The sequence below is a fragment of the Rhinolophus sinicus genome, linkage group LG05, assembly GCF_036562045.2.
Source record: "Rhinolophus sinicus isolate RSC01 linkage group LG05, ASM3656204v1, whole genome shotgun sequence".
Lineage (NCBI taxonomy): Eukaryota > Metazoa > Chordata > Mammalia > Chiroptera > Rhinolophidae > Rhinolophus > Rhinolophus sinicus.
In genome coordinates, this window is record NC_133755.1 from 176,007,677 (window position 1) to 176,151,855 (window position 144,179).

General features: G+C 44.2%; 2 protein-coding genes and 1 pseudogene across 7 annotated transcripts in view; all 3 read left to right on the forward strand.

The window, feature by feature from the left end:
- Positions 1-2,864: 2,864 nt before the first annotated feature.
- Positions 2,865-93,246, forward strand: SNX9 (sorting nexin 9). 2 transcript variants are annotated; one of them, XM_074333752.1, is made up of 19 exons: positions 2,865-3,650; positions 32,030-32,116; positions 34,600-34,674; positions 35,935-36,060; positions 44,596-44,685; positions 51,770-51,935; positions 55,881-56,031; positions 59,594-59,678; positions 61,641-61,766; positions 61,884-62,001; positions 71,833-71,963; positions 76,657-76,760; positions 78,020-78,123; positions 81,616-81,693; positions 84,478-84,554; positions 85,666-85,755; positions 87,618-87,732; positions 89,562-89,653; positions 91,601-93,246. In XM_074333752.1, exons 1-19 carry the CDS (start codon positions 3,639-3,641, stop codon positions 91,646-91,648), a joined length of 1,875 nt encoding a protein of 624 aa, XP_074189853.1. In that variant the 5' UTR covers positions 2,865-3,638; the 3' UTR covers positions 91,649-93,246. The 2 variants fall into 2 exon arrangements, with proteins under 2 accessions (XP_074189853.1, XP_019604887.2); XM_019749328.2 differs by lacking the exon at positions 44,596-44,685 and having other exon boundaries at positions 2,867-3,650.
- Positions 82,639-82,732, forward strand: LOC141571956 (U6 spliceosomal RNA; annotated as a pseudogene).
- Positions 93,247-107,476: 14,230 nt separating the features above from the next.
- SYNJ2 (synaptojanin 2) overlaps positions 107,477-144,179 on the forward strand; it is a 94,121-nt gene continuing 57,418 nt past the window's right edge. Inside the window, exons 1-3 of one of the 5 annotated variants that reach the window (XM_019749359.2) lie at positions 107,477-108,141; positions 132,399-132,485; positions 142,075-142,345. In XM_019749359.2, the coding sequence (XP_019604918.2) occupies positions 107,511-108,141; positions 132,399-132,485; positions 142,075-142,345 (989 nt within the window). In that variant the 5' untranslated portion in view covers positions 107,477-107,510. The remainder of the gene's footprint in view (positions 108,142-132,398; positions 132,486-142,074; positions 142,346-144,179) is intronic. The other 4 variants (XM_019749347.2, XM_019749342.2, XM_019749353.2 and 1 more) reach the window with 4 other exon arrangements.

Here is a 144,179-nt window from a genome sequence, read left to right on the forward strand (position 1 = left end):
CGGGTCTGGGATTTCAAGGCAATAAGCAACTTACAGGTAGCTGAGTAAGAGGGGAACACAGGTGACAGGCAAATCCCTGCTAGCCAACTCTGAAACAATGGGACATGAGGGGGCAGGTCTAGTTAACAGGCCCCGGCTTAGAGCCTTTCTATGTGCCACAATACGTTGATTCCCTTCCAGGAGGAGAAGGCCTTTCCATCTGAATCTCTTAGGCAGGAAAGGGCATGGGTCAAAGGTTCTCTCTGGGTCTTTTGTTTCTTAATAACCAACTTAAAATCAATATCCCAAGAGGCGCACTTTGAGGGTGGCAAAACTTTGGTCCCCTTCATGGTGCTAGGGGCAGGTTGGAGACATGGGCACAAAGCCTCTGCTCCTTAACTTACTGTCTGATGGAGAGGCAGGCAACTGGTCACTCTATAGTGAATTACAAACAAATTTCCAAAGGCAAGGAAACCAAGTACAGTGAGACCTTCAATCAACAGAATTTGACTGAAACTGGGGGCAGGGAAGATTTCCCTGAGGACTACTAACTGCTGTGACACTCCAGGAGAGCTCCGAAGGATGAGTGGGAGGTCAGCTGGTATGTGGGGTGGTAGGGGGAAGTGAACGGATGGTGGGGGGATAGGGGTAATTCAGACAAGGAAACAACATGAGCAATGTAATTTGCAGTGAAATGAAATGAAAATGTGAGGTCTCTTGTTCAAGACTATTAAGAATTTAAAGTTTGTGAGAGAGAAGCAGTAAAGCAAGTGTGGGGTCCCTCTAAGCACTGGACCCTGTGCAGGTCACATGCCCAAGAACCTCTCCATGGAACAGAGTATGATGCTCAGGGGTGGGGAGGAAGTAAAAGGCCAGTATGGCTCCGGGAGGGTGGTATTAGATGGAGCTGGAGCCCAGACTCTCTGAGGATTACATTAGCGATGCACTTCTGGACTAGAAAACAATGTCATGGTGTTTTTACTATCTCAATAATACAGGTAGTGATTTCACTTTTATTTAATGTTTTTATTGATTTTGCTTAGTCATCATGAATTTGGTGTCTTCCATGGTTACTTCTAAAGATGAAATCAAGACTACAGAAATTGTTCAAATCGGAAAAGTTTGGACTCTGGTCTTTTTGCTTTCTTGGTGTCAGGTGTCCAGGTTGATTGGTGGTAACCCCAGGCTTGAGGTAGAACCTCTTGGAAGGTCCAGGGAGCCATTGCTCTGCTTGGTCCCGGATGTTTATTCAGCACTCATTTTACTCAGCCCAGAGTAGAGCACAACTAGCCCACCAGCACCCCATCCAGGCGGTGTCAATTGAGCATGCCAAAAAGCACAGTTCACAGGATCAACCCCGAGTTAGTAGCTCCCTAACAAAACATGCATTGTTGAACTGCTGCAGGGAGCTGAAGGCAGCTTTCAAATGTAAAAGAATATGGAAAATTCATTACTTCTGCTATTACCCAAGTTCAAATCCTGGCTTTTCCACATACTAGTTAGTATGTGTTCTTAGTCCAGATATTTATTTAGTTGTTTATTAAAATGTAAACATTTTTAAAATAAAATAATAAACACATTTTCAAAAATTCTGACCATGGCATCTAATGAATCTTCAGGCATTTTCTAGGTATATACAAGGTATTTTCATATTTTTTTACACAAATGGATTGTGCTGTGTTATGTTTATCTTTATTTATGCCTCTTAAAATATTATCCTTTTCTTATGAGCTTCCCAGCATTTCATTTGCCTGATATGCTGTATTGAAACAGTCGTATTAACAAACATATAGGTTGCTTTCTGTTTGGGGTTAGAACAATGCTTTACTTAACATCTTGACTCACTTGCGCAAATCTGACAGCCCAATACATTCCTAGAAATAGACCTGCTAGGCCCAAGGTTATGGGAATTTTCAATTTTGGTAAGTATTACACAAGTTATTTAAGTGAGACTTGATTTCTTCATGTCTGTAAACAGTGGACAACAATGACTTTCTCAAAGGTTCCTTATAAGGATTAAATGAGATTAAGGCATGTGAAAAAGTCTAGTACCATGTTTCCCCGAAAATAAGACCTAGCTGGACCATCAGCTCTAATGCATCTTTTGGAGCAAAAATTAATATGACCTGGTATTATATGAATTATATTATAAAGACCGGGTCCTATACTAATTTTTGCTGCAAAAGATGTATTAGAGCTGATGGTCCAGCTAGGTCTTATTTTCAGGGAAACACTATATAGTAATTAAACTGTCAATGAATGGTAATCTCTCGCTTTCCTTTTACTTCGACTATTTATGAATATTTTAATTTATGACTATAGCTTTAGCCATGAACTCAGCAAACAAAAAATTTACAGAAAATTCTGTAACACCATATCCATTTTCAACTCCATTGCTGAATGTATAATAACTCTTCCAATCTCTGGAGGTCAAAGAGTATTTTCGACAGAACACAAAATTTGACATTAGTTCTAAATATTGCTTTTCTAGGTTAATAAAGTTGACTTGATTTGATAGTTGCCTCTTTAACATATATATCCTGATAATAAAAAACAAACTGTACTAGACTGACATACCAATTAAGATATATCTCCCAGTCATATTTTTCGTACTCCAGTGATAATCTTACTGCTCAATTTGTCATTCATGTATGAATAAAACCCGTCGTCCAACTCTGAAGAAAAACATTTTGACACAAAATATGGAAAATTTTAGACCTCTCATTTCCACTTTCAGAAAATACGTTGTCTTCCCCAAACCTCTAGGGACCTGCGTCATTTTTAAATTTATCAAGCGTGCAGAAGGTTAACGTGACATCTCAGAATGAACTCTCCAAGCGTCGCGGCCCAGAAGCTCCAGGCGCGATCCCAGCCTGTGGTCACCCCAGGCTTGAGGCAGAACCTCCGGGAAGGGCCGGTCGGACCAGGGAGCCATTGCTCCGCTCGCTCCCGGCTGTTTACGTAGCACTCGTTTTACTCAGCCCAGAGCACAATCGGCCCAACAGCACTCCCGACTCAGGACCGAGATCCCCGTCGGTCACCCGTGCCCGGCCAGGGGGACGTAGACTTGTCACCGTAGCCTCGTGCCTCACGCAGCCGAACTTGAGCCGCTGTGCGCGGCGCGGTCGCGAGGCGCCAGTCGGGACTCGGCTCCCGGGGAGGGCGCTCCCCCCGAGGCGTCCTCACGCTCCCCCACATTTCCGCGGGGAGCCAGGCGGGGCGCGGCCGGGGGCTGGGACCCGGGCTCCGACCCGACTCCGGCGGCGACTCGGGACGCGTCCCCGGGCGGTGGAACAAAGGGCGGCCGGCGGCGGCGCGGCCCGGGGCGGAGGCTCCGGGCGGGGGCGGAAAGTGGGCGAGGAGGCCGGGCTGGCCGAGGGCACCGGGCGCGCTTCCGCCGGCCGCGCCGCGCACGCCGCGGTAAATGGGAGGCTCGCCGGCAGGGGCGGGGGCCGCGCAGTCGGGGAGTTTCAGGAACTGGAGCGGCGGGTGGCGGCTGGAGTCACCCAGCGCCCAGACTCGGGGCCGAGGCGGAGCTGTCGCCGCCGCCGCCGCGCCGCGGCCCAGTCGTAGCCGCCCTCACCTTCGCCTGCCCGCCTCGGGCCGACAGCGCGGCGCGGGAGAGGAGCCGGCCGTCCTGGGCCGGAGATCCGCCCGCCATGGCCACCAAGGTGAGGGGCGCGCAGCGCAGGCCCTGGCGGCCCCTCGGCTCCGCGCCGGGGCCAGGAGGGTCCGGGCCGGGGACGCGGGCGGCAGGGGGACGCGGGCGAAGCTGAGGGGCCGGCTCGCAGCCCCCCAGGGTCGGGTCGCGCGGGGCGAGGGCGTGCGGGGACCCGGCTGCAGGCGCTAGAGGGTCGTGGGGCGGGACCCCGGACGTGAGCGGGGCCTCCTGCAAAGTTTGCCCCTGGACGTGGGCTGCGGCCGGCCGCGTGGAGGTAAAGTTCCCGCAGCCCTCAGCTCGCTCGGAGGCGCCGTCCCGGCCACCGGGAGACGCTGGTAATGTCCCGAGTGGTGTCCGGTCCCCAGTGCCCCGCACATCCGGCCGCGGCGGCGAGGAGCGTCCCCTCCCTCCGCCTCCTGCTGGACTCCCAGCTCGCCGGCCGGTTTTGGGGGACTCGACCCCGGCGGGAGAGGACTCGGCGTTTTAAATTCTGGCCGGCGAGCGAGAGCTCCGGGGGAGGGAAAACGCAAATTGAACGCCCCGCGCTTCCACTTCCTTTCTTACTTGTTTTTTTTTTTTCTTTTGTTTTGTTAGCTTTTCAGTTTGAATGTTATTTCCAGCGTGAATAAAATACAAAGAGGGAAATGACTGGGCTTTCAATAACGCGTTTGCTTGAAAAAGGCCCAGGCCCGACTTACGTGGTGGAACTTTGACTCGTGTTTGGTAACTGGCCAGGAGTGGTTGGTGCTTTGCTTATTTTAGAGTATTTTTCGTAGAATTAAAGGTCACCCTTCGCTGCGTGCGTCTGCTGGCGTCACCCTTCCCCGCTCCCTTTCCTGGGGTGTTTTCCTTAATTCTTGATGTGAACTAGGAAAGCCAAGACCATTGAATGAACATTCCAGGAGGTAGTCATGTGTTTTGAGGAATGGATTGGCTTTTGCAAATAGTTTTTTGTTCTGTCACTTTTGTAAAGATTAGCACCCTCTTCCACATTTATGTTTGAAATCTGTGAGCTTTTTTTGGTTTGTTGAAAGCCTAACATTTTCGTTGTTGGGTTTTTGTTTTTGGTAGAGAGACTTAGGAAAGTAGTAAGAAATGTGAAATCCCTTTAAAAGATCAGATTGTCTGATACCATTTCAGTCTGTTAAATGTTTTGCTCTAAATTTATGTAGTTGCAGTGTTTAGTTATTTTTAAAAAAGGCTACTCTTCTCCAGGGAACCTGTTGCCTGAAATAATACTGAAATAATTACTTTCTTGTTAATAGATTATTAGCTATACTCTTCCTTGGTTTTATAAGATGTGATAGAACTTGCTACCTTTTTAACGTATATAATTTTTTGTTGATCCTTTTAAAAACAAAACAGAACTCAAGCCAAGGATGTCTTAAGGAAATTTGATTTTGAGGTTTGTTGCCACACATTCTAGAAATTACCAGTTACAGGGCCTTATTTTACACTAACCTTGCAACCTTAAAAGCTGTTTGTGGTAGTTATCTGTTCCGTGGTGGTCAGGGCTGTGGTATTTCACACTCTGATCTAATGCACGTTACTGGTACTGTCTTTTAGGTGGGTCCAGGCTTAGCAACTAGTGTGGGTATACATGATGAAAAATTTGATAGTTACACCTGAACTTAGTTTTTCCATAAAATCGAAAAGGACAGTTATTGTACTAAACTTGAATTGCACATGTCCTCACTAAACACAAGCCTTAAAGCATGTGTCAGCACTTCCGACTTGATTATCTACACCACTCTGAAGGCAAATTCCAGTAACTCTGGCTGTTAGTTTCTTTTACCTTTCTAGTCACTATTCCACATGGGACTCATTTCCTTGTTTACATGGTGGCAAACTACTTCCATTTTTTTAAGAAAGGACAAGCAAAAGAGCACTTATTAAAAGAGGATCCATCCTCAGAGTTCTGGTTTTCCTACTTCATGGTGATTCTGTATCAAACCAAAGTCTCATTTTTTTCGTTCCCAGAGAAAGTTGTACTTGCTCTTTCCCTTCCAACATCTCGTGGTTTGGGTTTTTCCCTTCCCTTTCGTTAATTGGGTAGTTGGGGAGCATCTACTTTTAATAACTAATAACATCTAACTTTTTAATAAAATTTTAAGACTCATTTGGTACACAGGCTCTTGCTAGGAGCATTACGTGATGAAAAATAAATGCAGTATCTGGACATTTTAGGTAGTGTCACGTTTCCCTTTGAATTTTCCTTTGAAGCCACAGTATGTCTTCTGTGGTTTTAGGTATGATTTTCTTATGTATTTTTCTTACATGTTTTCTTGAAGATACAGTTATCTTTGAACTATCATGATTTTTAAAAAACTCCTCTGGTATACTCACCTTTTAGAAGAAAACTCAATTCTTCACTGCCAAGAAAAGTTAATCAGTAACTGCATATTTTAAAGGGATTATCTGTTCTTTGATCCTAATCCCTAACCCAGTAGAAAGTTGAATTCAGTTTTGAGTGCATGTTGCTAAATTGAGTGGAGTCTCATTTAACAAATACAGGGAAAGGCTAATGTGAATGTGTAAAGTCTTGACTTCTGTTAGAAGCCTCAACAGGTTGTATTTTGACACAGTCATATGGTGAATTTAGAGTAAATTTTTATTTATTAAATCTTGGGAAAATTTTTTTTTACCCATAACATATCAAAAGGGACATAAAGAAAATCATTAATGGAAGTTAATCGAGTCATAGCTACTATATAATTTAGATGTAATAGCCATGTCAAAGTTAATCTTTGGTAACTAATTTGGGTCCTTTTGTGATTAAATAGTTTTAGGAATAATCATTATAACAAGATTTTAGGAGTCCCTGGTGCCTTTAATAAAACATATCTCTTTCCAGCTCCAGTGTCTAAAGTTATACATTTGTGTTATATTATAATTAAGCAGATGTGGAATGTTGAAATACTACTAGGAAATGAGTGAATTGCTCAGGACTGTTCTATGATAAACTTAGTAAGAATAGTTCGGAAAGCATACTTTGTACTCCTGAGCAAAAATCTCTTTATCTGAAAAAAAGAATAAAATACCAGAAATATCTTTCTAAAGAGCCTTAGGATTAAAGTTGGTTTTAATTTAGTTGGTTTTTTTAAAGGATGGAAAATGCTAACCATTCAATTTTGTATAATAGTTATATTTTCTAAAGTTTCTTAATAAGTAAAATATCTGGACAGTTTTTGTATAGTCTCAGAAAAATTCTATGACAGTAAGAAGGTAAACCAGTTTTTTAATAAAGAAGGAATAGATTAGAAAGCATAAAAATTTTGCAGAGTTTTCTACTGCACCCTTTGTATATTGACCATCTGAAAATTATAGTTTTACTTTGCTCTCCTAACACTTTGTAGTTGACTTTGCATATGCGGTTCCTTTTTTTTTTCTGGAATGCTGTTTGTTCTCTGTCCTCTAACCTCAGTACCTTCTTTTTACCTGTGACTCAGCTCAAAGCATCACTAACCCTGGAAAGCATTCCTGACCTCCCCGACCTTTGTTACAGGGTCCTGACTGCCATTGTAGGTTTGTTTCTGCAACTGGAGGCTGTCTCCTTTAGGGTGCTGTCAGCCCCGGGAATCTGGGACTATGTGTGTTTGCTTACCTTTGCATTCTCTGTGACCAGCCCAGAACCAAAGCTCTTGATAAACTATTATTACATGAATGAATGTTAAATTTTCTTGCCTCAGTTCCTCCCTCTCCACTTTAAGAGAGCAAAAAGATATTCCAGTGAGATAAGTAACTGTTAAAGAAAATTCTTTATTTCCAGCTGTAAACTTTTGTTTGTTTAATTGTGTGTTTTAGTAAATTTTGTTTTCAGGATACATGCACAAAGGAAAATACACATCTACAGCTTAATAGCAATTTTTTTTAAAATATAATAATTCAGGTTTACTAATGATCATGTCACCAGAAGGGGGGGCCATTCTCAGCGCGATGCCCAAGCTTGGTTTCCACACCAGGGGTCGAACTGGCAGTGTCCGGGCTAGGTTCCCACACCGGGAGTTGAACCTGGACCTCAGGGAGGAAAACCAGGAATCCTGGCTACTACGTTACTGGGGGTTGGGCCCTCCTCAGCGCAGTGTCCAGGTTCTTGGCATCTCGAGAGAAGAATTGAACAAGATACTGAGGTAAAGTGGTGAAAGCGCAGTTTATTAGAAGAAAAGGTACACTCCAAAGAGGTAGAAGTGGGCCCGAGCAGAAGGCATTGGCTCAAGGGCATCATTATTAGAAGAGAAAGTATACTCCAAAGGGATAGGAGCGGGCCTGAGCAAAAGCATGGCTCAACAGGCTCAAAAGGCTCCGAATGGCGAGGACTTGGAGTTTTTATCCCTTTTTACTCTAGAATGGGTTGTTCCTCTCTGGGTGTGGGACCACTTGACTGACACCTGTGATTGACAAGAGGCTATTACCTCATCGTTTTAGACTGCACATGTTCCTTCCCAGAATTCAGTCTGTTATAATGATATTAATGAACTTCTGGGCATATGTATAATATTATAATGATGGTATAATGAGGTCCAGGTGAAATGAAGGTCGTTGTGGCCTTTACTGCTTCGGTATGAGTGATCGGTTTAATCTAGTTGGGTATTTTGTACCCATTTGTTTCCTCATAGGGATGGATAATTATAATGAAAAGAACGTTTTGGGCAGACGGGAGACCTTTTGGGCAGTCACATTCTGTGGGTTGTGTTGGACGTGCAGGATTGCAGAGACCCGATGCCTGTCTAACCGCCTGCTTTGTCTTCCCCTTGAGAGATGTGATCCCCATAAAATCTCTATGGGAAGTTGAGGGACAGGAGGTCTTTTCTTCTGTATCAGCTTCCTACAGGGGCATAGAGCTGTCCCTACATATTGGGGATTCACAGAGCTCTCGTCCTATCTGATCTAGATGAGAGGAAGGGGTCTCGAGATCTGCCTGAAAGACCGTGTTGACTTCTTTGGTTGGGACTGGTAATCTTTGCAGGCGTGTCATCTGTATCCCTCTGAAGGAGGGAAAATAGATTTTAATTAATAAATTTTAAAATGTTGGCTTGATGAGCAGAGCTCAGAGCTATGGACATGGGGTGGCTACGTGATGGAAAATCCGTCAACTCTATGGAGCCTGTGGCCATTCAGCCAGTCATTCAGGTGGCGCTAATTGTCTAGGAGCTGGGCCCAGAATGGGTGGGAAGGAACATTAGGCTTCAATGATTATAATCAACAAGTATAAATAAACTGATTTACAAAATAATTAAGAAGCAGGGTGGTAGGGGCTAAGAAACTGGGGAAAAGGAAACAAGGAAAAGGAAACTCAAAATCCCTATAGGAAAGAAAACTTAGTTTTTCAGTGGGAGGGGGGCGGGGGGCTACTCTCTTGGCCTCTATCAATTACATGAGAAACTGGTTCTTATGTTTTAAGGTAACCGGAACAAGCTTCGTACTTATGAGACTTTGAAAAGATTTATCTTAACCCATGAGTTGTTAGAAGTGTGTTTAATTTTTTAAAGTATAGGGTTTTTCTATTTATCGTTTTGTTAATGATTTCTAACTTAATTGCATCGTGATCAGGGAATTTGATTGTTACTAATACTATACCTGAAAATTTGTTGAGGCTAACTTTGTACCAAGCGTGTAGTCAGAAATGTTCTACGTGTGCATAAATATATATATATGTGTGTATTCCCTAATTGATATGTGTGTGTTTTCATTAGACTGAACTTAATAATTACTTCGTTCACATCTATATCCTCACTAACTACTCGATGTGGTGTATCTAACATATCTTTCGTCTACTTGAAGGACATGTTAAAATGGTGGGTTTAAAAAAAATCTCTGAGTTTAGAATTAGCATCTTCCACGTGACTTGAACTTTATGTCATTATGAAGTGACGCTCTTTGTAGTACATTTTTTTCTTAAAGACCATTTTGTCTAAAGTTAATGTGGTTTCACTAGCTTTCTTTTGGTAAATATTTACCGGCTATATAAAAGTCTGTAGCTGAATTTTACCTTTTTAATCTGGCTTTGTGGCTAGAGAATTTTCTGTGCTTTTATTTGTGTTTACTGATATGTTTGGATTCCTGACTACCATCTTATAGACTGACTGAGGATCCCTCCTCCCTTCTTACTTCTTTCCCCACCTCCCTCAACTTTTTGGAAAGTTTATTCTGTATGTTACTGCTGAGTTTATTCAATGTTACTGCTGAGAAGTTAGCCATCTAATATTGTTCCTTTATAGATGATCTGACTCTTCCCTCTGTCTGTTTTTAAGACCTTCTCTGTGTCTTTAGTATTTTGCAGCGTCACTGTATTGTTTCCATGTGTGGATTTTATTTATTAATACATAGCTTGGGATTTAACGGGTGTCTTGGGTCTTTCAGTAGCTCTAGAGCAGTGCAATTCAGGAAAACTTGCTGGGATGGTGTACATGTTTTATGCCTCTGCAGCCCCGCATGGTGTCACCTGCCACAGGAGGCTGACGAGAATTTGAAATGTGGTTAGTGTGACTGAGGAACTGTTTTCAGCTTTAATTTAAATAGTCACATGTGGTTAATGGTTACTGTACTGGGGAGTACAGCTGCAGAAAATTCTCAGCGATTATTATTTCATGAATATTGTGTCTTCCCATTCTCTCTTTCTGGAACTCTAATTAGCATGAAAAGGTCCAACAGACATCTAACTTCCTGACTTGACCTGTCATGTTTTTTTCCTGTGCTGCATTCTGGATAATTTCTTTGGCTCCTATGTTCAGTTCACTATTCTTTCTTAGTTGGGCCTAATCTGCTCTTTTGTCCATACCTTTAATTTTTAATAATATTTTAGTTTTAGAAATTATATTTGGTTCTATTTAAAATCTACTTGGTCATTCTTTATAGTCTCTCATTCTTCATATTTTAAGCTTCTCTTAAGCATAATAAAACTTATAGTTTGTGTATGTTAATTCTACTGTCTGAAGTCTAATTCGGCCATCTATTTCTGCTCATTCTCACTCATGGTGCTTTGTTTTCTTGTGTTTTTATTTTTACTTTTTTTCTGTGAGTTGCTCATCTGTCTTGGAACTTCATCTGAGAGAATTTGGATACCTAAATTGAAGTTATGGTCCTCCAGAGAGAAGTTGTCGTTGCTTATACCAGTCTCCTGAGGACACATCCTTGGGGTTACTCTGACTTTAATTCCTGGCTTCATGTTTTTCCAGCTCTACTGGGCAGCATAAATATGGAGCTCAGGGGAAGTTTTCCCCTCTTGCCCTGCTCTGTCAGTGACGATAAGTTTCCTTGCTGTTGAGGTCTCTCACGTTGAGGTCCTTTTGGGGTCCCAGCTTCTGGCTCAGTACAGGAGTCCTGTCCTCCCCCGGTACAGTCCAGTTTTCAGAGCACAGACCCAAACTTACAGTCTCCAGGGTTTGGAGGAGACTCCTGCGCTGAAATCCTGCCTCAGCACATGTTTTTTCCCCAAGGTCTCTGCTCTCATTTCCTCTGTGATCTCTCCAAATCCTTTCCTTTTGTGCTGACTCAGCAATCTGTTTTAAAAGGTGTTTATTTTTTTGCTTTTACTATTTTATTCAGCACTTAAGAGTTTCAGTCTGGAGGCGGTTAGGATATCAGCCTGCCGTGTTTGCCAGAACAAAATCCAAGTCAGAGCAGCTTTGTAACAGACTGAAGTGAAGGAATGGCATATGTGCACACAAAGTGTTCAGCTATTCTTGGGAGGGAAAAAGATGGAGAAAAAGCAAAATCGTTAAGCATTTTAGTTGAAACAAAATGTTAAATCAAGAATCAAAATAATGGACTGTGGGCATTTTACTTTCCAATTGGTACTTCTTTTCTCACCCTTCCCTCCCCCCTTGAATTATAAAAACTCATGATAGATTTAACCCATTTATTCATTTTTACGTATTGTAAGTACAGTGCTTATAAGGATGTTATTCAATATGACTCAATTCTTCTGAGCTATTTTTAGCATCTGAAAATCGAGTCATGTGGTCCTATTACCTGTCAAGACAGGACCCAAAAGTTACCTGTTGTGGCTGTTCATTAAGTCAGCGACATAGAACTTTAGGGCTGAGTTAATGAGAGTGAAAAATGCGGCTTTCTCCTGGGAACTGTTACCTGTGGTCATTCACGGATTCCTTCATTTGAAGTCGGACGAGCTCAGGGCCAGGTCCTTGGCTCCATGATGCGATGTCATCTGAAAGGCTTCGTCTTTGTCCTCAAAGAGTATGTCCCCCAAGTTGTAGTGCCTGAGAGGGTGCAGGCTTTCTGCCTGGCTGGGGGGTGGGGGGGAGGTGCTCCGTGGGGCTCCTGTCTGGCCTTCTCGAGGCAGCAAGGCTTTCAGAGGAACTAAGTCTTGAAATCTTTTTTCTTTACTTTTTTGAGTGAATTTTAATTCTTATTTTATCACATCAGTCGTTTTTAAAATACATACTAGTAAGTACATCTTGAGAGTCTGCACGTCCAGTCTTTGTTTTGTAGGGTCCCAGATACTGAGTTCAGCAGACATTCCAATAGCTTCTATGTGCCTTTTTTGTGTTGGAAGTAGGGATAAAATTTGGGTCCTTGTTTAAGAGAGCTGACAGTCAGAAATTAATGTGCTATTTAAAATGTACCAGTTAAATGCCAGTTTAAATGTATTTTCTAATGCAAATTCACAAAAGAGGGCTTCAAAATGTAGATGATGTGTCTTAATAGTGGTTGTCCATCTCGAGGTGGCTGCGCTTATTTAGCAACTTCTTTTTCATGTTTTAGCCTGTTTTATAGTCTCAAGATTTTGAGTAATGACTATTTATTGTTCGTGTAATAAGGAAGAAAACAAGTTCCATTTTTTTAAAATTTAAAAACGTTCTGTCATTAACCAGGCCTCTAAAGCAGATTCCCAAACTTATCCACCTTTGGTTCATTTGTTTTGAATTATACTGAGATTAAAAAAACGTTTTTAATGCTTATAAGTAGTAAGTGGCGTATCAATAGAAAAATTCATTCAGGATTACACATAGAAATTTATTTTACTTTCTTAAGCACTGTATGTTCATACTTCTTCCAAAGGAGAAAAAGTATGTCTTTTTAACTTTTAAAAATAAATAAAAAATTACTGAACAAACATCACTAAACCTGAAAGTCTGAAAAATTACTGTTTTCTAAATACATTTGTAGTTTCACCTGCCTTTCCACACCCGTTCTCTCAGAAGCTGAGTGGAAGCTGAGCAAGCAGCCAGTCCTTTTGGGTCAGCAGCAGTGTTTATCACTTCTATATGAGCCGTCTTCATAAGCTTTTAGAGTCAAGAGTTAAGATTTTTACAGCCCTTTTGTTGATGTGTCAGACTTTGTGGTGTGATTGCCGTTACCAGTAAGTAAAACATATTCAATGTTCTTATAACCAAAAAAACCCAAAAGCTAGAAAATCAGTAGCCATTAGACCACTAAAATTTGTAGTTACATTAGATTGATCCATCTTAATCATTTAAAGCCAACATAACACCAAAAAATATGGAGATTGTTTCTTAAAATTCAGATATTTAAAGCTACTTCTGGTTCTAGTCTTTACTACTGTGTCTATACTATTTTAAAACCCATTCCCCTTTTTGATAAGTAAAAACATCTCATGCTCTTCCTGTAGTCTGTATTACAGAAGAGGTAGGTGGTGGGTTTCTGAAATGCGAGTACGGATTAAATATTTTCCCCCAAACTCCCCTCCTGTGACTCGGTAGGAATCTCTGCTAATACAGGTTATGACAATGGGAAGAAGCTTCCGTCTAAGAGAGAAGCTGGACTCTTACTAACGTAGTGATGATCACGTGTCCTGAGTTTGGGGCATTAATGGTGGAGCTGTGGTACCCTAGCTGCATCCCAGCCCCCCATCCTGGGAGCTTGTTAAACCAGTTTGCTGGGCTCCACACCCAGAGTTTCTGATTCAGGAGGTAGAACCTGGAACATACATTTCTGCAGTTCTTCGGCTGACGCTTCTGGTCTGGGGACCAGAATATGGAAAACAAAAAGTAGGAACCTGGATTCTGCCCTTCATTCATCCCTGGAATCTGTGGCTATGAAGTGGGTGGGTACTAGCAAGCTGCGTGCAGTGAGTATTGTTTTCTTGCTTAAAGGACTCTTCATTCTAACTGAGTTCAATTTCAAGTGATGCTGATAATCAGAAGATTGATAAAGTATTCTCAAGTAAAAGCTGTTAGTGTCTCATCCACTTGTGATTTTCAGTAACTTTTCAGTGTTGTATTGATTGGTCATTTGTATCATGTACAAAATGACTTAGCACTATTAGGGTCTGATTATTCTTGCGGTGAGGTGACTGATGGTTATTGCTTTTCCTGTTGCTTTTTAGTTAGCCAGAAAATATGCCATATAATTTTGTATATCGTCATAGTTTACAGTTATCAGTGCATATTGATTTGCATTGTGTAATATGTTTCTAAAGTGGTTGTGTAATGATAACAGTTTTTAATTCACTAGGGCGGTTATTATATAAAAGAACCTTGTTTTTAAATTATTTTGTAATTTAGATATTTTGTTCCTTCAGAATAAATTGTTGAGCACCTACTGTGGGCCAGAAACTGTTGAAGCATTAAGGACACAGCGTTAAGGAAAATTTTAAAATCCTTGCCCTCAGACAGAAATCCCTGCTCTTGTGGACCTTGCATATGAGTGGAGGAGGACGATAAATAAGGTCAATAAGGAAAAAAACACAGCTGGGGAGAGGAGAGGAGGTGGTAAGGCTGTGTGTGCCTGCACGCAGTGTGACATGGGTGGCCAAGGAAGCCTCCCAGGGAGGGGGACCCTCAGGTCATGAGGGGTGGGAGGTGGCCATTCGAATGCCAAGGAAAGAGTGTTGCCCTCAGGCAGGAGCATGCCTGCGTCAGTCCTTCCCTGTAAGCTGGTATCAGTGATTCCCTTGGGTCATAAGAAGTTAGGGGTGATGGTGAGTACTTTGGTGTTTATTGAGTGAGATGCAAAACCATGGAGGGTTTTCAACGGACCTAAACTGACCTGTTGCTTTCTTTTTTTTTTTTTTTTTTTTAAGAGTTGATCTTGCCTCTGTTGGTCAGAGCTAACTGTGGGGAGGCAGTGCTCTCTTCACTTTTATATCAGCTTAAATCTTAACTTCATCCCTTTGCAACATAATTGATTTATCTAAAGTCACACTAGGAAAATCCTGTGCTCCATTCAAGCCTGTCAGTTCGCGAGCTGCAAAAGGATTGATAGATAGACTGTCCTTTTATATATGAGGAATATCCCAGTCAAGTCAGTTGAAAATAATTTTTAAGTGAAATTTTCTTTTTTTCACTTCTTTAAATGCAATTTAAAAAATCTCTCACACGAGTTTTAGATTCTGATAGAAAATCTCAGATCGTATCTCCTGGATATACTGAAAGTGAATGCATACACCTATCAGACTATTTGCTCCTTTGAGCTATAAAATAGTTGGTTTGGCTGTCATTCTGTTGATGAATGGTGTTCACCCAGACAATAAGTAAAATATTTCCAGAATGGCAGATTTTAACCAGCCATAAAAATATTTATAACCAATGACAAACGACTACATTCCTCTTCTAATTGGGATTAGTGCTTGCTGAAGCAGCTTCTTGTATAAACTTTCTGAAGCCTCAGCAATTTGAGAACAGTGGTGTAAGAAAGCAACTGAAACACCGAGAATTGGGTCACAATGTTCTCATGGGCTTTAGAAGAAATGCTATCATCCTGGTGTAGGATTTTGAGATTCGATGAATCTTTATTCTTTTCCTGGTTTCATTGTAGTTTTTTATATGAAATATGTGTCTGAAATTTTATGTGATTTGTGGTTAAAACCTCCATGATGGTGAGTTTTGAAGATACTGTTTAAACAGTTTGGCATGATTCAGTATTTTTTATTTTAACAGTTTATTTATAAAAATTCCAAATACAGACAGAAGTAAAATGGTACAATGAGACTCCTGTGGATACATCACCAGTCTCAGCAATTATCAGCTCCTGGCCAATTTTATTTCCTCTAAACTTCCTCTCCCATTTTCCCTTCGTTATTTTGAAGGATTTAATGATAAATATTTCAGTATATACCCATAAAAATAAAACTTTTTAATATTATTTAATATCCAGACATTATTTAATGATAAATATTATTAAGTGATAAATCACTACATACCCATAAAAATAAGACTTTTAAGAACACATTATTTAATGATAAATATTTCATAAGTATGTACTCCTAAAAATAAGACTTCTAAAAACACATAACAGTAATTACTGTTACCCCACCTAAAAATTATGAATAAACCCTTAAATCTTGAAAGATCCAGTCTGCTGAAACCTATGTAACTTTACTAACAATTGTCACCCCAACAAATTTTAATTAAAAAGAAATTTATTGGGGTAATATTGGTTAATAAAATTATGCAGGAAAAAAAATGTCCAGTCTGATAGTATATAAACATATTCATAAATTAATAGCTTCCTGTATTTGTTGCTTGAAATGCATTAAGATAAGAAAAGTACCATCCAGTTTAGAGGCTTAGGTGATGATATTATTATTTATTGGCATTTGTTCATTTCAAACAAATTTTGCTGTAGGTATTGTGACTATAGCTAACATACCCAAAGGTTTTAGGGTTTGTTTGGGTGTTGCTTTCCTCTTGTCAAGTTACTGCACTTAACAAAATCCTCAGCAGACAAGGCCCTTGTAAGCCTTTCTGTACAGTTTATGTGGTGCTGGCAGTAGGAGGGTGCTTAGATCTAGAGTTGAGGAGAAGGGGGTTATATATGTCTTTTATTACATCGCAGGTGGCAATGACATGGCCTAACCTTTCACATCCAGGTGGTACCTGTTGGTTAGAAAGTTGATGAAAATGAAGATTAAAAAGGAAATACTAACCATCATGTTTCAACTTAAAATTCATAAATATGCATTTATTCACCAATCCTTGGATAGAAAGCCAAGGTTTTTTCTTTGAGTATGTACCTCTGAATGGAATTCTAAGTGATCCATCGTGGATAATCTCATAATGCATTGCCTGTGATTTCCATTTTCAGTTTCTTTTAAAGAATTTAAAAACAACTTCAAAGCATTGTAAATACAGAATCCTAGAGTTTTAAAATTTGCTATTTCCCATTTGTCTTAACTGTTGTCTCAACTGCAGTTACTTTGACAGTAAACTTTAAAAAAAAAATTTTTTTTAATTGGGGAATATTGGGGAACAGTGTCTTTCTCCAGGGCCAATCAGCTCCAAGTCCAGCCACCATTTTCAATCTTAGTCGCAGGGGGCGCAGCCCACCATCCCATGTGGGAATTGAACTGGCAACCTTGTTGTTGAGAGGTGCTCTAACCAACTGAGCCATCCAGCAGCCCGACAGTAAACTTTTTAGCAACCTATTTTTTAATCAAAGCACCTCAACACATTCAACTTAGTTTTCTTAGCAACAGTTCCTCTTTTCTCACACTCTTGTTTCATTAGCTTATGTAATAATTCAGTTGCTTCGCTACAACAAAAGTGCAACTGATCAGGGGTGATATTGGTTAATCAAATTAACCAATTAACCATGGCTTAGGAACCATGTTGGTGAGTGTATGATTCCCAAAGGATAAGCATTGCCCCTGCATGTTAGGGAGGAGCCTGCTAAAGGCAAGAATTCAACATGCCACGTATTTTACAGAGCGTCAGGCGATCTGGTAAATTGGTCATGTGGGATAACAGGCTGCATGATACTCTATTAATGAGGCGTACTGTTGAGATTTGTGGCTAGTTATCTGGGATCGCTTAGGTTACAGTGAGGTTCTTGTGGACCCACCAGGCTTGGAGGAGAATTGATGGTGGGTGATGAATTCAGTTTTTATTCCTTACTATTTTAACTTGATTGGCTGCCTTTAGTAAATCAGTATCCTAGTGCCATATCATGATTTATCAGAAGTGCTTCTGTAACATTTTCAGTGAAAAATGGATCTTAGACAATTGTCTAAAAAATACCGCCGTAGTTTACTAAAGTGGTGTGGTATGAGAGAAGATGATCATAGCTCTTTAAAGTTAGAGGCTCCTACCAGTGTGGGTCACTTAATAGCTGGAGTTTCTGGAGTAGTCTTCCACTTCAGAAGAAGGGGAAGACTTAATCCTATGAAAAGCATACTCTGCTGGTGGTGATGGGACATACTCTTTCTTGGCATTCCGATTCAGCCTATATTCAGTGCTTATTACCATTTGCAACTGCAGTACCTGGGTTAACTTACTGTAGAGACATAAAAGAAGTAGAGACAAACAGCCTCTGTGCTGAGGCCCTCTGGTCTTAGTGTTTTAAAAAACAACTATACCAGACCATGTTCAATAGGAAAATAAAACAGTGACCAAATCATGAAGGCTTAGAATCGTCTCTCTCTCCCCTGCTTCCTCTGATTTGTTCCCTCCCTGCTAACACCGCCTTCCCTGCCCACAGGAGCTCTCCCCACTGAGCTGCTGCTCCACTGGAGCGTTCTCTTTATGCCTCCACATTCTGTTGTAACTGTTGCTCCTCCCAGGAGCCTATGAGGGCAGTGGCTCCTCCTTGCCTGGTGGAGCCATCGGTGACAGCTATTCAGCAGATGATTTCCTAGGGGCGCTCAGTTAATCCCACTTCACCTTTCTTCTTTTACTTGGTTTTCCCTTTTTGTAGAGTTTACTAGTTCACAGCAAGGATCAGCTGCAGAGGCAGAAGAGGATGCTGGCAAACGTCTGGTCAGAGGTCCATTTCCTGCCTCGTGGAAGGGCCGGTTGGGAGCCCTCCAAGGCGCTCTTCTGGCTTTTCGATCTTCGCATGTAATGAATTCCTCATTCTGTAATCTGTTCCCGTCTCTTGGTTGCTGTTTAGTCTAAATCTCTTCATTTGATCAAGTTTGATTCATTCTTCTGTTTTTGGTATGAAAAACTTTTAAGTTAGCTCTTCAAATTATGTTTTATTTTGCTGACTTAATTCTCTTTGACAGTCCTTTTTCCTATGACTCGAACCTTACACTTGTGATACAGTAAAAACCAGCTGTAGTCCTGTGGTGAGTTTTATCTTAGTTGTATGATTCTAGAAGAGAAATTGGCCTAAAGAGGAACCACTGATAAAGATAAATCATAGATAAGAGCACTGGCCTTCGTCCAGTATTCAGTTTAAGGCAGACACCGCATTCCTCATGTGACCCAGTTGTGTGTCTTTGTGTAGATGGCCTGAAGGAGAAGAATCATTTTAAGTAGCTTAAAGATCACATTGCACTTAAGTATACTAGTATTCTTTAAATACTTTAACGTGAAATATTTAAATTCTTCAAATAGGCCCAATGGGACTGGCAGGTCATCTAGTTTAATCCCGCCATTTTTCATGTGTGAAAGCTGAGGCCTAGAAAATAAATATCCAGTGCCTTTTACCTTACATAATAATTCACGGTTATGATGGGGACCCTGAGTTGTTAGGAAAAGACTGTTCCATGTATTTTGTCCCGTTTTCTAGCTGTGTATGGTAAGAGGGCAAGTGTAGTACTAGTTACCCCATCGTGAGTTCTCCGCTATTTGATTTTGATTAGTTTAGTTAGTTTAACTACTGGATTTTAATGTGTCGCTTACTCATCTCATTACTAGTTTTTCTCTTCTCTTTTTATTTTATTGGGTCTGTACTAGGGTTTCCAGGTGGGAATTCCCGCCCATTCTCAGGAATGTTTTTGCTTTCCCGTTCCCGAATCCCGAGAAAAGTTGGTCAGGAAATCGGGAAGATCGGCTCCTTGATCGTGGTTGGTAGTATCGGCCGTCACTTTGTGGAAACGATTCATCGTGGAGAACAGAAAATAGTTTATATCTTGGGATTCGGGAACGGGAAAGCGGAAAAAATCCTGAGAACGGGCGGGAATTCCCACCCGGAAACCCTAGTCTGTACTATAGCCTCTTCATTTCCACCTTTTAATAGTTTCATCCTTATAAGGCCTCAGTTGATTGAGGTCATAGGAGGAAATTGATACTGAGTTCTAGGACACAGATTTGGGTTTGCTGTTTTGCATATGTTTAGTGTTTCACAGTTTAGCCACAAGGTCCCCAAACAGCAATGAAGCCTGCGCTATAGCTTGGGTCCCCTTTCCTGTACCTTTCCCTAGCACACAAGGGAGCCCTCTGAGAATCTTTGTATTGTTTGAGAGATACGGATTTATGGGAAACTGCAGTCTCTGTGAGGAACTTAAGGTACTGAGTATAATAGAATTTCTTTCTTTAACTTTTTTTATTTAATTGTGTTTTTCCAGGACCCATCAGCTCCAAGTTAAGTAGTTGTTTCAATCTAGTTGTGGATGGCACAGCTCACTGGCCCATGTGGGGATCGAACCGGCAACCCTGTTGTTAAGAGCATCGGGCTCTAACCAACTGAGCTAACCAGCTGCCCCTATAATAGAATATTTTGACAGGTTCTTTTTTGAAGACTAGTTCTCTTAAATTTTATGAGATAATGTGTTTTTTTCTAAATGGAATTGTTTGAGTGCTCAATCCAATCTGTAGTAAAGGGCTACGTATAGTACTTGCCAGTGGTCGTTAGTGTAAAACAAAAAGGACTAGTAGCTAAAACAGTTATTTTACAGGACAGTTTAATCTGGAGAAAGTTTTCAACGTAATGGGGCAAATAAATGTTTCAAGGAACTTTGTGCCATTTTGGAAATTATGCCGAGTTTGTATTAAAATGGTGGTTGAAAATGTTAACATGGTCCTTGACTATTGATTTTTGTTTGTGGCCTTAAAGTGCTAAACATCAAGTATTGTTTTTCTGTATTTCTGAAGTCATGGTATGTTTCAGGTGCCCTTTTTTAAGCGACCAGAGTACATTTGGGACAAGTTCATTTATAATTGCTCCCCAAAAATTCCCTTGGGATTGTGCATGAACTGCAGTGTTTACAGACAGCTGTGTGGACCGACACCTTGTTTTCAGCATGTGGTGTGATTTACTGATAGGCTTTCTTCGTTCTTCATAAGGTTCCTCATGCTTTTGTTTTCTCTTCTGCTTTGTGTTTTGTTTTTGTTGTTGTTATCGGTAATATCCTCCCAATTATTTATCAAGTTTACAGAGCAACTTAATTTTTGCCAGTTTATTTTAAAATTGGTCTAGTTAATCATTATTCTAATATGTTTTTCGAGTAACATAGGGTTGAGACAGGTTAGTTAGTATGTTAGTATGTTGCTAGGTAGATTAAGGGGTGGAGGGGGGGGTCCCTGGTGGAATAAACAAAAGGCAGCCATATCCTGAAACTCCAGGTTCTGGAATGTCTGCTTCACTGCAGGACAAAGATATGAGAACGTGCCTTGAGGTTAATACATTATCTCAAATCCCTTCTGGCCGGACAAAGGAGCAGATCTGATAGCTAGGAATGGGTTCCTTAATCCCTTCAGGATGGGCAAACAGGACAAACCTGATGGATGAATTCCGTTAAAAGGCTCCAGCCCCTTCTCCCAGCAGGCAAGGGAAGGTATAAAAGTAAGAACTTTTGCCTCAGTCACTGGGCACCCCGATTCGGGACCTCTTCCCACTCGGGAGCTCTGACCCTTTGCTTTTAATAAACGATCCTCTTTTGCAACTCCTCGCCTCTCCTGGGTCCGTGTTTCCATTCTTCGGTCTCACGACACACAATCCCGGCACTCACTCACTCACTCACTGAAAAGTCCCCTACATCATTTGGGGACTCAAGAGACATATTCCTGCATCAGGGTGAGGGTTCCCTGTGGACCATCATCATCAGCATTGCTGGATCATCCCTTCCGACATACACACTCTAAGGTGGTGTGTGTGTGTGTGGGGGGGGTTGGTGGTTGACACCCCCCCCCCCCCAGGTGGGTCTGGTTCTCCAGTGATCTGGTGAAGTAGCAGATTCCAGAACCACGTTTTTGTGGGAATAAGTAACCTGGGCACTGATCTCTTTCCCTTGAGTCCCTGGGAGGGCCGGGGAGAGGACGGTTGTGCAGCTTTTAGCACATGCAGAGTGTGTGTGTGTGTGTGTGTGTGTGAAATGTTCAAAAAACCCAACAGTCATGGTAGCTGACGTTCACTGGGCCCTTTGTGCCAGTTACTATTCTAAGGGCTTTATATTTATTCCTTCATTTATCATGTGTGTCACAAGGCACACTCTGTTATCTTACTCTTGAGGAATTTCGGTGAGACTTGAAGGAATTCGGCCTAGTTGAACCTGCGTGGTCTGGCTCCAAAGCCAGCTCAGTCGCTATGTTGTCAATAAGTACATTTCCTCCCCTTTTTGTGGGTGAATGAAAAACATTGTCAATATACAGTACTGGGGGGCAGGGGTAGGGTGGGGGTGCAAACAGATGCTATTACTTTGGAGCGTATAAGCTTCCAACGAGCTGTCTGGGCTTTAGGGTACTATTTGCTTGTATATGTAGGGTACTGTATATGCGCATGTCCTTTTACAATCGGGAAAACAAGAAAGCTGTTTTAATTTGGCACGGTGTGAGGTTATTTTGTTAACCACGGCTAAGTAGGTATAAGTAGGTTTTCGTGTGCTTTGCCCTAGAGGTTGAATAGTGGATTGATGACCTTGCAGCTGTGATAAAGAACAAGGTAAATGTGCTGATATGAAGACTCCTGAGATTAAGTGAAACATGAAATGTACAAGAGTGTGTGTACTGTGGTTCTGAGTGGCTTTGTGTGTGTGTGCAAACACGTGTCAGATGCATAACGTTTTGAAGGGTGCTTTCAAATCTATTAGCGCTTGTGTCCTTTGGCAGAAGAGGAACCTTTTTAAACTTTATTATATTGCTTTTGCTGTTGGAAAAGTGTATGTACATACTTGTGTGCAGTGAAAATCACAGTACAGAATGAGAACTCCAGGAATCTGTAGCCTTTAATACAGATTCTGTTTGCCTTCCAGTCATTTTTTGAGCTAAATTTTGGAGCATTTAGTGCTTTGTTAATAACCAGAGAAGAATTTTCTAGTAGGTTGTGGTATTTTTAACAGGATTCTGAGTTTCTAAGTAGAAGTACAAGACAGTGCTTACAATTTTTATGTATTTACTTTTGACTAGGAACAGGTTCGTGTTAAAAACAACAACAACACTAAAAAAGTACAAAGCAGGTAACACTGAAAATTCCTCTCCTACCCCTCCCCCCTCAGCCAGCTGTCTTCTCTCCTCAGAGGCCATCGTATCTTTATGTCGTATCCCACAGAAGCGTTCTATGCGTACACGAGCAAACGCGCTTCCCTTCTTGTACACACATGGTGTACCTTGCTTTATATTCTAACTTAATAACATTCATTAGAAATAATTCCACAGCCAGAAAATGAACCGATCTCGTTCTGTTTTGCTGTAATATGGGAGTCCCTTTTATGGAGGTTCCCACTTTCCTAACCAGTACCTCCCTACCTTTTAGGCCGTGGCTGGTCCTTTGCTATTGTAAACAGTGCTGCCGTGAACAACCGGTTACATGTGTCCTTTTGTACAAGTGTGAGTGTTTCTAGAGGATAAAGTCCCAGAAGTGGAATTTTTGAGTAAGAGTATGAGTGTGTGTAATTTTGATAGGCCTTTTACCAAATTGCCTCTCGCTTCCCTCAGCACTATGTGAGAATACCTATTTCCCGAGCCTACACCCTAACCAACGTGATGTTGTTATGAGAGTTTTGTTTTTGTTTTGTTGCCGTCTGGTAGGTTAAAAATGATGTTTGTTTAGCCTTATAAGTGAGGTTTTACATTTTTAAGAGCCATTTTTACTTTTTTTTTTTTCCCTTCCCAATTCCTAGGTAGCCTTCATAGAGTAGGGGAACCAAGCTTTGTGATATGAATTGCAAATATTTTTCCCAGTTTGTCATTTATTTTTTCATCTTGTTTATGTTGCCTTTGCCAGGCAAGGCAGCTATGTTTCATTTTGGGGGAAGAGAAATGTCTTCCTCTCCCCCTTTTAAGGACAAGGGTTTTGTTTCCTATTTGAGGTCCTCCTCCACTGCAAGATTATTTTTAAAATTCACTTGAGATTTCCAGTGGTACTTTTTACAGTTTCATTAAAAACCTTTTCATATGGAGAATGTCGAGCATATTCAAACGTAGAATAGTGTGATAAAGCCTGTGTACCCGTTACCCACCTTCAGCAGCGACTGACTGTCTTGTTTCATTCATCTAGACCGGATCAGCTTCCCCCACTCTTGCATTATTTTTGAAGAAATACAGATATTTTATCACTTCATCTGTAAATATTTTAGTGTATATCTCTAAAGATGGAGAGTTCTTTAAAAATACACCATTTTGATACCTAAAAATTGAATACTCTTTGATATCATGCGACCCTTAAGTATTCAAATTTCCAGTTGTCTCAAATATCAATCTTTTCTGTTGGACTCAGAATCCAAATAGTCTGTATATTGCAATTGTGATCATCTTCTAAGTCTGTTAATTTATAGGTTTCCCTGCTTCTCTTTCTCCCCACCCCCCCAATTTACCCACCCCCCGGGCTTGTTTTTGTCTTTGAGAATTATTTGTTAGAGAAAATGGGTTCTGTGATTTCCTATATCTGGATTTTCTTACTGCTTCCTCATTGCCTAGTTTAATATATTCCATTGTAGTTCCTATAAATTGGTTCTAGGGTCTAAAGGATAGATAAGAGTCACATTCTTGTTTCTTTTCAAGTAGATTTCATAAGTGGCGTTGTATTCCATCGGAAGGCAAATAATTTCTCAGGTTGTCTTTTGGATGCACTGTGCTTTAGATGCATTAAATTATTAGAAATTTAAAAGTGATGTTCTAATTCTATTCTTTTTTCATTTATTACCGTAGGCGTCCTCAAGGTTCATCCATGTTTTTGCATATTGTAGAATTTCCTTCTTTTTTTAAGGCTGAATAGTATGCCACTGTATGTCTACACCATACTTTCCTTATCCCTTCATGTGTCAAAGGACATTAGGTTGTTTTGTGCCTTGGCTATTGTGAATGCTGCTGCCATTTAACACAGGAGTGCTAGGATTGCAGAAACACCCAGAAGTGGAATTAGGTCACATGGTAGTTCTATTTTTAATTTGTTTGCGAAATCTCCATATTGTTTTCCGTAGTGGCTGCACCATTTGGCATTAGCTGGAATATTATTGTAAAGAGAGACTTCTTACCTACTACTTGATTAGTGGTACAGTCTGTAAAGGAGAGGCAGGATAAGTGCCTGATTTTTTTCACCTTTATTTACCAGTTTTCAAAATGAAATGGTTTCCCACCGTGTTTCCCCGAAAATAAGACCAGGTCTTATATTAATTTTTGATCCAAAAGACGGATTAGGGCTTATGTTCAGGGGATGTCATCCTGAAAAATCATGCTAGGGCTTATTTTCCAGTTAGGTCTTATTTTCTGGGAAATATGATATGTCCACATGAATTTTAGGATTAGTTTGTTCTGTTTCAGAAAAAGAATTCCTGTTTATATTTTTATTAGAATCATTGAAGGGAGAGTTGCTATCTTGACATTGGGGCTTCCCTTCTAAAAACATAGAGAGGTTCTTTCTTTGAATTAGTTTTTGTTGCCTAACAAACTATTCCCAAACTTAGTGACTTAAGACAACACATACATAATTACTTCTTACAGTTCTGTGGGTGGTTCTTGTGGTCTGGAAAGCCTGGCAGAGCTGGATGGCCTGGGGTGGCCTCACCCACATGTTGGGGTCTCACCTCTACAGGAGGATGGCTGGGGTGGCGTGGTGGTCTCTCCTTCACAGAGGCAAACCCAGGCTGGTTCACTTCAGGTCCCAGAGGTGGTCCTGGTATGACAGCGCAAGCCCCAGTGTGCCAGTGCTTTTCAAGCCTTGGCTTGTATCACATTTGCTGTTATTCTGTTAGCCAAAGCAAGCACATGAAAAAGTCCAGAGTCAAGAGTGGAAAAATAGCCTTCACTTCTTAATGGGAGGAGTGGCAAAGTCACATTACAAAGGAGTAATTCATACAGGGATGGGAAGATTTATTGTGACTATTGTTGCAAACAATCTACAATACTCCCTAGTTTTTCCAATTTTCTGTCTTTCAGCAACATGTTAAAGCTTTTTCCAGGTCAGTCTTATGCATCTCTTTAGTTTATTCCCAGATATTTTATCTCTTGCAGCTACTGTAAATCATGTCTTTCCCCTACCCCCAATTTTAATTTAGAATTCTTGGGCAGGTGATAACATGTACACAGTTAAAACTAAAATAATATGAAAAGAAATATACTGAGAAACATCATTCTCCTCTTCTTATCCACTCATTTTCCTCTTCCATATGCATAGGTAACCAATTTTAAAATACTTTTATCTAGTGCTTCTTCATGGAAATACAGGCCAATATAAATATAAATGTTCCACCTATGAAAAGGGTAGCATAGTATATGCCCTATTTTGCAACCTACTTTCCTCACTTAATGATGTGTTCATTCCATGTCAGTGCACAAAGATTGTTCTCATTCTTTTATTGCTACAAAATACTCCTTTGTAATGATATTTCAGGGTTTATTTAACCAACTCCCTGTTAGTAAACACTAGGGTTGTATACAGATAAATAGCATCATACACACGTGCATCTAGAGAATGGATTTCCAAAGTGAGATTTCTGGGTCATAGGGTGAAAATATCTTTAAAGCTATATTGAAGTAGCATTTCTCACTTATCAGATTGGCAAAAATCCAAAAGTTGGGTAATGTATTCTGTTTGTGAACCTATGGAGAATCATTACTTTCATATCTGTTGCTGGTAGAGGTTTAAATGGTACAATCCCTAATGGAGGGAAATCTGGCAACAGCTACCAAATTAACTTCTTTATGTGTGAAATTGAGCATTTTTTCCATGTTTCAGGGCCATTTATATTTTTCTGTGAACTGTTCATTCTTTGCATTTTTCTGTTGGGTTGCTGATCTTGAGTTTTAGAAGTTCTTTATATATTAGAAAGATTAACCTTTGTGACACGAATTGCAAAGATTCTTTCCTTTATAACTCGTGTTTAATATATTAGTGATTTTTGTATAATAACTTTGTTCCCAGCAATGTTATAGGAGTCAGCAAATTATGGCCCATGGGCAAAATCCGGCCTGCCATGTGGTTTTCATAAATAACGTTATCGGAACATAGCCACACCCATTTGTTAACATGTTGTCTCTGGTGGTTTTTGCACTGTAGCAGCAGAGACAAACTGTATGGTTCGCATACCTTAAAATATTTAGCATAGGGCTCTTTACACAAAAAGAAAAAATGACCCCAATTTAAAGCAACCACATCAAAATGTTTTGTATGATGCAGCCATTTTGACATAGCCTTAAAAATAAAAAGCCTGTTAAACTTTCTAGTGTGTGTGTGAAGCAGTGGGCAGTCCCAGGTGGGTGTCAGAAGTGTGTAGTACGTTACTGGTAATCATGATGTTATGTGTGACATGGCCAGTTTGATGACCAGAACATCAAGTAACTGATAAAATGCCGTTGTCTGAGTGTTTTTATGTGCACTGCATAAAGAAGTTTTGATCTGCGTGAATTTGGATAGAAAATCTCTTAAAATCATCCTAGTCTCAAGCAGTTTTGTTACAGCATGGCCTCAGTTCAAAGGATTTCCTTGGTCGAAGTACTTTCCAGAAGTTCTGGAGTAGAATAAAGGGAAGGAGTAATTAATTAGTCAATCAATTAACATAATTCATTGACACCTTGGAAAGAATTCCTTGTCTTGTGCAGCTATGTTGGACAGGGCTACTGTATTTTTATTTTTTTTTTAAGATTTTATTAGGGAAGGGGAACAGGACTTTATTGGGGAACAGTGTGAACTTCCAGGACTTTTTCCAAGTCAGTGCAAGTCAAGTCATCCTTTCAATCATAGTTGTGGAGGGCGCAGTTCAGCTCCAGGTCCAGTTGCCGTTGCTAATTGCAGGGGGTGCAGCCCACCATCCCTTGCGGGAGTCAAACGGCAACCTTGTGGTTGAGAGGATGCACCCCAACCAACTGAGCCATCCGGGAGCTCAGTGGCAGCTCAGCTCAAGGTGCCATGTTCAATCTTAGTTGCAGGGGGCGGAGCCCACCATCCCTTGCGGGACTCGAGGAATTGAACTGGCAACCTTGTGGTTGAGAGCCCACTGGCCCATGTGGGAATCGAACCGGCAGCCTTTGGAGTTAGGAGCACAGAGCTCTAACCGCCTGAGCCACCGGGCCGGCTTCGAGGGAGCTGCTGTATTTTAAGTTTTACTGATGAAGCAGGTGAAGCTATGGAAAGCATGTTTATCAGGTGTTCTGAGGACTTAGCAGGAAAGGATAAGGGAGAATTGCAGGATGGTGTCAGAATTCAGAAAACCCTTTAGTAGGTTGGAGCAATGGGCTGAATCTAACAAATGAAATTTTACAGGGATATTTAAGATGCTCTGTTTGATTCAAAATATCAACTGAACAAGCACAGGCCAGGATTTAGTTAAGGCTCTTGAAATCACAGACTGATATAAACTGAAAAGCATTTAAGCCTTAACCACTTAGAATGAGGACAGATACATCTGCATATGTTAATGGTGTAATACAGTAATGCTGTCAGGGTCCATTAGAGTAATTCTGTTTCTTCTGGAGATCTTGATGGTTAGGTAAAGGGAACGCATTACATATGTAAGATTTTATAAAAAGTCAAATGAGCGTGCTTAAGTAAAACAAGCTTGCCATTTAAAAAGGTAAACTAGTTCTATGGAAATATCGCCTGCACCCTGAGCTTCAGTTCTCAAGGGTGTCAAAGTAATAAGGAATCCTTCTGCCCGGGGACTTCTGAAGGTTTGCGTGTTTTACTTTTTATGTAACTGAGCGTCTGTTTTAAAGATGGGAGAACTACATTGCTGGAGATGTACTGCTTTTCCCCGAGATTTAATTGTCATTTATGTGAAACCAAAGAAGCAGATGCTTAAGAGTAGGAGCGTTCTAACTCAATGTGAACTTTTTTGCTGCCAGTTTTTGCTTGTTTGTTTTTGCTCTTAAACTGTTTAATTCTCTGTTATTGTTCATTTTAGGTTCTGGGTTTTTGGTTTGGTTTGGGTTTTTTTTTTACAGAACAGGAACTACAGCGCCGTACTTCTTATGTGCAGTGTTTTTCCTTAATTTAGAATATTTTCTTAATAAATTCTTTTGTTTGGGATTTTTGGTTTGTATCAACTTGGACTCTCTTGGTTGTAACAGAATCTGAACTCACATTGGCTTAATGCACCGAAGGAGATACTTTGGCTCCTGTTGACTGAAAAGTCCCCAGGGGAACAAATAGCCAAGGGCTTGTCCTCCAAGTGATCTCATCAGGACGCTGTTTTTCTTTGTCATTCTATTCTGCGTTCTCTCCACTTCCTTTTGCAGACGTTCTCCATACCTCAGCTCATTAGCCAGTGGCAGTATCTTCAGAGAGAAAAATCCACTTTCCCCAGCATCTCTGTCACTTTCTGGGATAGAGTTTGATTATCCCTGTTTGGGTTACATGCTCAGCAGTCACTTGGAGTAGGGCAGAAACAGTTTCCAGTGGCAAGGGATGGGGCAGACAAAATAACAGATGTTACAGCGTGAGTCAAAAAGAATAAATATTTTTATGCGCCTCTCTCTTCTCCCAAAAGGAAATGTGTGCTAAGGATGGTGCTTGTGCACATATCAGACGAGTGTGGGGTGGCACACTTACTATTCCAGTACCTGGAATTTGACTTTGAGAACTTTGAATCTGCTAGTGTTTACTTACTGTATGTAGCTAATGGAACTTATGTATAAGATTGCTGTCTACTAGCCATTGTTCCCCTTATCTGTAATACTTTCTGAAATTGCTATTGAAAAGATGAATGTGGTTGACAGTATGAATTCAGTATATAGTATCATACAGAGAAGTTATCTACTGATCAGGAACTGTGTGGACATTTAGCTCTTGAAAATACTTGAGTCATTTCTTTAAAGTATAGCTAACATTGGAAAAGCACTCGAGAAAAATGGACCTTTACTTTCAAAGACCACATCAAAAACAGATTGTCATTTGGGGTGGCCGTCAGCATCTTTATGTTTGGATACTGTTGGGTGGCGAGGAGGAAAACGGGGAGTGGTAACGGAAGCAAGTGAGACGCCAGAAGGAAGCCACATACAAGGCTCGGAAAGAGAAAAGACGACTGTAAAGGGAGACGTGCTCAGAGGTGCTCAGTGCGAAAGGTCCCGGTCTTACCTAAACTTTGTAACAATAATTGCTGCCTTGCGCTGAATGGTCAGTTATTTTTTTCTGTTAACATGTTACGCTCATTTGAGGATGTGATTTTTCAATCTTTTTGTTCTCCCAAGTTATTCTCATTTCTAATTTTTAAGAAGCATCTCTAGGTTTTTGTTTTTTTTAAAAAAGGCCTTAGGTCAACATTTTAAATAAACCTGTAATACTTAGATACATTTTTTTGTGATTAAATGTTCAGTAATATTTAAAACTAAGTTTTGGGATGACCTGTTAGTTAGCTCAGTTGGTTAGAGCACAAGGCTCTTAAGAACAGGCTGCCGGTTCGATCCCCACATGGGCCACTGTGAGCTGCGCCCTCCACAACTAGATGGAAACAACTATTTGACTTGGAGCTGATGGGTCCTGGAAAAATACACTTAAAATAAAAGTTTAAAAAAAGAAAAAGTGTAAGTTTCACCAAGTTGTAAGTTTGGTAAATAAGAGGCTTTGGTATTCTGTATTTGGGGATTTGTGGGCTTTAACAGATTTATTTTTTTTAAAAAATTGTTAACCAGGATTTTTAAGGAACCATAAGAAAACTTCCTGCTCTTGGCAGCACAGCAGACAACCTGCCCTGGTAGCCTGCTGTCCTGTGGGTGTGTCCTGGCTGGGGGGACGCCTCACAGTGGAGGTTCCACCTCACATCTGCCCTCAGTGCGGGAGGGGTGGGGTAGGCATGACAAACACTCTCCAACATGACAAGCAGAATTCTGTCTCCTTTTGCAGCTGTGTGAGAAAAATACCTCCTTATGGTTTTGCTGTCCTTTATAATAACCTAAAGAAAAGTGTAATGCTTCTAAAGTTCTCTGCCTGCCCCTTTCAATCCCCTTTCCGTACCTCTCAGCGTACAGACAGAAGTAAGGGGTCTGATGCAGTTTCTGGCCCGACAGACTGTATATTACCATTTGTTTCTTTCCAACTTTTTATTGTGGAAAATGTCAAACATGTAGAAAAGTTGAATTATTTCCCACTGAACACCATAAACCCACCATCTAAATTCTAGAAATAGCATCTTACTTTACCTGATTTATCACATGTTCATCCATCAGTCCATCTTATTATTTTCGATGTATTTCAAAATAAATTAGTATTTGGGGTTTTTTCCTAATCTTTTTTTTACTAGCAGTGCATCCTTAATCCTTGTTATCAGGATTTCAGGCATCATTAAGCAAGTGTGGAAAAAGCAATGGCGAGCAAAAGGGCCTCACGCACGCCTGACGCCTGGTTGGTGTTCAGTCAATATTTGTTAAGTGAATCCACGGATCCTATTTGACCAGCCCTTTAGGTAAAGTTCCGTTTGCCTCTTATGACAAGCAAGTACTTTTAAAATAAGCCATATGTTTTCTAGGTACATGTGAGCCCCAATTTGTAAGATACACTTGTTATATATCATAAAAGTGTATATAAATATGTATGTTTTACAACAGTGGTTCTCTTTCTTGGAATACATACACGGCAGCATTCCCAGCGACTCACATTTCTGGGTCGGCGCCTTGGGTCCTCTTGAGGAAGAGGCTGAAAGAGCAGCCCCACCTCATGCCAACCAGAAGCGTGTCCCTTCAGTCTGTTTCCTGTGAAATTCAGATTTCATTGTAGGAAACAGTTTGAAAACTACAGGTGTTTAGGTTACACAGCTCTGTAAAGTCGCTGTGAAGTGCGAAGTGCAATAGAGGAGCGCAAATACGTGCTGCTGCCCAGATCGCAAAGTTCTGCGTTTACTTACTTGGCTGGAGATGCTGCGTTATCAGAGTTCCTCCCGGCGGATCTCGGTGAAGAACAGGGGCTTTAGTTGCAAGGAAATAATCTAAGGATGTATGACTCTTATATGTGTGTGCGCACTTCTGTGTCTACATGTGGAGCTCTTCAGGGCCTGGAGTGAGTGCTCCCAGATTGAACGGTATCTGCGTTTTCACTTCTTACCTCCTGAAAGGAGGGGCATGCTTTTTTCCCAGCCCCATCAAGTGGGTGTGTTTTGAGGATGTTGGGGGGCTGATGTCTAAATGCATTGTGGGCAGCTACCAGAAACCTTCCCTGTTTCCAAAACAGAACAGGACTCTCTCGATAGGCATCATTCTTTCTCACAAGAGAGAGGGCTGATGAATCACTTTGGTAATATGTCTTCCTTTCTTCCAAAACAGCGGGCCGCTGTCCTGAAGTATTTGTTCATACCAGCATGTTTACAAAGTGAACTTAAAGGTTGTTTGTTTTGTTACGGTTCAGTTTACATTTGTAACTTGTTTGCCTCTCCACTTCCAACAGGCTCGGGTTATGTATGATTTTGCTGCTGAACCTGGAAATAATGAACTGACGGTAAATGAAGGAGAAATCATCACAATTACAAATCCCGTAAGAGACCTGTTACATTTGAATCTGATGGTCCCTTAAGGACTTATTTTTAAGATTTTATTTTTTAATAAACTGATCATTCAAATCCACACGAATTTTTGTCCTGTTGCTTGCAAAGTATTGATGGTGAAGTGAGAATATTTTATAAACATTGAGAAAAGTTAAGTCCTCTAAAGATAGGTGGGTAGGGTTCCATCAGACAGAAACAGAAAGAGAGAAATGCCAGCCAGATAGGTTCCAGCCAGAGCAAACGTGTAGAGATTAGGACGTAGTCAGTGTTCCTTAGAAGCCCCCGCTACCATTTATTGCCAGTGTGTAAGCCAGGTGTTTTGCTAGGTGCTATGCATGTTTTCTGTAAGTATTCTTAATTTCTTTTTACAAATGAGGGTAATGACACTTAGACAAGTTAAGTAACTTGCCCAAGCTCATTCTTCTTGGAAGTGGCGAATCAGGGATTCAAAGCCACATCTGTTTGGCCTCTAAGCTTTGCCTTTTCTTCTCTGCTGGGGACGACCACGTGTAAACAGGTGTCCCGGGGCACAGGGTATGTAGATGCCAGTAGGAGACAGGCCAAGAAAACTGGCACTTAGCGCCAAATCAGAACAGGACCTGTGTGCCAGGCCATACCCAGACTTTGGAATTCATTTCGTAAATAATGGATTCATTTAAGGGCTTTACAGTTGATATCATTGGAGGGCGGTGACACGAGGAGACCTGCGCTTTAGGGAAATGAATCCCGCAGACGGTGTGGTGGAGTCTAGCACACGACCTGGGGTAGCAGCAGTAGGCCTTGAAAGAAGACGGGTGCAGGTGGCCTTGCAGAGTCAGAGCCAGAGGACTTTGTGCCTGATGGAGGATGTTGGTGAGAGAAGAGTCAGGGATCGCCGAGGTTTTTGTCCTTGGCATCTGAGACAAAGCGGATTTATTACCAAATGTGAGGCAGGAAGAAGAGCTTCTTTGGAAAGATTAGAAGAGTTTGTTTTTAGATATGTTGAGTTTAAGGAATAGTAAATAATCAACCCTGGCTTATAGCTTTGGATCAGTTTAAAAATGGAAATGCAGAGCTGGCGATAGGCTGCCTCCCTGCACATCTTTGACAGCACGTGAGGAAAGGTGCCAGGAAGGGCGAGGGGACTCTGGGAAAGGTAGGAAGAGGTGCAGATGTGCTCCACTGGCGGGAGGGGGCACGACTGTGGCAACACAGGAGCGAGGAAGGAGAAAGAGGAACAGCCGAGAGGATGGATGGTGGTGTCTTCATATTGACAGTGTTTTTAAAACCTGTGTTGCATGTCTTAGATACCAAAAAGAATTACTGGGAGAAAAGCATATGCAGTTTTATAAAATATGCTAGGTGTATAGAAGTAAATGGTTCTATTTTTATTCATAGGAGAAATTAAGATTCTTTTATCTACCTATCTAGTTTTTTTAATGAAAATGTATTCTTCATATCTTGGTAAAATAGTATTGTCTCTTAAGTTGCTGTTGTCAAAAAATGGACATTGAAGTTGTAGCTTAAAGTGATTTTAAAAAAATGTTTTATCTAGATTCAAGTAATAATTCGAGCACAATTTATGAACTTAAGACAACTCTTACTATTTTAAGGAGAAAAGTGGGACTTGGGTAAAATAATAGATTGGAAAATAGGAATCCTGGTGTAGAGTACTTTATTTAGTTTATTAACGTTACTTATCCAGAAGATCTAAGGAACCGTGGACCAGGCTGCTTTCCTACATAATGTAATCCCAAAGCTCAGTGCCTTAAACAGCCATTGGTTGCCCTGGAATCTGCAAGTCAGCTGGGTGGTTCTACTCACCTGGACTCACTGGCGCAGCTGCAGTCACCTGGTGCCAGGCGGGGGCTCAGCGGGCTAACTGGCTTCACTGGTCTGGCGGTGCACCTCCTGGGCGGCGGCTGGCTGCGGAGGTGACAGAGAGATTGGGCCTGTCTCTGTCGTCATCTAGCAACCCAGATGTATTCACTCAGAAGCTCTTTTGGTTGGGAAAAAGCAATCTGAAGTGTACAAAACCTCTTGCGGCCAGGCTTTAGACTCACCCCATATTATTTCCATCTCATTCCGTTGGCTAAAGAGGTCAGAAAGGATAATGCAGATTCTAGGGGTGGGGGTGAGCATGTGCAGTCTACTTCTTGACAATCAGAGCTGCAAATCATTTTTGTAATCTACCGCAGACCATAGAAAGGAATTACAAAACGATGGTGTTCTACTAATACGCTATTTTAAAATCTTTGGTCACTGGCTATTGAACTTTGATTTTTCTTGTTTTTAGATTATATCATTTTCTGGAGTAAAGAGAAGGCTTAAGAATTTAAGAATTTGAACTGTGTTAGCTCTGTAGGAATAAAAAGCTTAATGTTAATTACTTTTCATGTATAACAATTCCCAATGCAAAATTTCTGCAGGAAATTCCAACTATAGTCTTTCTTTTTTCTTTCTTTTTCTTTCTTCTTTCTTGAAAAACTCTTAGGATGTTGGTGGAGGATGGCTGGAAGGAAGAAACAGCAAAGGAGAACGAGGTCTTGTTCCTACAGACTATGTTGAAGTAAGCGCTTACTGTCATTTATTAATTAAACCTGGTCTTTGTCAAACGTCTTTTTATGAATTAACTTAAATGACAAACGAAGATAGCAACTTCATTTTTAATTTAAAAAATTCCATTATAAGAGTAATACATGGTAATTATATAAAATGTGGAGAGTACATTGAAGTAGAACTAAGAAACAATATTACCTATAGGCCCAAGCTCCAAAAGTTACTCCAAATATTTAGATTAAGTTCTTTCCAAGGAGAGCAACTTTTAATTATCATGAGTAAAAGTCCCTGTTTTTCATTCACTTGTATTGTGGAACAGCTGCTACCTACAATATTGTTTATTGTAGAATTGAAGCACAAAGTTTGAGTAGATTTTTTAAAGTAGCTTACCCTCTCCCTGTGTTAATTTAGGGCGCATCTCTCAGTTCCTTCTCCCGGTCCCACAGACAGAGGGTCTTGAATGAAGTGCTGTGAGCCATTGCCTGGTTTAAGCTCCATTCTGATAGATGCCAAGGAGATAGTGTTACACGCCCTGAATGAATGAGGCTCCCCGCGGGGACACACCCACTCAGCTGACAAAGCCTCTTCTGCCTCAACCTCCTGGCGCCCCCTGCTGGTGGTCTGTAGGTCACCCTAAGCACTGAGCCCGTGGTGAGCTTTCCTCTCGATCTGAGAGGAAGAAACTAAGGTAGCCTGGTGCCCCGTGAGTAAAAATGGAGTGCGATCAAGAGTAAAGGTGCCTGTGGTTCCTCTCCAGGAGGGAGGAGTAATGCCCTGGGAAAATGTTTGCCTGAGCGCTGCCTGCACAGTGGGAAGGTCTCCTGTTGTTCCTGGTGGAGAGTTGGGGAGGGAAGTTTGGAACCCTTTGGAGAACCTGATGAAATCTTCAGCCCTTCCTCTCAGAACTATGTGCATGTGCGTGCACCCAGCCTTTTCCATACAGTTTCGGAGGCTTCACAGGCCCCTGAAACGAGTCCATGTCTTAGTTTGTGTTGTGTTTTAGTTCTATGCACTGTGTATTCAGGGTTCTGAAACTGAGAAAAATGAGAAAAATCTGAGGCTTAGTAGATACTGGCATTAATTGCATTTTCTAGAATTCTGCACATTTACAGAAAGGAATAATTAATACAGATGTTCCTGGGCTTGCTTGCCTGTTAAGAACATAAGCCCCTTTTCCATGAGAGCTGACAATTCTTACTTGCTTTCAGGGACTCGAACGCTGAAATAACTCTAATGTATGAAAATAATTGTGATTCTTCCTAATATTCAGGTTTTGCCCAGTGATGGGAAAGATCCGTTTTCTTGTGGAAATTCAGTGGCTGACCAAGCCTTCCTCGATTCCCTCTCAGCAAGTACAGCTCAAGCCGGTTCATCAGCTGTCAACAGTAACAACCAGGTAAGTCTTGTGTCATCCTCCTGGATGAGGCTGGCTCTCCTGAGAGCAAAGCTCATTTGTGGAAGCTTGTGATGCGTTAGCAGCTGTTGCCGTTCCCTGAAAGCATAAAATAGCTGTTAGATGTTTGTGTGGCATTTCTATTGGGTATTAACAAAGAACTTGCCTGTTGAACCTACTAAAAACTGTTTATAAAGTTGATGAGAAGAGAAAAGCAGGGTGTTCACTGAGAGTAGCTTTTAAAAGTCTGGCATGGTATGAACACAGACCCCGTACATTGCGAATACCCTGTCAGGTGAGGCCGTAGGAAGAAGTACCGTGGGTTGAGGCGGTCGGTGTCAGAGGACGCGGTGTGTCTGACCTTGGCACTGACTTACGCGCTTAGCAAGGGCCCCCTCATCCTGAGGTGCAACGCACGTAACAGTGACTGCAAATCCAGCACTCTGCACGTGCTGCTATTATTGTATTGCTTCTAAAAGACTTAGAGTAGTGGGGTAATTTGAGAAAAATACTCTGAAATTTTACATTATTTTAATGAAAATTTGATCAGTTTGGGTGATGCTGCCTATTTCAGTTATTACTGGATGATTATCCAGAGTGAGTAACAAGAAAATTGAGAGGATAGCTATCAAAATATTATTGCTGCCTCCACCTTTAGAAATGAGTGGGCTTTGGGCAATGTTATGTCTTGATATGGTTTTCAGCTACGTAAAAGGTTTTAAATTATGTGAAGCCTAATAATCGTATCACTTATAATTATTTGCTTACAGAGGTCTATATCTTAACCTCCCAAGAGAGTTTATCAAGGTGCTTTTACCATATATTAACTACAGGTTTTATACATTTTAAATAGCCTTTTGTGGACATCCTGAGTTACAAATTAGTCTGACCCAGATATTTAAAAATCAGAGGCAAAGTGATCACTCTAGTTCAGCATTTTCCCATATTTTGTTACTCTGTAATATTTGAGAAGTTGGTCAGTTAAAGATTACTGAAGATTGGGCCGGCCCGGTGGCTCAGGCGTTTAGAGCTCCATGCTCCTAACTCCGAAGGCTGCCGGTTCGATTCCCACATGGGCCAGTGGGCTCTCAACCACAAGGTTGCTGGTTCAACTCCTCGACTCCCTCAAGGGATGGTGGGCAGCACCCCTGCAACTAAAATTGAACACAGCACCTTGAGCTGCGCTGCCACTGAGCTCCCGGATGGTTCAGTTGGTTGGAATGCGTCCTCTCAACCACAAGGTTGCTGGTTTGACTCCCGCAAGGGATGGTGGGCTGTGCCCCCTGCAACTAGAAAATGGCAACTGGACCTGGAGCTGAGCTGCGCCCTCCACAAGTAAGACTGAAAGGACAACAACTTGAAGCTGAACAGCACCCTCCACAACTAAGATTGAAAGGACAACAACTTGACTTGGAAAAAAGGCCTGGAAGTACACACTGTTCCCCAATAAAGTCCTGTTCCCCTTCCCCAGTAAAATCTTAAAAAAAAAAAAAAAAGATTACTGAAGATGAAATGGAAGAAATAGTACTTAAACCTCACTTGAAGTTTCCCCAGGGATTCTCAGCCTGAATGCTGTTAACCTTTTGGGCCTGATACTTCCTTATTGTGACGTTTAGCAGCATCCCCAGCCTCTACGCACTAGATGCCAATAGCACCCTCCTCCGTTGTACCAACCAAAATTGTCTCCAGATGTTGCCAGTTGTCCCCTGGCAGCCAGGTCAACCCAGCGGAGATTCACAGTTAAACAAAAACATCAGTGAAATGTGTTTGCATTAAGTAAAAGACAACATTTTAATAAGAGGGAATTATAGTGAGATTATCATAGAATAAGTAAAGGAAAGAAAAGATAGAAATAGTTCATTTTATTTTAATTCAGGGACCTAATCAGCCATTACCTCAGGATAGGCTGGAGCATTTGAGCTGATGAACACAAATTCAAAATCAGACTCAAATCTTGTTCTGTTGGGAAGTAGATTTCTCAGTATTTAAGTGTAATAATATAAACTGAATAGTATAAATCTGAATTTTTTTTCTTCCAGGTTATTTAGAAGAAAATATAACCAATTTTTAAAGAGTTGGATTTTACTAATGCAACCTAACATTAAATCTAATTAGAGCCTTTGAATGAAAAGAAAAAGTAAACTGAAACTGGAAGTAACAAATACAGAAAGAATGACCATAATTAATTAATTTGAGCATTTGAATTTAAATCAAGTAAAAATACTTTTAACAGCCATCCATGCTCTCAGTTATCTGGGTTATGAGAGCAATTTAAATAGGCCAAAATTGTGCTACATTTTATAAATATCATGAAAGATGTCACAAATAAGAAACCAGACAGCCATTATTAATTGGCAGCTTTTAAACATTTTTCTACTATCAGGTTTGCCCATTCTTTCACTTCTGAGTGTCAGTAAGATGCTGCTTGTGTTCCAGCGATATGCCTCTTGGGCTTTTTCTCATGGGTCTGGCCTTGTGTTCTCTCATGGAGGAGTTTTATTTTGGGGACAGGTGTGTCAGAGGAGCCAGGCCTCCTCTCCCCCATCAGGCCATGCAGGGCGCACCCCATCCTTTCAGCTCAGTGCACTGCAGACTTCTGAACCACTGTCTGTTTACCCTTCTCAGCACCAGTTATTTTAAATTAGGCTTTCTTCCCACACAGGCGGGTTAGCCCCACAATTCAGCTGCTGGTCATCCAACATCCGGACTAGTCTATCTTTCTCTTAAACCATGTCTTTTAAAAATAAGGCCCTTTACAAGTATGTCCCATCTGCAAATCTCCCTGAATAACTCATTTCGAGCCTGCTGGACTTTTCATTTATCTGAGCCTTCCTTTGTATTTTTAATCTATACTGCATTTCAGAGTAACTAGTTCATAAATTTATGACTTAATATGTAAAATAGCACTTCCTTTTGTTTTTCTTAAAACTCCTAGTTTCAGATTGCTTGGGGTACCTTTGGTTCTAGCTTCTCACTGAGCAGTCGCAGGGGTAAGTGTAATAACTGGGGAAGAGGTACATAACACTGATACATTCATCACAGCGACCCATTAGCATCTTTCCTTCCTTTGCTGGTATATGAGGGAACCCCTTCTCTGTAAAACAATCCAGCCGCTTGGCTGTGGTACAGACTCGAATTATAAATGTCAAAGGAATATAATTCATTATTCTTTAAATGTGTTGGAGCAGTTTAATTCGGAAAATAATAATGCTCTTTTATTTTTTCAGTACGTGGAGAGAATATAGACAAAATTGTTTTCATAATTTTGGAATATGGAAGGCGTTTCTAAGCACGATACAATATCTAGCAGCCATTAAGGAAAGCCTTGATAATGTTTAAGTCAAAAAGTAATATTAAACTAGGAAAAATATTTCTAACATGCCACCAATATAACTAATTCTTTTAATATACAGAGAACTGTTGCAAATCTATAGAAAAAAGATGAATAACTCAGGAGAAGAAATGGGCAAAGGGTGTGAACAGATTTTTTCATTGGAAAAGAAGTACAAATAGCCGGTAAACAGGAAAATACTCATTTTGAGATTCTGCCGTCAAATTAGCAGAGAATTAAAATGCTTTATTCCTGGTGTGAGAAAAAGCGCATTCAATAGGCATTCTGATACGAAGCCAGTGGAAGGATAAGGTATTTTACAGTGGAAAGTGTTGTGAGATTTGCAGATGTCAGCCTTAGTCCCTGTGTAGAGCTTTGTGTCCTCAGCAGTGGCTGCAGGACCGGGAGCCGGCCCTAGCCCGTCATCCTACCATCTGCTGTGTGACCCATCAAAACCGTTCAGTTCTCTTCCAGAAAAATCCTCTGGGCTGGTTAATTATGTTTTAACAGTTTAGTTATTAAACGAATGGTCTAAGTTAAGTGGTTACTTAGGAATATAGCATCTTTTTATTATGCAGAAATTTTCATTGTAATAATATTTGTTATGAAGGAATTTTTAATGGCTAAGGGATGAAGAAGGCAATAGTACTTTTACGTTAGAACTATATTTTGCTTTCTCGTTTCTCAAAAAATCATTTTGGGCCATTTGAAGATATTTTATAGTCCATTTAAAAATAAATCAGCAAAAGAAACCTTCACAAAGGTATTAAGTGTGCTTATTATTTCATCATCTCAAATAAGGTCTGTAATGCCATAGTCCTCTCATAATTGCTTATTGAGGTTTCCTCTTTACAAAACCTTTATTGAAAAGGTGCTCTTGGTCTTACCCCACTGCCCTCCACCCCCAAATGAATCCCTTTAGTACTTGGTTACAGGCCTTTGTAAGGAAGGTTGTAGACATCTGTTTATAGGATTTGTTGACATTTTTCTTCAAAACTGCATTAGGCTGGCATGACTGACTTTCCCCGCTTTGTCGATTTCAGATCCTCGCCTTATATGACTTTGTGCATCTAGAGAACCTTTCAAAAATACTTGCTGGTGAAGTTTATTGTTTAGGATGGTTTTAGTGTTGTTTGTTTTTGCCTAAAAGGAAAGGCAAAAGGTTCGTTTTGTTTTTTTACCTTAAAACTGCTATGTTAAAGGGCTAGTCAGCACTGTTATATGCACAACCCGTCATCAGAAGAGTTTCCATAAAAGGCCCTTTAGCATGGATTTTTATTAGATCTAGCTGGAAGCAAATGGTCTTTTGCTATTTGTGGCATCATCCTGTTTGGTACGTAGAACTGCCTATTTTAAAACTTTGTGCTAACGAGGTAAACTCTCTAGACTAATACAAGTATTATCCATTTCCTAAGGCAAATTTTATTCTTTTGATTTTCTCAATTTGAAAAATAAATACCTGGAATTGACATCTGTGGGTCCACAATGTGAATTAACAAAGGATTTGTTAAGCCATTTAAATTTTGAGGGGTAATTTCCAGTTAGTAGTGTTGATATAACTGACTACCAATGGATTTAATATGGTGTGGTGATCTAACCTCATGTTTAAAAGAATGTACAAGTTTTATATGTCTGTTAGTGGTTTTCTGAAGTCAATAGAAGTTCAGCTGTAGAATTAAATGATGTCCTTTGAGCAAATATAAAGAACAAAATAGGAAATTTTACAGTTCTTCTGTATTTTGAGCTGAAATGGTTAAGCTTTTTACATAAGAGAATATTATACCTCCTGTAAGCCCTTTTGAGAAAAAGAGTTAAGTCTGTGTCAGAAACTGATTGAAGCGTTCTTGGGTATAGGAATTACATTATTTGCTTTCTATTCGCACTTCCTAACACAATTGGCACGTGGTTATTAAATGTTCGATGAATGAGAAATGTCAGATAAAGACTTTGGTCAGATGACTTGCCAAAAAAAAAAAAAAAAAAACCCCAGCTACTAATAACCACAGTCTTCACAAAACAAGAAGCTTTTTATTCATTTTTGTTGTATGCCCCTGGAAGTTTCTAGTGGCAAAATTCTTTCTTTCTTCCAAGCAAAAGCCCATTTATTAGGGCGCAGTAGTGTGATAGGCCATGGCATGATAAGCTAGATGACAACACAGCGCATAGGATGTAACAGTGTGAGACTGAGGCATAGGAGGAATTTCCTTATCTGATGAGGCGGATCCTCGAATGCTTCTCGAGCCTCTCCCCCAAGATGATAATGTCAAAGGTAGTGAGCCCATGACTAGGGACTCCTCCGACCTGGTGGACTTACAAGCGGACTGATCTGTCTTGACCCACGTTGAACTTTGGCCATCCTCTGTCAGGAGCCAGGTGGGCGATGGGAGCTGTGACCACTCATCACTGTCCTTGGAGCCTTCCTGGTCCTTTGTACTCCTGTTTGCTGGTTTGGTAGAAAGCAACCTTCATGAAATATAAGTTACCTTTTTCATAATTCTCAGATGTAGGTCACTTAGATGTAGGTCTGACTTAGTTCCAGTGTACACAGATAACATAAATGACGTCTATTGCCCATTTCATCGTCTTCTCCCAGCCTGTCCCCGTGGCGTTATTCTCGTGGTCTGTGCAGTGAAAGTTGTTCTTCTTAGACCTTGTCTTGTCTACTTACTAGAAAACCAGTGAATTGAGTCAGATCTCACCGTTGTTATCCAACAAGCTCTTATTTAATGCATTTTCATTGATGCCTGTTGTCAGAAGTAGGAGTTTGATGCTTCCTGGTCCAGGCCCCCCAAGTATGTCATCTAAGAAGCAAAATACAACAAAATAGCAAAATATAACAAAACCAGAACCTGTCATTTTTGTGGTCAACAGTTACAGACTAGTGTTTTTATTTTCTTTAAAAAGAATTTCTAAATAACATTTTATTGTTATAGAAGCAGTACATATGCACTGGAAAAACGTTAGAATTCAGACTAGCAAAGGACCAGCATCCCATTTCCTGCCGTCCACTACTGTTTACACCCTGATATGTGTCTTGTTTTCTCTGTGTGAACGTGGGTGTACATGTGTATACCCAGATGAGACGTGTGGTAATATACGCTGTGACCTTTTAAAAGCTGATGATACTTTTGTTTCCTTTTCAGTAAATATATTTTCATCTCACATAATATCCAGACCAATTTTAATTTTCCCAGCTGACGCCAGGGATGTCCTTTACAACTTGTTTGTAAGCTAGTGTCCAATCTAGGACCAAGCCCTGGATCTGGTTATGTCCCTGTAAGTTATTATTTTCAGCACAGTCCTTGCTTTTTTTAAATTCTGACTTAGCCAGTTATCCTATAAAATTCCTGTTTTCTGGATTTGCCTGGTTGTTCCTTTTTGTATTGTTTTATGTTGTTCCTCTATCCTCTGTACTTCATATAATTTGGAAGTTGTACCAGAAGGCTCAGAGGATTCAAATTGAGCATTTTGGCAAGAACACATCATAAGTGATATTGTATATTCATGGTGCATCACATCAGGAGGCATATTATCTGGTCACCCTGCCATCGATCACATGACCTTGGTTCAGGTCGAGGACAGTCCTGTGCCTCCATTGTCGACTTACATTTTCTCTATATCATCAGAAAGTCGTCTGTCAGACATTAATTTAACATTATTAACCATTCGCCTAATGGTTTACCACCAATTTATAATCCTTGCTTGCCTGCATCAATAATGTTATTCCAAGTCTGCTATATTATTACTGGGTCAGATTCAATTGATTTGTCTCTTGTTATGGGTCATATTTTCCTGCTACTTTTCATGCCTGGTGATTTTTTTATTGGATGCCAGACGTTGTGATTTTCACCTTGTTATATGCTGGATATTTTTGTATTCCCATATTTTTGATCCTTGTTCTGGCATGCAGTTAAGTTACTTAGAAATAGTTTAATCCTTGCAGGTCTTATTTTGAAGCTTTTTAAAGTGGGACAAGAGCAACGCTTAGTCTAAGGACGTTTTTGCTCCTCCATGGAGGGTAACTCTTTCAGTCCTGTACCCAGTGCCCTGTGAATGATGAGGTTTTCAGTCCTGGCTGGTGAGCAGAGCCCCGTGTGAGGGACCCATACGGAGTCCTGTCATATTGCAGTGTCCTCACATGCGTGTGCTGGGCAGTACTGGGCCTGAGCCCTGCGGTCCTTCAGTCAGTCAGACGTCCCCTCTCAGCCCCGTGCCCCAGAGCCCACTGGGCTTTGTGTGGGTTCCTCACCCTAGTCATGGCCAGGAAAGTCTCCAGGCAAGAATCAGGTCCTTCGTTGCCTAATGTCCAACAATGTGAAAGCAGTTTCGTAATATTTTGTAGTTTTTAGTTTTAAGTGGAAGTATAAACTGGATCCCAATTGCTCCTTTGTGTATTAACTGATTTCCAAAACTAAGTTTGTCTACATCTAAAAATGGAAATAATACCACCACTTACTTCATAAGAGAGTTGCACCCAAAAAGTGCATTCTCGTAGCACTCTCTAAACATTAAATAACGACAGTGGCTTCCCTAATAGAGTGGACCTGGGATTTGAAGCCTGGATATTGGACTCCAAAGTTGTCCTCTTAACGTGATGCCAGTTTGGCCACTGTTGGCTTCATGGAGTGTATCAGTTATCTGTTCCCACAAGGATGCTGCGTCCCGAGCCAGCCTGCACCTCGGGAGTGCACACCAGGAGACTGTGTGTCCGAGCCCCTGGCCTGGCCAGGCTGTTCTGTGCTCGCAGAGGGCTGGGGAGGGCTCACCGTGGCTCTCTGGTTGTTTGGCATTGACCGGGTGGCTCTGCTCAGTTTGTCTGGATTCTGTCACTGTCTGGTGGCTGTGAAAGCAAAAGGTTCAGCATCTTAACATTTGTGAAAGCTTGGCTATGTTTTTTTCTCTGGAGTTTCTTTCATTGGCTTTCTGACTTGTGTGGTATTTGTTCCATTCCTTATGTGCTGCTATAATTATTTTTAGTGTTTCAGTGGTACTGTATTATGACAACAACAGTCTTTAGAATATATACTAATGCATTGAACTTAACCCACTACTACACAGTTGGGGCTTTGCTTTTTGCATGGAATTTGTGAATGGGGGGCATGCTAGAATTTTCTGGTGAACTGCTATGAGTTTGCTGTTTTTAGTTGAAAGCTTTGGCATATTCTTTTTCCCCCTCTCCATTCACTGAGCACCTTTTTTATTTTAAGGTGGATATTTTGGCTCAGATTGGTTGTATTGAAAGTCTCAGCCAGTCACCGCCTTCTTCATCTTCTCCTTCTCCTTCTTCCATAAATAAGGTAAAATTCACACTTGAATGCAAGTGGAAATAAACGTTTAAAACCCTTAAAAGTAACTTTTCCCAGTGAGGTCACGTTTCAGGTAAAGTATCTTACCAGCGCTCCCTGGGACCTGGTAACATAGAATGAGGACAACTTGCAGTTGGAAGGGGGATTGGGATTTACGTCTTAGAGACTTTTGCGGAGACTTGATTGACAAATTTTTTCCATGGACAGTGAGGCGTAAAGAAGAGTTTGTAATTACACATGGTTGATAGTCAGGAGGGGTTGGTACCATAGAGGGAGGGAAAAGAAGAGGATGAAGACATTGCTGAGTAGAAAGGAGAGAGGACGGAAAACGGGAAGAAAGTAGAGAAGAGACATCTCAGCGTTTGAAAACTTAGAGCAGAATGGATTATTGTGTGACCAAATGCTTACAGTTGAGGGATAAAGGGGGGTTGGGGGATTGAAAGCAAAGAAATCAGGGACAAAGGATTGTTCAAGCAGGTCATTGTAGCCCAATTTGTTACCTTAGGCGTCACGCTTTGAAGAACCAAGATGTGAGCAGTTAGCACACAGCATGTTTGTGCCAAGAGCCCCAAGAATTAGGAGTTACTGTTGAACGTTAGATGAAGCATTTCTGCTTCTTCCTGTCTTATGTATCCGAAGGAAACAGGTCTTCAGCTAGACTAGAAAACATCTTTAAGTGCTTATTATCACCTTTTTTTAATTTTAATTTTTTTCAATTACAGTTGACATTCAATATTATTAGTTTCATGTGTACAGTATAGTGATTAGACATTTATATAACTTACGAAGTAACCCCCCCTTTATAAGTCTAGTGGCCCCATAGTTACTACAATTTTATTGACTATGTTGCCTATACTGTACACTCTCGTGACTATTTTGTACTTCTTAATCCCTTCCCCTTTCTCACCCATTCTCCCAATCCCCCTCCCCTCTGGCAACCATCAATTCTCTGTATCTACCTCTGTTTCTGTTTTGTTTGTTCGTTTATTTTGTTCTTTAGATTTCACATGTGAGATCATATGATATTTGTCTGTCTGACTTATTTCACTTAACATGAGACCCTCCAGGTCCATCCATGTTGTCACAAATGGTAAGATTTCATTCTTTTTAATAGCTGAGTAATATTCCATTGTATTTTTGTATCACATCTTTTTTGTCCAGTCGTCTATTGATGGGCACTTGGGTTGCTTCCACACCTTGGCTATTGTCCATGATGCTGTATTGAACATAGGGGTGCACATATCTTTTCAAATTAGTGTTTTGGATTTCTTCAGATAAATACCCAGGAGTAGAATCGCTGGGTCATAAGGTAGTTCTATTTTTAATTTTTTGAGGAGCCTACATACTGTTTTCCATAGTGTCTGTACCAATTTGCAATCACACCAACAGTGCACGAGGGTTCCCTTTTCTCCAAAGCCTCACCAACACTTGTTGTTTATTGACTTATTAATGATGCCATTCTGACAGGGGTGAGGTGATAAACTCATTGTGGTTTTAATTTGCATTTCTCTCATGATTAGTGACATTGAGCATCTTTTCATGTCTATTGGCCATCTGTATGTCCTCTTTGGAGAATGTCTATTTAGGTCCTCTGCCATTTTTTTAAATTGGATTGTTGTGGGAGTTTTTTTGTTTGTTTTTTGGTTTTCTTTGGTGGTGTTATCACTTCTTTAATCAAAAGTTTCTCTATTAATGTGATCTGGCATTGAAAACACTTGGAAATATAACTGCTTGATCTTTTCCTCTAAAGCATAAACTAATAGGTGTACTACTCATGGGGATTTACTCAAAGAACTGCCAGTCTTCATTCTTTTCTTTATATTCTGGATGAGCCCCGTATAGTAAGATAACCCCTCCTGAAAGATTATTATGTGCCAGGTATTGTGTTAAGTGCTCTATGTTCATTATGTCATTCACTCCTTACAAACACACTACGAAGAAGTCGTACCCATTTTATAAGTGTGGAGACTAAGAGCGATGGAGGAAAGTGCCCAAGTTCACAGCCAGTAAGTGCTAAAGCTGGAATTCAGACCGAGACAGGCAGCTCTCGCGCCTAAATTCTTAACTGCTGTACCCCTGTAAAATGTACTTGGATCAAATGGTCCCTGGATTTAAAACTCTGTGGGCCAGTGTTCTTGTCCTTGTCCCCTTTTACCCATATTGTGCGTTTGTAAGACACACAGCTTTCCCACGGGTACCATCTCAGCAACACCCACTGCTACCCACCCCCACACGGCCATTCTGACTCCATTCTGTGGTCGTCCTGGTTCTACAGTCAGGTTCAAGCTCATCCGCTTTCTGAAGAAACTTACCTTATAGTACAATCCTTCCAGTGGATATGTTTAAATAAGTCTCATGATAAAAAGCCAAATAAATGTATTTCTCCATTTGGATGTGAGGATAGGATAGAGCCAGACCTGCGAATGTGCTGAATTACATTGCTCCTGGCCTTAAATTAAGGAGCATTTAAGTTAGTTGGCACAAGGACTGAAAATTGAGTTTGAAACTAAACATTGGCAGAGGACCTAATAGAGAGTGGGCTGTGATCAGCCAGTTTCAGTACAAGGCCGCTTAAAATGCATTTATTAATAGAGGTCCTGACAAACGTACTTTGGGAGCCTTTTAATTGAACAAACACTGAATTTACTGAGCACTTACTATGTGCCAGGCCCCATCATCACAGGCAGCAGGGAATCACTGTTGACCCTGGTGGCCACGGCCCCTCTATGTCCCCTGCATGTATCCTAATGGAGTTCAGAAGATGGAATGATTGCGAATATAAATTTTGTTGGATTTACTAACATTTTGTTAAAACTTCAAGCATTGAAAAGTTAAATAAATTTCATAGTGAATAATCATATACCCACCTTCTAGATTTTACCATTAACATCTTACTATTCTTGCTTTATCACACGTCTGTCCATCCCTCTGTACATCTGTGCCTGTCTGTATCTTCCAACTTTTCTCCAGTATGCTGATTCTGCTTTTATCCCATGGAAGGCATTGTTATTTCAAGAGGATGGTAGTGTCATATGCTGAAAATCACTTATTCCATTGACCATGGCAGGTTGTTTTTCTAGAAAAGACTCAAGTTAGTATAAGGAAAACCTGAGTTCCCTCTGTGAAATAATGATAATGTCATAAAGGTTAGATGTCTGACAAAGAATATGAATTTCATACAAATGATCAAGAACATCATATTTAACCACAGAAATTTTCAGTCTTTGCACTTTATGTAAGACATGTTGAGAATTTTGAGCGAAATGTTTTTTTAAATTAAGTCAAGCCAATGCCCTTGACTTACTAGTGGGAGTGACCTCCTGATATGCAAATTATTCTAACAGAAGACTAACTTTGGGGGATGGAAGGATGTGATGCTGTCATCTGGTAGCCTGTGCGACCAGCGCCCTTAGTGGGAAGGACTTTGAGCACATTTCAGGAGATGAGGCAGAAGGCTCTGTGTGCAGCTGGAGAGAGCAGCATGTGCAAAGGCAAAGATGTAGGAAAGTCTGTGAAACAAGGTCGAAGCAGAGTGAGGGTTAGTGGCGAGTAAGGATGGGATGTCATAGAAGGAAATGTAAGGACCTTGACTGAGGGACGAAGGAGCTTGCACTTGATTGCATGGTCAGTGAGAGCTAGCGAAGGGTTTGTAGTTACATGTGGTTGATGAGTCCGGAGGGATTGGTACCATAAAGGGCGGGCAAAGGAGAGGATGAAGACATTGCTGAGTAGAAAGGAGGAGGTGAAAGCTGGAAGAAAGAGGAGAGGTACCTCAGAGTTCGAAAGCTTAGCAAAGGAACAGAATGGATGCTTCCTCGTGTGACCAGTAAGGGGCACAAGGGTTATTGGGACTTGAAAGCAAAGGAGTCAGGTTCAAAGTACGGGCAGGGTGGATTCACAGAGACAGAAGTGACAGACTGTGGGAGCTGATTATTGGGTGCTGGTGTTAGAGGAGGGGCTCTGGAAGCCAGTGAAAGGTCACGAGAAAAGAAGTCAGTGAGAGAAGCTGGAGACGAGACTTCCCGTGGTCAGGTTTGGAAAGATTCATCAGCCGAGTCAGGTTGAAACAAGACAGAAGGATTGTTCTAGGAAAAAGAACAAAGACAGAGAGAGAAGCAAACAATTACTGGGTTTGCCTGTGAGGATTTAATAACCTAGATAGGGAGCTGAGATCATATACATAACCAAATCATATAGCAATATTGTGAGCAGTTTGTAAACAGAGTTTTAAAGAGAGCTATCATGTTTCTGTCCTAAATTTTAATTTTTTAGGGCACTTGCTATGAATAGTTCACATTTGACCTTTTCCCCCTCAATATTGATGAAAATCTTTCTTTGCCAGTTTGCTAACAACACTGAACAATCTTACTGCCATGGCAGTGCTGAACTTTCACTCTTCTATTGTTCTAGTTCATAACCTTTCTCTTCCTTTGCAGGTTATTTCGTTTAGCTTCTATCAGTCTTTCTGACTCTGAGTCTGGCCTGAGGTTACCCAACTAGAAAGCAGAGCCAGAATTCCACCCGAGGCAGCCTGACCTGGAAGGAAACTCTTCTCCCAGCTGTGCCCTCAGCTTACCACCATTTGTGGAAATACGAGACAAGTGAATGTCTCTACTTACTGTCATCTTACTGCACAAAGTTTTTGTACTTTTTGAAATTTTTATTCTAAAACCAAAACCTCATAGTTTAGAGTTTGGAAGGCGCAGCATATGAATAAATATATATACATATGAATAAAACTCCCTCAAAGAAAACTGGAAGGAAGGGATTCTCTTAAATGAGATGTGATTGTCAGACTCTCAGTAGGACTGCCTTCATTTCCCGTATTCACTGGAGTGGCTTGAAAGTATCACCTTGTAAATCACATATTCGAGAAATTCAGTCATATGGATGAAATGTTTCTGCTGTTAATATTTTATTTAGAGCAAAATCACTAGTAACTTTATTTCTTTTTCCTTGAGGGTAATAAGAGATGTTAGAATGAAACCATACTTCCACAGGTAAAACACATATTCTGTTTTTGATGCTTCTTGAAAATATGGCAGGCAGTTATGCACCCCATCTGTCAGTTAGCGAACAGTAAAAACAAGCAAGCACTAGAGGATTGTAAAACGTCAGAGAGGTGTCTTAGGCATTTTGGGTAATTCCTCTCTCTCTCTCTCTCTCTCTCTCTCTCTCTACTAACACCAATCTTTTTTTCATGTGAGAAAGAAAACTCAAGGAAGGGGAAATTTGCTATTCCATGTTCTTGGATAAACAGATTCAACATTGAAATTGTTTAAAAACAAAAAAACAACACTGTTTGTTTTCCCTGAATTTGTCTGTAAATTTAAGATGATTCAAATAAAAAGCAGCACATTTTTTCAATTTGACATCCTAATGCCTAAGTTCAGATTGTTTTAGTTTTAAAACATTAACCCGATGCTAACGTTCATGTGTAAAAATAAACCGATAAAAGATGTCGTGCTAAAATACTAATGGTGTTCTGTCCACTGGGCTCCACAGTAACTTGCTGCTAATACAGATAGATTCCTAGGACACAGTGGAGTCTAGAAATAGGCCCACGTCCAGTATGTGATAAAGGTGACATTTCAAATCAGCAGCGGAAAGATGAATTATTCGTTAAATGGTGTAAGGACAACAGACTGGCTACAAGAAACAAGTTAAGCTGGACTCCTATATTGTTTCTTATACCAAAGTAAATTCCACACAGATTGAAGATTTAAAATTTTAAAATCAAGGAGACAGAAACCCGTGGTTGCCTCGGGTGGGAACAGCAAGGGTGGGAGGTGGGCTGTAGCAGGTGCTCCTGCTGCAGTGCTCCTTGAGATTGGGTGTCGTGAGTTACTCGTTCCAAACTTGATTTACGGTGTTAATAATTAAACTATAAAATTACTCAAAGGAATAATGGGAGAACAATATTTTAAAAATAGTTTTGGAGTATGATCGCCCCCTTTTGTGCAAGACAAAATTCCTTGGCATGTCAATTAGGGGTGTAGGAATGTACAGTCTCTTTGGACAGCAGTTTGACAAAATCCAGCAGTTCTAAATGCAGTCTCATTAGCCCAGCACTTTTTCTTCAGGAATTTCACATAGATCTATTGGACACGTGGGGAAAGGACGTACAAGAATGTGCATTGTTGCAGCATAATTTACAGCAGCAAAATGCTGAAAACAAGATAAATGAGCATCACCATATGCTGGTTAAATTATGGGAGTAAATACAGCAGAACTCTGGAGCCATGTAAAAGAAAGATGGCATCCATATGTGCTGAGGTACCTTGGAGAATGTTTCAGGCTCTGAAGTGAAAACAAACAAACAAACCAAAAGTACAGAGCAGAAAGTACAATTTGGGCTTACTTACATTAAAAACAAAGGATCTCAGTGCATGGGATGTGGAAGTGTGTACAAAGTATTTGGCACTTGTAGTTGTTTTTGAAAGAATGACTAGCATCTTAAGGTGGTAGGCATATCTTTAAATTACACGTCCTTTTTATTCTGTTTGAATTTTTAAAACGGAATTATTTCAAATAAAAACCTACTTAAAAATACAATCTATTGCTATAAACCAGTTAAAGTGAATAAAACAGATTCTCATTATTAGCATGTATCTCAAAAACAATGTGAAGTGGAGAAAAAGACAACTTGCAAAGAAGTACATACAGTATAATGTTTAGTTCAGTTTTAAAAATATAAAAATGATTTATGACTGTGCACATATGCAATGGAAGTACAAAAACATACGCAGGAATGAGTACATGTTCAAAAGAAAGTTTACTTGGGGGAAGGAAGAAGAAAGAGGAGTGGGGCAGCTGAGTCTTACACTTTCTGTGTTACTGGTTGTAAAGTTCCTAAGCAAATATGGGAAAATGTTAACGTCAGTAAAATCAGGCTGATGCTGCTTTTTGTGCTTTCCTACATGTTTAAAAATTTTATTCAAATTTAAAATTGTTTTAAATTTCTGTTTCTTTCAGCACCCCTATTGTATTCTATTGTTATGTGATTGCGACTGAATTGAGTAATGCTTTCTAGAAATCACAAATGTTCTTTCTCTTTTTTTACCCCTAACGACAGGTCAGCAGTGGCAGTGACCCCTGGTCAGCCTGGAGTGCCTCCAAATCTGGAAACTGGGACAGCACGGATGGCTGGGGAGCCAAGCCAGAGGGGGCTGCAGCCCAAAGAAACACTTCCAATAACTGGGACACTGCCTTTGGCCATCCCCAGGCCTACCAAGGACCAGGTGAGGAAGAGGGCCAGCTGGTGATGGGCCAGTTATGAGGTGGGTGCAAAAGTCATTGCGGTTTAAAAGGTTAAAAATAATTGCAAAAACCGCAGTGACTTTTGCACCAACCTAATAAAAATAGATTTTAATCAAAGGCACTGCTCCTATTCACTAATAGCAAATCTCTTTTTCTGGATTCAGATGTAGGTCGTTGTTAATTATAATCTTTGGTCCAGTCACAGTTACCTGTCCAGGAGTCACAAACGCAGATACTTGCAGGGGCCAGGTTCATAAAGCCAAAGAGCAGAGTGGCCGGTGGGGCGGTGCAGACGGAAGGGGCCGCCCTCTCCAGCCGATGGAAGCGCTGCAGGGACACTGCGCTGCTGTGCCTGCACCGCCACAGTCCCTGAGAGACGGGAAATCACGATTGTTTTATGTCATCGTCCCACTTTAAAATCTTAGCAACTAGCACACATTTGTTTTTAAGCCTTGGGCCAAAAAAGTGTGTATACAGATCGAAAACGCTTCATCACCTGCCAGTTTATGATCTCTGACTCAGCTGTTTCATCTTTTTCTCAACTGTCTGTTTGACTCCCAGGCTGTTAATGGAAATACTGAGGGAGAAAAGGAATTGATAGAAGGGGAAACAATTCAGGAATTAAGAACGGGTATTTATGTCCTGAAATTAAATAAAAAGATAAAAATCTACGCAGGGTTTTTTATGATCCCTGAGTGAGCATATCGTGCCAGGAACTGCGTGTGCTGAGTGCCAAGGAACTGGCATGCGGGAACCGTAGAAGGCACAGGTGCTGGTTCCAAGCCCCCCGTGCAGACAGCAGCTGGGCCGTTGGCAGGCCCAGGGGTCGGGGGCTAGGCAGCGACATGGAGACAGACTGTTGACATCTCATTCTAGAGTAACTTGGCGTGGCCCCAGAAAACTTGGCCCAGGTCCTTCTAATACTTTATTTTATTTTTTGTTTTGGCATTTGTCTCTCGTGGTGGCACTCTTAGGGCAGATATCGCAGGGCAATGTCCTGCCTCCTAGCAAAAGGACACCTCAGAGCAGAGGTGGAGACAGGTACAGACAGAGGGAAGAGGACGGAAGGAGGAAAGCTGGCAGCTCCTCTCCCGACACCGACTTTTGTTATGTTAGGCTCCTGGTGCTGGTTAATCACTTCCTGTCCCTCATGTTTCCTTTCTCTTTCTCCTTCACCCCACAGCCTGTGTTTTTCCATCTTTCCCCTCATTGCCCTTCTGTAACCTTTGTTATTATTAGTGTTAATTCCTTTTCAAAGCTCTGTCATCCCTTTTCTCCGCCCCTCTTGACTTAAAGGGTATTTGATCTGCTTATTTGCAAGTTTATAAAGCTAGATTGCTCACCATACGGGCCTCTAGAAGGCCTTCCCTTATAGCAATTTTACAGTCTGCATTTATCTGAAGTTACTTGGACCACAGTCCTTTTTAAGTAGTTTCTAACTTGTCCTTTGCACCAAAGGTCAGAATGTGCAATTCAAGCCTTCAGACTGACGACAGAGCCTGTAATTTTCATGTCTATACACCCTCTTCTCCATCACATTCCTGTACTGCACCCTCTTCTCCATCACACTCTGTACTGCTCCCACTTCTCCATCACACTCTGTACTGCACCCTCTTATCCATCACACTCTGTACTGCACCCTCTTCTCCATCACACTCTGTACTGCACCCTCTTCTCCATCACACTCTCTACTGCATCCTCTTCTCCCTCACACTCTGTACTGCACCCTCTTCTCCATCACACTCTGTACTGCACCCTCTTCTCCATCACACTCTGTACTGCTCCCTCTTCTCCATCACACTCTGTACTGCACCCTCTTCTCCATCACACTCTGTACTGCACCCTCTTCTCCATCACACTCTGTACTGCACCCTCTTCTCCATCACACTCTGTACTGCACCCTCTTCTCCATCACACTCTGTACTGCACCCTCTTCTCCATCACACTCTGTACTGCACCCTCTTCTCCATCACACTCTGTACTGCACCCTCTTCTCCATCACACTCTGTACTGCTCCCTCTTCTCCATCACACTCTGTACTGCTCCCTCTTCTCCATCACACTCTGTACTGCACCCTCTTCTCCATCACACTCTGTACTGCACCCTCTTCTCCATCACACTCTGTACTGCACCCTCTTCTCCATCACACTCTCTACTGCACCCTCTTCTCCATCACACTCTGTACTGCTCCCTCTTCTCCATCACACTCTGTACTGCACCCTCTTCTCCATCACACTCTCTACTGCATCCTCTTCTCCATCACACTCTCTACTGCTCCCTCTTCTCCATCACACTCTGTACTGCTCCCTCTTCTCCATCACACTCTGTACTGCACCCTCTTCTCCATCACACTCTGTACTGCACCCTCTTCTCCATCACACTCTGTACTGCTCCCTCTTCTCCATCACACTCTGTACTGCACCCTCTTCTCCCTCACACTCTGTACTGCACCCTCTTCTCCCTCACACTCTGTACTGCTCCCTCTTCTCCATCACACTCTGTACTGCTCCCTCTTCTCCATCACACTCTGTACTCTCCCTCTTCTCCCTCACACTCTGTACTGCACCCTCTTCTCCCTCACACTCTGTACTGCTCCCTCTTCTCCATCACACTCTGTACTGCTCCCTCTTCTCCATCACACTCTGTACTCTCCCTCTTCTCCATCACACTCTATACTGCACCCTCTTCTCCATCACACTCTGTACTGCACCCTCTTCTCCCTCACACTCTGTACTGCACCCTCTTCTCCCTCACACTCTGTACTGCACCCTCTTCTCCCTCACACTCTGTACTGCACCCTCTTCTCCCTCACACTCTGTACTGCACCCTCTTCCCCATCACACTCTGTACTGCACCCTCTTCTCCCTCACACTCTGTACTGCACCCTCTTCTCCCTCACACTCTGTACTGCACCCTCTTCCCCATCACACTCTGTACTGCACCCTCTTCTCCCTCACACTCTGTACTGCACCCTCTTCTCCCTCACACTCTGTACTGCACCCTCTTCTCCATCACACTCTGTACTGCACCCTCTTCCCCATCACACTCTGTACTGCACCCTCTTCTCCCTCACACTCTGTACTGCACCCTCTTCTCCCTCACACTCTGTACTGCTCCCTCTTCTCCATCACACTCTGTACTCTCCCTCTTCTCCATCACACTCTGTACTGCACCCTCTTCTCCATCACGCTCTATACTGCTCCCTCTTCTCCATCACACTCTATACTGCACCCTCTTCCCCATCACACTCTGTACTGCACCCTCTTCTCCCTCACACTCTGTACTGCACCCTCTTCTCCATCACACTCTGTACTGCACCCTCTTCTCCCTCACACTCTGTACTGCACCCTCTTCTCCCTCACACTCTGTACTGCACCCTCTTCTCCATCACACTCTGTACTGCACCCTCTTCTCCCTCACACTCTGTACTGCACCCTCTTCTCCCTCACACTCTGTACTGCTCCCTCTTCTCCATCACACTCTGTACTGCTCCCTCTTCTCCATCACACTCTGTACTGCACCCTCTTCTCCATCACACTCTGTACTGCACCCTCTTCTCCATCACACTCTGTACTGCACCCTCTTCTCCCTCACACTCTGTACTGCACCCACTTCTCCCTCACACTCTGTACTGCTCCCTCTTCTCCATCACACTCTGTACTGCACCCTCTTCTCCATCACACTCTGTACTGCACCCACTTCTCCCTCACACTCTGTACTGCTCCCTCTTCTCCCTCACATGCTGTACTGCACCCTCTTCTCCCTCACACTCTGTACTGCACCCACTTCTCCCTCACACTCCTATATTACACCCTCTTTCTCTATTTTTTAATTGGTTAACCCAGTCAGTAGTGTTTACCAGAAAATGAAGTCATTCCATTTGTATTTTGTTTTTCTTTACTGACCCCTCCTGTGCCCACCCACAGCGACTGGTGAGGATGACGATTGGGATGAAGATTGGGACGACCCCAAGTCTTCGTCTCCCTACTTCAAGGATTCGGAGTCGGCCGAAGCAGGAGGTGCTCAGCGCGGGAACAGCCGAGCGGGCAGTTCTTCCATGAAGCTGCCCCTTAATAAGTAGGTTTAAAGGGAGTCGGGAGCATGAACTCTAGAAATAGACGTAAGGCATAGAGGCTTTTTCTATTTTTGGTGTTTTATGAAGTTTAGGGTGTGATTTGGTCATTTTTATTTGGATCTTAGCTTGGAAACTTATTTAAATTTTTTTTTTCGTTTTAAAGGGCAATACTTGTTCTAGTTAACGATCTGCAAACACTGTTTTTACCTTTACTCACTCCATAATGTCTTAAGGCTTCATTGCTGATGTTACAGGAAAGCTAAAAATATAACTCTTTTAAGTGTTTTGCTGTTTGTTGATCACTTACCATATTGCCAGGCATTGTGCAAAGCAATTTGCATGCATTCTCATGTGACCCTCATATCCCTTTGTGGTACATACAATTTCTGTTTTACTGTGGGAGAAACTGAAGCCCAGAAAGGTTAATTAACTGCCCGAGCTCACACAGGTGGTAGGGGATCTGGTCGGGAGTCCAAACAGCCCCACAGTCTTTGGAGTATGTGCTCTAAACCACTGTGCCTAACGTGTTTAAGATTTTGTTTTACTTAGATTTCTCTTAGATTAAGGGGGGAAAAAAGTTTTGAACACTCCTTGTAGATGCACTGCGTCATAGGGAAGCATGTGGGAAAGGGTGAGTGTATGCAGAGCACTGTAGGAGTCACTGGTAGAGGGTTCTGGATGAGTCTGTAGTTTGTACCAGTGTAGCTGAAGGGGATGTAATTTAGGACTTCCGTAAGAATTTTCAAGTACTCTTTCTTGCAGCAGTTATGTTTAAAATAGTTTTATTTTCTAAAATTACGAATGCTTTTCAATGTTCCAAGTCCATGATTCAAAGCAGATATCAGGTCTGGAAAAAAATTGTACATATAATGTTTGACATACATTATCTGGATATCAAGCTCTAGTTTTAGATCTCTGTGTGTGTGCACACACGGAGGGTGCCAAAAAATTGTATACACATTTTAAGAAAGGAAAAAACTGTATTAATGGTAATACTAATTGTAATACTCAATATATACCAATAACAAAAGATAAATGCAAGTCACGTTTGACATCTGCAATGACAAGAGGTGCTCAGACTGGTTCCCATCAGCGTCCAGACACTTCTGATTACGGCGAACTACTGCTTGAGCATAGATAACATCTCTTAAAATGTGTATACATTGGTTTGGCACCCCCAGTGTATATATTCAATAAGTCCTACAAGTTCTCCTTAATATATTTAAATCACATCAGTGATTAAATAAGTTATCTTTTAGCTACGTACTTTACCTGCCTCTGTCTAGTTTCTTCCAGTAAGTATTTTCATGCTTGATCCCTTGTATGATAAAATTAGCCGTTTGTTATTGACCGTATCCTGTTTCTTAGAGTCAGATTGGAAGTTCTCAGTAGTGATGTATAGTGCTGTCAGTTGTTCTTTAAACCCAAATACAGAGTATATTTAAAACCCGTTTGAATAGAATATATCTCTTAGCCCCAGTTTGACAATAAGAAAGCGGAGACTGGGACAAATAACTAGCCAAGTTTTCATTGCTAGAAAGTGGGGTTCTGGCTGGTGCACAGGCCTCTGACTCCCCTCTCCTGTGCTTTTCACTGCCCCATGCTTGCTCCAATTTGCTGTATGCTCTTGAGGGAGTCAGACAACCTGTCTAAACCTCAGTTTCCTCATCGCTAAAGTAAAGAGGTCTTTAAGAATTCTTTCTGCTCTAAAATTTCTTCCAGCTTGAAACCAGATTAGAGCAGTCCCAATTGGCACTTGAACCTCTGAGGTATCCGCCCCCCTCCGGTGCTAGGAACCATTTAAACTCCTATGTATTTTCGTTTAATTAGGCTAATGCATAAGTGACTCACATTTACAATAGTTGTAAAAATGTTTTAAGGATTAATACTTTTCAGCAGTTAATTCATTGTATATGACAGATGTATTCCATTCATGGAACATAAACCTTATACTAGAAAAGATTAGAAATTTAAGTATACTTGAGCATTATAAGAATCCATCTTGATAATAAAGAAGTAATAAATTGCATTGTCATTCAGTGACTGCATATTTGGCCCTGGAGTTTTGCTGTGGCCCCTAAGAATATCAAAGGAAGTGTGAAAGACGATTTCTGCACTCAGAAGCTTACATTCTAGTCAAGGGGTTATCATTATGTGTAATCCCCCGATTTTCCCATCAGCATTTTCTACCGTAAGTGTAGATTCTGTAATAAAAATGTTCCAAGTTAGTCAATTAGTTCATTAAGCATTTAGTGTATTCCTCTAGCTCCTCTAGGTCCTGAAAATACAAATACTTTGTCTAAGATACTTCTAGGCTGCTGCAGTGTGGATGATGGCAATTGTATAGCAAAGGTATGCTCAGAATGCTGAAGAAGCACAGAGAAAGCTCTACCTGCAGCTGTAGGAAATGCTTTCGAAGAGAGGATGGCGTAATTAGAAATAATTTAAATTTATGAGTACGCACTAAGCTTTTTACACAAGTCTTTTAATTCCCTCATGACCTGTAAAGGTAGGTCTTATTGGTCCAGTTCTTTACCCAAGGAGACCGAAGCTCTGAACGTCACATAGGTATTAAGTGTTGGAGCTGGAATTCAAACCCAAGGCCGTCCAGTTCCTAGACTCCTCTTGGTTCTCTCTTGTATGATCTGTGTTTTAAAGAATGTCGAGAAAAGGGACTGGAGGGAAGTCAGTCAAGAATAAAGTAAAAGATACGGGCCCCTGAGAACGTCACATTGGCCTTAACTTGGTATATGAATGAAATTAGAAATAATGTAGCTGGTTTTTTGTTGAAATAAGGTTTATTTCCCTATTTTAGGTATTTTGCTTTCTGAGGTTTTTATTTCCCCCTGTTCCTATTTATTAAAAAAGTTCTAAAACCCCAATTAATCTTTTCTTCTTTAGAAGTCGCACTTTGGATGGCTACTCATTTATTCCAGCTTTTCTCCAATTTTAGAAATTTCCTTTGGATTTAGATTTGGCTTCGGGAAGTAGTTAGCTTTATTATGTTTTAGGTCTCTCCTAAGACGACTGGCTTTCTGTCGTGTCTTCTAAACTGGTTTGAAGCAAGAAAAGAAATTAGCACAAGTGCTTATGAACATTGGCCGCTTCTTGAGGGTAATTGAGGCTTCCCAGAGGGAGTATGTTGAAAAGCAGCTTCGATTTGGCTATAGACATGGCGGTGTGTGGCTGCTGCCCCGGGTGGTCAGCTCCAGCTGGTATGCTCAGTACCAGCTCCTCCTGTGACCTGGGGGACATTTTTCTGGGTCCTTCACTCTTTCTGGGGTGATAGAATATTTTAGATCCAGTTAACCAAATAGGTACCATAAACATCTCACCTTCTGGAGTCAGACTGTTCTCTTACTAGGTAAAGCTTAATTAAATGACTAATTGGCCATTGAACAATCTGATTACGTTAGGTTTCATTTACCACAGTTTCCTAGTTCTAGTACATCTAAAAAAGACAGAACAAGGTTAAAACTGTTGTATTAAGTAAATGTGGACGAGAGCTGTAGAATTCTTTTTTAGGAAAACATAAGACTCACAAACATTTGTCTTCATGATTAGATTTCCTGGATTTGCGAAACCTGGGATGGAACAGTATTTGTTGGCCAAGCAACTAGCAAAACCCAAAGAGAAAATTACTATCATTGTAAGTTTGTTCATTTTTGTTTGTTGGCTGCTCTGTTTCTGATTAAGTTCTTTTATAATTCTTTAAAACTAAGAGGGTTGTTAGTCATTTGGAAAGTATTTTTAAACACATTAAATGCTCCAAATAACTTACAGTATATATCAAGTATTCTAAGGGTACTAAAAATGATTAACATGAATTAATGCGTGTCATTATATTGTTTAGATATTCTTTATATTTACCTTTCAGACTTAGTAATTGAACCAACAGCACCCATAGTATATATTCTTTTAATAATTTTTCTTCTCTAAGGTGGTTTGAAATATCTTTTACATGCTGTTTTTCAACCAGCCCTGTATATTTAGCTAGTAAACGCAACTCAAATATTTAGGTTTCTATCCTGGCAAAGTACATGCATGTTATCAGAATAAGGTGCCATTTCCACTGTGTGCATAAGAATTAGTCTGTCTTCCAGTAAACCAGCTGCCAGGTTACGATAAGGTGCGAGCCAGTAAAAGCTGGGAGTTAATGACACCATTAAGAATGTCTGTCTTAGAATAACTTGGTTATTATGTAACATGCACGGGCTCTTTAGTTTCACGCAAATGTTCACTGCTGGTAGATTTTCTGTCTCTGCAGCATATAGCTGTAAATTCCCAGATGAAATCCTGCGAAAGAGCTGTGGCTATCTCCTGACCGCATGGCCTTAAGCCTGTGACAATCAGATAGAGGAAAACCTTTGGTGTAATCACCATGGACTCAAAGGATGAGGAAACATCTGGTCTTATTCTAGGATCTCTGGGTCCTAGAAAACTTGATCAAATTTTAAGAATGATACTGGATTTATTTTATTACTTGTTCCTACATCTTTGAAAAGGAGAGAAAGGCTGTGACCAAGAGCCCCTTTGACCCTTCTTCCCTCAAAGCAAATTTGGGGTAGTTGTCCTCTGGTTAAAGATTATTTTAATTTATTTTCTTTTTCTTCAGACTTTTTTGTAAATACTGAGCATGTATCATTGTTCTTTTCATTAAATTTAAAACTTCACATAGTTAAGAGCCGATTGCCCTGCCCCTCAGATTCTCGGAGGGAACTTTGTCACAAGCATGGCAGTGTGAGAACTGAGCTAAAGGGCCCCGGCGCTTGAGTTGTCTCCCAACTTTTAGGTCGATCTGGGTTGTGTGCCCTTCAGGCAGGCCTGCCTGTGTGGGCTTCTTGCATGGGAAAGAAAGCCGAGGAAAGCCATTGAGTCTTTAGGAAACCAAGAGAAAGCAGAGACCTGTTTCTTTGCTTTTAAGGTGCAGTAACCCTACCCACTAATAAAATATGATCCCGTGGGCAGTGAGCCCTAGTTGATCAGAGTTGTGGGAAGTTCCCCACAAACTCCTCTTAACGATGTCTGCTCTGCAGCTTTGAGAGCTACCTGGATCTGGCTGTCTCTCGGGGAGTCAGAGCACCTTGTTCCGAGATCTTCTCTTTAGTCCCTTATTAAAATTCTCTGGGCCCCAGTCACCGTCCTGACCTAAAAACCTCTGAACTTTCATGCTCCACCCCACTTTTTCCTCCTTCACCTTTAAAAATCATTAGGACTGGGTATACAGAAAATGAGAATAAGTGTTGAGAAAGTTTGATGGCAGTTTGACATTGTTGAGACATCTAAGGATGTAATTTTATATTTCACAAACTGTCAGAAATTTTTTCAAACGAGCCTTTCATACATATAACTAAGGCAGCTGGACGAGAGAGAAAAACTGTTCCATCCAGCACGCCCCCTGGGGAAATGCCCATATGGGGAGCAGAGGAGTTTGTCCTGGCAAGTGGGACCTCAACAGGAACAGAGCGCGTTTATGTCACTTCTCTGAGAAGAGGAAGAGGGCCCCTCCAAAGGACTTCTAGTCCTGAAGAGAAACATTTGATGACTTACATCAAATTTATGTACTATTTTTGTGTGTAACAAAGTTAACTCTCCCTGGACTGTTGTATAGGTTGGAGACTATGGCCCGATGTGGGTTTATCCTACCTCTACATTTGACTGTTTGGTAGCAGATCCCAGGAAAGGCTCCAAAATGTACGGGCTGAAGAGCTACATTGAGTACCAGTTGACACCTACTGTGAGTATCCGGGTTACCAAAGCTGTCACGCTTACATCACTAGTCACAATTGGCTTTTTCCTTCGTTTTCTGTAGTTGGCATTGGTAACTTTTTCTCCTCTTTCCCTTATTTTGTAGAACACTAATCGATCTGTAAACCACAGGTATAAACACTTTGACTGGTTATATGAGCGTCTCCTGGTTAAGTTTGGATCAGCCATTCCAATCCCTTCTCTTCCAGATAAGCAAGTCACAGGTGAGTGTGTGTGACACTGAACTCGGGATGACAAGTTAAAACAACTCCAGGTAGACGTAAAGCAGTAAATGGCATTTTCCATCCAAACTCAAGATGTATGAGTTTGGAACAGTGGCTCCGTACAGCTATATATATTGTACATATATATGGAAGTTAAACACCTACCAAGAATGTTTCATAAAATTTTCTGTCAGAGTTCTTTTGCACATATCTTGAATTCTAGGCAAGTCATTTTCTTTGTTGCTACACTCTTTCCTATAAAAGAAATACCTGAATTTTTTTAAATGTGAAACATGATACCTGAGAAAATAGAAATGATCCAGATAGCCTAAGGTGGAAATAAAAATATACGACCCAACTGATGTAAACACATCATGCTGCCCAGCTGTGTTGTTTTCATTAGAAGCGTGTAAACATTAGGTGTAGAAGCCACAGAGCTTCTGTTAATGCAGGAAGTTGCCAAGCTTTCTACTCAATTATTTAGGTGTGACTATTGATATTTAAATATTTGTATTTGTCATTGATTATTACCCTCTCCTTTTTCTTATTTATTTAAGGTATCATGTTCCCCCGCTTGACCTGCCCCAAATAATCTGGTCAGTAATGTACCAAGGGTGTTATCAGAGCCCCTTGTAAATACGCGGTCAGAGAGTATTTCTTTCTGTGTCTGTTTTGAGAACTGTCACTGATTTTTAAAAAATCTCCAACCTCGTATAGAACCTGAAATACTAGTACTCAATATGTTTGTCTTGGGAAAAAGTGTATAAAGAAGCTGAGCTTCACTAAAGATTAGAAAGAGTTTTAGTTTGTAGCTAGAAATTTTTCAGATAAATAAAACTAGTAAGTATAGAAAGGAAAGGATCAAAGTGACAGTAAGACTTAAAAGGTCTGAACTAGAAGGCCTCTAAGGGAAGTAAAAGAGACATCAACAGGTTAACCTGAACCCAGCGAGAAGAAACGTGGAGGCCGTGAAGGAAGGGTTCTTTCCCACAGGTCAGGGACGACCAGAGAGGGTTTAGTCCTCACTCAGTAGGAGTTGAGATAAATCGTGTAGAGAGGAATGAGAATCTTAAGCAGCCAAACGGCAGAGCCAGCTCAGGGTGCTTCCAGCGTGGTCGTGAACGCTATCCCTACGTGCCAGGTGTCATGTGTGCTTAGACACTTCTCTTGTGCTTTCTCGATTCAGAGACATGAAACACACTGCTTGGGATTGCTAAAAAAGGGATCTGATTGCAAAGCTTGCTCTGTTTGCATTATGAGATGAGGACCAACTAATATTTAGTTAGAATTAGTAACCTTAGGATACGAAAGTTATTCTCTGTAAAACTTTGTACTTTGTTTTACGTTTTACGTTACTCTGAAATTTTTAAAGAAGACGGAAACACTTGTTTTTAAAAAGTTGTTTTGTTTTGTTTTCATTTTCACAAATGTCACATTGTGCTAGTAGATTGGAGGGCAGGGCCGTATTGCCAGGCAGAGGCACACATCCTTGCCCGCATAGGGGTGACTTCTGAGCAGCCCCTGTTGGGACTGGGCAGTTGAGTGACAAGCATGTCAGCGTGGCCAGGCTGGTCAGCTTGCTGCCTCCTCCCACTCAGAGGTGTCACCGTGCCCCTAGGTCTGTGCCCTGTTCAGGTGCTCACTACCCCTCCTTTCTGTCGTCCTTATTGTTTTGAATCACAGCTTTCTTTTTACAAATTTAGATTTCTTTCCATGAAAACTTCAGTTCTGCCTTTCTCCATATTTTCAAATTTCGTTTCCTGAATTTTATACTCTCCTTTATCAGCTTGTTTGGGACAATATGTGCTCCGTAGTATTTGAATAAATGGATTAATGCACTGTTTTAGGACTGGAGACTTCTCATGTTTTTTAGGTTATAATACATTGTTTATTCTGAATCAGTGCTGATCATTCAGTGCTACTTGAAAGCATCATAGAGTCATGATTCTGGGCTCATATTAAGGTTGTTTAAAAAAAAAAAAAAAAGTTCCGGCCCAAAGCCAGGAGGATGTCATAGAAAAGCCAGAAAGCAACAGCCCCTCATCTGAAGAAAGTTGAGCTTTGATTCCCTGACTGGGATATGTGCCCAGGAAACTGGAAAGCACAGAAGCCACTTTATTTCTCCTTCTCTTGTTTGCCTCCTGCCGTAAGCCCACAACATCAGCACTATATAAACTCCCCTCTCACTTCAGTGCTGGAGAAAAGAAAGAGGGACGCCTAGTAGATGATGTCATTTCTGTCATTTCTGTGGACTTGGTCGTTCCGTGAAAAACTCAAAGCTAACATTTTTTCATTTGTACATAGATTTGTTCTTCGTGAACTAATACTGAGTGAATCTGCTTTTATTCCTGGGTGCAAAACTCGTAATTCACATTCTTAGTGAAAACCTAAGTTAGGTTTCTTGAAAATGGGGAACTGGAAATCCCTCCTTCCCCTTTTTTTCTAATTCTCTAGAAACCAGTATGAAAATCTTACCAAGCACAAAATAACATTTGAAGTCATCATTTGGAAATAAACCAGCTGTGTTTATTTCCAGGAGGAATAAGAATCATTAATGAATGAATGAATTAATTTCAATCACTGAGTAGCTTATGAACTCTTAGTATAATTCACTTGCTCATAATGGGCAATCTGGTATAGGGGCAGCCCGTGCTGACTTACTGGGTCTTTTCTGTCCAGGAGGTGGGGGGTCATCTTCTTCCCAACGGATGAGACTTTCTGCACAGTCTAAGCTTATGTAGCACTTAATCTCTGCTCCTGGTAAGTGCAGAATTTGAAGTGCTTTAATGTGCATGTTTTAGGTCATGAGTGTTTGATGTGTGGGTTAATACTCTTCTCGTTCAAAGACTTGTGCTTATTGGTATTCATAGTTTCTAAGGGAAAGTCCAGGCTGCATTTATTTTTTTGAAACTCAGACACAGTGAATTCACTCCTTTTGGTGTACCGTTTTGGCAGCTACCACGACAGTCTTGTAACCACCACTATACTCAGGATACACAGAAAGTTCTGTCACCTTCCAAACCTCCCTCATACTGGCCTTTTATTTTCAGCCCTTCCCTTCGCCCCCCAATCCTAACTCATGGCAACACTGATTTGTCTTTTGACTGTAATTTTGCCTTTTCTAGAATATCATGATAAATGGAAACACATAGTGTGTGGTCTTTTGAGTTTGGCTTCTTTCACTTAGCATAATGCGTTTGAGATTCATCCAACTTGTTGTGTATCAATACTTTGTTTCTTTTATTGCTGAGAGTGTTTCAATGTATGGCTCTGCCATAGTTTGTTTACCCATTCACTCAATGAAGTACAGTCGGGTTTCCAGTTTTGGTCAATTGTAAATAAAGCTGCCATAAACATTTATATACAAATTTTTACATGAACATAAGTTTTCATTGCTCTTGGGTAAATACCTAGGAGTGGAAAGAGTGAGTTGTATGGTGGGTATATGTTTAATGTTTAAGGAATTGCCCAACTGGTGTCTAAAGTGGCTGTACCATTTTGGAATCCCCGCCCACAATGGATGAGTGTCAGGGACTCTGCATCCTTAACTTCCACTTTTGGTAGTGTGTGTTTTTTCTTTATTTTAGTAAGTCTAATGGGAAGGTAGTGGTATCTCTTCATGGTTTTAATTTGCATTTCCCTATTGACTAATGGTGTTGAGCGTTTCTTCGTGTACTTATTTCTCATCCATATATTGTCTTTGGTCACGTGTCTGTTCATATCTTTTGCCCATTTTTTATTAGGTTTTGTTATTGTTAAATTTTCAGAATCTTTACCTATTCTGGAAACCAGTTTTCTGTCAAGTACTGTGATTTGCAAGTAATTTGTCCCAAGTGTGGCTTGTGTTTCTGTTAACAAGTGTCTTGCGTAACAAAAGCTTTTAATTGTAATGAAGTCCAGTCTTTCAGCTGTTTCTTTAAAGGATTATGCTTTAGGTACCATGACTAAGACCTCTTTGCCTAACCCAAGTTCACGTTGATATTTCTTCTGCAAGTTTTGTAGTTTTAGGTTTTACATTTAGGTCTATGCTGCATTTAGAATTAATGTTTGTATAAGATGTGAGGTCTGGTAAGGGTTTATGTTATGTATCTGGATATCCACTGATTCTAGTACTATCTGTTAAAAAGGGTATTCCTTCTTTGTTGAATTTCCCATCCTTCTTTGTTGAATTTCCTTTGCACCTTTGTCAAAAATCAATTGACCATATTTGTGGATTCATTTTTGGACTCAGATTCTGTTCCATTGTTTTTTGCATCCATCCTTTTGTCAGTTCCACACTGTCTGATTAATACAGCTTTATATATAGTAAGTCTTTAAATCAGGTGTTGTGAACTCTCCAACTTGGTTCTTTTTCAGATTTGTTTTTGTTTATTCTTTTTTGACTTTCCATGTAAATTTAAAAGTCAGTTTGTCGATATCTATAAATGATCATGATGGGATTTTGACTGGCAGTACATTGATTCTGTAAATCAATTTTGGGAGAATTAAAATCTTAATGTGTAGTCTTCTAATCCAACAACATAAATATATCATATTTGGTTTTCATTTGTGTTTTGTAGTTTTCATCATAGAGATTCAGCACATACTCTGCATATATTTCAGAATACAGATTTTGTTAGGTTTACATGTAAGAATTTCATTGGGTTCTATTGTAAATCGTACTGTTTTTAAATTTGTTTTCCAGTTTTTTGTTGCACTAGAACACAGTTGATTTTTATATGTTGACCTTGTATCTGTGACCTTGCTAAAACTCACTAGTTCCAGAAGTATTTTTCTGTGGATTTGGGGGATTTTTTTTTTTTCTTTTTTAACGTAGACAATCATGTCATCTTGGAGTAGAGACTTTTATTTCATCCTTTCCACTCTGTGCCATCTGTTTCTGTTTTGGCCTTATTGAACTGGCTAAGACTTCCAATATAAAATTGAAGAGAAATGGTGAGAGCAGATGTTTTTGCTTTGTTCCCAATATTTGGGAGAAAGAATTGTCTTTCACCATTAAATAGGATGTTGGCTTTAGGTATTTTTGTAGATCCCCTTTTATCAAGTTAGACTTCTATGCCTAGTTGGCTGAAGGTTTTCTATGTAGATGCTGAATTTTGTCAAATGTGTTTTGTGCATCTATTGAGGTAATAATACAGATTTTCTTAATATGCTGAACTAACCTTGCATTCCTGGGATAAGCTTCACTTGGTTGTGACGTATTATTCTTTTTTGTGTGTTGTTTTTTAATTACTGGATTTGATTTGCTAATATTTGCTTGAGAAATTTTGTGTCTGTGGTCATGAGGGTTACTGGTCTATATTTACCTTGTAATGTCTTTGTCTGGTTTTGGTATCAGGGCATTGCTAGCCTCACAAGTTTGGAAGTATTCCCTTCTTTTCTATAATCTGAAGGAGAGAGTGTAGAATTGGTACTATTTCTTTCATAAATGTTTGATGGAATTCACCACTGAAGTGGTCTGGACCTGGAGTGTTCTTTGGGGAGGACTGACTGCGAATTTCCTAAATAGATACAGGGCTCTTCAGGCTCTCGCTTCTTCAGTGAGCTGCAGTAGTTTTGAATTGATCTATTTCTAGGAATTGGTCGATTTCGTATCAGTTGTTGGGTATGGGCTTAGAATTGTTCGTAGTATTGGGCTTAGAATTGTTCGTAGTATTGGGCTTAGAATTGTTCGTAGTATTCCTGTGTACTTTCAAAGTCTATGGTGATAATCACTCCTTCAGTCCTCATTTTGATAATTGGTGTCTCTTTTATTTTCTTGATTTTTCTCCCTTGTTTTTCTCTTACCTATTGCATTCTTTTCTGCTCCGACTTCTCTCCATCTGCTTGCTTTGGATTTAATTTGCTCCTTTTCTAGTTTTTTTTAACATGGAAACGTATTGTTTTGAGATTTTTGTCTTCTATCACAATCATTAAATGTTACAGACTTTCCTCTAAGTACTGATTTATCTATCTCTCATAAATTTTGATATGTTGCATTTTCATGTTCAGTTAAAAATACTTTCTCATTTCCCTTGTAAGTTTTTTGACCTATGGATTATTTAGAAATTGGTTAATTTTTAAATATTTGGGCATTTTCCACATTTTTTATTTGATATCTAATTTTATTCTGAGAGTAAGCATACCTTCTGTGATTTTTAATCCCTTTAAATGTGTTGAGAATTTTTGTAGGGCCTAGCATATGGTCTGTCCTGGAGAGTGTTCCGTGAGTACTTCAAAAAAATATGAATTCAACAGCAATTTGGTGGAATACTCTATTTATATTGTCAGTTAAGCTGAGTTGGCTGAAACTGTTGTTCAGGATTCTGTAACCTTGCCAGTTTTCTTTCTATAATTTTCCATAGTTATTGTTAGACTGTTTCTCCTTTCAGTTCTGTCACTTTCTGCTTCATGTATTTTGAGGCTTTCTTGTTAAGTCCCCATTAAGTTTGTAATTGATGTATCTTCCTGAGGTGGTGACATGTTCCCCTTGGTTTCTAGTAAGGTTTCCTTTGTTAAAGTCTATTGCGTCTGATAGTCCCATCGCCACTTCAGCTCTCCTGGGCACTGTTAGCGTCGTGTGCCTTTCCCCACCCTTTTACTTTCAATCTGTTCGTGTCTTTGAATCTAAGTTACATGTCTTGTTGGTAACATAGTTGGATCTTTCTTTATAGAGTCTGGCAATCTACATTTTGATTGGAGTTTTTAGATGAGTTTTGTTTAATATGATTATTAACCCAGTTAGATTTACATGTGCCATTTTGCTGTTTGTTTTCTATTTGTTCCTCTGTTCTTCCTTTTGAGTTAAATATTTTCTAATGTGCCATTTTAATTCTTCTCATTTTTAATAACTAAATTTTTTAAGTTATTGTTTTACTAGTTGCCTATCTGTATAATCTTTTATATTAATACACATATTTTTGGTGTTCTTTATTTCTTCCTGTGGATTTGGGTAATTTCCTCTTAGCCTGAGGTAATAGCCTGAAGGATTCTTTAATCTTTCTTGTAATGCAGGTCTGCTATCAGGGAATTCTCTCTCCTACTTTGTTTACCTGGGCATGTCTTTATGTTGCCTTTATTTTCAAAAGATAGGTTTACTGGTTATGGAATTCATGTCTGATAGTTTTTCTTTCAACATGTTGACTATGTCCTTCCATTGCCTCTGTCCTCCACTGTGTCAGATGGCAAATCGTTCTGTTTTGTCGGTCACACTCATGCACACGTGCACGCACACCCCACCACGCATGATGAATCGTCTTCACTTGCTTTCAGGATTTTCTTTTTGTTTTTGACTTCCAGCAGTTTGATTCTGCTATATCTTGATGTGGTCTTGGTGTGGATATCTTTTTATTATTATTATTAATTTTTTTTATTGGGGAGCAGTGTGTTTCTCCAGAGCCCATCAGCTCCAAGTCGTTGTCCTTCAATCTAGTTGTGGAGGGCGCAGCTCATCTCCAAGTCCAGTCGCTGTTTTCAATCTTTAGTTGCAAGGGGCGCAGCCCACCATCCCATGTGGGAATTGAACTGGCAACCTTATGGTTGAGAGCTTGTGCTCTAACCAACTCAGCCATCCGGTCGCCCCCAATATCTTTATATTTATCCTACTTGGGGTTTGTTGAGTTTCTTGGAAGTGTAGATTAAAATTTTGCATCGAATTTGGGAAATGCCCAACTTCTTTCTTTAAACATTTTTTCTCTTCTCCTTTGGGATTTCCTATGTATGTTGGTGTGCTTGATGTTTTCTGAGGCCCAGTTCATTTTTCTTTAGTTTTGTTCCTCTCTGTTCTTCAGATTAGATAACTTCTGTTGATTTATCTTCAGATTCAGTCAGTCATTCTTCTGTCTTCTTGAATCTACTGTTAAACCCCTACAATGAATTTTTAATTTCAGGTACTGTATTTTCAAGGTTTTTATTTGATTTTTTTAAATAATTTCTCTCTTAAGAATCTCCATTTGTTGATTCCTTGTCATGTTTTTCTTTAATTTTTTAAATATGACTTCCCTTAGTCTTTTGAACATATTTATAGAAGCTGCTTTTTCTGCCGTTTTGTTTTTCTCATCTAAATTCAACATCTGGGGACACTTAGAGGAAACTTTTCTTGACACTTTTTCTCAGTATGGGTTATACCTTGTTGTTTCTGTACAGTCTCTTAATTTTTTGTTGAAAACTGGACGTTTTACAGGATATATTTCAGCAATTCTGGGTTCTGAATTTTGTCTCTGAAGGTTTTTATTGTTTCTGCTTTATGGTTTTTGTTTTTTTGTTTGGTAAGTAATTTGCCTGGGCTAAATCTCAGAAATTTGTCTCTCCTGCAGCTCAATTATTTTTATGTTTTTCTTTTTAAGTTTGGCTTCCTAGGGTTCAACTGCAACTGTGTAGAGTAGTGGCAAGCCTACCTCAAGCCGTTGAAGCTTCAGTCCTTGCCATTGGGTCTGTGTTTGTGTAGGGGAGCACATTCAAAGTTCATGTCATTTTCAAGTTAGCCCTGGCTTTTAATTTCTTGAGGGCCCTTTTGTGTCTCCTTTACACGATGCAGCCTCAGAGTTGGCCAGAGTGTGTCTGGCTTGGACCCCATCTAATCACCACTGTTTCTGCACTCAGCCTCGGCCTGGAATATCTTGCTCAACCATTAATCTCGGCTGGTAGAGCCGTTAGCCCTCCCTGTTCCCAGCCTCTGGATTGTCACTGCCACCACCCCTGAGCATGGGCGTCTCCCACTGCGCCAGGTCAAGTGAGCATCCTCCTTCACCAGGGAAGCTACGGCTGCCAGTCTTCACAGCCAGCTCCTCCCTGGCAGAACCTCCATGTCACCCAAGAAGGGGATGAGGTGGCCGGGGCAGCCCCGGCCAGAACGCCACAGATTTCCATTGTTCGTGCCTGAAGTTCAGCAGTTTCACAAACAGAAACACTTCTCAGATGGCCCTTTGCCTTTGGTTGGTTTCCAGAGCACTGATTTTTTTGATTGTCTGGGTTTATATTTATTTTGGGAGGAACTGGGTTAACTGATAACCTCACTCACCTGTGGCTGGAATCTCCATTTCCAGAAGGCTTTTAACTCAGAGATTTCCTTTGGTCGGCTTATACAAATTCTCCATGTTCACTTGATGATTGGTATGTCAGGCTTGTTAAGCTGATTTTCTACTTTTAAAATAGAAATATGACTTACTAAGCTCTGTTTTAGGACAGTCATGAGTTCTGAGATAGCAGCTTTCATTATTGCACTCCTGGAAATTTTGCCTTTTCTATTTTAGTTTAAGTAATTTAAAAAACAAAACAGGGGGAAAGCTACAATCCTGAGTTACTGTCCATAAATACTAAATTTTCATTTGCATATCTGAGATTATATTGCATTTGGACACATTTTTATAAATACAGAAATTTTATGTGCTTTGTAAGAATTACTTTTAAAATTCCACTTTGTCACCCTTTTCTTCTTGCCTATAGAACTTAATATGGACATACAGGATGTAGCATATGGTAGTTTCAAAGAAAGAGAAAGTTCTTCATACTGAAATAAAATTTACTTTTAAATTTGTTAAGTACTTTGGGGATCCTTGAAGTAAATAGCACTTCAAGGCTGTGATTATTCTTATTACAATTAAAAGGTTTATTAATTTGTGTAGTTGGAATTTCATTCTTACAAACTAAAAAAATCTGTTTTATCTTTCCTATGGGTCTTTCAGCATCCACTGTGTTGCTTGTTTTTAGGTTAGTAAAACATTACCATGACTGACCTTTTACTAAATAACTTTATACTAAGTAGCCAGTAGCTATGTAAACAACTTTCCAATTGCAGTGACAGTAACTCATTTTAGACCCAGATGTATAGCGCTCTCAGTGTGTGTCTTGCAGGTCGCTTTGAAGAAGAATTTATCAAAATGCGCATGGAGAGACTTCAGGCGTGGATGACCAGGATGTGTCGTCATCCAGTAATTTCAGAAAGTGAGGTTTTCCAGCAATTTCTAAATTTCCGGGATGAAAAGGTAGGATATTTTATTTTGAGAATCTTAAGAGTCTGTTGAGAATTGTCACATGCACACAGTTTTATGTCTGAAAGGAGTTAAAACTATGTTGGCTAGGTGGTTATTTCTCATTTCCTCCAAAGACAATGAGAGAATAGACATCTAAATCCCAGCCCTAGGAAATTAGTTGTAAAATGTGAAAGAACTGCTTGCCAGGATGGCTTCCCATAAACGGGGAATGTAGTGGACAGGGGATGAAAGATGTGATAGAGTGAGAACATTTTTCCTAGATGCTTTTAAACATGGGATAGATACCAAACTATTGTGTGTCCCCGAAAATAAGACCTAGCTGGACCATCAGCTCTAATGCGTCTTTTGGAGCAAAAATTAATATAATATAATGTAATATAATACCGGGTCTTATATTAATTTTTGCTCCAAAAGACGCATTAGAGTTGATGGGCTGGCTAGGTCTTATTTTTGGGAAAACACAGTATGCAGGATATTATCAGCGTGAAGTAAGGTAATTGAGTGATTTTTTTCTGATCACATTTTGACCTTACAAAGTGATAGCATTTTGAAAGGAGAAGTAGATTAGGAATTGAACCATCCTTCTTAAAACCGAGTTGTTTTTCCAGACTCTATAATAGTTGTTAGTCCAAAGTAAATGCTGCTCTGCCTGTCCCCGTGGCCAATCATTCTGCCAATGGTCATCTGTCCTTTTTTGATAACCAAGAAAAAATTGGCTGCTTGATATCTCGTTATTGTCGGCTTTGAAAACTTTTTTCTCTCATGAAGCTTTTACTGTACTTGTTGAGTCTTCTTATTCTCTAAAGATGTTTTCTCCATAGTTTTTCTTACAACAATTATTACATGTCTTAGAAAACAATCTAAAGGATAAAAGCATAAGTGAGCTCAGATGCCAGTAGCAGGTACGAAACAAATTATGATCCTAGGGAAAAAAATCATGAAATGATTTTCATGTTAAATGAAATAATAGAATACCGTATACTTTGTTAGAACTTCCAGACAGAGATTTACTTGCTAAACTTCTTTGTACTACTTTTTCTTATTTAAAGTGACCACATTTACAATAACAAGCCCAAATTTAGGGCTTTGTGTTTACAGACATATGCATACACTTAAACATTGTGTAAATATTTGGGCCTTATTTTCAGTTATTGCTTATTTCTAGAATTCACAGTCTCATTTGAATGTGTTGTATGTAGCCAGGTCAGGAATTAGAAAGCATTGAGGTGCTTTAGCATTTCTTTGTGAATTTGTGTATGTCATCGGTCTAGCCTTGCAGGCTGCTCTGGAAACCTCTGGTTTTTTCTGTTGAGATGTGATATTTAGTCACAGTATGTCAAGTAGTTATATTAGGTTCTTTGAGTGAGTTACTTTGTAGTTACAAAAACTGCATGGTGCCCCCATCCAGTTTGTAGCCCTTCTGGTGACTCGCAGGACTTTTAACAAGGGCTTATTTGATTGATTTGGCAAGGATTTGGTTTAGAAAATACTTCTAAAGGTTGTTTTATGCAGAATATTATTAATAATAATAATAAATGTAGACATTGGTTTTTGGGTGTGTGTGTGGGTTTTTTTTAATGGCACCTTTAAAGATTAATCAACTTACCATAAAAGTGATATACGAGGAATAAATGAGTCAAGCCGCTTGAGTTCTAGTCTTGGCTCTGCTTCTAACAACCTCTGTGATTTTGGCCAAGACATTTACACTCTTGAGACACAATTTCCTCACTGGCTAAATTGACAGTGTAAAACTAGATAATCACTAAAAACTATGATAGTGGCATATGAATAGTAGCTCATATAGATGGATGGACACAGAAAATCCCAAAGAATCTACAGAAAATTATTAGAAATAAGAGGTTAATAAGGTAGGTGGATATGAGACATTGCACATTTATATATTGGCAATAAGCAGAGAATGAAAGTCTAAAAACATCTTTTCAATAGCACAAAAAATATCAAATATCTAGGAATAAATATAAGAAAATGTACAAAAGATCTACATAAAAAACTATGAAACATTGAGGGAAATAAAATAAGACCTAAATAAATTTTCTAATACTATGTTTCATGGATTGAAGAACAGTAAAGATGTCATATGTAGAAAATCAAAGCACTCAGAATAGCCAAGATACTCTTGAAAAAGACTGAAGTGGGAAGAGGACTTGACTGGATTTCAAGACTCATGAAACTAAAGAATTTCAGTAGCAAGGTGGTGGCATATAGACAAACAGACCAGCAGAACAAAATGGACACTTGACAAAGATGGGGCTGAGTGCACTGGGGCAAGGACAGTCTTTTCAATAAATGGTGCTGGGTCAGTTGAATGGTACCATTGGGGGAAAATCAGATTTGGTCACTACTCACAGCAATCTACTATTGATTTCGTTAAGGTTGATACGGGCAAGGTGGTCAGGTTTCTAGTATATGGCCTTAACTGTTAAAGGTGCTATATAATGCAGTATGTACAGGTGAAATTATATTATGTCTGAGATTTCCATTTAAATAATTTTTAAAAAAGGTAGAATGGAGGAGAGTAGATGAAACAAGATTGGCAAAATTTTGATAATTATTGAGGCTGAGTCTGTAGGGGGTTATTGCACTTTTCTCTCTAGTTTTGTATGTTTGGAAGTTTCTGTTGTACAAAGTTTTAAAAAATTATTTCCAAAGAGTTCTCAGGTCTAAATGTGAAAGGCAATACAGAAAAGCTTCTAGAAGGTAACAGGAGAATATCTTCATTCCTCTCGAATTTCTGAAATAAGACACAAAAACAACTAACTATAGACACTGATAAATTAAACTACATTAAAATTAAGAATTTGTGTTTATCAGAAGAAGCCATTAAAAGTGAAAAATAAGCTAAAGGTATAAACATACATAACCAACCAAGTGCTGATTTTAGAATATGTGAAAATCCATACTAATAGATAAGATAACCCAGTAGAAAAATTGGAGATTTGGTAATATACTTCACAAAAGAAAGTATCTGAATCATCAACAAATGTATAGAAAAGTACTTAATCTCATTTGTAATCAAAGAAGTGCAAATTAAAACCACAGTGAATACACTGCTGACTCAGAACAGCTAAAATTAGAAAGGCTGACCATACCCAGTGTCTTCTACGTGAGACGCGGAGTTGCTGGGCTTCACACTGCTGGTGGGTGTGAAAATGGGTGAGACCAGTTTGGAAAACAGTTTGTCATTATCTACTAAAGTAAGCAATTTTCCACCCCGACAAATGCATGCACATATATGTACCAGAAGACATGTACATAGTAGTTTTGTGCAAACTTGGAAGGGGCCGGGGTAGCTGCCAGTTGTAGAATGGGTAAATAAGTAGGGGCATATTCTACAGCAACGAAATGAATGAACTACAGCTGTAATGACCACGTGACTGTAGCTCCAGGTAGAGGTGCAGCAAAAAGAACCAGGCACGAAAGATGCAAAATACTAGCAAAACGGTAGTGCCGAGATTCATGTTTTTGTGATAAAACTCTAAAAGTAAGGAAATGACAACGATGAAAGTGGGTGATAGGTAGGAAGAGGTGGTGATTGGGAAGGGCATCTCCCTCTTGGCCTTGGTGGTTGGTCTTCACACAGGAATGGACTTTGTGAGAGTTCCTTGCCTGGGTGTTTTTGCTTTGGGCACTTATCTATGTGTATGTGTATATATGATATATGAGGTCGCACAATTAAGTTCGTGAACTCATCCTAGAAAAAGTGCTACATACCTCATTGCTCAATATCACTATGGTCACCTTCCAAGTACTCCCCTTGGGAAGCTATGCACCCATGCCAGAGCCTAGTCCACCCTTCAAAGCAATTTTGGAACTCTTTTCCTGGAATGGCCATCAGGGCTGTCATCATATTACCCTTGATGTCCTGAATGTCATCAAAATGTCTTTGTTTCAATATTTCCTTGATCTTTGGGTAAATAAAAAAGTCATTGGGGTCAGATCAGGTGAGTAGGGAGGGTGTTCCAATATAATTATTTGTTTACTGGCTGAAAACTCCATCACAGACAGTGCCGCATGAGCTGGTTCATTGTCTTGATGCAAGAGCCATGAATTGTTGGCGAAATGTTCAGGTCGTTTTCATGAATTGGTGAAATGTTCAGGTCATTTTTGTCTAACATTTCACGCAGCCTTTTCAGCGCTTCCAAACTTGGTTAACTGTTTGTCCAGTTGGTACAAATTCCTAATGAATAATCCCTCTGATAAATCCAAAAAGGATAGCAATATCATTGCAACCAGTTTGCGAACTTAATTGTCAGACCTCGTATATATCATGTAATAGTATGTTTTTTAAAAATAGCTCATAATATTGGTTTCTGTCTTGAATTTTAGAAAAGCTTTAACCTTTTTTAGAAAACAACCTAAAAATTTGAGGCACCTTGTCGAAGTTCAGGGTGGGTGTGTGACTCGCTGTGTTTATATGGGTAACTCTTAGGAAAGTGGCTGAATCACTGCACTGGAAGAACGTGCTGTGCAGGGCACTGTTCACGTCTGAGGTGACACTTGAGATGGAAGGCGTTTGGGCCCTGGGTGCACAGGGAGATGGCATGGGACCTGCTTCCTGAAAAGTAGAAAGATAAAGATGACCAGTGAGCCGATTCTGGTAGGGGATTTTCAAAGGCCAGTGTGACTCCGCTCTCCACTTTAACTTATGATGTTCCTATTACAGGAATGGAAAACTGGGAAGCGGAAGGCTGAGAAAGACGAGCTGGTGGGAGTTATGATATTTTCCACCATGGAACCAGAGGCACCTGACTTGGACTTAATAGAAGTGTAAGAGATACCACCAGACTTTCCTTCTCACCTGTGTCTGCCTCCTTTGCTTAGAGGTCATGGCCAGTACGACCACAAGTGGAATTCAGACTGTCAGGCTAGAGTGTGTGAAATGAGTGCGGTTTGCAGTCAGGTGACAAGAAAAGCATCATTTGTGCCTGAAAGCACTTTCTAACCATAACATCAGATTAAAGTCTGCTTCTTTTTTACCTTATGTCAGTGATTTCATAGTTGACACAGTGGTTGGTAGTTATTTTCAGTAAAATATGATGAAAAAAGTGTCACAGAGCCAACTAACACCCACGTAATGTGCAACAAAGCAGAAACCTCTCTATACACTGCCTTGAAGGAAGCAGTCTCTGACCTGCTTTTTCTGGGTGGTTTTAATCTGTTTTTAATCATGTAGTCTTTTTATTCATGTAGGGTTGGTTGAAAATCTGGAGTAGTTCCTTTTCTATATAAAGACTAATAAAATATCTTGGGGTTTATTTTTATTTTAAGAAGGTTTTTTCTTATAAAGTCATTGCTTATGTGTTATCAAAAATATAGACAAGAAAAAAAACACCTTGCAATCTGCCAACTACCCAGAGAGAAAAATCAGTGGTAACATATTGGCCTAGGTCTGTAGTCTTCCAAACCCTCCTCTGCACATACATATCTAAAGAAAAAAATGTTTGCAATAAAAATGACCTCACACTATGCATTCTCTTTTATAAAAAATCTTTTTTTTTTTTTTTTTTTTTTAATTTAAGAGTATATTGTGATTTTTCCAGGTTGGTAAATACTGTTTGCATCCTTAAAGGACTGATACGTTCAGTATTCCCGTACATGGTTGTGCATCCAGCTTATTTTCTGTGATTCAGTGTTGGAATGAACAAACAACTACCATTAACAACCTGTATTATTGTTTGATATATTCGACAGTACCGCCAGTGATCGAATTTCACTAATAAGATATTCAAGAAATGAGGATTTTATTTACTTTAGGGTAATTTTATTGAAAATTCACAAGAAATTGAGCTGGAAAGGAGGCAGGGTAAAATATAAATGACACATTTTTAAGTAGTCCTTTAAAAACCTGAATCAAGCCTGTTTTTAGGACCAATGTAGTTAAAGGGCAGTTGTTCTAAGCAAGCCCACAAGTACCTGGGAGTGTTCGGTGGGACTGTCCAACCACATGGGATTTCCCCGCTTCCACTTGCCCCTGGGCCTTTGGTGGCTGAGCCCAGGCCGTGCCTTCTTGTGTTTCTGCCCCGCAGAGAACAGAAGTGCGATGCTGTTGGTAGATTCACCAAAGCCATGGATGACGGCGTGAAGGAGCTGCTGACCGTGGGCCAGGAGCACTGGAAGCGCTGCACAGGACGTGAGTGTGCCTCGTGCGTCCACTGCGGGGTTTGCAGGGGCGGTGCAGGCTCCCGTTTATGGCCTGTGTTCCACTAGGGAACCGTGCTGCCTGAGACAGAAATGCACTGAGTGACCTCATGATCTTCCCTTCTCAACCCGAATTAAACAAGACAGTTGGCCTGAACAAAGCCACTTCAAGAACTCTCATAAAAAACACCATGTTCGCTTAAATATTTCCAGTTATTTAGGGTTTTGTAATCTATGGGAAAGTAATCTTTTCTGCATGTTTAGAGTGCTTGTGGTTATTTTTAATCTCATGATTTTACTTTTTAATCTTTATCCATTGATAAGATGTTGTATATTTGACTAAGGCCCTAATTTTTAGGAAAAACCAGTGTAATTGATAGTAGAAAACTCAGGATGACTCAGACTAGGAGCGCTGCCAGCCACGGCTTCCTGCCTGCTGATTCCGTGTCCTCGACTGCTGGTCCCCGTCCCTTCCCTTTGTAGACTGCCATTCTGCTGAACCGCGTTTCCTGTGTTCGCCAGGGCCATGCAGCTCTGGTGTCACATAGCCCAGGACAGGGACATTGGGGCATCCAGCTGCGGCGTCCTGCGCAGCATCTGCCCTGTTTCTCCCTAAGGCTCAGAAGCTTCCAGAGGCCTGACCACCGCGGCACGGCTTTCACAGGGATCCCGCACCTGGAGGACCGGGAGGTTCTCTCCCTTGTCCATCCATGCTGCCCTCACTGCCGCACAGCCTTCTGGGGCCCAGAGAGAAACAGCTCTCAGTATGGCTGGTCCATGTTAACCTTGGGAGGAAGAGGAACTGCTAGTCTGTTTCTAGAACCTGCAAGAATACTAGCTGTCTGCAGTTATTTGTTAAAAATAAAAACGGCTTCTTTGAATTATAAAAGTAATACATACCACTTTTAAATTATATCAGTATTTTGATGCTCAGTATAGGAAGGTGGTTAAGTTATGTGTTTCTGTCAAGGTTTTTTTAAAGGTGGTATTTTTCCTCTAAATAATGGAAAAGAATCAGAATTTGAAGTCAAAAAACAATTTTAATGAACAAGAAACTGAATGTGGAGTGACTTGTGGATAAATTATTAAAATAGCAGAGCAAAGTTAATAGCAGTTCTGGGATCTGTTAGTCCTGACCTGAAATCTAAGCCCTACATCAGGAGTTGGAAAGCTCTGGCCTAGAGGCCAAATCTGTCTTGCCTGTTTTTGTAAATAAAGTGCTATCGGAACACAGCCATACGCGTTATCTGCATATTGTCTGTGGCTACTTTCATGATACAGTGGCAGAGTTGAATAGTTTCTACAGAAACTTGTGGCCCCACCAAGCCTAAAATATTTATTGTCTAGCCTTTTGCAGGAAAAAAAGGTCCTGCATGCCTCACATTGAATGGCCCTCTATTTTCATATTTTATATCAATGAAACACTTGATACTGGCTGTTCATACCTGAGGGGTAGGCACTGGAAGTATAAACAAGTAGAGCAGATACTGGAAGTAGTAACAGTTGCTCCTTTTCCACAGCAAAGGAATACGATGCCACATATCCTTAATACAGAACTAAGCTTGAGAAAATAATGTATGCAAATACAGCACTAGGAAACAAGATTTGTTTCAATTTGGTCACAAGGAATAATTCGTGAACAAAAAGGAGAGTGACATTTCTCTAAAATATAAATGAAGTCATTTCATTTTTAAAATAATTAATTTTAGCTGTAAACTCTTATGAGGCCATAGTAACAAATCAGTTAAATCTGTATGTTCTTTGAAAGCTGTTTCCTATTTTTTAGAAATATTTTAAATGAATGCAAATTTTGAACTTTTTTAAGGATATTACAAAAATCTGGGGTTATGATCTTTTTAAATAATTAAATCCCTTAATATCTAACATCCGATCAACTCCATGTTGTGTGTAACCCATAAAGCCAAATTTATTACAGAAATATTGGTTTAAGGCTGGCTCCTTTTTTGGGGGGAGGAGGGGTTGAACACTTTATTTAGGATTTGAGTCAGGCATATCTTCCTACATCTTTACTCTCACAAAAGAGTTTTTAAAAAATCCACATCTGTAAAGTGAGAAATCCAGCACACTCTGTGTGGTGCAGCAAATGGCACATATCTTTGACCCCGAGTATAGAGGCAAAAACTAAGTTACAAAACGGTAAATGGTTTACTAAAATCAAGCTAGTACAGTTTGAATTTGTGTTTCCTGATTACTGCAGTTTATGGACCATACTTCAAATTCTCTGGCCTAGACATTTGGATTCTTTTTATTCATTTATTTAAAATTTATTTATGTATTTATTTATAAATTTTACTGGGGAATATTAGGGAACAGTGTGTTTTTCCAGGGCCCATCAGCTCCAAGTCATTGTCCTTCAATTTAGTTGTGAAGGGCACAGCTCACCTCCAAGTCCAGTCACCATTTTCAATCTTAGTCGCAGGGAGTGCAGCCCACCATCCCATGCAGGAATAGAACCAGCAACCTTGTTAAGAGCACACGCTCTAACCGACTGAGCCATTCTGCTGCCCCTCCGGAAGCTTAGCAGCAGCTCATTGTCTTCAATCTAGTTGTGGAGGGTGCAGCTCACTGGCCCATGTGGGTCTCAAACCGGCAACCCTGTTATTCAGAGCTCGCACTCTAACCAACTGAGCCATCTGGCCGCCCCGAATTATTCTTATTTTTTAATACTACACTAATTCTTCACGTGCAAAGCAAATAATTTCTTTTGGAAGACAAAGATATATTTAAAGGGACTAGACAGATGCAAAGAAAACAGCCTAAGATACAGAGACTCTTCTCTAGGAAGTTCTCCAAAGTGATCCTGGGATCCTAGAATTTTAGCATGAGAAGGAACCTTAGAGATCTGTTAATCTTCTTACACAGATCCTAAAATCCCTCCTCCCTGGTCCTATGAAGTCCCACTACCTTTTTTTTCTTCCACACCTTGTTGCTTTCGGTTTTGTTGTTTTGTAAATAACCATTCATACATACATAACATAGTGGGAAAAGCAGTGGATTTGGAATCACAAGTGCCAAAGCCATTATTTATTGGCCATGTGAGCCTGGGCAAGCCAGTTTACTTCCATGACCCTTATTTTCCTAACCCGTGAGTTGGAAATCGTGTGTCTGCTTCTGGGTGGGGGGCCATTGTGGTACCAAGTGGGGTGGTCTGTGTGAAAGCACTGTAAACTAGAAATCGCCTTCTAAATGACCTTCCAGTCTACTTTGATTTCGCTCGGTAAGAATTGGGGCAGTGGTGACAGTTGTTAAAATAGCATCCACTATTAATTGAACCACCTGTTAATTACAAATTGAAACAAATCATTAATTTTAAAAAATCAATCATTTTATTAAAGAATACAAACTGTTTTGAATCACTTCAAATTTTTTTTATTATAAAAGTAATCACTCTTAGAAAATAGTTGAATCCCATTTCAGTTTACTCAGAGGACTAGTTGACAATTTTTTATTTCTCCTCTTTCAGCGTTACCCAAGGAATATCAGAAGATAGGAAAGGCCTTGCAGAGTTTAGCAGCAGTGTTCAGTTCTAGTGGTTATCAAGGTACGTCTTTATTTATTCCTTGAGCTGTTACTGTCTGATTCGGACTAGCTGCCCTCTTTCAGGCTCTTGCAGACAAACAAGAACTCTGCAGGTACTGGCATTGACACTCAAATTGGCGAGGCTGCTCCACTCAGGACTTCTGCAACCTCACCTTCTGACTTTTGAGAAAAGTGAAGACTTGTTATTTGTATTTTTGTGCTAGCTCCTTTGCTCTTTTTTGTATAGCTCTTGTGTCTTAATAAAACTGGTGGCTGTAATATGTAGCACTCTACCCTTGCTTTCATCTCTTGGCCAAACCGAAGTCAATCCTAGTACAAGGCCAGATCTCATCAAGGTCATTTGGAGGAAAAAAATTTGACTAACACACTCATGTTGCCTTAAGTCTTTCCATAACTTACAGTTGTTTTCAGTTTATCCCACATTGCATATCTTACCTGAGGTATTTCAAGTTCATTGTGTATTTATATCGACAACACTTGAGAGAACAAGTTAGCTGTTTTCCTTTATATTTTGGTTTATGTTTCCTTAATTTGGCATATGGAGCAGGTGGGAAGTAAAAGTGTTTGTCAGGTGAGTGGCACCTATTAAATTTGAGTACATCCTGTCACTTACAGAAGTGACAGAATTGGTACTTTCACCAGGGTGTTGATTGATCCTGCTACCGAGAGAATGCAGGCCTTTGGATGTCAATATTTTGAGGATTTTCAAGAATAAGAAATTAGTCTCACCGAAATTTAGGATTTAGGGCTCCCACATATGAATTCAAGTCCCCAGTGAATACTTTCTCCCATTTCAAGGAAAGTGAAGGTCAGCAGCATTAAGCACGATGTCTTATCACATCTCCATTGGCACAGACATGCTGGTATGTTGGGGCAGTGCTGCCATCTGGCAATAATGCACGTTTCAGTTCCTAAGGGTGCTCAGCTGTGTTAACTGTAATTCTCCATGCTCCCTTTACCAGTACGTATACTAACATCGGAACAACGCAGAGACTATTAGCATGGCCCCTGCACAAGTTCATGAAGCATTTTATATTCTTGTGGATTATCATGCAAATACAATCGATGAAAGTTTTTAACTAGTTATCTATGGGAGAAGAAAGGAACAGATACGGGAGCTAGACTCCTGATCATATTTTTTTGCAGATTTGACTTTGGAACCACGTAAATGTTCTACATGATTATTAGAATACAAATTTAAGTTAAAATATTTTTTTTAAAAGTCCTAAGAAGCAAAAGCAAAATAAAACAAATTACTTGTACATAAAGATGGAGTTATAACCTCCAAATTACTTCAAATCACCTTAAAACATATTTTGAATGTACATACATCCCTACTAACAGATGGCTTATGGTATAGAAGACTGCAAAAAGGTTTAGTTGTTTTCAGTAATCATATGGTTCGCCATATAATATTGGTATTGTTATTCTAAACTTCCGAAACCGTTTTACATGTTGTAGAGTAAAGCAAATATGTAATTATGTTACTGTTGTTAACACTAAAATTTTTAAATAAAAGAGATTAAAAAATCAAAAGTTTAAAAATATATATGAAAAACCATGTCGTCCTACATTTGAATTGGAAATAGTAATATGAGCTCATCGTGTGTTTTCCTCTTTTAAAAATACTACAATTTGCTGTGCTGTGTTCACTGAAAAGGCCTCTGTCCAGTAGGAAGAAACAGCCCAGCATCACACATGATAATCTCTGAACACCATGTCCCACCACAGTGAGCCGGGGCTCCTGTTTAGCACAGTGGCTCTGATGAGCCCGTTTGGAGAGCCTTCCACTGACTGGCCAGTGAGGAAAGGATTTGAGCATTAGTGCAGATAATTCCTGTGGAAGGAAGCATATCAAATACGTTTAAATCCATGTTTAATGCAACGATGCTTCAAAAACTGTTCATCTCATTTACCTTTGGGGCGTGGTAGGGGGTCAGCTCATTCTGAAAACTGGAAAGAGGAAAAAATCAAGCATTTGACATGCTTTTCCTATTCCTATACCTCAAGGTAACCAAGAAGTTAAAGGAAAGTTTCTCTTTATAGAAGTATTTCAGCTAATAAAGAAGGAGTGATAGAGGTGGGGTAACACCATTTTGCAAACCTACACTAAAGTAAAAATCTAAATGATTGTCACCTGTGGCTTCTAACGTCACACAAAATAGAAACAACCAGAAAGTTTGTCACCTGAATCTGATCAAGCGTCTAGATCTAACGACTAGTGTAAAGAACATACAGGGAACAGAGGACTATGTTATCACAACAGAGACAGTCAGCAAAACCCAGACTGGGTACCAGCGTAATGACCTGGTTTCTTCAACACACCCCGAAAAGAAATTTGCAAGGGAAAAAAAAAGAAACGAGGAAAAGGAATCTCTAGGTTTAAACACATCAGTTTTATTCCATGTAGACCTTTCTACATCCTGATTCAAGCAGCTGGCGTGAGGTGCCAGGAAGCCGTACACTGATCATTTAATTTATAACAGGGACAGTTGTCTTAATTGTGATATGGTATTGTCCTATTTTTAAAAGAGCCCTTCTAAGTAAAATTTGTGGATGAAATGTTACGTGGCCAGTGAGGGGAAGGTGGGAGTGGATGGTGTAGGTGAAAAATACTGTCCATGAGCTGTTAGTTGGGAAGTTATGTGACACATAGATGGGGATTCATTATACTATTTCTCTAGTTTTGAAAAGTTTGAAATTCTCTATAATAAATTTTTTTAATAAAATGAATGAAAAGGCAATATAACTTATAACCACTGATAATAACTGTAATGGCTTCCAGGTGAAACCGATCTCAATGATGCAATAACAGAAGCAGGAAAGACTTATGAAGAAATTGCCAGTCTCGTGGCAGAACAGGTATTAATATAACTCCACAATTCATATTAAGACTTTATGGCATCTAATCTACATTAATTTAAAACTTACTTTAAGTCAAACTTTCCAAGTGGATATATCCTCTTCTATTCCTATGTATCTTTGTCAATGGTCTTTGGTAATAGTGTTTCTTAGGTCAAGCTAAAGTGACGGATAAAGTTGTCCTCAAGAAACCTAAATGAATGCCTTTTAGTGTCCCGGGCTCAGATCCGTTCTTAGCCATCAGGAGTCAGAATGTACAGGAAGGAGCACTTGGGACTCTCAAGTCCCTGTTGGGACTCTCAGCCTCTCTTGAGCCTGGGTTTCCTCACCTGGAAAACGGTAATGGTGGAGCTGACCCCGAAATGAGCTCAGGATCCAACAGCTAGTGAAGAGAAAGCAGCTGCTGTGGTCGGTCCCAGCATGGGGCAGGCCTTTGTCACAGCAGATGACGTTCAGTGGTGTCTCGAGTAGCCCGATCTCAATTCTGTTTACAGATAACAGAAAGAAGTTCCTTTAAGGGGAATGATCATCTAAATTGTTTCAGATCCCTAAATTTGAAAAAACGGGGATTTTTTCAGATGACTTTTAAAAATATGTTTATGCACATGCCCATGTGCACATACACTCGTGTGGTCATTAACTACTCTCCTGGTACTTGTAAAACGATTACTTTTTAGAACTGTGCTTAATACAGCTATTAAAAATGATAATTCAGAAACATGAAAAATGTTCAAGTTGCCACTTAGAATGATTACCAGACTTTCAATAATATTTTTATATGCTCTGCTAAAATTTAGGCATTATACTATAACATCTTATTTTCTTGTATGTGAATATACAATCTTAACTAGTACTTTTTTCTTCATGGTGTTGTATTTTGGGTCACATCAAAATAGCTAATTTTACCAACCAACTTAAAAATTACCTGATGATGTATCATTTTCTTTACAAGCTGTGGTTGAGAGTATAGTAGTCTTGGAGATTATTTTCTTGTAGGAAAACTAAGTTGAATGCATACTTTGGCTAATGTAGTCCTCATGTGTCACAGTTTTCTTTTCCTTGATTGTCTGAATTCCTCAGTCAGTAACAACCCCCCTGTGTCTTGTTCTAGCCAAAGAAAGATCTCCATTTCCTGATGGAATGTAATCATGAATATAAAGGTTTCCTTGGCTGCTTCCCAGATATTATTGGCGCTCACAAGGTAACTTGATTGTAGAAGTTGACAGAAGACAACACGGGTGAATCAGGACCTACATGCACGCCCACCTGACGGGCCCCACATTGCAGCACACTCCTGAGTCAGAAGCTTTCTGGAACCTGCCGGAGGTGCTTGGAGTGTTTAAATAGCAAGGTCCCGTCACATGTTCGGGTATATGAGTAGATTTTAGTCTCTTTCATTATATAAAAAGACTATTTTGAAGGAACTGAAAATGTGAAAAGTATTCCTTTATGCATGTAGTTAGGGCAGGTATGCAACAAAATAATCATGGTGTTTGAAATTCAAGACAATAAATGAATAAGCTTTCCCTTATCGGTGAGACCCCTGGGCTGCTTGAGCAAGTCCTCAAGACCCTTCCCTGTCAAGAGAGAATAAGATATTCTGTCCCTGAGCCTAACTATGTGTTTCTTCATTAAAATTAAAATGGTCAGTGTTGATTTAATATTTACCTGTATTGATAAATGGAAACTATAATTCCCATCAAAAAGACATTTTTTTACTAAATAAAAATTGGTTTAGGGTGTACTCACATTTGGATTCTTGTTGATTTTTTCTCTCTGTTTCAAACTTGGTGTATTGCCTCAGAATTATGGGTATTTTATCAGCTATAGTACTCTAGGATATCGCAATGTTCTTGGACTTACACGCAAACTCTCTCCAACGGGCTGGGCAGTGATCCTAACAATCTCACATGTGTCCACTTTAGCATTTGGCGTTGTCATTGAAGTATCGTGAAGAGGTGGCATAGGTAAATAAAAGGTTTTGTACAACTTCATAGCTTAATATAAAACTCAGAACATTTTCTTTAGCCATTCATCCATTGATGGACACTTAGGTTGTTTCCATATCTTGGCTGTTGTAAATAATGCCGCAATGGATATAGGAGTGCACTCTCTCTTTAAGATAGTGATTTTGTTTCCTTCAAATATATACCCAGAAGTGGAATTGCTGAGAGAGTAGATCTTAAATATTCTCATCATAAGAAAAAATTTGTAACTATGTGAAGGTGATGGATGTTAACTAGACTTATTGTGGAGATCACTTCACAGTAGATACATATATCAAATCATGGTGCACACCTTAAGTTAATACAATGTTATATGTCATTAGAGTTCAATAAAACTGGAAAAAATGAAATTAAAATCTCAGTAAAAGAAAACCTCAGAATGGTTAGCTGGTTGTAGGAAGTTGTTCGGAGTTAAGAATTCTAGACATGGAGTCTCATTTATGCATGAGTGGAATGGGTTTCTTTCCAGACAGCGCTAAGTATGGCCACTGTGATGATACTGGAGTGGGAAACACTTGGCCGCTTTTACAGCTACTTCCGTCTAAGTATTAATTTAAAATTGATTCGGCATTTCTTACAGAAATCACAGTAAAGCTCAAGCTTTCTGATCTGCCCACCTACTAAGTGCCAGCCTGTAAAACCCTCCGCTTTAGTACAGAAGAGACGGGGAGTCCTGTGCGTACCCTGTGCAGGGGCCAGAGAGGCCCTCACCCAATGACTAAGCCCACTGATGCCTGTTTTCCTGTTGTGAGCTGCTGGTATCTGGCAGTGCCTTATAAATATTATAGAAATAGAGTGCCCTGTGGCTTTCTATTTTGTTGTAGCATAAAGAGTGTATTTTAGCTTAATTACATTTTTCAAGATAGTAACTTTTTTGCTTCCAAGTGCCTTAAAGGAAGTTACATTTAGATACTTTCCCTATGTTCTTATTTTGTGGGGACATTTTCCTGTCTAATAGCAAGTCAAGCATAAAAGATGTTGCGTTATTATATTGTAAACTGATAACTAATCCATTAGGTTTATTTTACTGATACCATTTCATTTTTATATTTCGCAGGGAGCAATAGAAAAAGTGAAAGAAAGTGATAAACTGGTTGCAACTAGTAAAATCACCCCACAGGACAAACAGAACATGGTGAAACGCGTCGGCACAATGTCTTATGCGTTACAAGGTAAGACAGAGGCTTATGTGTAGCTGGTAGGGATTGTTTTCCCCACAGAAGTTGCTGTTCTTCTTGCTGGAGAGAAATTCAAATGTGAACAACGGTTAGATAAATAAGAGCTGATTTAAAATGTCCTCATAAGCCTCTTGTATGCAGGAGCCCAGTGTTAGTGAAAATCTGTAATATTTATTTTCTCATTCTCAAACATTTACCTGACAGCTTGATTAAACTTGAACATTTTTATTATTTCTTAGAGACAGTGAAGATGCCTTTCAAACTTTTCATATCAGCACCTATCATGATGTTCCAGGTTCCCAAGTTTAGCATTTAGCAGTTTGTAACCTCCATGCCCCAGGACCACAGAAAACAAAGGGCGTTTGAAGGTAGCATTAGGTATAGTTTAACTGTTAGTAAAAAGAAGATATTAATTTTTACATATTTGATTGTTTTCTGGCACGTAGGAGCAGTGAATGGATTTTTCCTGTTTTGGTAGACGATTAGAATATTCATGGGCAGAGGAGAAAGGGGAAGGATGTTCTAGTACGAACAAAAGCACACAGAATCATCGTACAGGATTATGTCATTGGCCTTTGGAATAAAATGTACTTGCAGGTTATTGGGGAATAAATGTTGGTGATTGTGGGGGACCTTGAAAGCCAGGCAGAAGAGTGTAGACTTGATGGGGGAATTGAGAAGCCATTAAAAGGTTTTAATGAGAAAAAAGTTTAAGGCTTGCTAGTTGCATGGACTGATTGGAGGGGCAGACATGAGTCAGCGCAGCCAGAAGAGCACGGCTTCGGCCGCCTGAGACTCTAAGACCCGAAGAAGGTGTGGTGCTGGGGGGAAGAGAATGATGCATGTCTGCAGGCTTTTCCAGGAACGACCTTCAGGACTAGGGCATTCATGGGAAAAAGAGAATGTGTGGAAAGAAAAGATTTCCAGAACTAAGGCAACTAGGGCAGAAACAGGGAGCCCTGATTACAGATATGGGTTTTGAAGTTTTTGAAATAGGGAATTTCGTACTGAACTTGTGTTTGAGGTTATCCAAATAGGTAAATGAGAAGCTTTGCACAACTTCAGATAACTTAATATAAAACAGTTAGCTTTTGGTAGCAATTGATGCCAGCAGTTGGCTTTCTAGGCCTGGAGTATGAGGGGAAAGGCAGGTGAGAGGTGATAAGGAGAAGGAGGTGAGAAAGAGGCCTCTCCCGGGTGTGAGGAGGTGAGGGCGGTCCTGACGGACACATTTCCATGAGGGATTGGTTTGCTGAATGGATAACACTCAGCACAGATGAAGAACGGGCGTCAGCTCCTCTGGCCTGGACCGAGGAGGCCTCTGATGGCCTGGTACTCAGGCAGCAAACCCATTACTACGGCGGCCGTCCTGCCGTGGCTGCTCATCCGCCCCGCTTTTCAAAGGCGCCTCGAGAAGCCGCCCGAGACACTTGCTGTGCAAGAAAGTACAGGCCGGGCCCGCCAGGTGTCCCTCTAGGTCCACCATAAACAGACGAACTAGTCATCTGTAGGGAATACGACCGACTCGGTTTCCCGCTCAGTCTGTCAGAACAGGCGTCCACATCAGGGCGATTTCCTGTATTGGGTTTCATGGTATTTGAGATGCAGATCAACAGAAATCACCTACCGGAACGTGTTGTTTGCCATGAACTGTTCGAGTTGTTTTTCTAGCCTCTTTATCAAATCATTTGTCAAGAATTGGCCCTGCCCCGGAGCCAATCAGACCAAGTTCTGTTGGCGATAAGTCGTAGCCAAGCCCAGAAAGCAGGTGCTGTCGTTTGCAGTCAGGTGGGGAGTGACTGACGTCTTGCTTTCGGTTGTAGCTGAGATGAATCACTTTCACAGTAACCGGATCTATGACTACAACAGTGTCATCCGCCTGTACCTGGAGCAGCAGGTGCAGTTCTACGAAACGGTAAGGTGGCTTCCTCCCCGCGAGGTGCGCGCACGTGGGGCGGGAACAGGCTCACGTAGGCGGACCATGGAAATTTGGTCCGTTTGCATTTCTTAATCCTACATATTAAACCAAAAGAGGCTAAATACCGAGCAGAGTTTATTTTAATCTTTTAATGACACCCGTCTTTTCCTTTTTGAATGACACTCGATTAAAAAAGGCTTTCTTTTGAAGAAGGAGGGGTACGGATGCTAGTTGAGAGGCCGCGAGAAGTCCTCACTGTGTGGTTGCTTCCCCTCCCCCTCAGCCTCTCTGTGCTCAGGGAACACTGCTGAATGAGATGAGGTCACCCTGCCACCCCTGCAGGCTGAGCTGGGCAAGGAGCCTGGCACTGCACAGGACACTACAGGCGGCCTTTGTTTGTGAATAAGGTTTCACAGTGTACCAGAGCAACTGCAGAAAGAAAACGAAAGAGTGAAACCTTAAATATTGTCATTCAGAAAACAGGAATGAAAATGTAAACTTTTGTACCTCTGCACAGTAATTTCATTGTGCACCAGAGTGTACAGAAAACGGACCTGGCACAGCTCTGGAGACAGGTTCTGTCACTTTAGAATGGACCGTGTGTCAGCTGCCATGTTTCTTACTGAGTTCTCCGCTGTTCCCTCGGCATCGTCTCATGTATATTCAGGGTGATACAGGCAAGCCCCAGACTCATGTCCATGCATGTGTCATCTCTGGACGGGACACGCCGGGAGGGTCCGTCTCCGAGCAGCTTCTGGAAAGGGAGCTGTGACTTGTGTGCTTATGCGTGTTGTCAGTGGCGTGTTGGAAGCAGTTGGTTTTGGAGACCAATCCACAGAAGGAAGCCTGGGCAGCCATGCTGTCCCTCACAGGCGGTTCCTGTGCTCTCTGCTGCACACTTTTTATTCACTGGTGCCATTGCGTGGTTGCCTTTCACGTGTGTTAGAACAGCAGATACATGTGTTCTGTGGGAGAAAGTGACTGGAGGGCAAGTCTTGAAATTCTGATAATGTTGATTTGTTAAATAATTCTCAAGCCCAAGTGAGATTTAATTATTAATGACATTGTAATTCAAAATAGGAAGCTACCAGGGGTGCCAAAAGAATTATACCCATTTTAAGAGATGTGACCTATGCTCAAGCAGCAGTTCGCCGTAATCAGAAGCGTCTGGACACTGATGGGAACCACTTGGAGCCCCTCTTGTAATTGCAGAAGTCAAACGACTTGTATTCTTCTTTTGTTATCGATATACATTGAGTATTGACAATTTTAATACAGTTTTCCTTTCGTAAAATGTGTATACATTTTTTTGGCACCCTCTGTATGTATGTAGTCACTATCTTTGTTAGACCTAACGTAAGTTTTATGAGGAAGTAACCCTTAAATTGTTAAAATTTGCATATTTTTTCATGGAGCAAACAGGTATTGTATCCTAAGCACTTACTCCAAATGCCTAGGGTGCAAGGATGACTAAGGCATCTGTGTCCTCAGGGAGACGTAGGCACGTCATCATACCTGCAGTGGGGCTTTCTGAGGAAGGTGCGTACTGCCTGCCCGCTGTAGTGCAGCGGGCGTGACAGGAAGGGTCTCAGGAGCCCATGGGGGTCCGAGAAGGCAGGAATCCAGCAATCACGAAGACCGACCCTCCTGCTTCACTGCAGGAAAAAGCGGACAGTCTGGAAATGCTGCTCCACAGAGAAGCTGGGGCTGTGCCGTGGGAAGGTGCAGGGACTTGCTGCGCGCTGGGGCACTGCCGTGGGCACCGCCATGGGGGTTTCAGCAGGCCTTGGCCTGGAAGCTGGCCTGGTGCCGGAAGAGACTCACTGCATAGACCCACGTATTGAGCTTGTTACAATGTTTAACTCATAAGAAATGGAAATAATAGAACACTATGAAGTCCTAATGGGAGTGTAATCTCAGACTTTTTTTTGTTTTCTTCACCAGATTGCAGAAAAGCTGAGGCAGGCCCTCGGCCGCTTCCCGGCTATGTAGAACAGAACGGAACATGAAGAAAACTCCGAAGTGCTTCTTTCTGACTTGGGGCAATGCAATTTAATTTTTTTCCCCCATCCTCCAAAAAAAATAAAAAGGAAAGAAAGGATGAAAACCAAAAAGGAAAAGAGTTGCAAAAAACTGTTTGCTTTACCAGCCCAAATGCATCAGTGATGTAGTCTTTTTATCGTTTCTACATCCATTATTTAAACCAATGGAAATTATCTCTATTTTGGGGATCTACTTGAAATGATCAGAATTTTGAGTGGAAAATTAGACGTTTGTCCCACTGATGTTTTATATAAAATTGTAATTTATAAGTCATCCACAGTTTTCCAATTCTTACCCAATGTCAAGTAATTACTAATTGCTTTCTTAAAAATATGAAATACGCCAGAATAAAAACATATATATGTTTGTATATTTTTATAATTTTCAGTCCTTTGGGATTCCTGTCTATTTCGGGAAATCTACATGCCTTTCACTGACGTATTTATGACTCAAGTGCTTACTTTTTCAGGAGAGGAAGCCAAGAGGGGCTCCTGGGGCTGCCGGCACCCTCCTTTGCCTGTCGGTGGGCTTCACTGTCCCTCAGAGGACACGCTTGGCATACCTGGTGAGCAGGTGCCCAGGCCCCCACCTGGGAGCGTTCTGGTGGGGTCTTCTGTGAGGAGTGCGTTCTCTCCTCGCACTTCCTTCCTAAGCATGGCAAGCTTGATGCCAAAACCAATGAGGGTGAGGACGTTTTTCAGAAGCTCTTACTGTGCTCACCACTGCACTCAGGAAGGACAGACTCGCCCCTGCAGAGCTTCTCATCTGTTTTCAGTCCGCAGCTGCCCAGGCAGACGTAATGAGAACTGCCAGGGAGAGAGCGATTTGCCTCTTGATTTGGGTTGTAGACGAGTCGGCCAGTTGGTATTGTCTGAAAGGGGGAAAAACAGTTTCATAAACCCCTCCCATCCCCACCAAAGGGAAAAGCTTAGGGACTGACCAGGGTGGCCGTCAAAATAACATGCAGTAACCCCAGAGATGTCATGTTTAAGAAAAACTACAGTGATGTTCTTCCTGACTAACCGAAACTTCAGGCAGAACTTTCCAGGTCACGAGTACTAAAGTTAATGGCATAACGCACAGCAGAATCTGTAGACCATCGGCTTTAAATCAGAACACTCAGACAGTCTCTACTCCTGCAGACGTGTATTTCCGTCTCCCACAGTTGCCTTACTAATTATTATCTTCACTGCTTTCATTTATCTGACCTGATAATTCTGTTACAGAAAATGGAAAGTTTGGGCCAGCACAAATAAAGTGAAACCAAAAAATAAGTAGAAGAGGAAATCAGATGAACATGAATATAAGAACTTGTTGTTCTTTAATATCACGGGTTTTTGTTAATGTTTTATAAGGAATTTTCCCTACTTGATTTTTCTTTTATAAAATCTCATAGAACAGTGTTTATGATACAGCCATTTAATATATGTACAAATTGTAAAGAATATGTATAAATGTTTTACACAAATGTAAGAGCATGTAGAAGCCAACATATAAATTGTTTAAAAAAACTGTACAGTAAATTCTCAAAGCACTTTTTAAAAACACTTTTTGGTGTTTGTGTGATTTTTTTCTTCTTCTTTTTCTTCTTTTTTTTGATAATTGCTTCTTGTTGCCAGCTGCTGAAAATAATCCCCGTGGTACCATAGGCGCAGGCAGGGAGACAAGATAGTGCAGTCAGAGTGGGGACCATGGGCATTGGGGCCATGTCTCCCTGTGACCGCTCAGCCTCGGGCCAGGTCACATGTGTGCCACTTCCCTCTGGTGGTGGAGTGAGCGCTGCTGTGCCCGCCCACCTGCATGGCCCGATGCGTCAGGTGACACCCAGTTCACGGTGGGCGCTCAGGTCGCACGGTCATGGCGTGGCCCACGGTTAAGTGTTCTGTCTCCACTGAGGCCCAGGAGCAGGCCAAGAGCTGTTCCTCACAGGGAGGGTGGTTCTCTGCAGAGGGTGGCAGGGCTGTGCCCCCGGGTCCTGAAGGCCTGCTCTCAGATGCACCCCCGGGGCCTGCAGAGGCTCCACAGAGCATCCCAATCTGTCACTGCCACTTCAGGCACCGGGATCTGTGGATCACGTGGCCCCAGAGTGGAGCAGCTGGCACGGCAGCCCCGGCAGCTGCAGAGCCTCCGCTGGTTCTAGGACCCACACCAAACACCTGGGCACCCTGTCAAGCTGACATAAAATTGCCCATCACATTCCATGTCCATCTCCCATTTATTCTGCTTTCATTGGTATGAGGAAGGGGCCAGGAAAATGAAGATCTCAGAGGAAATGACACGAACGTGGGATACCCAAAGCAATGACAGCTCACTGTGAGCCAGGAAAAGTAAAGGGAATTTGAGAAAAAGTAAAAAATTATCCATTGGATGTTGACACTTGGAAGTTTCTCTTTCAACTGGCAAAATTTTAATGACCTATTGTATATTTCATTCTCTCCAGGTTCAAACACATGGTTCTTTGATATGTTGATGTTCTGATTTTTAATTGTATCAACTGTTAGGTATCACAGAAGAGCTAAAATTGGGGACTAATGTACACTTTTTACAGATCTTGACAATATAGAAATAGTGGCTAAGTATTTGGACAGAAGATGGGGAATAGTGGGCAACAGGAGAGACTCTGGCCAAAATGCAACATTTGAAACAGGAAGTAGGATCCTAGCTGTGAAGGTTCTCTGGGGGTGTGATTATGAGTGATACTTATTCTAAAATTACATTTTAACAAAATGAGCTTGTATTATAATTCAAAAACCATTTGCACTATTAGAACAATTTAGTTTCCCGAATCATCTGTTCACTGGACGTTCAGTAGTACCGACTGAGCTGGGCACTGATTCCCTCTCCACATACAGACTTCAGCTGTGCCATTCGGTTCAGCCCGTGACGTGGGACTCATCAGAAGTTTGAGGACCTTCCTCCAGTGAAGAAACCCTTGGTCATGTAAAGCAATCTGAATTGAGAGTTGGAGCCCTGGGCTCTGGTTGCAAGTCTGTCACCTTGAACAAGTCACGTATGCTCTCCAGACCTCAGTCCCCTCATCCAGAGTGCCAGGACAAAAACAGATGTGTCCTCAAGCCCTTCCCAGGAACAGAGAGCAGGGCTGGGACTCAGGCCGCTGGACCCCTGGCTTCAGTCAGGGCGGCCCCTTTAGGACAGCCCGCCCTGGGACTGCCTCCCACGTGACCCCTATGAGACAGTCCCAGTGAGTTTAAGGGCAGAGCAGGTGTGTCCCAAAACTTTCTGCTTTCATCACTTGTCACCACTGACAATTCAAAAGTAGGACCTGGCCCCCAGGTTACACCGGTGCCCCAGGCCCATCTCACCTGGCAGGAGATGAAAGCGAGCTGAAGAGCATGTGCGATCCAGGGCGAATGGGAGCACCCTCTTTCCTACACACCCTTGATCTCAAAGTGACCAGCAGGCACAATTGGGCCCCTCAGCAATGAGTGAGGTGAGGTGCGACCGCCACCTCTCTTCTGTAATAATCATTGTCACTTCACAAATGGGGAAATTAAAGTCCAGGAGTGCCACCCCTCCGTTCCAGGCCTCCCAAGCACCTTATAAATTCAAGCATCAGTACTCCTGGATCTCCTTTACCTTGACAAACTGTGACCCTTTACAAAGTAATGAGCTCTGGAATAACGGAGGTCTATAACCTTTCTCTTCCCAAAGTAGGCATTAGCTGGGCTACAGGGACTAACAGCCCTCTGTGAGGTCTTTAACTGCCAGCATTTTGGTGAGCAAGTTCTGCGGCCTTCCCGCTTGCTTCTCAACAGCACAGAAAGTTCCAAATCGGCAAAGCGACTCTGAGCTTATTATTTGAACATTCAGTCCCATATTATATGATGTACTTTGGAAAGTTAACTTGAAGCATGTGATAGACCCAGAGTGGGGCCCGGGGCCTTGTTCAAATGTGAGGCAGGGTCTCCTCAGACGGAAGATGGCCAGTGCCCACTCCACACCCTCTTCTGAGGTGAGGGGCACGCTTACCCACTTCTCACTCCTGGGTGGCCTAACTCAGATTATTTTTTACATTGTTTCTGTTTCTGATCAGCACCTGTAGATGTTGGGCAGTCAGATACTAGAAGTGGTTTTCTGTGTTGTTTCTTAGCCTTCAGATAGAAATAATTCTCGAGTGAAGAGGTGAAAGAGTGGTAACTGATGGGAAGATTAGGGATGGCCGTGTACCTAAAACCACAGGTAAGATGTTCTGTCCATGTTGCCTCACTCGCTGGTTCTTCCCATAGAGATAAGGAAACAATCTCAGGCTAAACCCGGTTTGCTCCTTCATTTAATACACATTGGCTACGAGGATTATTGATCCATCTGGATCTTGAGGAGATGCCATGCCTTCGCCCCAAGACCACAGTCAGCTGAAGGGACCGCAAGCCGGAAGGCCGGAAAGCTGGGAGAGCAGGCTGGATACAAACAACGGAAAAGGCTGTGTGGCGGGAGCCACAACTGCGTGTGACTTGGGTTCCAGGTTGAGAATCCCACTTTTCTCTTGGAATAACCAGAGCGATGCTTAGATTTGCATTGTTAATGGCTGCCTCTGACTACAGAGAGAAGAATGGGTTATGGAGGACCAGCTTGAGCCCCTGCTGATTCCTTTCTGAAGACCCTGCCGGATGTCTGTCTGTATGATGATGTCTTTACACCCTGGCTGGTGAGAATATGACCGATTTCCAGTCCTGTGTGAGTTCCAGGAATTATTTGGCCTATTGGTTTCCTGTGCATGTGTCACTATCCTCACATCGTTTCCTCATGTGAATGCACAGAACAATAATATTCAGCCAAAATCTTGTCTTTCTAGGGGACTGGCCTGAAGGGATCCAGAACCAGCTAACTTCCTCTCCTCTCTTCCCTCTCTTTCCTCTGTCCAGTCCTCTCCTCTTCTCCGTACTTTGCCCTTCAAATCCTAGCCACCTTGGTCTCTCTGAACACTGATCTCAGTCTCAACTCAGTGAAACCAAGAAACTCTACTTGTACCTCCCTCCCATCACTGGGCCTAGAGTCTGCACTCGGGCAGTGATGGGGGGCTGTCGGGCTCACCGTGTCTCTCTTCTCTCAGTGGTCAAAGTCCTGCACTGCCTGTGGTCAAATGTCTGAAACCATTTTCATATATGTTCTATTCTCCTCTTTATTTAAGGAGGGTAAACTGGTCTCTATTATCATGGCTGGAAATGGAAAGCCTATCATTTTTTAAATCTAAGGTGGGGGGAGTTTTCCCATCCACAGAACATCTTGGCGCACATATTCCTCCGAATTTATTTTAATTTTCAAGCATGTTCCAGTGATCGCTGCATCAGATATTACAACTTTTATCCTCAGTGGGTTCTCGTGGCCCACCATCAGAACGTGCTTCCCCATCTCCATAAAACTAGGCATTACTCTGGGACCTTCCTTGGCCAAAGAAATGTGGTTGGGAGCAACGTCTATACTTCCAGGGGGAAGCATGTGATTTGGTGCTCGCGGCTCCAGCCCGTCTCCCACAGTGACAGTGGAGTAAGGAGTGACATAAAGGGGCTGAAGGGTTCAAGCAGCTTAGAACACTGAGCCAACACATCGGTGACAGATGGCCTGGGATGCTGCTAGAGCCACAGCGGACTTTGTACAAGCAAGAAATAAATTCCTGCCACACTGAGCCGCTCAGACCTGGGTGGCACCAGCCTGCCCTGACTGCCGTAGTCCGTCTTTCGTGACTGAGCCGGAGGACGCGTTCAACCTGACCCCAGACAGGTGTCTAACAATATGTTACCTTAGTGAAGCGGAGTATTGGAAAACGGACCATTTGGAAAACTGTCAACCCACAGGAGGAAGCAAAACAAAACAAAAATTTACCAAAGCAAACCATTTTTGTGAGATTGAACTCTTTTGTCGATGTGTTTAAATCACTTCCAGGTGGATCGATACACTGCAATGCAGAAGGACGAATTCCTCCCGTGCCACACAGGAAATGGAAGGGAACACGTGTTAGCGTAGATGGGTATATTTCTGCAACAGGACAATCCATCCGGTGGACTACAGTTTTTCTTGGAGGAGCCCTCAGTTCATCATTCTCTTCTTTGCATGATGTCAGCTCTGCGTTTCCTAGTGTGCTTGGAAATGTCTTTGTCGTTAAGACTTGTTTCCCAACCACCCTCGGAGGTGCTTTGTTACCAGCTTCTCCTAACTTGCTTCGTAAGTAGGAATTGTTGGCCTATGGTCCATATAGGACTGGAGTGTGTGTATCAGTGAGTCATATGCGATCACAGGTAAATTATGTGCTCATTCTCCATGTTTCTCTGAGGAAGCGGTAATGGTTTGTCATCAGATTCTGAAAGGTGTGGGTGACTCGTTAAGGTCACTGGAAAGACATCAGTTTGCTCACCTAACCACCCATCTCATGTTTCGTCCACCTCATCCTGTTCTTTTTCTTGTAATTGCTTCTTCTCTTTCTTTTTATAACACATGTCCTGACGAGGGAGGGAGGAATAATTTCACAAGTGGATGGGAGGTTCGTTTCCAGTTAGTCCTCAAAGCTTCCAGCTGATGACCCAGGTCAGCTGTCTGAGCGAGACACAGTGTTTTAATCTGTGCTGTCACTATGAAAAGCACCCGGGACGCTCTTTGTGCTCAGAACAGCTGTGGCAAGTGACACGGGGCAAAGATGTACTCTCAGCCTTTGGCCAAAGGAGGGAGAAGGGGGAAGGGGCTGAGACTTGAGGAAGGTGAGCAAGTCCTTCCTCTGAAGAGCTGTTTCCCGTCAGAGCTGACCTCCCTGTGCAGCTCCGTGTGAAGTTTCACATTTTGTATGAAGGGTTTTGGAAAGAATGGGAAAAGGTGTGGCCGAGAGAATGAAAAGAGAGGGTAGAGACAATTGTGGATATGTCCTCACTACTTCCTAAAGAGCCTTGGCACTGAGAGGCAGAGAAAGCTTATTTAACTAATTATGAGCAAGCCTTCCGGATGTAAAGAGAGTGAGAAAAATCTGGCTGTCTAGTCAATATTATTGTCTAAATAAATATGTGCAGGCACCGGTGGTCTGCTGGGCCTTGGAGGCAGGAAGGAATTCAAGCCTGAAAACAGCTCTGTAACTGAAGACACTCGGCTTCAAGGAGGTTTAGCTAGAGCCAGGCGTGGCGTCATCACAGGTTTTTAATGTATAGTATGTTTAAAAACACAAACGGTAAGACATTTTTATAGTACAAAAGCCATGTCCTCATTGAGAATCAAACAGAGCACCTCTTTTAACAAGGGAGTCTTCAGGAAGCTGTAAAAGTGAAGGCTCCTAAGGTGGATATGAGCCAAGTGACCTGGGGCAACACTTCCCTTTGGATTTTTATTGTGCTCGTAAACTCTGGCTAGTCCTCTTTGAGTTCTCATTTTTGGTGCGTCTTACATGGATTTATGTTCAGTTTTGAGGTTTAAACAGACATACAGCTTGATCTGCAAAATGCTGTAATATTTTTTCAGCTGCCGTCAGCTTTTTATTACACTCTACCTTTTTCTTTCATACTCCCTGTAGAAATATGTCCGTGGGTACAGTGACAAGTTGGTCTTCTGTTTCTAGAGCTGTGCTAGAAATCCCAGTGATCTGTGCCTTAGTCAGCACGTGAGGAAAACCATGTTAGCCTGCCGAATTAGTCAGCAACACAGTGCAAAAACCAGTTCTCTCAGATACAGAAAATGTGAAATCAGAGAGGCAGCGTCACCCGCAGAAAAGACACTGAGTGAGAAGTTCGGAGACCTGGTGTCAAGAGGAAGTCCTGTCAGGGCTTTGGCATTCTGAGCAAGTCAGAAGCCGTTCCTGTCCTTTCCACTTCACCAGGTTCGCCTGCAGAGGAGAAAAATGGAGTATGGAAAAAAACGGAAATAATTTGTAACTGTTTCCAAGGCAACATTAAGCCCAATGCTAAAAGAACGACAGTGATTATGAGCTGCTGGCTGTGAAAGACGTGGCAGACACTGCCCGTCCTCCAACCCAAACCCATTCATCCCCATCCTGTTTCTCACTTGTCCATCTTACGTGGAGAGACTAGAAAAGTGGGTGGACGGTGGCCAAGAGGCACTGCTGTTTCTGCAGTGAGTGACACCAGAGAACTAGGAAGGAACGTGCTTTCCTCCTTCCAGTACGTGTCAGCTCACTCAGATGGGCAGCCCTGTTTTCCTGGGCTCTCAACTGCCTACAGTCGAGAACCCTGAGCCAGCGTTCATGAATTCATCTCATTAACCTCATCATCCAGCCTTTTCTGATGACGCAGCTGCTCGCGTTTTGTCGCATTACCTTGTGCATCAGTATGTCGACTAGACTGTGGGACGGAGAGGCAGCGGCAGGTGTCATCGGCACTGCCGTTTGCCCAGGGTCTATGTGGGAGGCTCCTTTTCCCGGCCAGCTCCAAGCAGGTGTCCACGCATCTAGGTTCCTCCACTCAGCAAGGAGTCATTGAATGCCAGGCGCTGGGTGCCCAGCGGTAACTACAGAGACATGGCCCGGGCCTCACAGAGCCAGTGGGACTGAGGCATAGGTAGTGATGGCTAACACTGACGTGGTGCCCACTGCGGGCCAGGCTCTGCTCCACGTGATATTGATCAAAGATCAATGAACTTAATTCTCACATCTTCTCCATATAAGACATGAGGAATCTGAGGCACCAAGAAGTTAAGTTGCTTGAGGTCACCCAGCGTGGAAAGGTCAGGTCCAGGACTCAGCCCCAGCGCCTCCGGTTCCAGGGTCCTTGCATTGAATTCCTACACGATTCTGTCTGACTGAAGGCGACAAAGGAAAGCACAGATGCCTGAAGGTCTAAAAGAGGGAAAAGAATGTGGTGGGGAAACATGTGATCAGATCCCTCTGCGGGGTCAAGTATAGGTGAAGAAAGCAAGCTGAGAAGGACCCAGTCAGTGGACAACAGCACCTTGAGTTGGGGGTCGGTGTAGTCACGGGACCACGCGAGGGGTGCATGCCTGGAACTCAGGGGTGAGGGGAGAATGGAGGCAGGTGAGTGGGAGGACAGCAGAGGCAGAGGGGCAGGAGGGGGGCCCACCCAAGTGCCATCAGAAGCTGTGATGGGGGAACTGACTCACCCCATATGCTGTCTAACGGAGAGAGGAAGCAGGAGGACAGTTACTGCCTGAGTAACAGGCTGGTCTTAGTCGTCGGAAGGAGAGGTGGGCCCGGGTGAGGTTTCCCTGTGTTTGGCGTAGCGTTGATAGTCAGGTCTGCATGGACAGCTCCAGTTTGCTTCTGGCAGCTCTAAACACTGCTGGACAAAGCCCACGATCTTACAGACCGGCTTCGTTTTAAGTTCATGATCTCTGAGAAGGGCCGCAGTAAGGGGTGGAGGGAAGGGACACTAGAGCATGTTGTATACCCTGCCGGGACAGACCCAGGAGAGGGAGAGATGGGTGACATGGGACAGTGGGGAGAAGGGAAGAAACAAAGTCGTTGGGGAGGGAAGATGGGCCACATGTGCTGGGACCATCACCGCTGGGAAGATGATGTGGGAGATTGGGTGACAGAAGATGAGGGCTCCTCTCTCAGGGAAGTATGAGGTCGGGGTGGAGGGGGTGGAATGTGTGATGAAGGAGCAGATGGTTAAAATAATTGTCTCAGAGAAAATGAGTTTCACCAGACAACTGTCCTGGATTAACAGGCAGTTAAGCTCTGAGATGATGAGGTTAAAATTCACAGGCATCATAGAACCCAGATGTGGTCTCGAAATTCCTTTTTCCACCAAAAAGAATCAGGGCTTCTTGGAGAAATGACTGATTCCAGGTTTTAGGAGCAGAAAATGTACAAGATGAGCCCAGTACTGGCATACGAGAAGGCCAGGAGCCGACCAAAGACTACTGGGGTCGTGTCAAGGGGACCAGCAGCCGATCAAAGAGGTTCCCACTGGCTGAAGAAGGAACGTTCTGAGCATCAGTAAGGCTAACACAGTAATGGACTGGAACACATCAAACACGTTCAATACGGATTCAGAATGAAAACCAAAAAACGCAACTAATTGGTCACCATTGGAGGATATTAATGGACCAGTTCATTGAGTACAAAATAGCTCATAATTTTGAACACGAGTAAATAAAGGAAAAGAATCCTATTCTACTTGTTTTGTTTGTGTTGCCATTGGGTAAACAAATAGTAGATGGGAATTTTCTGTTTCAGAAGAATTTTAGCTACAAATGAAGAAGGAATGCTAGAATAGAATGTAACTTTGGGGGAAGATTACCGCATTGCTAATCAATGGCTGCTACATCACAAAGAGGAGCCATCAGACAAGCTTTCCTGATGGGAAGGACACACCTCCACCCATGAGACGGAATCTGCTTCAGCTTCTATATCCAGCCACTGAGCTACAGAGCATCCAAAGGGCAAACAAACACACTAAGCGACACCACAGGGACACACTCACCAAGGCCAGTCTGCAGAGGACTGCAGGGCATGCAGCCTGGTTTTTCCAACAAGCAAATTGCAAGAGAAAAAAAATAGGAAGGAAACAGATCTGCTAAAAGGGGTTTAAAAGACACATCAGTCACATTACGTAAGCATTACCTGTGGGATTCACACACACGGTGGAAAGCAACTTATAATATTTATGAGACAATTGGAAATGTGGACACTAACTGAATATCTGATAATATTAAATAAATATTGTTTGGAAAAATGACACCAGTGTGCAGGGCTATGCAATTTCTCCAGCAATTTTAAGGACTCAGAGTGAAGGGAGAAGAAGGTAACTAAACAAATTCATGGAGGGCTGCAGTCTGGGGGAATGAATGAATGAATGAGTTAATTAATGAGTTGATGATATTGGTTTTTTGCCTTAAATATCCATAGTATTGTTATTCTCTAATGAAATAACATATATAAAAAAGAACTTTGAAAAACTAAAAAGTTATATTTAAAAATTAGGACTAGAAGTCTTTGAAAGCCAGCCAGTCAAATACACACAGAGATTCAATAAATACATGATTTGCTGATGGGTTCATTTGCTTTGCCATTTTTATGGTGATCAGGTTTTTCTCAACCCCAAAAAGAGGCATGTGGTCTGACAAAAGGATAGTTTCTAATTCATGAAAGTATTTAGATGAAAACTCTTATTAAGGTATCAAATTTAGGTCATAATTAGTTGTCCATTTAAGGAATCTCTTTTAAGGAAAACACAAAGGTCCCTGAAGTGGAAGGACCCAGAAAATCAGCGTGTCGTCCCCTTCACGATGCTCCGTGTGACTGACAGCCTTGTTGGAGAACATGTCCAGCATGGTCCCCACATTTTCAGAAGTGGGGGAACTGGATGACAGTCTAAGAAAAGCGACCCGTGGATCAGAGCACTGGAGAAGAGGCACGAGGAGTGGTCACAGGCACCTGCCATGTCACCAGCAGGAGGTAAGGGGGCTCAGCACCACTGTCTCAATCTTGCTGCATGCTTTATTAATCGATAACTGGGTCCTCGGGTGTACAGAGGACCAAGCAAGAAGAAAGCCATTAAAAAGAACAACCTGCACCCCCACCCGTCCTCTAAAATTGCTCTCATCAGGGCAGCCATGACGCCACATGGCCAGACCCTCTTCGTCCTACAGGACCCATCTCAGCCTATGCCATCGTTGATGCCACCTGCTCCTCGAGACGTGACGTTCCCTTGGATTCCAGGACACTAACTGCCAGCTGTCCTCCTGCCTCATCAACGTCTGCTCCCCCCAGCACACAGGTCAGAGCACCCTGGGGCTCAGGCTGCAGTCCCTGCTTTCTGACCAACACTCCGCCCTTGGTGAAGCCATCCAGGCCCAAGGCTTTAAACCAGCGGGTTGCTGACAGCCTCCATATTTGCATCGCTGCTCAGGACGACTAGTTCGAGGCTCACAGTCACCAGCCAGGTGTGACAGCAGGTACGGGGGAGCTGCAGTGGAGGGAGGCCGTCCTTCTCCCAATGCTGGAACGCTGATGCCGGATGAAGGGAGCTGCCTGGCCCAAGGTTAGGCCCTCCTTGGAGACAGAGGCTGGTCAATGCATTCAGGTTGCCTCTGGGGCCACCCCACTCTGGAGGTCCTGAGGGGTCACCGGGGCCATGTGGCAGTTCAACTTCTGCATCCTCCCTCCGGTGGCCTTGGGCCTGAGAGCTCTCCCCACTCCACCTCCTGTGTGCAGGGTCCCCGCTCAGACTCTGTGTCCACAGGGAACCAAACCGACAACCAGGGGAGGCCAGCAGTGGGCAGACCCTGGCGAGATTCTGAAGCTAGAACCTCAGGATTGAGACATTCTCCTCCTTTCGCAAAGAACCAGACGTGATCAGGGCTGGCCGAGCTCTAGGATCCCATCATCTCCCGGGGCCCAGGAACAACTGGCAGACTCCCTGCACCCCAGCAGAGTTCTGGGCCTTTCCTGCTCTCTCCACTCCCACTCCCGCCCCCGCTCCCGCTGTTTTGCTTACTGGGGGTTCACCAAGGGCCAGGCCCCCGGAAGGATGGCACCTCCTCCTCCCTCCACTGGCCCTGTCCCTTTGCCTCCTCTTCGCTGTCTCCACACCCGCCTTTCTTTCTCTGTCCAGAGACAGGCGCCTCCTTTCCACGCAGCATCTTTAACTCTCCTTCCCGTGCTTTTGCTGCTAGCCTCTGACATGTGCAGGCCTGGCCCCTCTTAGCACAGTCTCGGCTGTGCCCTCTGCCTGCCATCTGTGTATTTTGTGTTTCTCCCAGCCAAGCTTCTAGAGTTAGCAGATGACGCTTCCTGGCTGCATTTCTTCCTTAATTCTTTGCAAGCTGACTTTTTTGCCCAGCCCTCAAATAAAACTGTCCACCCAAAGGTCACCATTACCTTCTCATCAAACCATGGTTCTTTTCTGAGTCCTTATTCTTAGAGACCTCTCTGAGGTTTTCAAACCACTGACCACTCCCTGCTTCCAGAACATTCCACACCCCACACTTGACCCTCCTAAACCTCTCAGGCTACGTCTTTCTAGGCTTTTCCTCCAGTCCCTCCCACCTCAGACACCAGCCTTCTCCTCCTGCCTGTCTCCACTCCCCTTCAGAGAGCTGCTCGCCTCACAGCCTCCATTCTTCATTTCTGGCCCTTCCCATTGTGTGTCCCTCTTCCTCTAACTCGGCACAACTGAAACCGTTCCCACTTCCCCACCCCCAGTTCCTGTCCTGCTCACACCAGCCTCCTCTCCAGGTCTCCTGTCTCTGCTGATGACACCATGCTGCCCCACTCTCTAAACGCGGGGTTCCCTTCTGACTCCTCAGCGCCTTTTTGTCTTTCATGCACTCAGGGGCCACAGACAGCCTTTCACTGATTGTACAGCTCTCCCCAATTTCTCTCTCTGCTTTGATCTTGCTGGGCTCCCTGGCCCCGCAAGTCCTGACTGACTCCCCACCCCACAGCCAAGTCAGCCAAATTGAATTTCCTGCAGTGGCCACATATGGGAGTGGACAGGGCTGATGGAGTTGGCCTTTCCTTCCTTCCTCACCTCCTTCCTTCCAATCATAGTCCCCCAGAAGCTCTACATCTCAGGGACATAATGTCCCCAGACTTTCCCCACTCAGATGGGTCCACTTGTTTTCCCACGTTCCACACATGGGTCAGGTATCAGAGCTGACCTTTTTCTCGAATATCTCAGGATCAGTTCCTTTCTCCATCTGCTAAACGTGCCAGTGCCCAGTGACCCTCAGCCTATCAAGGAAGACCCAGCAGGCTCTTGGCTCATCCCGCTAATTCTCAGAGACAGGGGAACAGCCGCTGGAGTTCACTGAATCTACGGTGCACACTGTAACATTGATGGAATCAGGGCACAGCTACAATTTAATGAAATCGTTTAATTGGCAGTGTTTTTTCTTCCTCAGTGGTAGATGAAATGGTGATTTGTCTTACAATTGATGTCTTAGATTCTATAAGCTGTAAAGCTCAAGTGCTGGTCTTTTTTTTGTTTTGTTTTGTTTCAGGTGTACAAAACAATGTAATAGTTAGATATTTATACCCCTCACAAAGTGATCACCTCCCTCCCCCTCGTATACAGCTGTTACAATTCCATTGACTCTATTTCCTATGCTGTACTCCACATCCTGTGACTATATATATATATATAAAAGTATAGCTGACATTCATTATTATTCAGCTTCAGGTGTACAGTACAGTGGTCAGGCACCTATAGCTGGTCTTGATTATAGGAAAATTTCTAAAATATGTACAGCATGCCACTGTGCTTTACATTATGTGATATAGTGTGTGATTTATATTATGAGCTTTATATTATGTGATGCTAGGAAAGGCAGGAAAGAGAAGGAAAGACAGAATTAAAAAAGACTTGGTCCCCTCCCTAAGATTGTATACCTAATTTGTGAAAGAGGGCTAAGAATAAAGACATATAAAAATGCTTCTCAAGCATCACATGTTAAGTGAGAGCTGAAATGTCCATCTGTGGATCTGAGGGTATAGAAACGCTATTATCTGGGACCTCAGCATTCGAGGAAGGCTTCCTGGAAGAAGTGAGCTTGGAGTTTAAAAGGAAAGGAAAAGAGGGCCAAAGGTTACTCTACCGCACTTAATGGGCACGCTGTTCTCATGAGGAAGTAATATGTCCATTTTACAGAGAAAGCAACAGTGTGGACAGCTTATGAGCATCATACCTGGGACACCTACCGCTTCATAACTGAATTTGTGAGCAAGGCGGCAGAAGGCTCAAGATGATTTGAATGTCTGCCTGACGTTTACATTTTTACTGTAAATGTACTAGGAATCATCAGTTGGGAGGCTGTCCACAGAGGATGGAATACCTCGTCTTTCTTGGTCATTCCCAAATGCCTACAAGGGCATAGAGTCCTGCTTGGTACTGGGGGCTCTGCTCCTTCTGGAACATGCCCAGAAGACAAACAGCTTGACCCACAGTCTTCTCAGTGTGAGCAGAATGGAGTCAGAGAAGAACCAGGCTCGTTTGGGGGCCTGCTGGAAGCGCCCTGACGGAGGTCTCTGGCGGCTATCCACACACGCCATTACAAGAGAAGGAAATGAAACATCCAAACCCACCCGGAGGGCGATCGCAGGCAGCCCCCTCCCGTACGCTCCTCCCCTTGAGTCCTGACATTGGGGATAGAGCCCAGTGCCAGGAGGGGCCCTGCCTCTCTTCCCTTAGCTCAGAGGTCATCCTGGAATGGGCCACCTACTCCAGTGATCGGTGCACAGATATGCGCTGGTGTCCACATGCCTGATCACAAACTGGCTTCTGCTGTTTGCCCTTAAGTCAGGGATTATGCTCAACAGCGTGGGAGGAGGGTTTTCCAAGTTGGAAGCCACAGGGCACAGGCAGGGAGAGCGGGAAGAGCCCCCTCGCTCCCAGTACCCACCAGAACCTCACAGTTGCCCCTGCTTCTTACCTCTCAAGCTTTCAGCCCTAAGTCTTCTGACCCCCGCACCGGCCCTGTAAAGGCGGTGAGGGTGGGGTGGGGTGGACAGGTACTGGCAGGTGAGGAAAGCTGGCTCAGAGAAGTCAAGGTCACATGGTAAGTGTCACATAGTGGTCTCCGTTCTCTCCGAGATAACACTCCCTTGATCTCCAGAATTTCTGCTTGACGTGGACAGTGGACAGCAGGACCCGCACGTACAACAAAACTAGTAAAAGGGAACAATTATCGAACACTTCCACCCGCGAGGCACTCACTAAGCACGGGGATTAACTCGATCCTCATCGCAATTTACGAGGGAGGGACCGTTATTACTCCCGCTTCACCCGCAGGGCCACTGAGGCACAGAGACTTGAAGTGACTCGTCCAGGGTCGCAGAAGTGGACGAGAGGGGAGGCCGAGCACCCAGGGCGGGGCCGAGGAGGGCGACCGCCGCCGGATGGTTTCAGCCCCGCAGCGCCAGCGGGGCCCGGCTGCCCATATAAGGCCGCGGGCGTCCGCAAGGCTCTCCGGGTCGTCAGGGCAGCCCGCGGACGGCAGCCTCCTCCGCGCCGAGGAATGCGTGGAATCTGCCTCCCTAGCGACCGCCCTCCGCAGGGAGGACGTCCCCTCGGCACCCGGCTTAGCCGCGGTCCAGCCCCGGGGATGCAGAGCCGGCGCCGGGCCTCCCCGGGCGCCCTCGGAGCCGCGCCCCGGCCGGGCGTCCCGCGCGTCGGCAGCCGCCTCACCGCTGGGGGGAGCGCTGGGCCGGGAGGCGGCCGCGCGCCCTCACCTGCCCGGGGCGGCGCTGCGAGAGCCGAGAAGGAAGCGGCGGCGGGGAGGCTGCCGGGGAGGGGCCTGCGCCGGGCCGCGCGCCTCCGCGCTCAGTGAAACTCCTGAAAGTTGCGGGCGTGCGGAGCCGTGGCGGCTGCTCGCCCTCGGGCCGGTCGCGGCCCCCGCGCGCATGGCTCTGAGCAAAGGGCTGCGGCTGCTCGGGCGGCTGGACGCCTCGGGGGACAGCAGCGTCCTGCTGGAGGCGCGCGGCCGCAGGGACTGCCTGCTCTTCGAGGCCGGCACGGTGGCCACGCTCGGTGAGTGCCTGCGACCCCGCAGGGGGCCCGGGGCGGGGGCCGCGGCCCCGCTGTCCTGCCCGGGAGCTCGGACGCCCAGGGGAGAAGGCGCCTGCCTTGCTGAGGCTGAGAGACGTGGGCACCTCCCTTCCCCGAGGTGACCCGTCGCGGGCGGCGCGGTGTCAGCGGGGAGTGGGGGTGGGGGTGGCGTGTTTGAATGAAGTCACGTTGGGACTCCGGAGAGCACTTCTGGCCCGCCCAGTGCGTGCGGCGGCCGGGCAGCTCCTCTGCACGCAGGCCGCGGGGTTCGGTTCCCGCAGAGCCGGCTCGGGCCTTGGATGCCCGGCGCTGGACCCCGACACCGTACGGTGCTTGACGATCCGAGGGGCTTGATTTAGAAGCTAGCCGAACCGCGTGCCTGCGCCCTTTATCTTTGCACTTGTTGGTGAAACCCATTGGCTTGTGTTGGCTAGCTTCGCTCCCAGAGGGGATGGGGACAAAAGGACCGTAACATTGGCTCCGGAGAAACCGTTGATGACACCATTGTGTGTGTTCCTAGGTGCGGCTGAGACTCCTGGTGACCCTGTAATGAGGGACCCTATAAATGAGTGTTGTCCACAGTGTCCCCTCCTCAACAGCTGCTTAGCTCCTGTGGACTCATACCAATGGCTTCTTTTAAGGAGTCAATCCATCTCATATTTGGTCTCCCTCTTTTCCTGCGCATGGCGGCTTTGTCTCACATAAATACTTGGCAGAGAGGCGTTGATAATGCAAAGTATAGAACTTGGAGGCAAATATACTTCCTGATGACTCCACCTTCATGCTGGTGTACTTGATGTTAGATGCCAAACCAGTATGTCTCACATGTGCACTTCAGGAAGTCTTGAGACTGGTGTTGTGCCAAAGACTTTAGAGACAATCTCATGGAATGTTCACAATACAAAAGAGCTACTATTATCCCCATATGTAAACTGAGGCCTGAAGAGACTAAGAAACTTGCCCAAGGTGACACAGCTCTATCTGACTCCTATGCGGCTATTTCTGTCATGTCATACAATGCATGGCTTCCTAGAATGGACCCCTGGTCCCTTGTTTTGTGGCTAACATTCACGAAGAAGGCCTAGGTAACACCAAAGTGAGTGAAACCAGGTAGGATGGTTAGAACTTTAAACTTGAACACTGGAGAAAGTAGGCTCCCGACTGGTGTCCAGCTGTCCCTTCTTCCCTCGTTCGTACTAAACAAAGTGCAGAGGAAGGTCACTTGTCTTTTAGGAGGTGGATGATGGGGGCATTCATCTCCACACACTTCATAAATATCTCCAGTCTGTTGTTCGCATTTGTGTGCATTGATTCTTCAATTAGGATGTACGTCTTGGAAGGACCATCTCTTCTATTTCCACTTCCCTAATAATTTTATTAGCATATAGTTATAGGCTTGTTTTCAGTCACTTGGTTCCTGAAACAATGTCTCCAGTATTGTCAGCACCTTAAGTGTGCAGGAAATCGTGGATTAAATTATTGTCAGATTATTCCAATTTGTGCTCGGTCCCGAAAAGTCCAAGTTTGGTCATTTGCTAAGGTCTTGGGAGGAAAAACCACAGAAATTTCCATTCCATTTTAGATGTCCACTTCATACCACATTTATTAGAGCTGAGAGATTAATTTCATGGTACAAAGCTATTGCTTCATCAAAGAGATTAAAATGTCCTTCAGTTGCATTACAACGTTAAGCAAGATTCATACATTTAAGAGTTCCTTCGAAGCCTCTTGGAAAAAAAGACTGTACTTTTTCAAAAGTGAAGATTTTAAAATTATTAATGAAAGTAATGTTTTCCACTTGGAAGTTAAGTTGGGGCTGAGACACAATACACTGGATTCTAGAACCGAGGTTCTAATGATTGCAATGGGCACATCCTCAACTCACGTGTATTTGTCACTTAACTTAGCATTCATTTTTCAGTAGACCGTGGGCTGACTACTTAATTTTTAAAGTCTGTTTTTCTCTTTTTTTAACTTTTTAATTTTTATTTTTATTTTAAGTGGTTTTTCCAAGACCCATTAGCTCCAAGTCAAGTAGTTGTTTCAATCTAGCTGTGGAGGGCGCAGCTCACAGTGGCCCATGTGGGGGATCAAACCGGCAACCTTGCTGTTAAGAGCACCACGCTCTAACCAACTGAGCTAACCGGCCACCCCTAAAGTCTTTTTTCCGTAAGTGCAACTATTTTTAAAGAGCAGCTATGGCAGTTGGTGGTATTGCTGGTCCTGAGAAGGATTGTGAGAGCCTTCTGTTACTAGAAAGTTGTTGCTCAAACTTTTAAAGTATCCTAAATTGGCGAGAATGGCACTGAATCAGAAATTCCCAAGCGTTTTTGCTTTCCTTTCCTTGACAACGTTAGGAGTGCTTTCATTTGTTTTCCCCAGAAGGTTGCAATCTCTACTTTTATGTGGGACAGTAAACCTGTGGCAGCTGGCACAGCTGGTGGCGGAATCCTGACCTGGTCACTTTTCTGTGAGGTTCAAGGTTGAAGGCAGCTTCCTTTTTCACTTCAGCTGTGGTTTCCTGTGATGGGTCTCCCCAGGGAGGAATGAGAGACCAGGGACACTTAGGTGGTGGGCTTGTTCCTATGTGACTAGTGGTTTCTCCCCAGCCACCTAGTGGTCCCAAGTTCTGCCCAGCTGTGTGGCAGATGCATGCTGTGGTTTTTATGGGGAGCAGCAGAGAGCGAGGTGGCCCTGAGAAGTGTAAGCACAGCTCTTCAAGGCACATTTTACCCCATAAGGATCCTAACTTGAAAAGGCCTCTCTGTGGAAGGGCTCACAACTGCTTAGCGTTTTCAGGCAGTGCTTGGAGATAGTAGGGGCTTGAGTTGATTTGTGAGTTTAGGAAAAACCGATGACCCTGGATTGGTGGATTGCTGGGGTCGGCCCTTTGTTCCGACCTGACTGCAGAGGTCTCCACACCAGGCCATCTGGCCTGCCAGCAGGAGGGTTGCTGAAACAGTACTTCCCAGTTCCTGCTTCTAAAAGAATTAGGTGGAGTATATGTCTTTAATGTGGACCAGTGAGGACAGGAATTCCAAAGGCAAACATATTGGCACCCATTTCAAAGGTTTTTATAAAGTTTTCTTTGTGACCTGATTCAGTAGTAGAGGCGTGTCAGGTAGAGGTGGAAAGCCATAGCATGTCACGATTTCCCTTGGCACATACTACAAACTTAGGGTGCAGACATTTGCTTCTTCACACATTGGGACAAAAAGTACGTGCTGTCTTTCTCGTCTCTTTTAGACTTAGTGTGGAAATGACTAAAGGAAATGTGCCTGTTGTGCATGCATTTCATCCATTTCCACCTTTCCAGAGCCAGCACCAATGCTCCAAAGTTCATGGTTGTTCAAACAGCCTCCCAGGAGGGGTGGCCGCAAGTGTCTGTGTGTTTGCACTTGTGTTCCTGAGCCCGCATGCAGCCTAACCTCTCCCCAGCCCCAGCCTTGCTGTTGAACAGGTGGGGAGGAGGCTTGGCAGCCTTAATTAAATTAATTAGTGAGTGTCCCTGAATTACTTTGAGCTTCTGGGGGGAGATTTCTATGTAAACACCTGGCCTGGGTTTTCCCAGCTGCTGTGTTTCTTTAGAGGCTGCAATGTAGCACTTTGCTTGAGCTGGAAAAGTGGCCATGGAACTACCAAGGCGTCATCTGATCTGTTGCCTTGGTCACTTTCTCGGGCTTTGTGGCCCTGGTCTATTCGGTCAGTGACTGGAAGTTAGCTTAAGAGCATCTGAAAGAATCAAATGAGTGGCCATTCTATCAGTTCTCCTGGGTAAAGACCGAAGCACAGGTAGAGCCAGGTGAGAGCTCCAAATCTCCTGACTTGGGAAGACTGAGCTGTGACCCGGGGCCACAGCGGCCTGGTGGCCTCCATGGCTCAAATCTGCGTCCTTCCGAGATGTAGGTTTGTTCAGCACAATATTTACAAAAGCGCAAACTGGGTTAGTGCAATCTTTTCCCTGTGGTTTTGTGACTCACTGGTAGGAAAAACATGATTTCAAATCTTGCCAGGCTCCTTTTGAGGGGCTTTAACCTTTAATGGTGAGAATTTTCAAATGTGCACAAAAGTGGAAGGAAAAATGAATCCCCCATGTACTTGTCATTTAGCCTCGATAGTTATCGATATATTTCAGATCTATGTCATCCATCCCTGTATTGTTTGTTTTTAATGAAAAAGTAAGCCTCCTATAATGTAATTGGTTCAAAGCCAAGCAAGCTTTTGATTTATTTGGCTTGGATTTTCTTTTCCTCTGACTTGCATTTGTGTATATGTGTTTCAGTCCAAATTTTACTTGACGGATTTAAATGTGACCAACAGCAGAAACCTGCTGGTCCATGGCGGTGTGAGTTGATTCTGAGATTCTGGCCAAGATACATTTTTAAAAACAAAGTAGTCACATGGGAAGAGTGAACCACAGCCTGGAAGAGCAGCGTCCCCTCCTTGGATGTCATTGATGGGCTCAGAGGAGACGTCTGGACCCTCTGACCCTAGACCACGGCAAAAGGGGCCTTGACTTGTGCCTGTCACCCGATGACGAGTGGGGCCGAGGGGCCATGTCCACCTGCCATTTGTGCTTCTCTCTCTGGACCACACTCCAGCTACTCCAGACTCTGTAATCACCTACACACATGGTGCCCAACCTGCTCTAGCCAGCTCAGGTCTCTTCCCAGGGTCCCGACAGACTGCACGGGGTGTGTGTGGGGGGTCCACTCCAGCCCCTGGGAGCAGGGTGTGTGGCAGAGGTGCAGGGTGTGGGTGGAACCGGGGACACACTGGCTGGCATGTCCTCAGGTGTGTGCACCAGGCCCCTGGCAGGGTGCTATGAAACCCAGAGAGCGGGGTTCAGTGGAAAGCACCGGGGCGGGAGGGGGCGGCTCCCCGCACTGGCCACAACCTGGACCTGCCTTCCAGTTAGTCCCGGGGGGTAGTTCTCAAGCTAAGAGGATAGCACAGGTTTTGTTTAATAGTTTGTTAGCTTGATTTAAAACTTTAAAGTAGTTTGACATGTGGGGTGCAGTGCCCCATTGATGCTGTGTTTCGTACCCTGAAAATGTCAGGGCTGCCTGCTCTTGGCACCTGTGTGCGTCCGGATCTCACCTCTGAGGCATCTGGTCCTGGGGTGCCCAGGTGCCCCTTTGTGATTTGGGGGTGCTCAGCTTCTGTTGCTGGACTGGTTCAGCCTTTCCACCTGAGGATGGGGAATATTTTCTGCCTGTTTTTTTCCACTTGAAGTGTCCCTGAAGCCTGGGGATCTGCCCCATACTCAGACTTGGGAATGAGGCCTGGGCCCCTGAAGCATTTCCAGGCCGGACTGGGTGGAATGGTGGGCTGGCAAGTGCATCTGCGTGACCACGCCGAAGGCTAGAGAGCAAAACCCCAGAGCTACGCTAGTGTTTCCAGGCTGTGGAGACAGACTGCTTCCATCATCACGCACTCAAGGTCAGTGTGGAAACATCCGTAAACGGCACTTCCTAGAAACTGCTTTGAAGGATTTGCTGGAAGGAGCCTTTGGACACTGTTCTGTAAATGTAAGTCATTCTTGACGACAATAAGACCTTTAAAAATATGCATTTCCTCGATCCAGTATTCTAAGGGGTAGAAACTTATCTCAGTAAATCTTCACACATCAGGAGCCCATTTTGCTTTAAGGGTGTTCATTGGAAGCTGTTTTGAGTTTTTAGCTGGTGAAATCAACTTTGGTCCAACTTGATAATCATAGCTAACGTTTATGGGGTGCCTGCCGTGTACCAGGCGCTGTTCTAAGTGGTCTACGTGTGTTATTTAACAGGTACTGATTAATCTCCATTTTACACTCGGAGAAACTGAGGCACAGAGAAGAGTGAGAACTTGCCCGAAACAACGAGAACATAGTTTTCTAATGATTAATGAAGCATTTGTACATGTAGCTCCATTTAATTTCTCATAAAAATGTTATTGAAAGAGATGACACAGTAAACCTGTATCGTTTTAGTGTGGTGGCGAAACATGATTAAAAAATAAAAATCATCTTTTTTAATGTTCAAAAGAAAAGAAAAAGGATTTGCCTGAGCTTCTACCTCGAGGTAGTGGAGGAACTGTGATTTGAGCTGGGAGGGGCCAGAGAACAAGAGTATGTTTAGTAAAATCTCATTTCTCAGAACAAAGACAATTCTGTTTTCTGTTTGTGTGTGAAAAAGACCAGGTCTGTGCCGTTGTCTTGCTGCTTATCTTGGGTTCCAAAGCACACGTGTCGGCAGTGAAGATAAGGGTCACTGCGGGTGAGGGTGAACGACTGGATTTTCATCCGACGCTTTTTGTAGAGGAGCGTTCAGGCTGGGGGAAGCAGTCACCCACCTCTGAGCAGTGCATGCGCTGCGGCAAAGGGAAACCTGATCTGAGAGAGGGAAAGAGGTGGGGGGTGGGGGGGCGCTTCGGTCCTGCGATCCAGCCGAGCTGGGGCAGCGCTGGGTCTCCTCCTGTATGGCTGCCCCAGCAGCTAGAACCCAGCCTGGCGCTAAAGGAACTGCTAGGTTCTCGGCGTAGAGGCAGCGGTGAGACACCAGATTTCCCAAGGACGTGCTTCTGAACGGGACTGTCAAACAGATAAAATGTTGGACTGGTGTCATCCCAAAGATCTGCTCGATTTTGAGTGGGGAGAGGTCCCTGAGTGTCTTCCTGGCCCTGCTGTTTGATGGGGTAGAGGGGCTCTGCCAAGTGGGTGGGCTTAACCGTGCTTTGTGCCCAACGTGGGCACTGGGCCTCTGTTGTGTGTGGGCCTGCTGCTGTGCCACGTACCAGAGCAAAGGGCCCCCATCCAGAAGGGCTGGATGCGTCTGGCCGGGTCCTGGGGGAGACATAGGCTGCTTTCCTGGCACATGAAGCTGGCGGGTTGCCGTTTGCTTGTAAAGCTTCCTGGGTCAGAAATGAGTCAGGGTGGAAGGAGTCACTCTTGAGTGCATTACTGCGGAGGGCGGGCAGGGCAGCGCCTTCTGGGGGGCCCAGTTTTGGGGAGCAATTTCAAAGTATGACTGCCAAAGTCTGAGCTTAATTTTAAAGTAGTTTCTTGAGGACATGGAGAGGCTTCTGTACTATCATGGGAGCTGGTACTTAATTCTATTCCTGCATCTATGCCGCTTCTGCGCTGCCTCCTCCCTTCGCAGACGCTGGGCCGTGAGTCGCCACCCGGGCCCTGTGCGGCCTGAGGACAAGCCGCTGAGCTCTCCCCTCCCACTGCCCCTCTTCCTTGTGTATTTTCAATGCAACTGTGTGCTCCCTGAGAACAGGGCTTCATCTCTTCCTGCCAGTTTGGCTCCTTGACAAGGTCTGAGGGCAAAACAGGTGATAAGAAATGAAAAGGGACTTTCCCAGTCCTTTAAAGCAGTGTGAGGTCTCGCCGAGCAGAACTTGGGCCCCCGAATGCTCTTCTTGTTACCAGAACCCCAGTGTTTTCCCTTGGGTCCGCCTGCCTGCACACACTGGCCCAAAGAAATGCACAAGCAGGAGTCTGCAGTATAGAAAGAAAAAATAGTTTAATATTGAGGGAGCTCGTGCTCTAAACAAACTGACTCCCCAGTGGCGTGTAGGTTACAGATTCTATGGGGCAAAATGACCAGACATCTGGGGTTAGGGGTCGTGTTGGAAGCTGATTGGTCAGAGGTGAGGTAGGGTAATGAATCATTTCTTCAGGTCTTGAGGACAGCTCTGAGGTCTTTCCCAGTGTCCCTCTGATGTCATGAGAAAGTAGCCAGGGGGTCCTTCCACCTTAGGGCTCAGGAGCTGAAACGGAACTTAGGGCAAGATGTTGTCTTTAGCTGCCAGAGGGACCGCGTGACCGTTAGTCAGGTCCAGCTGCTCTCTTCTGCCTCGGGGGCTGCTGATTATCCAGGGAAAGGCTAAGCCTCTGGGGGTGGGGGGCAGCTGGCCGAGGGGGGGAGGAGGAGAAAGAGAGGGATGATTTCTAGGGCTAGGATTTAAAAGTAAATTTAATCGGAGTCAGAAGGACCCTTGGTTCTATTCTCATTTCAGTGTTGATGTGGGATTTGAGGGGTGGAGTGGGGAGCGGGCAGGGTGTTCACAGCTGACGCTCAGATCCAGCGGAGAACTGGATGGTCCAGCCAGCCATCGAGATCTAGGAAAATGGCCAGACTGAACAGGAGCATCTCTGCGGGCTGCTGCCCTTTTGCTTTCAACTTGTGCTGTCTTATTAATGATTGGCGGTGGTAATCTGCACTCAGGAAAAGCAGACTGCTTCCTTGTTCTCGGGGCTGACCCTAGAATGTGGAGATGCCTCCTCCAAACCCTTCACCTGCTTCTTCTCCTGGCTCTGGCTCCTTATGCTTCTTTGTCTTGGGTCTGGGGGGAAGGGAGTTAATCCCTCCAGGCCTCAGAATCCTAATCTGGCAATAAGTGAATAACAACCTGTATTGCTTTTCTACTTTGAGATTCTTTATGTCTTTAAAAAAACAAAGTTTAAACACTGAGCATAAGCAAATAAGTAACATCACCCCTTGACACACCTACTTAAAATTATTAATTACCCCAAAATATGAATTTTAAGAGAAATGATCTGGAAACATAAAATCTAAGATGGTTCAGATCTAAGTCTGAGCTAAACCTAGGAATCTGATGTTATACATTTTTTATTGGATACTTATGAATTAATTAAAATGCATGGAATATCTCTCCTTCATTCTGCCCCTTTCCTATAACCAGCAAAAAGATTTTAAAACGTATTCACAATTGAAGCTTAAATTAGGAACACAAAGTAGGGTTATTTATTAAAATACCATAAACTATGATATTTGAGTCACCCCTTTAGCTGATTCTTATTAATATGCATTGCTATTCTTAAAACTCTGCTTTTCATCAAATAGCATAACTTTTTTTTTTTTTAATAATATGGACTGGAGTGGAGAGTTTGTGTGTCTGGGCACGAGCAGTCTTTTTATCTGTCTGTTGTAGCTGACTATGGTTGCATGAACTTAGCTTCACCATGAATCTTATCCATGGCTGTTAAATATTGTATATTGGAAAAACTCTCTTTAAGCAGAGGAGACAGTTTTCTGCTGCTCCTGCTTCCCGATTTAGCAAAGCTGAGGTCAAGTGGATCCCGCTGGCAGCAAGGAATGGTCAGAGTGCTGTGCGATGCCGAACCGTCCACATGCTCGGGCCCAACACAACAGTGACACTCGTGTCCCAGCCTGTTTCAACAGTGGATTCGTTTGCATTTAAATGGTGTGGATAAAGAAAGGAATATTGGAACATGAAGGCTGGAAATCACTTGCCACCTGCCCAGGCCTGAGCCAGGCCCTTATAACAAGGTCCATCTACGTTGTGTATCTACTTGTCTTCTTATAGACCACCAGAAGGGGAGGAGCCCGTGACCAGAAGGGAGGAGCTTAGGAACTAGAGGGGAGGAGCCGTGGACCTGGAGGGGAGGAGGAGCAGTCAGAACAGATCTGTGTGGCTAGTGTGGGAGGGCCAGCAGTGGGGCCGCAAGGATGGAATTCCACGCTGAGATTTTGTCTCTAGTGGGCAGAATCTTCTATTTCTCATTCCAAGGGCTACTTGACTTTTTCTCCAGGCAGACTATAAGAGCAGTGTTTTGGGGTGAGGACTAAGAGATTTTTGTCCAGTAGTATAAATTGATTTTAATCAGAAGTAACAGAACTTTATCTATCTATCTATCTATCTATCTATCTATCTATCTATCTATCTATCTACGTATCTATCTATCTATCTGTCTATGAGTTGTGACAATTAAGTTCACAAACTTGTTGCAACGATGTTGCTAACCTTTTTTGATATCAGAGGGATTATTCATTATGAATTTGTACCAACTGGACAAACACTTAACCAAGTGTACTATTTGGAAGTGCTGAAAAGGCTGCATGAAAAAGTTAGACAACCTAAACTTTTCACCAACAATTCATGGCTCTTGCATCACGACAATGCACCAGCTCACACTGTCTGTGAGGGAGTTTTTAGCCAGTAAACAAATAACTGCATTGGAACACCCTCCCTACTCACCTGATCTGGCCCCCCAGTAACTTCTTTCTGTACCTGAAGATAAAGGAAATATTGAAAGGAAGACATTCTGATGACAGTCAGGACATCAAGGGTAATACGACGACGGCTCTAATGGCCATTCCAGAAAAATAGTTCCAAAATTGCTTTGAAGCATGGCTTCAGTGCATAGCTTCCCAAGGGGAGTGCTTCGAAGGTGACTGTAGTGACATTCAGCAATGAGGTGTGCAACACTTTTTCTAGGATGAGTTCGCGAACTTAATTGTCAGACCTTGTACCTATCGATCAAGTTTTGCTGTATATTGACAAGGGAAGAGGTGTAATTTCCATTAGGGTGTTAAAAATATTGACAATTCCAAAGACCCCAGGGACCTTGGGATGGGGGACACTGGAAGGTCTAGGCCTCCGTGCCAGGTTCTGGAGAGGTTCCTCCACGTTTCCTGCCCGGTGCCCTGCTTTCCAAGCTGTGACTATATGTCTGAATCTGTCCAGAGGGGGTGCTGGTTTCTGTTCTAATTCACTGGAAGGCACCGTGTGGGCTGGAGGCTGCCCTGGGCAAAGTCTACTGGTAGCCTTTTTTCTAACTTGTGTAGTAATAAAACGTTAATCCAACTGCGGAACTGGTGTTTGTATCCCTACAGCATAGGAACAGATTACGTAAGACCACATATATGAAGTGAGAAATTATAAGGAAATAGCGCTGCCTGCCTAGGAGTAGCTCCAGACCACAGGGGGTTTTGAGGGTGTGTATCTGACTTCAGCAGCACCCTTCCGCTCTAGGTTTCTGCTTGTTTGCTGTTATGAAAATGAGGTGACTGAGATCTTAGTAGAATTTTGTCTTAAGAGAGAAAACAGACCCAGAAGGAAGATTTGAGGAGTGGTTCTATAAGAAAAGTCGGTGAGCTTTAGAGGATGAACTTTGTGGCGTTAGTAGAGTCACCACCTTTCTGCCGGGCCCCCTAGGAGAGTGCTCCGTTCTGTGGCTTCTGTGTTCTCCCCTCCTGAACACTCTCAAGTCTTTTGGGTGAGATGATAAGATTTTACACTTAGAAAATCCGGGAGACAGACCCTGAAGAATCCCTGAGTGCAATGATGCCATGTCTGACATGTGTTTGTCAGTCCTCCAGGAGCTAGACGGACACACGCATGTGTGCACACACACACACACACACACACACACACACACACACACAGCAGGGAGGGGAGGGGAGGAGAAATAAGATTGGGGAAATGCTGATGTCTGTTGGAGCTAGGTGATAGGTATGTGGTGGGCCATTAGACTTAGTGAATGAATAAGGTGGCTGCTTTACAAGCTAAGTAGATAAAACTTGGTAGCTTTCCCATTTACCATCATTAGTCAGTTAGAGTATGGAATGAGGAAAAAAGATTCCACTCCCAGTGACTACAGTTTCTGGGAATAAACACAATAAAATGCATAAGGCCTAAAAGAAGGAAGCTATAAAACTTTACTGAAACACCAAAGAAATGAAAAAGTATACACCATATTCTTGGGAGAGGGACATCAAAATGTGCAGATGTTAGTTCTTCTCCAATTGATCTATAAACGCACGTATCTGAGTAAAATCCAATAAATTCTAATCCACAGGAATTTGATAGTAAACTTTATATTTATTAAGTATAAAAACGGACTGATTTTAAAGTATATCTGGGACACCTCCCCCCCACCCCGTATTTAAGCCTCCATTTTGGTCAATGGCACCCAAATGTGGGTGGGACAAAGGCCTCAAGGTCAGTCTGCTCCTGCTCTCCCCTTCCACCCCGTCCAATCATCCAGCAGGTCCGAGAATATAACCCACCAGCTCTCCTGTTGAAGCGTGAATCCAACCAGTAGCCTCTCTCACTTGCACTGGCAGTCGCTACCTGACAAGCCTCCCACTCCCACTCCCGGGGCCCCCCTACTCCCCACACAGCAGCCTGATGAAGCAAGCCTGCACGGCCTCTGTTCTCTGCCTGGGCTGTCTCCAGCCTCATCTCCCGCCATGTCCTGGGTTCATTGCCCTCGATGATCCTGACTGGGTCCTGCCACAGCATGTGCGTACTTCCTCTGCCCTGTGCCCACAGACCTCTGCCTGGCCGCCTCTCCCGGTGACTTGGGTGGGACTTTCCTGACCACCCTAGCATTACAAGCCCACGGCCTCCACACCCAGCTGTCTCTGTTCTATCGTCTGTTTTCTTGTCTTCGTTGCACTTATCACTGAAATCACCTTATTTATGTGCTTGCATCTTCTGTTGTTGGTAAGAATGCAAGCTCCTTGGAGCAGGATGCTGTGGTTTGCATTGCGTCCCCCCACAAGATGCATTCAAGTCCTAACCCCTGATAACTGAATGTGACCTTGTTTGGAAATAGGGTCTTTGCAGACCTAATTAAGATGTAAAGTAAGATGAGGATGTACTGAAGCCGGGTGGGCTCTTAATTCCCTAGGAGGGGTCTCTTTACGAGAAGAGGCGACATAGACAGACGCGCACCGAGGGAGAGCCATGTGAACACACAGACACAGAAGGGACAGGGCGATGTGAAGACAGAGGCAGAGGCTGGAGTGATGCTGCCACCAGCCAAGGACCGCCTGGGCCCCCAGCAGCTGGAGGAGGTGAGGAAGGCTCCCCCACCCCAGCACCTTCAGAGGGAGCGCGGCCCTGCCACACCTGGGCTCTGGGGTTCCGGCCTCCAGAACGGGGAGAGAATAAGTTGCCGTGAGTTTAACCCCCTAGGTTGCGGTGCTTTGGTACAGCAGCCCTTGGAAACTAATATGGGGGCGTCTGTCTTGTTCAGCACTGCCTTCTAACACTGTCTGGTGTGAGGAGAGGCGCAGAAAATCCTGCTGAATGATGTAGGAATGGCAAAAGTAGCCAAGAAGATTTTGAAGAAGATCATTGAGGACACACTGGATCTACCAGATAGTAAAACATACTGTAAAGCCCTAACAATGGTATAGTAGGCAGAAGATCAATAGAATAAAGACGAGGGGGCACAGCAGACTCAGGAGAGTAATTTGGTCTGTTATACAGGTGACTGTTTAAGTCAGGCAGGAAAAGGTGGATCCGGTCAGTGGTGTTGGTGCCCTTGACCAGAGCAGTGCCTCGTGGGGTCTGCCTTCATTCAGCCGGACACCCAGACCTGGTCCCCTTAGCCCGCTGGTCAGAATGGAGAAGGGCAGAGACTGGGCCCACCTGACCCACGGTGACAGCTGTCCCTCGTCCAAGGGAGTGAGTGCTCTTTGCAGCAGTTGAGGCAGGTGACTGCTCAGGAGTCATCTGTTGGTAACTAGCGTCTTCCCCGGCTTAAAGCCTCGTGCCCACAGGAGCACCGCATCCCTTACAAACCCCCAAAGTATAGATTCCGGGGTTCACCCAGGGGCATGCCCAGTTCCAAGAGCTGTCACACTTAAGGGAGCCTCAAGCCGGTGTCCCCATCAGGCGTTTATCATTCATTTACGGTCCTTCCCTATCCAGAAGCAATTTGCCAGTTGAAGGCATTTTCACCATAAGTCGTGTTATGTAGTAACATAGTCGACATTTTACCTTTATGGGTTTCCAGAGAACCAGAGCTAGAGAGTTAAACAAACGTCAAATTCTCATATGGAAGGGAAAGAAGGTTTTGTTAAACCCATGTGGAATCTAATTAAATTAGAGCCTGCATTGTATCATATATTAGAATAAATTCCAGAGGTGTTTAAGAGTTAAGAGTAGAGAAATCCAACTTATAAAGTATTAGAAGAAAATAATAGGAGAAGCTTCCACAGTTAATGGTACGAAAAGCCTTCCTAAGTAAAGCATAAAACTCAGAAGTGATAAAGATGAAAAGCCTGGAAGATTTAAGAAATTTTTTTTTATTAGTTTCAGGTGTACAAAACAATGTAATAGTTACACATTTACACCCCTCACAAAGTGATAACCCCCCGCCCCCAATCTACTACCCCTCTGACATCGTATACAGCTGTTACAATTCCATTGACTCATTCCCTATGCTGTACTCCACACCCTGTGAATATATATATATTATAGTTGACATTCATTATTGTTCAGCTTCAGCTTCAGATGTACAATGCAGTGATCAGGCATCTACACCTTCCATGAAGTGGTCTCCCTAATAAGTGTCCATCGGATACCCTACAAAATCTTTACAACGTGAAATATTTTAATTGAAGTATAACATATGTAGAAAAATGAAGAAATTCTAAGTGTACAGCTCCATGAATTTTCACGAAGTGAATGTACCCACATAACCCGTGCAAAGATGTGGAAGCAGCACTGGGGGCCCCCTAAGACCCCCTGCTCCTCCTCCTCCCCGTGTCAGACTGGTAGATTTGACTACATACAAATTTAAAACCCTGGGATATCACCGTAAATGTAGCGAAAAGACAAGCAACAGCCTGAAAGGAAACTGCACAAGCCTTTGCAACATATAAAGGGGCCGAAGATGGATAATCATCGTATATAAAAGAGCAACCTATAGATCACAAAGAAAGACAAAAAGTTCAACAGAAAAATTGGCAAAGGATATACTAAGTATTGTCAAAAGGAAAAGCGCGAATGGCCACGCCACGACTCTGGCGCCAGCACGACTGCCTCGCGCTGTGGTCCGTGGGGGCCGGCTGAGTGCTGATTCTTCACAGCCCCTCTTTTTCTTCTGCCTCCCTCCTGTGATTGACGCCTGGTGGTCCCGGGTGACAGACAGGGCACTCCCTGAGCCTCAGCCCTCCCTCCTGGCCCTGCAGCTGTGCCCTTACATCTGTGCTTCTCCCCTTTCCCAGGAGACATGTGGGAATGCCCTGGGTCTCTGGGCAGCCCCCACAAGCTTCCAGACGAGCCCAGATTTGCCTTGCCCTCCAGGGGACACACCTGCTCAGGGTCCAGCCCAGCCCAGCTTAGTGCTAGGAACGGCAGGGCATGGTCAGGGGCTTGAGGCGTGAACCACAGCTGTGGCAGGACACAGGAGGGGTCGCCATAGCCAGTGTTTGGGCAGGCGGTAGGTACGGCATTGCATATGAGAAGGCCCCGGTTGGAGGGACAAAACAGGCCCCCTAGGCGGAGCGTGGGACAGGCATCAGAGGCAGCAATGTGTTCATTCTGTAAAGGCAAGAATGAACTCTTCCCCAGAAAGAGGCTCCTGCAGCCAAAGGATTTCATGGGCAGATGTCGGGGAGACTGGACACGGTCCCCAGTGGAGCAGCTCCGGGTAACCCGGGAAAGACTGAGGGGCCTGCAACAAGTGCAGGATGCTTGCTTGCTCAGCCCAGTGTTTCCCAAGCGTGGCTGACACATTGACACCTCAGGGTGGACGTGTCCCTGGGGATGCAGGGGGTCTCCCTGCTATGAATTGATTGAGACCCGCAGCCCAGGGTCTGACCAGCCCCCACGCTCCTCTGTGTCCAAGGCTGGGCCTATTCCTGGGAAGCCTCTGGCTGGATGGGCAATGGGAGGAGGCAGTTTCCAAATTAATGAAATGCTGGTAATAGGGTTACCTGAGAAGGTTTTTTCTGCCCTTTTATAAAAATCATGTGAGTACCAACTCCCCCGTGCTGGGTGGGGCCCCTGTGAGTAAACAGGCTTGTTGAATTAATAGGCCTGTGTGGATAAACAGGCCAAACTCGTCACAATATATGCCCCCAAGTATTGCTTATGCGGGGGGGGGGGGGGTGAATAATAAAGCATCACCCACGTGTCTGCTCCAAATTGCACTTCCCTCACCTTTCCTGGACTTGTGTGCCAGTGTCACACCTGGAGTTCAGCTTCAAGCCGCCTTCTGTGCTTGCCTCTGCCCTCCTGAGTCCCTCAGCAGCCCTGCAGGGGTTCTGCAGCCTACCGAGACCTCTCGTCTGCGGGCGGCTGAAGCAGCTTCACTCCCCTTGTGCTCTCCCCATGCTGGTCTTGCTTCGGTTCCAATCCACGGTGATGGCTGCTCTCGGCACAGTCGCCACGCTTTAAACCTCGCTCTCCCTGTCATACCTGCCAGGCAAACTCCCCAACTCTGCATAAGCCCACACCCCCTCCTCCTTGCGCCTACGCTCGTGTCTCTGAGTGGCTGCAGGAAAACACAGGATATTGGCTTGTCTGCTGTGACCTCATAAAGGGTTTCCAAGACGACTGTTTCACCTCTTCTCAAGCCTTTAGCGCCTGTCCCTGTCAGCTAATGACTTTGCTTCCTATGTCACTGAGAAAATAAAAGCAAACGAAGACAACTGTCGCCAGCCCCATCACCTCATCTGCTTGCCCGTGCTGGGGGGCCCCACCTTCCCTCCGTTAAAGGGCTCCTGCCATTCCACCTTTCTACCGGCTCCTGTTCCCTCTCCCCTTGGAAGACTTTGCCTGCACAGTTTCCCCCTTTACTTCCTTGCTAGGTCATTCCCACCATTACACTAACAGACTATTGTATCTCATGTTAAGAAACCATCTCTCAACCCCAATCCCCACTTTCTTTCCCTGTGACCCCCCATCAGAGGGATCGTCCACGCACGCGATCGCCACTCTCCCTTCTGCGTGTTCTGCCTTGATGCAGTTCCAGCCAGGCTTTGGAAGCTTTCCAGCTGTGTCCCCAGAGCCTTCCGCCTTGCCAGCCCCCTCTCAGGCCCGACTTGCGTCCCTCAGTGTCACCTCCTCCCTGAAGTAATGCATCTTCTGGTGGTTCCCGCCTCGCTGCTGTTTCTCCAGTGCCCAGAGCAACCCCGGCGGCATGGCACACAGGAGGCGCCTGGAATCCTTGTCGAGTGATGGAGTTGCCTCCCGCTCCCTTCCTGCGTCTCATGTAGCATGAAAAGACATGTAAGAATCACGCTGTGTGGCTTCTGAAGGGGTGTGTGTGTGTGTGTGTGTGTGTGCACATGCACATGTATGGAAGTAGGGCTTCTTTGCAAGGGAGGAGGCCCTGAGATGAGGTCCTAGCAGGACTGGGTAGGGCTTTCACCCGGAGGACAAGCTGAGTAAGGAGGAACGGGGGGAAGGACCAAGGAACTGGCTTGGCTGGTTAGTTAGTGAAGAAACTGGAAAAGTAGCTGCAGCAGAAGCTCCAGCACCAGGCCCAGGCTGTGGACCTAATTTGTTAGTCACAGGAAGAGAAAACCTGTTGAAGGGCTTGTTGTACGAGGAAGTGACACACCCGGCCTTGCTCCAGCAGGAGTCCCCTGGGGGGAGGGGCAGAGACGGGAGGCCCAGGAGTGAGGTCTGTGGTCAGGCCTTGAGCACCGCCTAGAAACACCTGTGTCCCCCAGGTTTAAAGAGAACTTGTGCACATTTGGAGAGAATGGGTATTTTTATGCTTCATTCTCCCTCCCTGTTGGGTGGGTGGGCCACCCTAGCCCTCCCCATGCTGTGCCGTCCTGAGAGGTGAGGAAAGCCGGTCAGGGCTTGGGTCCCTGTCCCTGGCTCTGTCAGAAGCACATTCATCACTGTCTCAGTATTTTTTTAAGGCCTGGATTCCCCCTTTTTAAGGAAAAAAAAGACTCAAGTCTAAAGGCTCCGTGTCCAGTTCTGCACGCAAGCCCTCTTGTCCAAGGAGTGGGCCGTCTCCTGTGGCCTAGTAACCTCAGCCCCTGCTGACCTTGGGAGGGGCGTGGAGGGGCCCACCCCTGCCCGCAGATGTTTTTCCAGCTGTGGCCGCAGGAGAGGATGGATTTTCATCTTCTTTCCTCGGGCTGGGCTGTGCACAGCAGTACAGCCTGGTGGGAGGCAATGCATTTGCTCGGTAATGAGTTTTTGAGGCCCCCCTCGCCACTGGCTCTTCTGTGTGGTCTGGGTGTCTTGGTGAGGGAAGGTGGCGGTGAGGAAAGTTTCTCAGTGGGCTAACTTGTCTGCCTGCTTGGCCTTTGTCGTGGCTCCGTGGTTTCTGTTTCAGTCTGATGTTTTGATTTCCACTGTGCTTAGCAACCCTCTTACCGCCTCTGTCCGCCCTCGGAAAACCATTGTCTTTCTGAAGAGCTGCTTTTGCTCCAAACTGATAACTCTGGAAAGAACAGCTACAGGCCAGTATGAGCTGAGCTCAGAATGAGCACACGCAGAGGCAGTGACCTTGATCTGGATGATTCTAGCCTCTTGAGACCCTGAAATACAAGAGGCTGGTTTAATATCACACACAGGAATGCAGCCACAAATAGGACCTCAGTCTTGGGCTGCCTGTGTTGTTAACTTGACCTACTTGCTTTTCTGACCTGTGGGCTGGGCTTTGCTGGAATTTCCTTATGGCATGTTATTGTGGAAAATATGAGAGAAGGAAGCACATGTGGTTGGTCTGAGTATTGAGTATTGGTCTGGACTGGCTGTTTGCCGCTCAGGAGCACGGCCTGCTTGCCCTGGGTTTTAAGAAGCAGACTGCCACTCCCACGGAGACCAGCCCCAGCCTGAGGAAGTCTGACGACAGAGTTTTGAGCTGGAAACCAGCATCCATGGCCAGGTTTGCTCTGCGTGGGGACAAGCCACCGTTTTCCCCGCAGGCTTCTCAAGTGGGGGCTGGTTCTCTTTCATTCCACCTGGCTGACAGGACTGCAGGTGGGATGGGTTCCATGGCCGAACCCTGGCCCCTCCAGTGTCTGCGTCACACAGCCCGCTCTTCATCTTCCACCTTCGTCTTCTCTGCTCATCCTTCCATTCCCCAGTTCCAACCATCTTTGACCCTCCTGGGACCGTGATCCCTTGAACCTGCCGTCTGTTCACAGCTCTCCCCCCACCTGGCCTCCCTCTTCATCAGCTCGCTCACCCTGCCTTGCACTCTCCCTCCCTTGCTTGGCCCTACTCACTTGGTGAATCCACTGGTCAGATCCTTTGTCCTCGCCTGCACCTGCCTCTGTGCAGCTGGAAGTTTCTGGAGAGGACCACTACCATGCTGACAAGTCTCACTGTCACTTCCTGATCCTTAAGTCTGGGGTGGCAGGTCCTTCAGTTACTTCTGTATTCCAGTCACTCTCCCACCATCCCAGACACCTTCCCTTGTCCCATTCTGCCAGCTTCTCCTCTTCCTCCTCCCTCTTAGCTGACGGTTGCTTCGCATGGTGCTGAGAAGTTGGACACAATCAGGGGAGAATTTCCACACGCTACCTGCACCGCCGTTATCGGCCCCCCCATCTGTCGCGCATGTTGGCGCCCCCCCCCCCCCGTCAGCCATGGATGGGCTGTCTGTGTTTAAGGACGGCCCCGCTCCTGTGTCAGGTGCCGCTGATCTAGCGAGGGGCGTGGCCCACAGCTGCCCTCCCTCTCCTGCCGCGCCCGTATTACCTCTCTAGGAACATTTCTCCCACAGCACAAAGTGGTGCTAACCCCTGCCCCATCCTAGAGAAATCTTTTGGCCCCACTTTCCTCTCCACAGTCTCCTCATGCAAACACACACTCACAAGGTCCTCAAAGAATTGTCTCTACTCACTGTCTCCATTCTCTCTCTCTTTCCTCATCATGGGTTTGCCCCTCAGCTTTACTGAACCTGCTCTTCCGTGGCCCCAGTGCCTAACTGAACAATAAGTGCTCATTTTGTCACTGATGTAGAGCAGCATCTGACTTTGCTGACCCCTCTTGCCTCCTTGAAACACTCTGTCCTCCAGCTCCCAGGACACCACACATGTCTGGTCCTCCCGATATCTTCCTGGCCATTTTTCTGCAGTCTCCCTGACCTTTAAACACCCTGTCCCCTACCCTCCCTCCCCAGGCGGTCTCCCCCAACCTCATGATTTGCAATACCTTCTGTTTGCTGGGGACGCCCCACTTTGTATCTTCGGCCGGACGCCTGCTGGACTCCTTGACGTCCCACCTGGGCACCCGCAGGCACAGGGCTGGCCTGTCCGGCCTGAGCGCCTGAGGCTCCACCCAGACCTGTCCCGTCAGCCTTCACCGTCAGGGGGCCCGGCCACGCCGTCCGTGCAGTTGTTCAGGACACACACTTTGCACCACCCTTGAACCCTGTCTGTCTTCACTTGAATCCCACATCCAATCTGTCCACACATCCTTCTGGTTCTGCTTTCAAAACACATGCAGTTGTTGATGTTAAAGAATTATGGTTAAGTTTTTTAGAGTTAAGTTTTTTTTAGATGTGATGATGGTATTGTAGTTACATTTTTTTAAAAGAACCCTCATCTTTTAGAGATTCTCGCTGAAGTATTTATAGATGAAATGATATGAAGTCTGGGATTTACTCAGAATAGTCTAGGGTAGTGAGTCTCACCAAGAGGACTCATTAAAACACGGATTTCTGGGTGTCAAGCCCAGAGTTTCTGATTCGGTAGGGCTGGTGTGGGGCCTGAGAGTGTATTTCTATCACTGGTTGGTGCTTATTGTCTGAGAGCTACACTCTGAGACCCACTGATCTCAGACGTAGGAGACAGGTCGGGGGGTGGATGAAACACAGCGGGGCATGAGCTGATAGCAGTTGGAGCTGGTACGTATGTGGTAATGTGGGAACGTAAGGTTTATTATACTTTACTTTTCTTAGGAAATTTCCATAATAAAAAAGTGTGTGTGTGTGTGTGTGTGTGTGTGTGTGTGTCCAGAATTTGACTGTTTCTCAGAACCTCCACTGCTACCATCATGGTCCAGCTAGCATCATCTCTTGCCTGGATCATTGTAGTACCTCCTAACGGGTCTCCTTCCCCTTTCGCCTCTGTTCTCAAGAGAGCAGCCAGAATAACCCTCAAAACCCTGCAAGGACTGCCTCTCACTCGGAGTGAAATCCCAAGTCTTTTTATGAACTAGAAAGTTCTTTATAATGTGTCCCCCACTCCAATTCCTCTGCCAGACACGCTGATCTTCTCTCTGGTCCTTGAATATGCCAGGAATGCTTCTGCCTCAGGACCTTTGCACATGCTCTTTGGGGCCTACAATGCTCCCAATCCTTCACTTAGCCATCTCTCGCACTTCCTTCAGGTCTGCATTCGAAAGTCACCTTGCAACACTATGTACAGTTTCACACCACACACACACACAAACACACACACACTTCCTACACGCCTTTTTTGGTCACCTTTCTTCTTAGCTCATATCATTGTCTATATTGTGTTTGCTGATCTTGTCTGTCCGCTCTGACAGGAAACTTTCACGATCCCTGGCACCGAATAGGCCCTGCCAGTTCACTGCCGTTGTGGATGTGTCTTGGCAGCGCCACTGCCCCCAGCTGCCCCCACTGCCGGGGTGGCCTCCATTGTCATCTCTCATCTACTCATGACACACGGCTCTTCTCAGCCCCGGTGCAGTACCTGCCTCAGCTGACTCGCAGGTGCCCATTCACAGACTGAATGGCTGTATCCCAGAGGAAGACGTGGGCGAGGAAGAGGGTGGGCAAGTAGAGGAGACGACGTTCCTTAAACAGGCTGGACAGTCATGGCCAATGGGAGGGGAAGCAAAAACGTCCTCCCAGGGAAAAACCTATGGGAAATGCAACTAAAGACAGGAGTATTCTATTTTCGAAAGATAAGAAGAAAGCACAGAAGTAGCAAATGGGCCGGACAAATCCAGTCTGCAGAGGTGTGTGTTCTGCCCACACGCTGCTCAAAATAAATTTGGGTTGGTTGTCAACACTTGAAAATCAGGACTGTCCTATTTCTCTTGAAAAACTGGCGAGCTGCTGGCACGAGGCCGGATGCCCGCTGGAAGTGACCGCTGACCCGTTAGAAGGGGTGCGTGTCCTCTGGTTACCCACGGCCCCTTCCAGCAGCTTCATTCATTCCTTACCTGCCTGGTGCTCGTAGTGATTTGATTTGTGGGCTGTCTTTTGAAGAGCAAAATGGATTTCTTCTTCCTTCGAACCTACTTGGGGAAATACAGTTCTTCAGGGCAAGCAAGTTATTGGGGGTGTCCAGTGACTTTGGCCAGGCCTCTGGGAGTGTGGCGGTGGGGTGGGACCAGGGGGAGTGAGGGAGCCCTGTGCCGTGGTAGGTCAGGGAAGCACATGGAGAAAAGAAATAAGCTTACTGGAGAGAGACGGTTTGCAGGGGAGGCTGGGCTTTCGAAGGACTGACTCCCCAGGTGAAAGGATTCACAAGTGTTATGGGTTCAAATGTGTTCTCCAGAATCAATGTTGAAGTCCCAACTCCCAGGACCTCGGAATATGACCTTGTTTGGAAATAGACATCATTGCAGTGTCATTAGTTGAGATGAGTTCAGGCTGGAATAGGGTGGCCCCGATCCAATGTGACAGGTGTCCTTATAAGAGGAGAGAGACACAGACACAGGGAGAAGGCAGCCATGTGATGATGGGGCAGACACTGGAGTGATACAAGTATAAGCCAAGGGTCGCTGGCCACCAGCATGAGCTGGGACGGGGCAGGGAAGGCCGAGAGCCGGACCCTGCCCACCCCTTGCTGTCAGATGCGGAGCCTCCAGAACTGTGAGATGATACCGCCTGTTGTTGTAACTCCCCTGGCTTATTTCCAGGTCATCTGTTTGTGGTAGGAAAGCTCACCAGCTGATCACAACCACTAAGAATCGTGCCTTGCTGTGAGTTGTCACATAGAGTCAGGCAGAAAGATGTTTATATTAGGGAGTCGATAATTTACAGGATTAGAATGGGACAGGGTGGCCCTGTGGTGTGGTGCTGGTTTGTTTTCAAAATACGAAGATCAGAAGTCGTGTGTGTGTGTGTGTGTGTGTGTGTGTGTGTGCGCGCGTTTCATTTTCCCAGTGACGTGATGTGCACTCCTGTCGTCTGTGACCCAGCAGGACAAGGGGTCCGTTTGTTCCCACAGCTTCTCCCTGTGCTCACGTTCCCACCTCTGAAGTGTGGCTCTGACCACATCACTTTGCTGAGAAGTTTCCTCCTGTTCTATTTGGGCAGGATTATTCACAGACGTGAATGAATGTACAAAGGCCTCCTTGTTTTACAGTTAACAAGCTGAGACCAGATGATACTAAGTCTTCAGGGTTCTTTTGGAAGGCTTTGTAAACCTCCAAGGGTTGAAATATATACATAGATAGATATTTGTGTTAGAATTGTTCTCTCGCATCGATCCCTGTGTGCCCTGCGCTGAGGCCAGGAGCTGTCTGTTTGCTGCTCCCAGCTCTGTCTGCCACAGCACCTGTGGATCAGGAGACTCCACCTTGGGCCACACCCATGCCTGCAGGAGGGGGGCGCTGACTTCCATCCGTGAGCCTGGGCTTTCACAGGATTAGCTGTCCTCGCAGGGAGCAGGCCCGTTTCCAGGGGGGCTCTGCAGGCCCATGACCCAGGGCCCTTCCCTGATCAGTGGGCCTGCCGCCTCTGCACAGGGTGTTGTGCGTCTCAGCCAGGAGCAGATGCAAGGACCGCACAGAATGCCTCGTCCCCCTGACCGCTCAGCATTGTGGGACCAGGAGACTCGTGGGGTCACAGAAGGGCGTTGTACCCATCTGTGGGCCCCAAAGACGTCCACGTCCTAGTCCCCAGTTCCTGTGAAAGTTACCTTACAGTGTCAGCCTTCCGCTGTCAGCCCAGATCAACAGCCCTTGTGTTAAATGAATTTAGTTGAGGCTGAGGGCTGCCTTCCTGCTAGGTCCCCCTCATGGCACTTGCTAGGTCCTTACTTGAGGATTCACCCATGGTTATATTTTGTTCTGTGCATTTGGAAACGTTCTTCTGAGAAGGCGGCCAAAGGCCTGTCCCTGTAACAGCCAGGAGTACCCATGTCATCATTGTAAAGGTGGGGGCTCCCGGCTCCTAATGGTCCTTCTCTGTCCGTTTTGCTTTCATCCCAGGCTATGTCTTGCCCTGAGTGTTGAGGGTACCTGCTGAAGTCCTGGGGGGGGCCCTACTCATGCAGTTTGCCTTGGGGTTCACTGTCCCCAGACCTGGGGCACCCGGCCTTCTGTTCAGCCTCCCTGTGTTAGCAGTTAGCAGGTCCCTGGGAGCAGGTGGGCACTTGCACTGCAAAGCCTCCGGTGGACAACACTTAGGAAGGAAGGTCCTCCACGGGGTAACGATGACTCATTCCGGTTTCTGGGCACGTGGATGGTGGTGCAGAGTGACAAGGCCAGGCCCAAGATACCTGCTCCCCAGTGCCTTGGGCCAGCCAGGGCCTTCCCACACCCTCTCCAGCCCCCAGGAAACGGTTGGCGCTTTCAGAGAGCAAGCTTTTCGTGGCGAGGTCTGAATCTCTGCTGCTCGGTGATTTGCTGATGGTGAAACCTCCACACATGTTACTGGGGGCTGAGCTATTGTCTCTGCGTTTTCTTTCTCAAGTGGGTGGGGAGCGGATTGGAAGGCTGCGGAGAGAGAACTCCAACGGGAGACTCAGGCTGATGTTGTGTGTGCTGTGCTTCTCCCCCAGCTCCGGAAGAGAAGGAGGTCATTAGAGGCCAGTATGGAAAGCTCACTGACGCTTATGGATGCTTGGGGGAGCTCAGGTTAAAATCCGGTGAGTATCCCTTCTCACAGAACAGAAGCTGTCAGCTGGGCAGAGCCTCTCATGTTAGTTTGGAAAGACTGCCGGATTTAGAGGTTTTATTTTAACTTCTGATCTTTGAAAATGTTTATTTTGCTGAGCTTGCGCCTCCAGGCCGAGAGGTCAAGGTGAGTGCAGCCTGGTTCTCACCTGTCTGTGCTACTTCCGGCCCTGGGTGCAAAGTAGGCTCACCTTCATTATTTGCCAACCAGGACCGGAGTTTTTCCAAAGTCAGTCTGGGGGATCTGTCCAGGGGTTGTGTTTCGTTTACAAGGGATTTGTGCTCTGGAAGAGGAGGATGCAGAGGTCCCAAACCCCCTGGAGCGGCTGGGAGTATCTTGAGGTTGAGCAGGGGGGGTTGGACGTTGTTGGCAAGGAAAGGAAGCCACCAGGACCTGAGCAGCAGAGGTGGGGGGTAGGGAGAGGGAGGACAGTGTGTTCACAAAATGGACCATGTAGTCTGACCTGTAAGGCAGCGAGCCTGTGGGAACCAGTGGGCATCCTTGCTCGGTATGAGACTCGAGGGGCTGAGTGGTCAGCCCGGCTGCCATTGGGAGTCGCAGCCTCCCTGTGGGGCCAGCGAGTCACCTCTGCACGCTTGGACCTCATGGGAGCCTCAGTGCCCCTCTCAGTCTGTAGCCCCCGTGTCCTTCCATGTGTCTCAGCCACCTAATATATGTTGGTTCCACCCGGTGTCAGCAATGCATTATGGGGCCAAGACCAGAGCCTAGTGACATTCCTGATTCTCTGTCCCCTGGGTCAGACGGGAAAGGCTGTGAGTTGACCAAATTCAGGTGTGATGGCTTCCCAAGCCAGGCACGTCCATCTCCACATCTCCCTCTGCAGCTGTTCTCATGGATGGAGGACGTTTAGCACGGGTGTTTGCCATTACTTTTCTGGGTCTTTCCTCGGATGATTTTTCCTGAACTCTGATGATGACATTAATCATTTCCAAACAGTGTTGAGGAAAAACACTCACTACCCACATGACCAGATGCATTTATTAAACGTCTGTTTTATGCCAAAGGCTACATATTCATTACCTTAATCCTGCAAATAAACCAATGCAACAATATATCTTCCTTTGCTTTTACTGTGAAGGAAACAGACTCAGAGGGTTCAAGTAACTTGCCTAAAGTAAGAAGCTCAGCTAGAATTGAAATCTGGATCTGACTGCCTCCAAACACTTGCTTTTTCCACGAAAATGTGCTGCCTGCCAAGCGTTTTCTGCAGGATTTTCCCCCGCAGTGATCTTTCTGGTTACAAAAAATTCCTGTGGCCCTTCTTGCCTCCATAGTGATGATGGTGAAGATGACAGCTAATGTTACATCATGCTGTGTTTCATCTATTCTGTGGCACATTTTTTTACATTGTAACCTCTAGGCACTCAGGATGTGTTACAGTTGTTGATAGCTTACAGTTATTAGGTTGGTGCAAAAGTAATAGCAGTTTAAAAGGTTAAAAATAATTGTAAAAATTGCAATTACTTTTGCACCAGCCTAATATAATGGGCAACGTTTTTCTTGTACATAAATTAATGATCCATTTTATATCTGAGGGTCTCCTGGATTCAGTGCAGTACTGTAACTTGCCCAAGGGCCGGCAGCTGCCAAGTGGCACCCGGGTTTTAAACTTGTGCCTTCTGGCGCACCAGGGGCTGCTTTCAACTTCCAGGCTACTCTGTGCAGAAAGGGGCAGAAAGGCTGAGATGCCAAGAACAGGAAGGGCAGTCCCTTCCTCCACCCCAGGGGAAAGCATTTTTTCCTCTGATCTGAGGTCAGCAACAGGCAATCGGTCCTAACCAGGAAAAGTGGCAGCCCTCAGAGAAACATTGTCAGGGAGCCAGGGTGCGGAGGGGGGGGGAGGGGAAGGAGGGGGGCGGTGGAGGGGTGTCAGGGGCCAGGGTGGGCCTCAGCAGGATCATCCCTGGGCAGGGGGTGTGGAGAGAGGTGACCAGCTCCTGCAGTTGCCCTGGGCGGGGCCCTCCTCCCTTCCTGCAGCCAGTGCCCACCCGCCTGCCCCTCCCCTAAGGAGGGAGTGAACACAGCCTCTGGTGGCCATATAGGCCTAGCCGGGAAGGGGAGGGCCGTGCCGGGTCACCTGCCCCCAATTCTGATGTCCTCTAAATATCCCCAGCCTGCCTGCCCAGAGTCACCCTGCAGGGTGGGCTGCGAAGGCCCTCTGAGTGTGGTGAGGATGACTCTGACTTTAGGAATGTCAGGATTGCTTGGCCTTTTCAACACATTTCTCAAAGCAGGTTGGAGTATCTGAAGGATGGAAGGATTGGGCCTGATAGTCAAGTTTTCAGATCCCTTTTGGTTATGACGAGGAGTGTATGGGTTTTTGTTCTGAACAGTTGAGGCTGCCAGGCAGCACGCCTTGGAGTTTCAACTTCCAGTTGTCACCAAGATGACCCTCAGTGGGGGGCAGGGCCTCCCTTTTGACTTTTTTAGGCTGAGGACCTCTGTGCAGAGAAAGAGAGTTCCCCTCAGGCTCTCAACTTGGGCACGCTGTTCAGTTTCAGTCTACCTAAGTGAACATAGCCTTTTATTTAGAAATTCAGAAACATGCACAAAAATTGCATCAAAGCTTTATGTTAGGTTCCTAGGTTTTCATGGAGAGCTCGAAATCCCCCTTCCTCTTGGAATGCCAACAGGAAGGGGGTGGAGCGCCCACAATTAGCAGGGGGTTGGGTTTCCCAGTGAGCACACACTATAAAGCAGAGAAAGTGAGAGTATAGCAGTAGAAAGAATTTACCCCAATGATTATGGGGATTTAACTCACTTTTAACCTAAGCTTTCAAGGCCTCCCTGTGTCATGGCCTCAGGGGTTGAATAAATTGAGGTCTATTAATAAATTGTGTCTCCTGGACTTGTGCAGTGCACGGCCTGTGAAGCTGTACGTGACAGCCCTATGTACTTTCCACCAGACAACCCTCCTCGATTCTAGTTCCAGCTGCACAACAGACTGACCTTCTGCATCCATTTAATCACTGTATCTAGGGCTGTTTTCCCACTTGTAATACCAGAAAATTTGCCTCATCTCTATCTTACGTAGTTCTTAAGAGATTTAGATGAGAGAAGGAACACGGGTGCTGAGTGGGAGGGGACTGGCCTGCAGAGGGGTCCCTCTGGGAGAACTGGGGTAAAGGGCACAGGCTGAGTGCCTGTGTGTCATTGACTCCTTTGGGCGGTTCATGCACTCAGGCCAGCTGGGGGCTGACTTCTGTAGGCCGTCACTTCAGAATGAAAGTCTCTGGAGAGGGAAGTTGGACAGTGTTTTGAGATTCAGCTTATGCAGTGTTCTCTAGCAAGTCTTGATATGGAGTGGCCTTCATTGGTCTTAGAATAATTTATTTTAATACATATACCAGTGGTGTGCTAGCAAATATTTGACACCCAGCTCTCTGTGGGGTGAGGGGAGCTGGGAGGAGCCCTGATGTGCACTGTTTGCCAATTTCCATGGTGTAAATACTCCAGCCCTGGCTGATTTCAGGCTCCCAGTGCAGAGCTGCGGCAGCGGGCTCTCATGAGCTGGGGTAAGCTGCCAGCACACCGCAGCCACACCACTCTCATGTACTAGGAAGGGACGGTGAACGAGCCCCTTGAGCTGGTGCCATGTCGTAATAGACTTCTGAGCTTGTTAGTATAGGGTGCGGGGTGGGGGTGGGGTTGGGGGCTCAGGGATCCTCTGGCCGAAGCTCCTCGCTCCCCAGTGGGAAAGCCCAGAGTCCCTAAGTCCCTTGTTTACAGACTCCAGTATGAGAGCGTCCTATGCGAACAAAAGGAGAGATAAGACGGTCTGTAGGCAGCCCAGGCTTGAGATTGCTACAAACCTAGCTGGGGGGTAGAACTCAGAGCCTGAGCAATCACAGAGAAAGGCCAGCACAGGGGAAGTGGGGGGCCCGGCAGTGAGAACTTACCCAACATTGTCCCTGAATAAACGGCATTGTGTCGGCCGTGACTCACTGTGATCCCAGTGCCAGCCCTTGCCAGCCAGATGACAGATGGCCATAGTGAGATAAGACATGGGCCCGTCACTGCAGGGCTCGGGAATAGGGCAGCCTGGACTTGCAGGTGAGTTCTGAAGGCGACTCTCCCGAGGGAAAGAATTTCTAAGGTGATAATTGAGGTTGCGGACGTTTCGGTTTTTTAAATTGTGGTAAAATATACAGGAGATAAAATTTACCATTTTAACCATTTTTAAGTATATGGTTCAGTGGCATTAAGTACATTCACACGTTTGTGCAACCATCCGTCTCCAGAACTTTTTTCATCTTCCCGAACTGAAACTCTGTGCCCACTGAACTACTAGACATTCAGGAAGCAGCATTCTGTTCCCCTCTCTTCCTGTTCAGGCTGCAGGCGTCGTTGTCTGTACTGTGAGCCTCTGGAGGGTGTGTGTGTGTGTGTGTGTGTGTGTGTGTGTGTGTGTGTGTGTGTGTGTGTGTTTTGGCCTGTGACTCATTGCCTGCCCTGCCTGACACCTCACTTGAGTCTGGCCAGCAACCTCTGCCTGGGGTGTGGTCTTGCTTTGGCCAGAGCCCCAGAACCAGAGTGTCTGAGCTGGAAGGGACATGGAGACCCTCTGGTGCATGCCCCTCTGAGGCCCAGAAAGGGCAGGAGACCTGCCTGAGCCCCCACAGGCCATTGCCCAGGGCCTGTGTTCTGAGGCCAAGGCAAGCTGGAGCTTGTCTTTGTGTTGCTGCTACACGAGGCTTACTGCTTCCAAAGCCCTGGACTCGGCCTCGACCGATGACTTCTGAGCACCTCCCCAGACCCAGTTTACCTCTTGGCTCTGAAAAAGCTGATCCTGCCTTACTGAAAACAAAACCCAGGTCCTGTGTTCAAGTGGAGCATTAGCGGGGACTTCTCACGCCCCTGGGCAGGCGAGTCCCCATGGCCTCACTTTTATCCCCTAGAGATACCTTTTCTGTGGGGACCACAGGCTAACGCCACACTGCGTGGGTCAGGGGGCAGCAACCCCCTTAACAGTCTGGTGCCAGGCTTGTTACCATAGGCAGAAAGAATAGGGCTGCAGGGAGAGAGGGGGAGGAAGGGAAGAAGGAGGTAAGGGGACACAGAGGAGGGAGGAGATGAGATCATCCTTAAGAAAAAGTGCAGCTACCAGAACTAGATTTCCGTGGCCGAGAGCAGATCCAGACGCCATCTTGCCCAAGGTGAGCTTGAGCTAATTATAATGGATCATACGCTCATCAGCATTGCGGTCAGGGAAAGTCTCCACCTCCTGCCCCCATGACAGTTCCGACAAGAGCCAAATAAGGACAAAAACGCCTCCACCGACGGTAGGAGTGGTCAGCCAGGATCCCGCCCGGGAATGCCTATAACGCCACCGCTAAGCCTTGACTATTTTGTGCCCTCATTTTAGAAATAATAAATTCCTAAGCCACTTTGTTCTTCGAGGCAGCTGCCTTCTCCGGGCCTGCCCACCCTCCCTTCTGCAGAGTGCACTGTCCATTAATAAACCCCCCGCTCACATGGCTTATTCTCTGCATCTTTGAATTCTTTCCTGTGATGGTACCAAGAACAGGTGTCCTGGCTCGAACCAGGACCTCTTCCTTCAAACCTGAGGTATGTGAAGAGCACACGAGAAGTATTAAACAGGACTGAGCACAGGCAGGAAACTCAATATTGGAACACCAGGAGGCCCCCTGCTGGCTGTCAGGGCCCGGTGGGTCTCCCTCCTGAGGAGGCTGGCTCACAGAGAACTGTGCACAGGACACAGACGTGGTTAGTTCTAAGGAAAACAAGTTTCCCGGCACTTGACTCCTTCCTATAATCTGTTTGCCTAAGAGTGTCCCCGTGAGGAGGGGTGAGTGTCTCATTCCCTCTGTCCCGTCCACAACCACCTGTCTTCCATCTTACCTCTCTCCCATCTAGAATCTTGCATTGCCTGGGGACTTAAATACGTCTAGGAGGTCAAACAAAGGGACAATTCAAAACGTGGCTGTCAGTCGTGTTGAGGAAGTAAGTCACCTCAATGACTCAGTAACAAACTTGTTCACAGGTCAGGTGATGTCCGATTGTTTGCTTTCCAAATAACGGGAGGAAAACTAGGGGACCAGCTGACAGCATGGCGTAATTTTGTCGATAGAACATTCTTACCTATATTTAGCCTGTAACTCCGAAGGACTTTGAAGAATTGACTAACATTTCTATAATGAAGCCTTTTCTATTCCCATTGATTTATTAATGTGCACAAGGTTTCTTAGTGTTTACATCCATGAAAATGCAAAACAGAACGAGAATTGATATAGAATCTAATTTCATTCCATCAATAAATTATACTTATCCATGGATATATGAACTGTAAGTCCCATCTGTCTCATTAACAGATGCTTTTCCAACAAATCTTTACTTTTTATGTTAAATGATTATTTAGCAAAATGTTTTATTTACATTGTTTGACCCGATTGTGTACTAAAAATCATTGCAGTGATAACTCAAACCAGAAGAAATTCTTTTTAAGCACTTTCAGCTTTAGGATCAAATTGCTGCACAGTATAACAGGGTGAACAGTACAGGACAAGGAAACACAAAAGGTCACGTTAGGATGAGACTGTGGGGGGGAAGCGGAATGGAATGAGGAAAACTCCCATCTCTTACAGAAGAACGTGTTGTATGTTGCTTTGAATAATGAAAGATGGGATGAGTGTCAAGTCACGGTCTGGAGTCCATCGGGTCCTGGTAAAGAGGCCTGTAACAATTTCAGTTTTACTTGTCAATATTGAGCAGATGCTGGAAAATATATTACAACCATTTAAACTAACGATGAAAACATTTGGTGTCAATGAAAAAATGAGCCAGAGGTCCCTAGGCCAGCCACGCTCTTAGAGAGACAACAAGCCAAAGTGATTGAAGACGGCTGGACCTGAGGGCTAGCTGGAGCCCAGGGCCAAGGTGAGACCCACGTTGGGTCTTGGGTTCAGCACTGACTAGCCGTGTGCTTGGGCAGGTGATTCAGCTCCCTGGGGGACAGTCCCTCGTGTGTGAAATGGCTGCACTGTCAGGCAGGTTGGCGATACTTCTGCAAGGAAATATAGTTCAGAGCAGCAGCTCTGGAAGCAGACCTGGCTTGAGTACTTGCCCAGGTGGGATAGTCAGATGTGGATCGAATCCCACCTCCCCCACTGTGTCACCTTGGGCAGGTGTGTCCTCTTTGTGCCTCTGTTTCCCTTTCTGCAAACAACAGCGGCACCTCTCCCGAGTGGTTGCTGGGAGGAAGTTTGTGGGCCGGTGCCTGGTACAGGGGAAGCAGTGCCCTGAGAATCGGCTGTCATGAAAGCACCTCCCTCCAACGCTCACACGGTGGCACCCTCTCCTGAGCCCCTTGTCCCAGGACACAGGAGCCTGAATTCGCAGTGGTGGTGGCACTGTCCGTCCCTTTGTTCTCACTTATTTTAAGAGCCTTTTCACGCCTGCTGCAGCACGCCCATCCCGAGCCTCCCCCAGCCGCCCTGCACAGGAAGTGCTTACCGTCTTCACAGCACCCTGGGACTCTTGCCAGGGACTCTGTCCCCCCACGCAGAGGCTGTGAGGAAGTGGTGCTAGAAATCAGCTTCACGACACGGATGGATGGAGAGATGTAAAGTAAAATTTTCCATGCCTCTCCTTGAACCCGCTCCCTACAGAGTCTAATTTTGGGTGCACGGCCACACGGCTGTCCTCTGGGCTCCAAGGAGATGGTTCCTGAACTCTGCCTTCCCGCGCACTGAGCCCATGGCATGAGGTGGGTGGGATGTTTGCTTCTAGCAAAGGCTGTGGGAACATTGGCATTTGTGAGGCTCGAATGTGAGGACGCCCACCCCACATAAACCCTACCTATCTTCCAGAAATGATGCCGGTCCTACTTAAGAAACTCAGCCCAAAGCCTGTCACCATCCACAGCCTTATTCTTATGTTTCAAAATCGTTTCTTGGTAATCTGACTGAGGAGGTGGGATATGAGCCAATGTGGTTGCCCTGTTGGACCTCTCCCCCACACCAGTGGTCATGGTATCAGTGGTGACTTATTTATCGAATGACGGGATCTTTAATAAAAACCAGATGTTACCTCACGCTAAGCAGCCCCCCTCTTCCTATTAAGTGTGAGGCGGGAGGCGGGTAGCAGTGGACTTGGCCATCTTAGGGGTCTTTATTCAAATGTCAAGAGCTCGAAGAACGTGGAGTGCCATCGCTCCAGATAATGACCACTGGCCATCTGGAGTAAATCAGAGGCCATTTGAAAGGAATGTTCTGTGGACTAGAACCACGCCAACCCCTAAAGGCCAGTCAGTCACCCACGTGATGTCTTGGGCCCTCTCCTGGAACAGGAGCGTGGAGCGCTGTCCCCACTGTCCCCAGAGCAGAGCCCTGCTCCCTGACTCACCTCTCTGTGCCAGGGGACTGCTGTGGGGTAAGGGATGCAGAACAGAGAACAGGCACGGACAGAGTGTGGGGTCCCCACACAGGTGTCTTCTGGGACAGGGTCAACAGGCGGGAGGCTTGAGCTGCTCTCATGTTGGCTTCTTTAGGAAGAATTCCTCAAACGTGCCATGTGCAGTGCTGAGACATAACATCGAAACAGGGCGCTGCCCCCAAAGAACCTTCAGTCTACTGGGGATATAGGTGGGGAAGGCGGTGTTGGCTGTGCCTGTGACAAGGGCTAACACAGATGCTATTGTCACATAGAAGGGGCGACTAGCCGTGTCTTGGAGAGCAGGGAAGGCTCCTTGGAGGAGGTGTTGCTGAGTTGGTCCCAGAGAGTGGAGAGGAATTCTCCTAGCAAAGAGGGGCAGGCAGGTTGTTCTGACCAGCATGTGGAAGGTGAATGGGGTCGGTAGGGGTCATAGAGGGCCTTGATGGGCAGACAGTGTGTGTGGGGGGTACTTCCCAGGCAGAGGCAACGTCCTGGGAGAAGGCCCAGGGGTACAAGGGCGTATGACACATTTGAGGGGTTTCAGAGCCCAGAAGAGCTGCTGGGTTCTGTATGTGGGGCGGGACGGGATGGGAGGAGTTCCCATGTCAGTCCTAGGGCAAGTGGGAGCCATGGAAGGATTTAAGTGGAGGAGGGAGTTCTGCCATCAGGTGGGTTGGGAAGGCCACTCCAGTGACAGGACTTGGAGGCCTGATGTCGGCTGGAGGCCCTGAGCCAGGTGCTGGCGGAGAATTCATGGGGAGGGAGGATTGGAGAGGCTCTGGGTGGCAGATGTGGGGAGAGGGTGCAGGCCTGGGAAGGCGCCAGGCCAGCAACCCTCCGGCTCTGGGGGGCAGCAGAAGCACCCGCCCACGCCCAGACGTCTGATTGGGCCGAGACTTTGCATTGCTAACAGGCTCCCAGGTGGCCCTGCTGCTGCTGGTCAGGGGCCACGCTCAGAACCTCAGCTCCAGATGGGGCTCAGATGGCGGGCACCTTCCTGAGACACTGAGTTTAGGGGCGTGAGGTGCAGGACTGAACGGGAAGTCATGTAGCTGCAGTGAAACGGGGCTGTTAGGCCCCTCGTGACCACGAGCGACTCTGCAGTGGCCGACTGACCCTGTCCTCGTGTCTCATTACCCCTCCAGGTGGCGTGTCCCTGAGCTTCCTGGTGTTGGTGACAGGCTGCACCTCCGTGGGCAGAATTCCAGAGGCGGAAATCTACAAAATCACCGCCACCGACTTTTACCCTCTCCAGGAAGAGGCCAGGGACGAGGACCGGCTCGCCGCCCTGAGGAAGATCCTGAACTCTGGGGTCTTCTACTTCTCGTGGCCCAACGACGGCGCGCACTTCGACCTCACCGTCCGGGCCCAGAAGCAGGGAGATGACAGCTACGAGTGGGGGAACGCCTTCTTCTGGTGAGGCCCTGCTCCCTGCATCTCCTGCCCTCCTGGCCACGTGCGCAGGACGAGCTCTGCTTGGCACCTGTGTCCTTCATCTCCGCTCTGCATCATCCCCGGGGTCCCCCGGAGAGCAGGGTCCGTGACTACTCACTGTCTGCACAGTGAGAAGAAGACTAACCTACATTCCCCACCCCTGGGGCCAGGGAAGCTGTTCATGTAGGTTTAGTAACGAAAATCTGGGGCAGAAGTAAAGAGCTGAGAGCCAGCCTCCAGCAGGCACCTTCTAAGTACCTGGGCCTGTGCTCGGTGCTTCTGCTCTCGCAGTCCTGGTTACGCCTGGCAGGCAGATGCGGCAGGCACTGTTCTAAGTTCTCATCAGCTTCATAGGGGTCTATGAGGTGGGGTCTGTTATTACCATTTTACAGATAAGGAGACTGAGGCTCCAAGATCCCAAACGAGCCCCAGTAGTGGAGAAACTGAGTCATCCTGCAATGGTGAAGCACAGTAGCGTGATAAGGCCTGTCCTGAAGCCCCCAGGCAGAGGTGACTGGATGTCCCTACACATGTAGAGTCGTCTGGGTGCTCCTTCACGGACATAGCTAGGTGTGACCCTGTAAATATGTAAATTATTTATTGCCCTTGCTGGGTCCGGGGGTAGTGACCCCGATGAATCCTGTGAAAGGGGGGCAGGGATGAACACACACTGGTGCCCAGGCCTGGGTTGTCAGTGGTGCCGTTCCCCTCAGATTTCCCAGATGTGTGAGAGCGAGTCAGAAGCAAAAGTGATGAAAAGCCTGCTGTGGAAATTGTTCCACGACACCTCGTATAATGGGATGTTCATAGAATTCCAGTGTTGGCCTTTGGGGCTCCCCCAGTTTCCCAGCCCTCAGGCAGGATCGGTGAGGCTCATTTATACCCTTTATCTGTGTCCCCTGCCATGGCCCAGAGGGAGTCAAAGGTCCCCATCGCAAGATACATGTTCTTTCCTTGGTGCTTTGGAAACCCACCCCCCACCCCCCGCCCGCATTCCCCAGGACACTCCTGACTTCCGTTTGAAGAAGTGGGGCTTCACCTATCGTCCATGTGTCCCACCCAGTGCTCCCCACCCCGGATCCTCTCAGGTTCTCTGGTTTTGAGTTTTTTGGGCAGTAACGTGCACAGACTTTAAAACACATGTGAATCTCCTGCTGAGCTTGTTAAGATGCAGCTCTGATTCAGCAGGTCCACGCGGCCCAAGACTCAGCCTTTCTCGCCCGGTGAGGATGGTGGCAGCCTCGCTGCCGGTTCTGGGACCACACGCTGCGGAGCAGGTCCAGGGGATGGTGCTTCTGGGAATCTGGTTCCACTTTGCGGGGACCAGCTGGGACCTGCGCCCCTAACGGTAGCGGAGCTTAAGGACTGAGGGGTCTTTGTGCCAAGACCACGGAGCCATGCACGAGCAGAGGCAAGAGGTCTCCGATTGCTGACGTTCCTTGGAAACATCGCAAGCCCGGAGGGGACACCTGGGGACTCTGAATGCCCCAGAACCTATGTAGCTGCCCTCCCCAGGCCTCCTCCTGCCAGCTCTGTGGCTGGAGATTCGAGGCACAAAAAACAGGAAGACAAAGCAGGGATTCCCTAAGTGGAGGCTGAGAGGGGTTTGGGAAGGGGAAGCCCCAAGTGGACACCAAACTCTCTCTTGAGTTGAGAGGAGACACTGGAGGGTGCCAGGCTGCTGGGCTGTCCGCACCCCAGGGTGAGGTGTTTGGGCTCAGGGGGGAACCCACGGACTGGCCCCAATCGAGTTGGCCCCGGCTGAGTGGTCATAGGCTTGACTGCCTAAAGCCATCATTTGGGGTGCCGTATTTTA

Excerpts from the sequence above, each read along its gene's own strand:
- SNX9 (XM_074333752.1), top strand. Across the intron at positions 71,964-76,656 it reads TAAATTTCCGGGATGAAAAG|GAATGGAAAACTGGGAAGCG; the intron begins GTAGGATATTTT and ends TTCCTATTACAG. Across the intron at positions 84,555-85,665 it reads CCAGTCTCGTGGCAGAACAG|CCAAAGAAAGATCTCCATTT; the intron begins GTATTAATATAA and ends GTCTTGTTCTAG.